This window comes from Sitophilus oryzae, unplaced genomic scaffold (genome assembly GCF_002938485.1).
Source record: "Sitophilus oryzae breed Bouriz unplaced genomic scaffold, Soryzae_2.0 scaffold_359_pilon_pilon, whole genome shotgun sequence".
Classification (NCBI taxonomy): Eukaryota; Metazoa; Arthropoda; class Insecta; order Coleoptera; family Curculionidae; genus Sitophilus; species Sitophilus oryzae.
Window position 1 is genome coordinate 3,437,951 of NW_022146928.1, and position 144,179 is coordinate 3,582,129.

The 144,179-nt window shown below is 33.5% G+C and overlaps 4 protein-coding genes across 9 annotated transcripts; 3 read left to right on the top strand and 1 right to left on the bottom strand.

Moving 5' to 3' along the window:
• Window positions 1-6,646: 6,646 nt before the first annotated feature.
• On the top strand, window positions 6,647-27,208 carry LOC115885037 (band 7 protein AGAP004871-like). Of its 4 annotated transcripts, none has more exons than XM_030903782.1 (7): window positions 6,647-6,822; window positions 19,287-19,387; window positions 21,813-21,968; window positions 22,458-22,555; window positions 22,611-22,772; window positions 25,214-25,379; window positions 27,056-27,208. In XM_030903782.1, exons 1-7 carry the CDS (start codon window positions 6,765-6,767, stop codon window positions 27,188-27,190), a joined length of 876 nt encoding a protein of 291 aa, XP_030759642.1. In that variant the 5' UTR covers window positions 6,647-6,764; the 3' UTR covers window positions 27,191-27,208. The 4 variants fall into 4 exon arrangements, with proteins under 4 accessions (XP_030759642.1, XP_030759643.1, XP_030759644.1 ...); XM_030903783.1 differs by lacking the exon at window positions 6,647-6,822 and adding an exon at window positions 7,518-7,667; XM_030903784.1 differs by lacking the exon at window positions 6,647-6,822 and adding an exon at window positions 7,531-7,611.
• A 2,828-nt stretch (window positions 27,209-30,036) lies between these two features.
• LOC115885036 (phosphoglycerate kinase) lies at window positions 30,037-76,286 on the bottom strand. The gene is made up of 10 exons (XM_030903781.1): window positions 76,130-76,286; window positions 75,820-76,023; window positions 75,562-75,677; window positions 75,354-75,503; window positions 75,217-75,295; window positions 75,019-75,157; window positions 34,289-34,423; window positions 34,109-34,230; window positions 32,145-32,245; window positions 30,037-30,424 (listed from the first exon to the last, which is right to left on the bottom strand). Exons 1-10 carry the CDS (start codon window positions 76,270-76,272, stop codon window positions 30,285-30,287), a joined length of 1,329 nt encoding a protein of 442 aa, XP_030759641.1. The 5' UTR covers window positions 76,273-76,286; the 3' UTR covers window positions 30,037-30,284.
• On the top strand, window positions 34,677-73,788 carry LOC115885034. Of its 2 annotated transcripts, XM_030903777.1 has the most exons (26): window positions 34,677-34,927; window positions 37,296-37,485; window positions 37,694-37,885; window positions 38,505-38,796; window positions 39,207-39,384; window positions 54,208-54,418; window positions 54,472-54,592; window positions 54,648-54,783; window positions 56,376-56,575; window positions 58,414-58,608; window positions 62,120-62,246; window positions 62,305-62,442; window positions 62,499-62,624; window positions 63,982-64,114; window positions 64,176-64,267; window positions 64,696-64,905; window positions 64,967-65,102; window positions 65,157-65,328; window positions 65,391-65,539; window positions 65,596-66,110; window positions 66,167-66,891; window positions 66,948-67,210; window positions 67,530-67,804; window positions 71,818-71,966; window positions 72,036-72,206; window positions 73,360-73,788. In XM_030903777.1, exons 1-26 carry the CDS (start codon window positions 34,813-34,815, stop codon window positions 73,768-73,770), a joined length of 5,622 nt encoding a protein of 1,873 aa, XP_030759637.1. In that variant the 5' UTR covers window positions 34,677-34,812; the 3' UTR covers window positions 73,771-73,788. The 2 variants fall into 2 exon arrangements, with proteins under 2 accessions (XP_030759637.1, XP_030759638.1); XM_030903778.1 differs by lacking the exon at window positions 58,414-58,608.
• Window positions 76,287-81,811: 5,525 nt separating the features above from the next.
• LOC115885035 (kelch-like protein 17) lies at window positions 81,812-118,113 on the top strand. 2 transcript variants are annotated; one of them, XM_030903779.1, is made up of 15 exons: window positions 81,812-82,176; window positions 84,311-84,569; window positions 94,968-95,064; window positions 95,132-95,253; window positions 103,813-103,927; window positions 103,987-104,093; window positions 104,141-104,257; window positions 106,859-107,072; window positions 107,201-107,345; window positions 107,410-107,489; window positions 111,215-111,391; window positions 111,450-111,510; window positions 112,572-112,675; window positions 113,855-113,945; window positions 117,594-118,113. In XM_030903779.1, the coding sequence occupies exons 2-15, from the start codon at window positions 84,342-84,344 to the stop codon at window positions 117,808-117,810; spliced, it is 1,875 nt and encodes a 624-aa protein (XP_030759639.1). In that variant the 5' UTR covers window positions 81,812-82,176; window positions 84,311-84,341; the 3' UTR covers window positions 117,811-118,113. The 2 variants fall into 2 exon arrangements, with proteins under 2 accessions (XP_030759639.1, XP_030759640.1); XM_030903780.1 differs by lacking the exon at window positions 81,812-82,176 and having other exon boundaries at window positions 84,469-84,537; window positions 117,594-118,112.
• The last annotated feature ends 26,066 nt before the right edge of the window (window positions 118,114-144,179 follow it).

Genomic DNA, 144,179 nt, shown 5'->3' on the forward strand with positions numbered 1-144,179 from the left:
TTTCTATAGGGTATCTAGGAAACCGTGAGAAATATTCAAATTTTGATACTGCGGTCTCGGGTTCTATTTTTGAAAAAAATACAATAGCGCAAACGAATCGTGGCTATCTTGATCGATTTCGAAGCTACAGGGGGATTCTCAAATTTTGTACTTTTTGAAGACGTTCGATAGTTTGTTTATTTCAGCAATCACGGAAAAATGAATTATACATTCTAAAGGCACTTTTCTGTGTAGAATGCGGTGGCGTAGTCAGACTTTTTTCAAAAAAAATCTTTTTTGAGATATTACCTATACCTCTGTTTTTTTTTTTAAATAGAACCCCCTGTATATTTTTAAATTTTCTTAATCAGCTTGGCATGGGCTTCTCGAAAATATATAACACTCTATATTTGTTTTCACTACTAACCTCAACATTTCAAATTTTTCTTAAAATATCCACTTAGTAGATAGTAGGCCGCGCCAAGTAACAAAGTAAACGGTTGTCATGGTGATCGGAACATACCTTTAATGGATGCGGGACATTTCTTTTCAACATATTGAAGTGAATTTTAAATAATAAAAAATGAGTAAATTTGAAAATTTTGAGATGTTTGAAAAATTTGAAAATTTTGTATGTTCATTTTTCCGTGGTTGCTGAAATAAACAAACTATCGAACATCTTCAAAAAGAACAAAATTTGAGAATCCCCCTGTAGTTTCGAAACCGATCAAGATAGCCATGATCCGTTTTCGCCATTGTATTTTTTTTTCAAAAAAAGAACCCGAGACTGCAGTATCAAAATTTGAATATCTCTCACGGTTTCCTAGATACCCTATAGAAACAACCAAAATTGTCCACCCTGTACACTTCAAAATGTTTACTATGTTTTTTCTTTTAATATTTTTAAAAGGTTATGTCATTATTTTCTATAATTTTTAACAAATATACTAAAAAGGTAAATTGTAATTTTGAGATATGTGGATCAGCTTGAATATTGAGGTGATCCAACGTTCTTAAAAGTTTTATTTGTTCTAACTTCCACCAACATTCCTCCTCGCCCTGTATAACTTTTACTGGCAACATTTAGTAAATGTTACTTTCACTGGTGAATGTTAGAAATTGCTAGAAAAAGTCGACAAAGCTCTTTAAAATGCCACATTCACTGGTCCAATGCGTAATTGCTGGCATTTCCTAGTGAATGTTAACAATCACTGAATTTCCGACTTTCACTGTATCATATACAAAAAATGCGAAACCATTTAAATACGAGTCCGCACTTTTCCTTAACAAGATACTAAAGTTGATTAGCAGTCTGCGAATTAAACTACTGTAAACAATTTACGTTAGCAAATCTGTAAATAGGTTATAGCGTTCATTAGGCATTCTTGGATAAATATCCCTTAATATAAAGCATACAAACTAAAGCCAACAAAACAATACCAACAGACTTTAAAAATAAACATACTAGAGCGAACATTCCGATATTTCGCAACATTTTGACTCAATCCTTTTCCTTGTAATAGACAGTTATTTAATTCTACAAATTCGAGGTGGCGCGAACGTAATATCCCATTAAAATGTCAAATCAAAGGTTTTAAAAATAGAGCGAGATTTAAATCTTTGACGGGTTGCATTTGAAATGCAGTTTATTTTCTTTCTTCTACAGACTGACAGATTAGACATTGTTGTTTTCTATTTTTTTCAGCCGCAGTCTGCATATTTAAATGGAAAAGATTTATAGGCGCAAGTGTCATTTTAGTGAAGTAGTAGACGAAAATATTTCAGCACGCTAAACAATGTCACATTCTTTAGCTATTCATCGTATAATTAGGTTATTTTGTAATAGCATATACACACATGGCCAAAATTATTGCATATAACGATATTTCTATTTTATTTTGGACCTAATATGATTCTTTTTATATTTTTGGACATATCGGCTTACTACACGACTAACTAATATAAAATTATAAATCTAAGTGCAACTAGGCTGTTATTATAATTTTATTTCATAATGAGTGAAAATCAATAAAAACAAATTTCATTTTAAACAGAAAATATTGTTTTTTTTTTTAATTATTTCTCACAACTAATATTCTGTATTGCCTCCTCGAGCCTCAATGCATGCTGCGAGACGACGTGGCATGCTCTCAATTAAGTTGTCCAGAAGATGTTGAGGAATGGCTTCCCATGTTTCGCGCGCAGCAATTTTCAATTCATTTAAGATACGGAGGGGATCATGATCATTATTCCTTTTGGCAATATGGTGTTTTAGCATGTCCCAAGCATGCTCGATCACATTCATATCTGGAGACATCAGTGGCCACCACAGTTTTCTTATACCGTCTTACTTACAAAATTCGCGAATCGCTAAAGTGCGATGGGGAGGAGCAGTATCGTCCATGTAAACAAATTCATCCCCCACTGCCCCTCGAAATGGACGCACAATAAACTCTAAAACGTCTCTAAGATATGAGGCACCTGTCATTGTGCCATCAATAAAAACAAGAGGAATTCGAGCTCCGTGCATTATACCTACCCATACCATAATGCTTCCCCCTTGAAACGGGACACGGGGCTGAACTGCATTCAAGCGTGCTCGTCTTCCAGATGCTCCCCAGACCAAAGTTCGTCGCGAGTCTGACACTAGACCTATTCTTGTTTCATCACTAAACATGACGAAATTCCAATTAGGTCCATTTGCTTTCATCTCCTCAGCCCATTGTAGTCGCGTAATTTTGTAAATGTAATCCTCTGTCATAAAGTCTTCTTGCTATGGTCTTTCTTGAAACATTTACTCCTTCAAGGCGAGTTAACTCATTTTTAATAGCAGTACTAGAAAGCAGGGGATTGCATCGTCCAATTAGAGATATTTGACGGTCTTGCACAGCAGTAGTAACTCTCTTTCTACCTCTTCCAGGCCGGTCTGTAACCTCGTTTGTCTCCGTAATTTTTTTTAATATTCGCGAAACATCGCTTTGGTTAACTCCTACGATTTGAGCTATTGCAACTTGCCGGTAGCCCTGTTGAGACAGTGTTACTATTCTGACTCTATTAAATTGTGAAATACTGTTTCTAGGCATTTTAAGGCCAAAACAATGGTCAAATTTCTTCTGAAGTTTCTTGGTCGTAAGCCCTCAGAAACTTCTTCGAGTGTCTTAGACCGTTCTTGCAACGGTTCCCATTTCATTATCTCGATTAAAGAAACATATTTTCTCTTTACCTTTTTTCAAAGTTCCGCTTCTAGTTGGTTACCACTTGGGAAGCAGAACAGTTCTGGTTCAATTAGTGATGTGTTCGCTCCTTTTCTATGAGTTCATAGTATAAATAATTTATAAATAATGAACAACATATAGGTAAAGAAATAATCTTAATTATAATATGCTCATTATCTCAATATTTTTTTTAACTTATTGAAATAATGAACATACTTCAAATGTATTATCTCTCCCAATAGAGATTTATTTACCTACAATCAAACAGACATGGCTAATTTCCAAAAATTAAATTAAATACAAGGTATTAAGAAAATGGTGATTAAGTTTAATAGAGATAAGATAAATATTCTAGGAAATTAAATTATTTTTTTAACTTTGTTATTGTGCTAAGATCAGTCGAGTTGACTCATTTTTAATAGCAGTACTAGAAAGCAGGGGATTGCATCGTGCAATTAAAGATATTTGACGGTCTTGCACAGCAGTAGTAACTCTCTTTCTACCTCTTCCAGGCCGGTCTGTAACCTCGTTTGTCTCCCTGAATTTTTTTAATATTCGCGAAACATCGCTTTGGTTAACTCCTACAATTTCAGCTATTGCAACTTGCCGCTAGCCCTGTTGAGACAGTATTACTATTCTGACTGTATTAAACTATGAAATAACGTTTCTAGGCATTTTAAGACCAAAATAATGGTCAAATTTCTTCTGAAATCCAACAGACCACAAATCGAAATGTGCAAGAATTTGTAACAATTATTAATTATTTATATTAATTATTATTATTATACACTCGATCAGTCTGAATTAATATTATTTTGATTAAGATGTCATTATAATAATTATAAACTATTATATTAAAAATTATTAAAAAAAGTTCGCATACATATTGTAATTATTTATTGTGCTTATTGTAATAATAATGATATACCTACCATAGTAATCCGTACATTATTATTTTTTGATGACTATTGTATTATTATTTATAATTTCTATCATCAGAAATGCCGTGCTGTCTTAACATATTCCACAGAGTGTTTCAACTTCACAACCAAAATATCAACATTGTGTTTGTCCTCCTATAACTAACAGATTAAAGACTTTCATTTTTAATTTAGAAAGAGATACTAAAAAGTCAAATAATTTAGCTACATGATTTTTAAAAAATCATCTAAATCGGCCCCCTAGAACAAACAACAAAAAAAATTGTTCTAGAATATTTAAAAGGCCGATTTTTATACTTGTACTTATTTTTTAATATTTATGTTTGTTAGTTTTTAGATATGTATGGTAAAATCTCTTTTAAATGTTACAAAATCCCGCTTAAGATGGGCTGGTCACGTGTGCAGAATGCAAGAAAACCGCATACCAAAATCTCTGCTTTACGGTGAGCTTTTAGAAGGTAAGAGGAGGCCGGGTGGACAACTGAAAAGGTACAAGGACATTGTCCACGAAAACTTAAAGGGGATTGACATGCAGAATGAGTGAGAAGAAGCAGCTCACAATAGAACTCAATGGAGAAGAATTGTAAACTCAGTTAACAGCGACAACCAAAAAGTAAAGAAGCAACAAAGCAATGAGATTTTTGAATGTCCGGAGTAAGGTAGACAGATAACATCACGTATCGGGATTTTCAGTCACAGAAAAGTTCATGAAAGAAAACGCCTTGCGTGATCATCTTCTGATGCGTGTCGAATACTCGTCGGCGAGTAATGGCAGTATGTATGGTAAATGTAAAATAATCGTTTGAATATGATTTTGTTGCAGAACTTTGTTATTAAAGGGATGATTTGTTATCATGTCCGATACTACCCGACTTTTCCCTAATTTTTACATATAAAATTAACAACGATCTTCATTTCCAAACCATCTCTAAGGTCGTTTCTTTACTTATACTCATGTCCATTTTTTATTGCGACAAAGATTGCAAAAATAATATAGTATTATAAAAAATGTCTATACCTACCTATGTGGCGGATTCATCTCTCCAAAAAATCCTATATGGGTATTTCGCCACTGCAAAAAAATCTACAAAACAAAATAGTTATTTTTTGTAAACACTTCTGTGTTAATCCCAAACGGAAACTACTTGTGAGAAGTTAGGTTTACAGATATACAAATTTGCCTAACGAAGAAAAAAATGCTTAACGTTTCGGAAAGTTTATTTGGGGCTTCTTTTCACTAAACAGAGATATAAACCACATAAAAAATACATTAATAAAAAACAACTATCCACCATATTTAATTAACAAAACATTAAACGAAATACAAACCCCAAATCATAGACACAATGATAACAATACACAATATATACAATTTACAATTCCATACATACGAGGCGTTTCGGAAAAAATAAGGATAGGAAAACAATATAACTTACGAACATCTTTCAAAACACAAAATACACTTAGTTCCATTTTATCACATAGGTACTAAACCAATGAATACAGAACAAGAAACAAAAATTGTAATATACCAAATACCTTGCGAATGCGATAAATTTTACATTGGTTAAATATCTAGACCCTTAAATGTTCGAATTAAAGAACATAAAGATTATTTAAGAAAGGGAGATTTTCACAAATCTAAGATTTGTCAGCATTCATGCGACACAGGGTACAGAATAAATTTTATGTCATTTTAACAGAACGTCAACGGCTTTTGTAGACGTATATGTGTTTTAAAAAGTATATCTGTTTTAAAAAACTAAAGTGTTCTCGAATAGTTGAATTTAAATATTTTAAATAGTTTTTTCTTTATTCTTTGTATTTTTTTTACTTCCGACGACGGGAAGAGATAAACTTTCTGAAACGTTAAGCATTTTTTTTTTGTTCGTTAGGCAAATTTGTATATCTGTAAACCTAACTTCTGACAATTAGTTTCCGTTTGGGATTAACGCAGAAGTGTTTACAAAAAATAACTATTTTATTTTGTAGATTTTCTTGTAGTGGCGAAATACCCATATAGGATTTTTTGGAGTAATACAGTATTGTAAAAAACATACCAAAACATTCTTTAAAACAAAACATATATTGTATGATAATAAATCTTCTAAAACCACACGAGACCTATTATTCTAACTCGGGGCAAACAATATGAACATCTTTCTGAAGATAGACTAAAAATAACTATTATTTCAAGCTTGTTTCCCACCGTGTTTTACAGAAATAACAAACTGGAAAATATATATGTTCGAACATTAATTAATGGAGATGTCCACACACACACAGGCTGCTTAATTAATCACACCATTAACTCTTTGATAGTGCTAAGATTTTGGCCCATAGAAGAATTAATATTTTTTCTAAAAATAATCCAGAAAACAGCAAGTTTTTACTCCCACCCGTATGGTCCATCAGCCTAAGATATTTCAGACTCCAGTATACTTTCAGTTTTCACTTTAATAAGGTTTAGATTTAAGACTTTTTGAAGAGTCTGGAGTTGTCTATTGTTACTAGTGTTTCCGAAATTTGAAAAAATAATGTTGCTTTAATTTTCACGATATAAGTAAGATATTAAGTGGAAATAGTACTTAAAGTATCTGTAAAAATTCAACCCCAAACGATTGAATGTATGAAAGGGGGATGGCATCGAACTGATTCTGGAGGATTTGAGTTCTTTTTAGAATACAGTAAGTTTTTTGTTTTATTTTTTTTTACTTTATCTTACGCATACATTGGCATACATCTAATTGAATTTATTAATTTCTATTGAATACTTCAAATTGATTAAAAAATCTTAGCCGAGATTTTTTCTCAATTATAGTTATTTTTTTATACCGTATGATCGAATAAAAACGGCGTCAGCGATGGCTATGAAATGAAGATCGCTGTCATTTTATATGTAAATTTATATAGGAAATGCCATCGATCGTCATTTCCAAGCCAACTGGACGCCGTTTTTATTCGATCATACGGTACAAGACGATAAAATGGTATTTTATCGTCGACCGAAAAGTTAATTCACTAGCGATGAAATTCAATTATCTACAGAAAAATGGAGGTGCAATTTAAAAAAAATTAAAACTTTATCACAACTTTTTTGTGACACCCTGTATACAACAAAATATTTTTATGATTAGGATTTAAAAAAATGAAGAATCTAACCCACTGTAGCTACGAAACAAGGCAGGATCGGACCTATGTTGATATAAAAAATAGATCATATTTTTACGTAAAGAATCTACCCACGAGAGATGGTACATATTTTTTAACACCCTGTATACCGTTCCTAAATGCGAATTTATTTTTAAAGCAGTTGGTGTGATAAATAGAATAAATAAACGATTATCTGATTTGAGAAATCAACATTCAATAATATAAATATGTTGTACTTATGACAATCGAAATACATTATATCATAAAAATATCTCAGATATACTAGCAAATTTTAAGCAGTAATTCTCAAGCTATTATTGTGAGTGAGTAGTTGTTTATAATTGTATTTTGTGTATAAATAGTGGAGCCTTATTGTGAGGTAATGTAAATATTGTCAAGAAAAATGGCGCATCCGCCAGAAATTAAAAATGTATTTCTGGTTGCCTGCACAACCGCAACGTATCCGCCAGAAATTAAAAGACTTTTTCAGGCGCCATCTTTTAGTCAAGTCGAGAAGTAAGGGAATCAGACAATAGAATTGTCTGGTATGAAGAAGTACGCTTTCCGAGAATTGGGGAAATTTCGAGAAGCAGTCAATAGAGTATATAAGCCGGAGCCATCGACAACTGAGACAGTTTTTGAAATTTGAATATACCGCGTGGAAATTGAAAATCGGACAATTTGGTGAAGGAATCTTATAAATAGTTAGTTTGTTGTGTGTTATAAGTTAGTAATTGTGTATAAAGTGAGAAAATAAATTCGTTAAGTATTTTATCGCGAGTTTAAATAGTGGACCCACGGAGTCCGTAACAATTGGTGTCAGAAGTGGGATTCAAGAGGATTTTAAGAAAAAATTAAGTGGATTAGAAGATTTTTAGACCGAATTAGAGTATTTTTATGGTTGGTACAAGGGAGCAGGCGAAGAAAATGGAGGAAGTAAGCAAATTATTGGGCGATTTTATGGAGAATATGAGAAGAGAAAAGGCAGAAGAACAAGAGAGGTTGCAAAGAGAGAAAGAAGAGGAACAAGACCGTCTACAGAAAATACTTATGGAAAATCAAGAAAAATGTTAGAAAGTTTAGAAGCGCGTCAAAAAAAGAAAGAAAACAAGAAGAACAGGACCGGCAAGACAAAATTTTCGAAGATTTGAAAATTCAACGACAACAAGACAAACAAGAAGAACAGGACCGGCTTGAGAAAATTCTCGAAGATTTCAAAGTTCAACGAGAGCACGACAAACAAGAAGAACAGGACCGGCTTCAGAAAATTCTTGAAAATCAAGAAATTAGACAAGAACGATTGGAGAAAATTGTTGAAGATTTAGAAGTGCGTCGCCAGAAAGAAAAATTTGAAGATCAGGACCGTCTTAAGAAAACTTTGGAAAATCAGGAATTTCGACTACAGAAGAATTTTGAAGACCTGGAAAAACGGCAGGAAAATCAACTTCAAGAAGCCGTAGAGGATCTTGAGGAACGCCTTCAGCAGAAAATGGACAAATTAGAGATGGACCTACAGAAGACCAAGGCACAAGTAAGAACACCTGGCGTTCATGGAACTGCGAACCTCAAGGCCCCGACCTACGATGGACAAACCACCTGGACGATGTACCACCGCCAGTTTGAAGCAGCGGCTGCTGCCAATGGATGGACTGACCAGGAGAAAGCAGCGGCACTTGTCATCGCGCTGCGCGGCCCTGCCCTGGAACTGCTGCAAACTATTCCTGCAGCCCAACAGCAGGAATACAAAACCTTGGTCGCTGCACTGGACAGAAGATATGGCGACCAACATCGACGTCAACTTTACCAGGCCCAGATCAAGACACGCCTGCAGAGGTCCGGAGAGAGTCTGCAGGAATTTGAAGCAGACTTACGTCGGCTGGTACACCTAGCGTATCCTGAAGCACCGGAAGGATTTAGGGAGGAACTCGCTGCTCAGTGCTTTATCAGCGGACTGAGGGACAACGAATTACAGAGGGCGCTGCAAATATCCCGATTTTCTACCAGCAGCGAAGCACTGGTCAGGGCGCTGGAAATCGAAGCTGCATTTAGCGCCATCCCTAGACCGAAGATAAGATCGGTAACGGTTGAGGAACAGCCCGGAAGTTCTCACATACGTTTGGAGGAGATGTTTAGTAAACTATGTGAGTTACTAGTGAACAAGAGTAGCAACAACACCCAGACAGAGAGCTATAGAAGATCACAGGACATAAGGTGCTTTAGATGTGGCAGGAATGGCCACATCAAACGGGATTGCCGCGTTCAAATGCGATCCCGTTCACCATCCAGAGAACGTAGGCACCAGGAAAACTAAAATCAGTCAATACTAAGGGGCGAGTATTGACTGGGGAGAACAGAGCCCCCAGGATTTTTTCCATTAGGAGTCTGGGAAGAACCGCTGACAGTTTAGTGATCGACGGGAAGGTCAATGGTAGGAGAATCCGAATGACAGTGGCACTGGCGCTATGGTATCGTTGGTGCGGGCTAACTCAGTGCAAGGATTGAAGCTGATGCCTCTGGGAAGAAGAGTGTTTACGTACAGTTACGGGGAAATGGCCGTTGTACGGGGAGAGGCTATCGTCGAACTGAAGTTAGGAAATTTGAAGTTTCAGCATAGCGTCTTAGTGGCAGATATTGAAGATGACTTCATCTTGGGCATGGATGTGATTCGTCAACATGGATTTTCGTTCGATCACCAGAGAAATATCTTAAATATTGGAAATGAAGAGTTCATGTTATCTCCAGACGAGGGACCAGGCAGAATGGATGTAAGATCAGCGGAAACTATGGTGATACCTGGTAATACCGAGAAAATCGTATTCGGTAAAGTGGAGAAAATCGCTGGGTGCTGTGTTGGACTGGTACAAAGTAGCGACAACAAACAAGATAGGTACTTAGTAGGAAAGTCATTGGTGAACACCGACAAGAATATACCGATCAGAGTTGCGAATGTTTTCCCGAATTGTGTCAAGATTAAAAAAGGTGACAAGATAGCCATCTGCGAACCTGTAAGAAGTGTCACCCGATGTGATGAAGTGTCGTCAGCTGTTACACAAAAGGCATCCCAAGAAACACTAAAACATCTAGAACAGCCATGGGATCACCTAACACCTGAGGAGAAACAGAAGGCTAAGCAGTTCCTGCTAAAGCATGGCAGTATTTTTGAGAAGAACAACAGTGGAAGAACGGATTTTGTGAAGCACCGGATTAATACTGGTCATGCTCAGCCGATTCGACAACGTCCTAGAAGGGTGCCCCTTTCCAAACAACAAGAAATGGAGACAATGGTAGATAAGATGCTAGAAGATGGAGTTATCGAAGAATCATCGAGTCCATGGTCATCTCCTGTTGTTTTGGTGACGAAGAAAGATGGTAGTACACGATTCTGCGTGGACTATCGGAAGCTCAATGACGTCACTAAGAAGGACAGCTACCCACTGCCACGTATAGACGACACGTTAACCACACTGGCAGGTTCGTGCTGGTTCTCCACTCTCGACTTAAAGAGTGGATACTGGCAAGTTGGTCTGGACGAGGAAGACAAAGAAAAGACGGCTTTTTCTACAGGAAACGGACTATACCAATTCAAGGTCATGCCGTTTGGATTATGCAATGCTCCAGCCACTTTCGAACGTCTCATGGAGGTGGTGTTAAGAGGATTAACTTGGAAAACGTGCTTGGTTTACCTCGACGATGTATTGGTTATGGGAAGAACTTTTGAGGAGCATTTGCGAATCTAGAAGAAGTCTTCGGCCGCATACGGAATGCTCACCTGTACTTGAACCCGAAGAAGTGTAGCTTATTCCAGCGACAAGTGGAATTTTTGGGCCATGTAGTCTCAGCAGACGGAATTTACACTGACCAGAAGAAAATCGCTGCAATCAAGGATTGGCCTAAACCTCGCGACAAACATGAACTTAGAAGTTTTCTGGGTTTATGCACCTATTACAGAAGATTTGTCAAGGGATTTGCCAATATAGCTGCACCCTTACATAGACTTACAGGTGATGAAGTCGGCTACGAATGGAACACCGATTGTGATGTAGCCTTTGGAAGACTTAGGCGGCTTTATGTTCAAGTCCTATTCTAGCCTACCCGCAACAACAAGGGAGGTATATCCTGGATACCGACGCCAGCAATATCGGCATAGGTGCAGTGCTATCACAAGTGCAAGATGGCGAAGAACGAGTGATAGAATATTACAGTCGAGTTCTATCCAAACCAGAAAGGAATTACTGCGTTACCCGGAAGGAGCTGCTAGCAATTGTGAAGGCAGTTGATCATTTTCATAAATATCTGTACGGCCAAGAATTTTTAATTAGGACAGATCATGCGGCTCTCAAGTGGCTTATGGAGATGAAACAACCTGAAGGTCAAATAGCACGATGGCTCGAGAAGCTCCAACAGTATCACTTTACCATCCAACATCGTGCTGGAAAAATGCATGGTAACGCAGACGGTTTATCCAGAAGACCCTGTCAAACCGATTGTAAGCACTGCTGTAAAACGGAACAACGTGAAGGCACTGTCATGATAAGGAGTTTTAAACTTGGAACCGATGAACAGTGGACGACGACACAATTGAGGAAAGATCAAATGGAAGATCCAGACATCGGAGCAATACTACGGCTCAAGGAAGGTAACGGCGAGAGACCACCGTGGCAGGATATTGCGGACAGAGGGCTCGTTTTCAAAGCTCTCTGGGCTCAGTGGAATTCACTGGTTATTGAGAATGGATTGTTAAAGCGCACATGGGAAAGTGCGGATGGCAGCACAGTAACAACTCAGTTACTGGTACCAAGGAAGAAAGTTACCCAGGTATTGGAAGAAATTCACGGTGGTAAAACTGGAGCCCATCTTGGGGTAAACAAGACCTTGAGCAAGCTGAGAGATCGCTTTTACTGGGTGGATTATTGCGAAGATGTCAAGAAATGGTGTCGACAATGTAAAATTTGTGCAGCCAGCCAAGGACCAAGCACTCGATCTAGGGGAAAAATGAAACAATATAACGTTGGACTGCCATTCGAAAGAATCGCTGTTGACATTGCAGGCCCATTCCCTGAAACGCACAAGGGCAACAAGTACGTTTTAGTGGCGATGGATTATTTCAGTAAATGGCCAGAAGTTTTTGCCATTCCAAACCAAGAAGCATCGACTGTAGCTGAAGTATTAGTCATAATGTCTTCAGTAGATTTGGAATTCCCTTAGAGCTTCACACTGACCAAGGAAGGAACTTCGAGTCAAGACTGTTCCAGAAGATGTGTGATCTGCTTGGTATTCACAAGACTAGGACAACAGCTTTACATCCGCAGTCTGATGGGATGGTCGAAAGATTCAATAAGACCATTGAAGAACACCTCTCGAAAATGGTGGCCGAACATCAAAGAGATTGGGATCAACACATACCGCTGTTCCTAATGGCGTATAGAAGTGCAGTTCACAACACCACCGGACTTTCACCATCGAAGATTTTATTTGGTCGAGAATTACGGTTGCCTTGTGACTTGGTGTTCGGATCACCAGACGACGGCACCACAAATGTAGAGGACTACGCGGATGAACTGAAGGAAAGGTTAATGGAAATTCATAAGGCCGTAAGAAGTAAGATTACGCTAGCCAGTGACCGGATGAAAGCTCGTTACGACCTCAGAGCCAATTCTACGGGATTTCAACAGGACGATATGGTATGGTTATATAACCCACAGCGCAAGAAAGGGAGGTCCCCAAAGTTAACTCCAGCATGGGAAGGTCCTTATACAGTCATCAAGAGGATAAATGATGTTGTGTACCGGATTCAACGCAGCCCTAGAAGTAAGATGAAAGTAGTTCATCTGGATCGATTGAAGAGATACCAGACAGGAAACCTTGATCGGGACGATCAAATTTGAGAAGGGGGCAATGTCAAGAAAAATGGCGCATCCGCCAGAAATTAAAAATGTATTTCTGGTTGCCTGCACAACCGCAACGTATCCGCCAGAAATTAAAAGACTTTTTCAGGCGCCATCTTTTAGTCAAGTCGAGAAGTAAGGGAATCAGACAATAGAATTGTCTGGTATGAAGAAGTACGCTTTCCGAGAATTGGGGAAATTTCGAGAAGCAGTCAATAGAGTATATAAGCCGGAGCCATCGACAACTGAGACAGTTTTTGAAATTTGAATATACCGCGTGGAAATTGAAAATCGGACAATTTGGTGAAGGAATCTTATAAATAGTTAGTTTGTTGTGTGTTATAAGTTAGTAATTGTGTATAAAGTGAGAAAATAAATTCGTTAAGTATTTTATCGCGAGTTTAAATAGTGGACCCACGGAGTCCGTAACAATATATTAAACATTTTCTTTTTCCCCAAACTTTCATTGTTAAAATTTATAGAATCAATACGTTTTTTATTATTGATTTATGAGAAAATTTGAACGAAACAAATGCAGCTACAGATTGTCATGGTGAAAACCCTCTACATAATATAAAAAAGTAGGAGTTATATCATGAGATGATATCTAAAAGTAACACAAAAAGAACAATTATTTTATTTTAAACTGTAAAGCTTCATTCAGAACCTCGCAATTGGTGGAATAAATTACTAAATTAGTGGTATCAATTAGCGTAAAAGTTTGTTCCTGTAATTTCAATGTAAGCATTCAGAACGTCAAAATTAGTGGTAGACATTTTCACTTAGTAGAAAAAGTTATCAAACTTTTGACATTTCCACTAATTATACTTCAAAATTGGCGACAAATGTCATTATGGCCTTTGATTATCTTCCATCAAGCAAAATTGTGGTTAGAAATCAAAAGTTGATTGTTTTATAAGCTAAATATTAAGCTTTCTCTATGCGGATACAACTGACTAACGCAAGCTGTTGCTTGGATATTTGTGTTTTTTAAACATTGTGAATGATCGTAAACTAAAAAGTATAAAGTGTAATTAAAACCACTAATTTCGTGGTTCTGAATTAAGCTTAAATTGAAACCACTAATTTATTCCACTAATTGCGAGGTTCTGAATGAAGCTTTACTCTAGTTAAATTTTTACAATCATTTATATTAAATGCTATACAGGGTACCTACAGGGTTGTTCACCACAGACGACACGGAGTATTGTAGCTAAATGATTAGATTTTTACAAATTGTAAGTTTTGACTTCGTTGAAGGACTATTAGAGCTACAATTTAAAAATATTTTTACTAGATACAGAGTGTCCCAAATAAATAAAAAATATCAAAGTTGTATTTTTTTTTAAATTGAACACCCTGTATATTATTACATTTTTAGTTTCTACGATTAAAATAAAGGTAAATTTGATTAAGGTTTATTACACTTAAACCTTACCGTTTTGGAAATATTTTCAATTTTGTGAAATTGCAGTAAAAATTTTAAGGCTTCATTTCTCCAAGGGTATCAAAGTTTTTAATACTAAATATTTACTGAAGTCTATTTATAGATCAGTTATTGTGTTGCAATAATAAAAATAATACTACCTCATACAGAGTGTCTACAAATTTATTTTAAATTATTTCTAGCTGTAAACGGCAATAACTTGTTTAATTTAAATGGAACGCCCTGTATATTTTAGGAGAACCACATGTATAATTTAATTGTCTATCAAATTGTATTATACCACTTTTTATTGCACTTTGTAAATTGTATTATACCACTTTTGTATTATACCACTTACCCTTCAGGTTTTCGTAGAAAATGCATTTTCTTATAATTTAGACCTCATTTATAAATATACCCATGAAATATTGACATTTTAGATTGTTTTTAAAGCAACAAATGTACAAAATGTACAGGCTAGTAATATTATCGTTTTTAGCAAAATGATAATATTTTTCGTTTTTAGCAAAATGATAATATTACTACCCATTTGAGGAAAATGTTGACTACCCATTGAAGAAAACTATTTAACTCTTTATAAAAGAGTATACCATTAATTAAATATACCACCATTATTTCCGCCCAAATACTAATTAATTACATACTTAATTATGTTCGTTAATAAATTATTCTAAATAAATGTGGATTTGAATCAGAAGTCAATATAATATATATATATATATATATATATATATATATATATATATATATATATATATATATTTATATTAATTAACCAAAAATAATATTAAGTGTGGCATATCATTGTACTCAGGAGACCGAGTTCTTTCAAAATCCGAAATAAAAAATGCAGGTTCATATTTAAAAAAATTAAGTTGACCTCTGTATCTCACAAATTAACAGCTAATTTGAAAATCTAAAAAAACAGATCAGATAGCCTTCATAAAGTAGCTATGAGAAAGTGCAATTAGTTTTTGATTTTCTTAAAAGTAACGACAGGAAAAATAAAATTCATTTTCAAAAAATCCGTTTTTTCCAAGAAACTCAGCAATCCTTGAAATTTTAAAACTTTTTTAATGGTATCTTGGTGAACATCCCAAAACGCAACTTTGCCCCAATTTAACCATGTTCGTATCTATTACGGTTACCGAGATACCAATATTCGTACCTCGAATTTGTAGCACCCTGTATAATAACCGATATTTAAACAAAAAATAATCCACAGTAATAGTCTAATTATCACATGATTAATTTTACTCAGCATAAATTTAAAATTGCATTGTTAAAGAGTCACTATGTCCAAAAAAAATAAATAATAATTGTAATAATTAAACTTTCGTATAATATTCATATATATTCATTAATTATATATATATATATATATATATATATATATATATATATATATATATATATATATATATATATATATATATATATATATATATATATATATATATATATATATTTATATTAATTATTATAATAATAAGTTATGAAAATGAATGTCTCTGTTGTTATAAATAAGCATTTGTCAAAAAATAAAATATCATTTTTAAGATGTTAGTTTTTACCACACTGTCTAATACAAAATTCAGGTTTTTAGTATTTGGAGCAATTATTATTAATCAACGCAAACAGTCAATCAATGTAATTTGAATACTGGAATCATATTAATTGGTCCTCTTTAACAAATATTTAAACAGTTTTTTTCTATTTTTTAATGAAATAAACAAACTATATCGACAATATCAGTACCTGTACTCTTTAAAAATTTGGTAAATCGTTAAAAATAATCTAAAATATCAGTATTTCATGGGTATATTGATAAATGAGTTCTAAATTACAAGAAAATGCATTATCTACGGAAACTTGAAGAGATAAGTAAAAAATGGTATAATACAATTTGATAGACAATTAAATTGTCATCTGATTCTTATAAAATATACAGGGTGTTACATTTAAATTAAACAAGTTATTGCCGTTTGAAGCTAATAATTATTTAAAATAAAATTTTAGTCACTCTGTATAAGGTAGTATATTTCTTATTATTGAAACACAATAACTGATCAATAAATAAACTTCAGTAAATATTTAGTATTAAAAACTTTGATACCCTTGGAGAAATAAAGCCTTAAAATTTTTACTGCAATTTCACAAAATTGAAAATATTTTAAAAACGGTTTTAAGTGTAAAAAAGTTTTAAGTGTAATAAACCTTTATCAAATCTACCTTTATTTTAATCGTAGAAACTAAAAATGTAATAATATACAGGGTGTTCCATTTAAAAAAACACAACTTTGATATTTTTTATTTATTTGGGACACTCTGTATCTTGTAAAAATATTTTAAATTGTAGCTCTAATAGTCCTTCAACGAACCTAAAATTTACAATTTGTAAAAATCTAATCGTTTAGCTACAATACTCCGTGTCGTTTGTGCTGAACAACCCTGTATAAAGACATACAAATTATACGTTTACAAACAATAAAAAATCGTTTTTTTTTTTTAATTAAATACCCAAATCTATCCATTTTGGTTTATTTGCCATCAAATTAAATTTGTATAAAACTGTAACTAATGTAGAGTTCCCAACCGTCCCGGTTTGGCCGGGATTAACCAGGAATCAGAAAGTTTGTCCCGGCGAAAGTTTTGCCTTGGCCGGGACCTGGAAACTAAAAAAGTGTATACTGCACACATAATATCCCAAGCAGTATTTTGACGTCGGGACAACGTTGTGTCACGCGACCAAACGTCGAGGCGCAACGTTGGCACAACCTCGTGCCAACCCTAGTCTGCACTAGTTTGGAGAATAATTTTTGGGTCGAAACGACGTTGGATACCGACGTTGGCTAGTAGCCTAATTTAGTACAAACTGCAACGTTGTCTAAAATCCTAATTCACAGAAATATAAAACTATAATAATATGGCGTCTAAGTCGCGTTTTATCCTAAATTGGGGTAATTATAGTAAAAATATTATTTTTATGATTTAGTTAGAGACATATGCCAGATGGCAGTAAAGGAAAACAAAACAAAAGTATTTAAGTGTGGAGGATGTTTGTAGATCATAATTACTGAAACACTTTAACCGACTCTGTAACTCGTTACCCAAGGCAAAAAAGTTAAACGCAAACAACTTTATTGATAAATGTATTGTTTCTACTTTGAAAAATACTAATGGGCCTTAAAGTTAAAGAAGTTTTAAAAAATTTCTTGAATTTTTTTTTAGTAAAATGGGAATAATTTATTCGCAGTCGAAAAAATTGTTTACGCGTGATATTTAGGGTCAAATATTTCAAGTTAATGTATTAAAAAAGCAGGAATTGCTATTTTAGAAACGAAACATTTTCTTATTCAACAACATGGCGGCTTTCACTTTGTCGTTTTGGAGATTAAGATGGAGTAGTTCGAGTAGTCGCATACCTGGACTAATAAAGTCGCAGTTCAGCCTTAACAGGTAGTATACTAGTCGCAAGATTGTCTAATTTAGTCATTCTAGAGTCTAGCTTGTGCCGCCCTCTATATTCTAAATAAACGAGGGAGTGGATAAAGTATCGGTAATATGTCGATATATATTTAAATTTAGTTTTATATGTACCTTTCTTATGTCCCATTTTAATTAAGTTTTTTTTTATAAAAACAAAAATAGCACTGAACTGTCTGGCTGAACAGAACAATGAAGTGAAAATTTAAGATTTAAGGTTATGGTTCAATACAGTTGCAAAAAGGTAGTGGCTCGACGTCCTACCAACGTAAGAATAAGGAAATCTAAACAACGTTAGAATTAGTAAAACAGACGACGTTTGCATAACGTTGGAATAGGTCCAAAAAGTGACGTCGGAAAACTCTTTATTGCCCAACATTGTAACTACGTTGTCCGAATCACCTAAAGATCACTTAAGCAAAAATGTTTACAAGACAACGTTTATTCGACGTCGCAGAAGCTTTTACATTGTTGTAGTACTAGTTCAACGTCGGCACAACGTTACAACAACGTTTACATTTACTTTAATACCCAAGGTACGGAGCTAACTATTTTTTGTAACTAATCCAACGTTGTGTTTAGTAAACATGTGGTCGCAAGTCGTGAAAATGCTACTTGGGATATTTTGATTTCTAATAGTTATTATTTTGTTTCGATTATTTAAAAGCTTAAAAATAATTGTCCCGGAATCGCCGATGCTCAAGTTGGGAACCCTAAACTAATGCCCAAATTCAATATTTTTTACACTACCAATACGCATTACAAGCAATTAATCGTTAAAATCTGAAACAAAATCAATCTCATTTAGCGCACCTAAAAATATGTATTGCCAAAATCAATTATTTTCTTTCTAAAATACCGCGGATTAATTTATAAAATATCTACCACACATCTACAATGCGTGAAAAACTTTAAATCTCAATCATTCCCAGTAGTAATCTCACTCAACATTCTAATTTTACTAAAAACTTTTTTTTAGATATTTTTAATGGCAGCGATACAATACAGGCCTAATTATTATTATTCATATAAACAAACTTTGAAATAAGCTCTGTTTTAAGTTAATCTTCACTGCGGTTAACATTGTTATGCAGCGTGTTTATACAAGCGATGAGTTCACGTAAACCGAACGGCGAAAAACATTTTCATAATAATTTTCACTGTGTTTCTACTGTTTTAGAAAAACCCAACGTGATGGGATGTGTTGAGTTTGCTGCGACGTTGGGCAGCGTTATTTTGCTGATTGTCACACTACCATTTTCACTATTTTGGTGCTTCAAGGTAAGTACAACCAGTTATCACTTACTACTTGTTACAGTGTGGCCCAGTGTTCGAAAAAAAAGCTCCAAATTTTACCTCTTCAATGAAAAGATTAAGGAAGGAAAATGTTCTTGGTATTGCTGACTTAAATTACGTTTTATCAGTGTCGTCCTAATTTTATTTAAAACGTGTAAAAATATAATGTTGGTCAGTTTTAATAAAGTATGTATTAGGACGTATTTCAGGAAAATATTTAACTTCTACAAGGTGGCTCAAGAAGGTATGAGTAGATAGGGATAATGTTTTTTTTTTTAATAAAATACACTGTACAGGGTGGGTCAAATTCGACGCTTTTAAAGGGAAACACCCTGTTCTATAGCAGATAGACGAAAACTAATATCGGTGTCTGGAGCTCAATTTTTATCAAAAACATGATGGTGAAAACCGCACATCGATATCTGTTACCGTTTATGAGTTACAGGGTGTTTTTCAAAAATATGCATTTTTAACAAATCGCTGTAACTTTTTCTCTATGGAAAATTTTATATTTTTGCGATAACATTTACACTTTTTTACGTAGAATTTAATGATTTAAGTATATTATTTTATTATTAAGCATATATTTTTTTAAAGTTAATAATTTAAGAGTTAGCAACAGAAAAATTGATTTTTTATTGGGGACACCCTGTATATTTTTAATTAGTTGAAAAGAACTTAAAATTACCTTTCCAAAAATATAGCACACTCGATATTTTGTTATATGTAATCCCCTTCGAAATACAGAATTTTTATAAGTTCGCCACTTTTAACTAGTAGGCTTTGAATCCCTTATTGATGATTTGCCCGTAATGAAACTCGAAAGCAGTTGGCCGTCAAGGCCGTCGGACTTAGTGCCTGTTATCCTTAGTTGATTTTTTATCTTTGCGGAAGAATAAAGGTTCTTATTTTAAAATTGCCCGTATAATCTAAACAATAATTAGAAGTACTTAGCGGTTAGGCGAGGGTATCTTTCACCCTTACTGAATTAATGAATTCCGCGAGATATTTTCAAAAACGGTCCCGTCTGTCCATAACAGAAGACGGTCGACATGTCGAACACCTGTAGCAAAATATCATGTCTTGGTTTGCTCTTAATTTTTATTGTTATTAGATATAGTTTAAATATGTTATTGTTGTTAAATTTAGTTTAAATTGTTATAAAATTCTACATCTCTCATTGTAAATATTATTTTCGTTTTAATTGCTGCTCACAGCTAGATTTTTTTTGCATTACACCCGGCGACGTTCAAAGCGTACTTATTCAAAGTGGGCGAATTTGTAAAAAAACTCTATATCTCGAAGAGGAATCGAGCAAAATATGAAGTATGCTATATTTTTGGAAAGGTAATTTTAAATTATTTTCAACTAATTAAAAATATATAGAGGGTGTCCCATATAAAAAATCAAATTTTTTGTTGATAATTATTCTTAAATTATTAATTTTGAAAAAATTATACTTAACCCATTAAATTCTACGTAAAAAAGCTGCTTTGGAAATGTTTTCACAAAAATACAAAATTTTCCATAACAAAAAAGTTATAGCAATTTTTTAAAAATGCACATTTTTGAAAAACACCCCGTAACTCCGAAACGGTAACAGATATCGATGTGCGGTTTTCGCCATCATGTTTTTGATAAAAATTGAGCTCCAGACACCGATATTAGTTTTCGTCTATCTCCTATATAAAAAGGCGTTTCCCTTTAAAATCGTCCAATTTGACCCACCCTGTACAATTCAGGGTACGAGCATTGGTATCTCGATAACGGTAATAGATACGAACAAATGTTAAATTGGAGCAAAATTGCGCTTTGGGATGTTCGCCAAGATGCCATCAAAAAGGTTTTAAAAATTTCAAAAAAGTAACGACAGGAAAAAAAATAAATAGAAGCCAATAAAAGTATTACTATAACAAACTTATCTTACAAGCTTACAAACTGGTTATTGTCAAGGATCTGGAAGAATGAAGGTCCTGGAAATAGTATTAGTCGCTTTTACATCTGAATATGTATTACGCAAAATTGTACTCTTTTTGTTAAAATTATGTTTACAGACAATGCTATAATTGTCACAAAATATCACCTCAATGAATTGGCCCCAAACCACTGTTTACAAAAATTAGAAATGTTCTTTAAAAAAATGACATGCGTAAAACTATAAGCAAAATAAAAATTGAAATAGTGAGGGGAATATATAAAAACAGAAGGAAATTAGGCCGATTAATTTTTTCCTTCTAAAACTATAAGATTATAATGGCCTTAAAATTGTACTTCATAAACTACTTCATCCTATTAATTGCTAAGGCATTGAAAGTTTTATTATTTTTTTCATATACTATTTAAATAAAATCATATTATAGTGACTTTTTTTATTGACCATATTTTATTGAAAATAAATGTCAATTTTCAGGTCGTCCAAGAATATGAAAGAGCTGTAATATTTAGATTAGGTAGACTAAGAACTGGAGGTGCTCGTGGCCCAGGCATTTTCTTCGTTTTGCCTTGCATTGACAGCTACTGTAAGGTTGATTTAAGAACAGTTTCGTTCGATGTGCCGCCCCAAGAGGTAAGTCACTTAACTACTAGTTTATTGGTTGTCATTAGGGAAATATGCATATACAGGGTTGTTCACCACATACGACACGGAGTATTGTAGCTAAACGATTAGATTTTTACAAATTGTAAGTTTTGGTTTCGTTGAAGGACTATTAGAGCTACAATATAAAAATAATTTTACAAAATACAGAGTGTCCCAAATGTGTGTAAAAAATATTATAGTTGTATTTTTTTAAATGGAACACCCTGTATATTATTCTATTTTTAGATTCTACGATTGAAATAAAGGTAAATTTGATTAAGGTTTTAATAACAACTATAAGATTTTTTACTTATTTGGTACTCTGTATCTTGTAAAATATTTTTAAATTGTAGCTCTAAGGGTCCTTCATCGAACCCAAAGTTTACAATTTGTAAAAATGTAATCGTTTAGCTACAATACTCCGTGTCGTATGTGGTAAACAACCCTGTATATTAATGTGTACATTTACCGCTTCAGGCTCTTACCAAAGACTCGGTAACAGTGACAGTCGACGCCGTTGTATACTATCGGATAGAAGATCCCTTAAACGCAGTTGTAAAAGTAACTAATTACAGGTACTTCTTCCTTTCTTCTTTATTTAACATCAAATAATCATTTATTTTGATTTAGTAATTCTACGCGACTTCTAGCGATGACAACACTCAGAAACATTTTAGGAACAAGAAATCTGGCCGAGATCTTATCAGACAGAGAAGCAATTTCGCATGCCATGCAAACATCATTAGATGTAGCAACAGACCCCTGGGGTGTTAAAGTGGAACGGGTAGAAATGTAAGAATTTATCACAATCTTTATTTTTATTTATAAGAATCTTTTACCCATTCTCTTATTTTCACAAGTTTTATACCCCCGAATACGGTAGCCTACTAGATTTTACGAGTTAATTGTTGGGGTTCCGTACCCAAAGGGTAAGAACGGGAACCCTATTACTAAGACTTCGCTGTCCGTCCGTCCGTCCGTCTGTCTGATGAACCGACAGTTGAAATTTTCACAGATAATGTATCTATGTTGCCGCTATAAGAACAAATACTACAAAAAACAGAATTAAATAAATGTTTATGAATAAAAAAGTACTTTCACTAAACATTATCTTTTAAATAAGAGTTTTTCATAGAAAGTCCTCGGTGGCCGCGTGGTTAAAGAGTTAGGACTTTACGCTGCTATGATGTTGGAGCCGTAGCAAGGCAGGTTCGAATCCTAGTCAAGGCGACTTTTTTTTAATCGTTCTTTTTTTAATTTTTACATATTTTTACATATTTACTTTTACTTTTTACATATTTATTACTGATTAATACAATTTTTAGTACCGTAGTTTGGGGCGAAATTGATAACCGGGGGCGAAATTGATAATTACATGGTTTAGTCACATTTTTAAATTTAGCGCCAAATTTATGCAACTAGAAGCAGTGGTGTGCATCAGTCTTGTTTAGTAAAGCTTTGATAACAAGACGTATGCAGTCGGGTGTGCCATTTTTTATCTATTTTTTGCAAAAAAACGCGGTTAAAATTAATTAACTAAAATTAAAATTTTAACCGCGTTTTTTGCAAAAATAGATAAAAAATGGCACACCCGACTGCATACGTCTTGTCATCAAAGCTTTACTAAACAAGACTGATGCACACCACTGCTTCTAGTTGCATAAATTTGGCGCTAAATTTAAAAATGTGCCATTTTTTATCTATTTTTTGCAAAAAACGCGGTTAAAATTAATTAACTAAAATTAAAATTTTAACCGCGTTTTTTGCAAAAATAGATAAAAATGGCACACCCGACTGCATACGTCTTGTCATCAAAGCTTTACTAAACAAGACTGATGCACACCACTGCTTCTAGTTGCATAAATTTGGCGCTAAATTTAAAAATGTGACTAAACCATGTAATTATCAATTTCGCCCCCGGTTATCAATTTCACCCCAAACTACGGTAATGTGTTTCTTCATTTTTTTTTAATTACTTATACGCGCATTCAAAATTTCAGCTAAATCGGAAAAAAAGTTTATAATAATATAGTGTCTAATTTTGTATAGATAATGAATGGTTCGGAACCCTTCGTGCGCGAGTCCGACTCGCACTTTTTTTTATATAAAGTCTATCCAACGAATCATGGAATTAAAAACTGTTATTAGCTGTTTAGCAATAGTAAAAAATATGACGTTAATGGAAATTAATAATAACCAACTACCAAAGAATGAAATCTAATTGATATTATCATAGAGGCGCCTTTCGACTTTTAGGACGGAAAAATTCAACTATTATTTCATGTTTTTTTATTTTCTCTAAAATGGTATGGAAATTTGGAAAACTATAAACGGGATTAACAATTTTAGAACAAGCAAAAATATTTACGAAGAATGCATTTTCCTCAAAATGTCAATAATAAAAAAGTTTTTCCTTTTGAAAATACAAAAATCCGGGAACATACTGTAGAAAAAAATATGTTTATCAAGAGTTAAAAAATTAAACGATCTAGTTCTTCAACAGCTGTTTGATGCCTATACAGGGTGTCCCAGGCTAAGCGTGCATTAGAAGTTTCTAGAGAACTGCAATATCTAGATCAAAGATTTTTTGCACATCATTGTTTTACAATGCGATGTATCGATTAAAAATATTTTCAATATGGCGGCACTTCCGGAAATACCGGAAGTTGGTAATTGGGAGTTTTTTTTGTCCAAAAATTTTAAATTTTCTGCTATTTTTTTATTTAAAAAATTAGCAGAGTGTTTAATATTACAATTCATAAAATATTACAGAGAATTTAGCTATGTAATAAAAATGGGGGCACTCGCTAAAAATAAGAAAGTTGCTGTCAACTTCCGATATTTCCGGAAGCGCCGCCATATTGAAAAAAGTTTTAATCGATAGATCTCGTTGTGAAACATCGATGTGCAAAAAATCTCCGATCTAGATATTGTAGTTCTCTAGAAACTTCTAATGCACGCTCAGCCTGGGACACCCTGTATACAATACAGAGGTCTGTTAAATATAGTTGAATCTAATAAATTTTGTTTGTTTTTATTGGATATTTTGCTAATTAATAAGTTCATATTCAGTAATTATTTTTCGAAAAATCAATTGCTTGCAGTAACCTAAAAGTTTTCAAAAATAATGTCTGAATATTACATAAACTAATAGATATTTCTAAATATAACGATTAATTGGACACTTTTCGGATTTGTTAGTTTTTAAAGTAAATTTTATTTCTTTTATTTAGAAAAGATGTAAGTCTTCCTCAACAGTTGCAAAGAGCAATGGCAGCTGAAGCAGAAGCGTCTAGGGAAGCTCGAGCCAAAGTGATAGCTGCAGAAGGAGAAATGAAAGCGTCAAGGGCATTAAAAGAAGCAGCGGATGTTATTCAACAAAGTCCCGCAGCATTACAGGTATACAAGGTGTCCCAGACTGATTTGGGTTGGCGACTTGACATTTCCGTTTCATATACACACATGGCCAAAATTATTGCATATATCGTTTAAAAATATACGGAAAGGAATTTAAAGAATCTTTTTTTATGCATAGCTTTGATAATCTGTAATAAACATTTTTTTTGTTAAAATGGATATAGTAAACAATGTTTATCGTTCAGAGTTCAGACCCAATATTACTACAAATTCTTGCACATTTCGATTTGTGGTCTCTTGGGTTTTAGAAGAAATTTGACCATTGTTTTGGTCCTAAAATGCCTAGAAACATTATTTCACAGTTTAATAGAGTCAGAATAGTAACACTGTCTCAACAGGGCTACCGACAAGTTGCAATAGCTGAAATCGTACGACTTAACCAAAGCGATGTTTCGCGAATATTAAAAATAATTACGGAGACAAACGAGGTTACAGACCGGCCTGGAAGAGGTAGAAAGAGAGTTACTACTGCTGTGCAAGACCGTCAAATATCTCTAATTGGACGATGCAATCCCCTGCTTTCTAGTACTGCTATTAAAAATGAGTTAACTCGCCTTGAAGGAGTAAATGTTTCAAGAAAGACCATAGCAAGAAGACTTCATGACAGAGGATTACATTTACAAAATTACGCGACTACAATGGGCTGAGGAGATGAAAGCAAATGGACCTAATTGGAATTTCGTCATGTTTAGTGATGAAACAAGAATAGGTCTAGTGTCAGACTCGCGACGAACTCTGGGGAGCATCTGGAAGACGAGCACGCTTGAATGCAGTTCAGTCCCGTGTCCCGTTTCAAGGGGGAAGCATTATGGTATGGGCAGGTATAATGCACGGAGCTCGAACTCCTCTTGTTTTTATTGATGGCACAATGACAGGTGCCTCATATCTTAGAGACGTTTTAGAGCCTATTGTGCGTCCATTTCGAGAGGCAGTGGGAGATGAATTTGTTTACATGGACGATAATGCTCCTCCCCATCGCACTTTAGCGGTTCGCGAATTTTGTGAGGAAAAGGGTATAAGATAACTGTGGTGGTCACCGATGTCTCCAGATATGAATGTAATCGAGCATGCTTGGGACATGCTAAAACGCCATATTGCCAAAAGAAATGATCCCCCCGTACTTTAAATGAATTGGAAATTGCTGCGCGCGAAACATGGGAAACCATTCCTCAACACCTTCTGGACAACTTAATTGAGAGCATGCCACGTCGTCTCACAGCTTGCATTGAGGCTCGAGGAGGCAATACAGACTATTAGTTGTGAGAAATAATTAAAATTGTTTTCAATATTTTTTAAAATGAAATTTGTTTTTGTTGATTTTTACTCATTATGAAATAAAATTATAATAACATCCTAGTTGCACTTTATTTGTTTTTTTTATTTTAATTTTATATTAGTTAGTCGTGTGTAAGCCAACATGTCCAAAAATATAAAGAGAATCATATTAGGTCCAAAATAAAATAAAAATATCGTTATATGCAATAATTTTGGCCATATGTGTATGTATATGAAACGGAAATGTCAAGTCGCTTTAAAAGGAGTTATTACGTACGAATGGAAGCGCGCATAATTTTTTTGAATTAGTACGTAATATACTTTTTACCACAATCATTACGTAATATGCTGTTATGATTAATTTGATTAATTTTGTTTTTCAGTTAAGATATTTGCAAACACTGAACAATATATCCGCAGAGAAGAACTCTACAATAATTTTCCCATTACCAATAGATTTTTTAAGTCAGTTTATGAATTTCAGAGGTGGATCCTCGCAAGTGTCACCAGTCATATAAACTCTGCATAATAAAAAATGTCTATTATTTCCTTCATACCCTGTACACATGTAGTGTGATGTTATTAGCCGTGTTTTATTCTTTTTTATATTAGCGCAATATCTGATATAAAAAATGATTAGATATATTAATATTAAATTTCGACTACTGAGAGACTACTAAATGAGAAGTATAACCATATAAAACCATATAAAAAGAGAAGTATAACCATACAGGGTAGATCTAAATAAGTGCAAATATTTTCGGGGCTGGTAGATCTCCAAAAAAAGAAATACTGAATCTTCTAAAAGAAATATATTTTTGCTTTGCCGTTTTTCAAGTACATAATTCCAAAATTGCCAAGTTATTTTACTTTGAAAATTTGAAAAAAAATGCTAACCTAACCCAACCTAACGTTTTGAGAACCCCTGGATTTGTTCTACCTTAGGTTTGCCATATTATCAAGATTTGAAAAGAGAAGTTGAATAAAAATTTAAAATTTTTCCCAAAAATTTTTGAAAAAATATAATTTTCAATTTTTTTCGAAAATAAAACTTCATAGGCGCATTCCTGGGATTGAAATATTTCACCCCTAAAAATGTTTACACTTAATTAAGACTTACTCTGTTTAGTCTGTCAAGTGGTAGGATCGCTGACATTCAAAATTGTGTCTTTCACGTGCAAATTATAATTTCTGTAATTATATGGAAGTCATCTTTCGCTTTGCGACAAGATATTTTTGTAGGTGAACTTCGATAAAACTTGTTCTTCCTCAAAAACTAGAAGAGGTTTTGTTTTTATTCACAGAGACAAAAATGTAATAAATACTATAAGGACCTAACATAGATACCACAAATATTATTTAAATTGAAATATCAGTTCTTAAAATATCTTAAAAATAAGTTTAAATTTTTAAAATTTCATACATACATACATACATTCTCAAGCTTCATTCAGAACCTCGCAATTAGTGGAATAAATTAGTGGTTTCAATTACGCTTTATACTTTTTAGTTTATGATCATGCACAATGTCTAAAAAACACAATTAAAATTATTAAAATATCCCAGCAACAGCTTCTACGGCTAATTGAAACTACTAATTTATTCCACTAATTGCAAGGTTCTGAATGAAGCTTGAGAATGAGTTCTTTAAGCTTCATTCAGGACCTCGCAATTAGTGGAATAAATTAGTGGTTTCAATTACACTTTATACTTTTCAATCTACGATCATTCACAATGTTTAAAAAACACAATTAAAATTAATAAAATAGCCTAGTAACAGCTTGCGTTAGTCAGTTGTATCTATAGAAAAAGCCTAATATTTAGCTTATAAAACAATAAGCTTTTGATTTCTAACCACAATTTCTCTTGACGGAAGATAATCCAAGGCCAAAGTGACATTTCTCGCAAATTTTGAAGTATAATTAGTGGTTAAAAGTTTGATAACTTTTTCTACTAATTGAAAATGCCTACCACTAATTTTGATGTTATGAATGCTTACATTGAAATAAAAGGAACAAACTTCTACGCTAATTGAAACCACTAATTTATCCCACTAATTGCGAGGTTCTGAATGAAGCTTTAAGAACTTGAAAACACAATGTTTAAAAAACACAATTAAAATCAATAAAATATCCTAGTAACAGCTTGCGTTAGTCAGTTGTATCTATAGAAAAAGCCTGATATTTAGCTTATAAAACAATCAACTTTTGATTTCTAACCACATTTTCTCTTGACGGAAGATAATCAAAGGCCAAAGTGACATTTCTCGCAAAGTGACATTTCTCGCAAATTTTGAAGTATAATTAGTGGTTAAAAGTTTGATAACTTTTTCTACTAATTGAAAATGCCTACCACTAATTTTGACGTTATGAATGCTTACAACATTGAAATAAAAGGAACAAACTGCTATGCTAATTGAAACCACTAATTTATCCCACTAATTGCGAGGTTCTGAATGAAGCTTTAAGCTTCATTCAGACCACTACTACCACTAATTATGACGTTCTGAATGCTTACATTAAAATTAGGTGAACAAACTTCTACGCTAATTGAAATCACTAATTTATTCTACTAATTGCGAGGTTCTGAATGAAGCTTTAAGCTTCATTCAGACCACTACTACCACTAATTATGACGTTCTTTCTGATCATTTCTACCACTAATTATGACGTTCTGAATGCTTACATTAAAACTAGGTGAACAAACTTCTACGGCTAAGTGAAACTACTAATTTATTCCACTAATTGCGAGGTTCTGAATGAAGCTTGAGAATGAGTTCTTTAAGCTTCATTCAGAACCTCGCAATTAGTGGAATAAATTAGTGGTTTCAATTACACTTTATACTTTTTAATTTACGATCATTCACAATGTTTAAAAAACACAATTAAAATTAATCAAATATCCTAGTAACAGCTTGCGTTAGTCAGTTGTATCTATAGAGAAAGCCTAATATTTAGCTTATAAAACAATCAACTTTTGATTTCTAACCACAATTTCTCTTGACGGAAGATAATCAGAGGCCAAAGTGACATTTCTCGCAAATTTTGAAGTATAATTAGTGGTTAAAAGTTTGATAACTTATTCTACTAATTGAAAACGCCTACCACTAACTTTGACGTTTTGAATGCTTCCATTGAAATAAAAGGAACAAACTTCTACGCTAATTGAAACCACTAATTTATTCCACTAATTGCGAGGTTCTGAATGAAGCTTAATAGTCAAAGCACATTATTTGTAGTAATTTAAAAATTAAAATTAATTATTATTTTATTTTACTACAAAAATAATTCAGTATTCAACCACACTTTGTGCAGTAAAATGATTGATTTCATTCATTTAGTAAAAAAGGAAAAAAACTTCAATATAAAAATTTCTGGAAATTATATATTATTAAACAATTATTATATTATTTTCTTTTTCAATGACTTTTTGGTAATGTACTACGCTAGTCAATGGTTAATATTTAAATAATTTGGAATCAAATGTACTACATTATTATGTAGATATTTTAAATAAAATTTAACAAATACTCAACAATTTAATCAAGACATACACAGATATCAATGGCTTCTCCAACTAAGTAATGATTATTACATCATGAAAACGCATCTTTTACGCGTCGGACAGAGCAGCGACACCAGGCAGCACTTTACCTTCCAGAAGCTCCAAACTAGCTCCGCCACCAGTGGATACATGGGATACTTTGTTTTCAGTTCCCCATTTAGCGGCACAAGTAGCTGTATCACCACCACCTTTAAAGAAAAAAGTAAAATATGGCAATTAAACTTTCAATACCAAAACCTATTAAAGTTAATATCCAGAAAATAAAGTCAAATAATGTATAATGTAATAAGTCATAAAATAAGGTATGTAACGTTTTTAAAATACGTTACTTAATTTTTAATATGGTCCAAGGTATTTTATATATGATTGTTGCAAGGCGGTATCTATTTCTGATCCAACCCTGGTTTGGTTTTGACTTTCTTAAGTTGACAACACTGCTATCGTCTCGCGATTTTCTGTGGTCGCGCTTGTCGCTTGTTGCGCAGGATTGTCGTTTGTCAGATTAGATTCATTTGTTAAGATCCCTCGCCAAGTCTAGATTATAGTTTGGTGATTTTATGTTCTTGTGTTAGTCTGCGACGATTTTTTTTTGCGGAGAGTTTTACTAAACCCAACTTAACCTAATATATTTCGCACACTGCTGACATATTTAGGTAGAAACGGGAGCCCTATTACTAAGACTTTGCTATCCGTCCCTCCGTCCGTCTGTCACAAAGGTCTATCTTATGAACCGTTATAGCTAGACAGCTGAAATTTTCACAGATAATGTATCTATGTTGCCGCTATAAGAACAAATACTAAAAACAGAATTAAATAAATGTTTATAAATAAAAAATACTTTCACTAAACGTTATCTTTTAAGTAAGAATTTTACATAGAATCTTTCAAGTCCTCGGTGGCCGCGTGGTTAAAGCGTTAGGACTTTACGCTGCTATGACGTTGGAGCCATAGTAAGGCAGGTTCGAATCCTAGTCAAGGCGACTTTTTTTAATCGTTTTTTTTTTTTAATTTTACATATTTTTACATATTTGTTTTTACTTTTTACATATTTATTTTTGATTGATACAATTTTTAGTAATGTGTTTCTTCATTTTTTTTAAATTACTTATAAGCGCATTCAAAATTTCAGCTAAATCGGAAAAAAAGTTTATAATAATATAGTGTCTAATGTTGTATAGATAATGAATGGTACAGAACCCTTCGTGCGCGAGTCCGACTCGCACTTGACCAATTTTTTTAAGTTCACTCCAAAAAGTCTGATGGAGGAAAGAATGGATTTATTGATCACGGAAGAAACCCTCGAATTATTTCGAGGTGAGTTTGTACTGTTTTTTTTTTTCTAGCAAGGATGTTCTCTCTGGATGAAGTTCTCTTTTAAGAACCCTACTTCCAGCTCTCAGTTAATGCCTTAGGTCCCGTGGTTTTCTTAGGCATGCCTAGTCGGCATTAGCCTGTAGTGTTGGCGTGGCTGTATCCAATCTGGATGCCCTTTTCCAGCCTTAGTTTGTGTTTTAGCTTGTGCTTTCTGCTGTATAGGTGTTGAGCTTCTCACCACCATCTCCTGCTGTCCGCTAGATCGGCCTAGAGTAGAATATATTTTTATAGTCTCTGGAATAGAGATGTCAACGATGTATTCCAGAGACCCAAAAATAAAACGTTTTATTCTTATGGCGTAAACTCTCTCTAGACAAATTTCACTCAACGGTATTGGATAGTTTTCAAAAAACTATTCAGAGCTATTTCCTCTTAACTTTTGAACATGTTTGAACTTGAAAACATTTAAACATGTAATGAAAACAAATACATATTTAAATAATTCAAGACATACTGAGTGTTCAGTGGAAAATAAATTCTAAAATGTATTTACAGAGTTTAGTAAAGGTATCCTCAATACATTTTGCACCTTACCTATAATAGTAATAGCGCCCTTTTGAGTAACAGCAACTACTTCATCCATAATAGCCTTAGTACCATTGGCAAACTTTTCCCATTCAAATACTCCAGCAGGCCTATATAAAATATCAAGAAAACATGTGTAAGTTAAAGCAGCAAAATAATACTAATTTGCAATATACTAAAACGTTTGATTTTAGGCTCTCAACACAGGTTTGAGTAATCATCTTAGCTTCATTGGTACATGATCCAAAGTTAAATATTGGACTTTAATCATCTACAGATGATGGTAAAAATAATTAATTTAAAATAATACTTTATTTTTGCATCGTAAAAAAATTACTGTCGTTAAGTTATCCATCTGTTCTACCTATACAGGTATAATTTTAAAATTCCATTTTTTTTTAAATTTCATTATAGGTAATCCATTTTAGACAAAAAGTTTTCAGATAAAAGTTGTAGATAATCACATCCCTAATGAGATTGTCTTCTCTGGTTTTTTCTAAAGCCTGTCATTTTTGACATGACACAAACATATGTTTTTTTAAAATGGAAACCATAGTTGGTCATGACTTCATAAAAAGCGCCATTTTTAAGCTTTTCCGCGATATAAGCTATAATATGTTTTTTTTTTTACGAAATTACTGAGTTATAGCCAATTCTTATCTTTCTTGACTAATTTCGCTTAGTTAGCCATGGAAACAAGTTCAATCGTCGTTGCTCTCAGAAATGTGAAACTGTCACATCCGAACTTTGTAAATTAAAATAAACAAAAATTGTAAATATGAATTTTTCAAATGAAGAAAAGCGTGTAGGATTATTGGTTCAAGTTTTCTTGGCCATACAGTTTCGAGGATACGTTGTCAGGTGTCCGGTTACTTACGTTTTTTAGAGAACGGTTTTCAAGACATGTTAGAAATTTAAATTTAGATACTCGCACATTAATAGAGTGGTTCCAACATGATCTTCATTATGACCCCCCCCCCACAATGAAAGAAATGTTTAAATATAAATTATTTATATCATAATTATGTAGACTCAGGGATAGAAAAAGGTAGACCAATTGCATGAGCCTCCTCGATCACCTGACCTATCTATTTTAGATTTTTTATGCGGTATGGTTAACAACAAGGTTTATAAAAGAAATTATGAAATAAGAGGGGCACTCGAAGAGGCGGTATAGGAGAAGTTTAATAAGGTCGACCGCCGTTCTGTGAGAATAGCTAGAAATTCAGTTTTACAAAGATGCCAATGGCGGATTTTTTCAACAGTGGCGGATTTTTTCAACATTTTTTTTTAAATAACTTAAAGTGTATGTAGTGATATTATTTTTTTAAGTTTTAAATTGTGTAATGTAAATTGTAAAGAGCCGTTTAATAATATATTTTGTCTTTTTATAAGTTATAAATCATAACAAAATAAGAACACCATGCCAACTAAGTGAAATTAGTCAAGATCAAGAAAGATAAGAATTGGCTATGACTCAGTAATTTTTTGAAAAAAAAACATATTAAAGCTTATGTCGCTTAAAAGCTTAAAAAATGGCGCTTTTTATGAAGTCAAAGCCAACTATGGTTTCCATTTAAAAAAAACATGTTTGTGTCATATGTCAAAAATGACAGACTTAAGAAAAAATCGGAGAACACAAACTCATTAGGGATGTGATTATCTACAACTTTTATCTGAAATGTTTTTGTCTAAAATGGATTATAATGGAATTAGGGACAATTTTTAAAATAGCCAAAATTTGTTTTTTTCGAGATATCTAGTAAGCCATCAACTTTTTCAAAAATCTTAAAGGCACATATTTATGACCCCACAAAACTGCAATTCTTTCCCCATTTAACCGACTCTCTATCTCCAGTAGTTTCCGAGATACCCATAGAGAACATCGTAGGAAACTCACCCGGTATAAAAGGTGCTTCTTCATAATTTATTATACACAAAATATATTAATATAATAATTCTGAATAACGTACCCATTCCACACAATAACTTTTGCCCTCCTAATTGGTTCTCTAAATAACTCGATCGTTTTCTGTCCAATATCCAAACCCATCCAACCATCAGGAATGCCAGATTCAATAGTTGCACAACTGGACTAAAATAAGAAGTAATATATTATGGTTGATACTTACAATCCTCTAAACTAGACTTACTTGAGCTTTCTCGTCAAATTTATCAGCAGTGATAAAGTCAATAGGCAGATGCACCTGTACGTTATTTTTTTGTGCTTTGTCAATCAAATTTTTCACGATTTTAGCTCCCTCGGTATCATACAGAGAGGTTCCAATCTGAAAATAAATTATTTCATATTATTGTTTATCAAATACCTATTTAAAATACACTACTCAAAACAATTATCGCATATTTGGAATAAAAGTAATTATTACATATTTCTAAATGAACCATGCATTTTTCTGCTTAACATTAAATACTCCTTAAAGTTTCCAGAATTTGTTTTGAAACATCCTGTAGAGACTTTTTTAACCAACTGTATATATAAAAATCAAAATCCACCAGTTACATTTTAAATGTAAACTTCATCATAGTCAAAATCGTCTTACAAGTGTCACAACGAAACTGCCTTATGTAGATATATGCCAATAACAAAATATCTAGAACTTGATTAAACATACTTAATCGGTCGTGAAATTATAGTGAATCGTAACAATTCCACAAAATGGACAAGCCATCTGTTTCTAAATCGAAATATTTGACCCATAATCAATATGAATTACCTCATCTCAGACAAGCAATTACACCAGAAAATTGTTTTTTAGAAGGGAATATTAAAAGTAAGTAGTAACTATTATTACATTAATGTTTCTATATAATTTTCCAGCATGTTTATTTCTATTGAACAAAAAATATAAGATAAATAGCAAAAAAATCTAAGGGACAATATGAAAATACTAGTGACGGGAAAAACCGATTAATTTCAATAATCGAGTACTCGAGTTTCAAGCGATTGCAATAACCGAGTGATCTCTCGAGCGAAACATCACTCGTATTTAAAAATACGGTTTTTCGCCAGTCGCTTGTTGTAAGTACTCGGCCAAGCAGTAAGTTGCGTGCGCAGGGCACATATTCTTTCGGTGATGAATGGCAAGTAGCAAGCGACGAGCGATTCGCTTGATTTAGTTTATTTCAAAGCATTATCGATGTAGGTCGTAAAATGTTGTCCCTCAGATACGCAACGGATAAATATATATACGGCGTCGTATAAATTTGCTACCTGCAATGTATGTAGAAAATTCGCTTGACTTTTTATCGAGTATGTCACATTAAAATCGGATTTCAATTTATTTCATTCTAGGATCGCTTGCGAAGCGTCACTTGCATCGCTCGTTCATAATCGAGTGATATCGGTTATTTCAATAATCTCGAGCGAGTACTCGAGCGAATTTTTGCTCGAGTTATCCCATCACTAGAAAATACCCATTTTTTAAAAGTTAATTTGTATCAGGGTTAAAAAACATGTAGGCATTTAAAACTTGTTTGTGTAAAACTTAAATTTCTTGTTATAATGAATTATTTTGAATATAAATATATTTTTTGTATTATATACAGTCCGAACTGTATTCGGGAAATTTCAGTAGCATATTCTACAGATAAAAATAAGTAAAAAAATTCATATAAATGTATGTCCTAAAGTGCTTAGTTTCGGAGATACAGGGTGTACAAATTTCATTTTTATTTTGATTTTTTCCAAATAATTTCTGAAGTAACGTCAATATTTGGATGAAAATTGGTATCTAAAAGTTTTTTGGCATAAGAAATTTGATTTTGATGTCAACTTGACTCCTATTTGTAGGGGGCGCCACCTACATGTGTTTTAACTGTTTTGAAGGGTAATAACTTTTCGTCCGTACCTGTATAAACCTACTGAATGAAAAAATAAATATTTCCGTAATTTTTTACGTAAAAAATGTTTCTTGGTAAAAATCGCTACGAGCAACCGTTCTTAAGATATTTAAAATAGAAATAGTCAATACATGTCATTATTGTCTAAAAATAAACATGTTTATTTGAGTAGATGGTTTATCTGATTGAAATGATAAATTTGGGAACTTTTTATTTTTTTAAATTAATCATAAATTTTTATTCCAAAAAATGATAATAAAACAGTTTCTATTGAACTTTTGATTCAAAAACATTTCAAATTTATGATTTCAGTCTAATAACTATTTAGTCAACATGTTTAATTTATATCAATGATGACAGGTATTGATAATTTCGATTTCAAATATCTTGAAAACTATTACTCGTATCGATTTTTACCAAGAGACCTTTTTAAAAAACGTCGTAAATGTATATTTTTTTACTCACTAATTTTATACAAGTAGAGACGAAAAGTTATTAGTCTTCAAACTAGTTAAAAAATATGTAGGTGGCGCCCAAGGATACTATAGAGATAAGGATAGTTCGATTCCTATCTTCCTGTACTGTCAGTTTTTTACGTTTTCTAGGGACCGAGTTGAAGTTCGCGCTAAAGATTTTAGACAGTGACAGTTATTTTTGCGTTTGACGGACGAGCGCAAGTGCGGCGGAAGATAAATCTAGCGGGACAAAACCGTTTGGTTAGAAATAAGCCAAAAATGTGTACTGATAAGAATAAATAGTAGACATTCCAATTGATATAAAAATGCATGAATTATTTTTTGGTCGCATATATTCTTTGTATTTCGATACATTTTTATCAACCAACCATATAATATCGCTCCTAAGATTTTGTCCCGCTAGAATAACCATCCGTCGCACTGTGGAGCGTTGGTCCTTGCGTGACGTAAGCATCCACGGTGACTACGATAGCGGCGATTTGACGCGATCGAACAGTCCTTTAAGAATATACACAGTCTTTGGGTGGCGCCCTCTACAAGTAGGAGTCATATTGACATCAAAATCAAATTTGTCATGTCAAAAAACTCCTCGACACCAATTTTCATCCAAATATTGACGTTACTTCATAATTTATTTGGAAAAAATCGAAATAAAAATGAAACTTCTACACCCTGTATTTCCGAAACTAAACATTTTAGGACATACATTATATAGAATGAGCTGCCGAAGTTTCCGGAATACAGTTCGGTCCACCCTGTATATTATGTACGTATGTACTAGATTAAATATATGTTGCTATTCTATATTAGTATGATCTTTCAGTTAACATTATAAGACGACACCAACTAAAGTCTAAAGAAGATATGAATCGTCATGAAAAATCGCCTTACGAAAACCTAATTGATATTAACAATAATCTTAGCTGTATGTTAAAAGAAAGTTTTGCAGAAATTGATAATATATGTAATAAAGTACGGATGTGCCTTCTAGATGTTAATCCGAGTACATTACGGTAAGATATTAATAAAATTAAATTCTTGGCTACATAGAGTCGAGTACATGTCAATACTAGTCTATATAAATAAATAAAATAACCCTAATAAATGTTCTACCTAAAAAATGCAATTTAGTTAGTGAATAATGACAAATCATTTTTTTATGGAGCGTTTGTATGAATATTGACTTATAAGTCGATTTTTGATACTGGATTTCACTTACAGTACGAGAGGACAGTATGACAATCATGAAAATAATAGTGTAATGGAAATAGCCTATGTCGAAGAAATATCTCAAACAATTGTGGATACATTAGATAATACAGATAAACACGAAGAAGAAATTGTAGAAATTGAAGAAGAAAAAGAAAGTGACATTAATATAAATAGTGAAATACAGATAACAAATAATAAAAAGTATAAAGATATTAATTATTGGCTGTACTTAAACTGCCGTTAAACGGTAGCTTACTAAAATGCCGTTAATAGGTATGACGTCGTTGATGTGACGCACTTGACGGCTTTATGAAATATAGAAATTTTATAAGGACTAACCAACGCTATCCACCCCACCAAATAACCAACTTAACCAACGCAACTAACCTCGACACTGATAAAAAATATAAAAAACAAATATAAATTAGTAAAAATCAACCAACCCCACCAAATAACCAACTAACCAATGAATTAACACCCTCCAAATAACCACGCTAACCAACCCGCCAAATAACTAAACCAATCCAAATAAAAAAAGTGAAACCAATGCAATAAGATCACGCTATAAGCAAAAAAAATATAAAAAAGTCTTGGCGTGAGATTTGAACCCTCTTTGAACATTCGCTTACGAAGCGATAGCCTCAGTCACTGACCCACAGGTGCTCTTACAGAAAGTTTAAGGCTAGGCATTACTTTCCGCCGACATGAACGACGTCACAATATCTATTAACGGCATTTTAGTAGGCTACCGTTTAACGGCTGTTTAAGTACATCGCTAATTATTTGAATGGTTTAAACTTTTCAAATATTGTTTTTATAGATCTACTCCAGTAATAAAACCTTTTTTTACAATATTCAACCCAACTAATACTTGGGAATCTGTAGAATCAATAGCTCTACAAAATAAACTTACTACGAAATGTACCACAGAAAATTTCCTAAAAACAATGGAAAAAGTCGACCAACTCACCAATTATGAAGAATTATTAAATAATATGGTAGACGATATAAACAAAGAAATCGACTTTTGCTACCCAGATTATACAAAAAATTACGTAAAAAAGACTCAAGAAAATAATATATCTAAAGAAAATAAGAAAATAAGCCACAAAGTAATGTTATTATAATATACATTATCAACTAAATTCTGTCCAACGAGTTTTCAGTTAGTTTTACCACAGATTATACAGATTATAAACTTATCGCCAAAAGCATTGTTTTTCGTGGTTCCAATTTTTGGAGTCGCGCACTAGTTAGGTTACTAGTTTGCGCACAAGCACGCCCACTTATGGCCTCTAAAATTGTGCACAGCGCCTGACCGGCCTTGTAACTGGCCCAGTTATTACGCTGTTTAAACGGGAGTTTATTTTTGCGCACAAGAAAATTTACTCGTTTACTCATCGTCATAAAAAACAAGATTTTTATCTCTATACTTATAGGATACCTAATCTGTGGTTTTACTAACTTAAAAGCTATAAAATATAAATTATTTCAATAAAATGATTGTTCTTTGTGTTTCTAGAATGAGATGTGTTCTTCGTCAGTACCTAATAAATTTATTCAAAATGGAACTAAAAAAGCGAAAAACATTTATGAGTTTAAAAAATCTCAAAAACAAGTTACAGAAGACGCCTTATCAGAAAATGAGTTGAACCATGATTGTGGATTACTAGATAGCAGAAAATGTGTTGTATCATTAGGTCAGTTTTAAAATTATTGTTACGTTTTTCGTCGGTTCCGTGTGGATAGAAAGTCACAATTTATTTAAACACTATTTATTTAACACTAATTAACAAAAACAATAACGATAAAAGACTTATAGAACTATTTACAAACGATTTATAACTAAGAATTTATTTTGAATTTTAGCGCGTCAACTGCACTTGTCGATTTATAACTGCCCTCTCTAGGCCACTGCCGCCGGTTTTTATACCTACAGCAAAAGAAATCTAGAATAGTCCATAGATCGTTAGGCGCATAGAGAAGGTTTTCGAATGTTCTCGTATGTACTAGTCCATTCTAGTGGGTCTCGATTCTTCTCGAACGAATGAATCATTGCGGTGTCTATGCGATGTTAAGGTCATCCGAGGGCGGGCCATATTGTGAGGTTAGGTCGAGTCCACACCGGCTCGCAACACTGCCCCCTTCTTAGGCACATGCTCGTCCCGAGATGTATACGGTGAATGAAGGTATTTGCAAAGCTGGCCCCTGGTACATTGCGAAGTCTGGTAGAAATAGCAGTCCACAGTTTTCTCCCCGATCTCAGCTTTGGGTTGTAGCAGCAAACGAGGATTTCGATTCCCGTAAATCTGAACAAGACTTCAATCATGTTCCGGATTGTACGCCAACTCAAACCATCGAGTCCACACGCCAGCTTCGGAATGGCTAATCGTGCAATGTTGTTGTTTAGCAGGGCTTCTCTCAGTTCAATCAGGGTCTTCCATAGATTGAGATAAGTCGGCTTACTCGGGGACCATTCCTTGGTGACCAGGTATCCTCCATGCTCAGCTTGAATGTCGTAGTGTTCCTTCATTCGGTCACTAGCACTTTGAATATTTAGGCGGACTCTCTGATGAATGTCGTCCATCCTTTGACGTAGTGTGTGGACATAATCTTCTCCGGCGACTTCTTCTCCCGGTCGGCAACCAAATTTCAGATCACAGGGTAGGCGCACTTCCCGTCCCATAACGATGCTGGCTGGAGTTTGCCCTGTAGATTCTTGGACGGATGAACGGTAGGCCAACAGGAACAGGTGAAGAATTTGTCCCAGTCTCTTTGGTGGTCAGAGACTACTTTGGCCAGATAACGGTTGATAGTTCTGTTCATGCGTTCAACCATCCCATCGGATTGTGGATGTAGAGCAGTCGTCCTGGTCTTGCGGATGTTCAGGACTTCACAGAGGCCTTGGAACAGATTGGACTCAAAGTTTCTTCCCTGATCTGAATGAAGCTCCATGGGAACACCAAACCTGCAGATCCATTCTTTAACAAGGGCATCAGCAATCGTGGACGCTTCTTGATTTGGCAACGCGTAGGCCTCGACCCATTTGCTGAAGTAATCCATTACTACCACAATGTATTTGTTGCCATCGTTCGTCTCCGGGAAAGGACCAGCCACGTCGATCGCTATTCGTTCGAAGGGACTACCAACATTGTACTGGCGCATAGGGGCTTTACCACGCTTTTGTGGCCCATTAATGGCTGCGCAAATGTCACATTTCTTACACCACGCCCTCACATCTTCTTTGCAGTTTACCCAGTAGAACCGTTCACGCAGCTTGCCAAGTGTCTTGGTAACACCAAGATGTCCTCCGCTGGTTCCATTGTGAACTTCCTCCAAGACTTCTGGGACCCTCTTCTTTGGAATGACGATCTGCCTTCTCTCTTCTTGTCCCTCGGTCTCGATCACACGGCGAAGTAGTCCGTTATCTATTACCAAGGAATTCACTGGGCCCAGTACGACTTTACGTTCGGCGAATATCTGCAAACTTCTTCCCACGTTGGTCTTTGGCCTGTGTTTTTCCAGTTAATTACTAAACCTAATTCTGGGTCACTGGTTTGGTCATTTGCAAGATCTTCGGGTTGCCAACTATCATTAACCACAGTTGTTCTTAGGAGTTTCACTTCTTTCTCTTCTGCTCGGGAACAATGCTTACAGTCCTTAGCGCAAGGTCTTCTGGAAAGTGCGTCGGCATTTCGATGGATTGCCCCAGCTCGATGTTCTGTGTCGAAGTCAAATTCTTGTAATCGTTCAATCCATCTAGCTACCTGCCCTTCAGGATTCTTAAACTGCAACAGCCATTTCAAAGCAGCATGGTCTGTTCTTAACAAGAACTTTCTTCCATAGAGATACTTGTAGAAGTGTTCCACTGCTTTAACTACTGCTAGTAATTCTCGTCTGGTTACACAGTAGTTCCTTTCCGGTTTTGACAAGGTCTTACTAAAATAACCAATGACTTTTTCTTGACCATCCTGGATCTGAGACAGAACAGCGCCTAACGCAACATTGCTAGCGTCGGTATCCAATATAAAGTTTCCGTTGCCAAGAGGGTAGCTAAGTATGGGCGCACTAGTCAGGGCCTTCTTCAATTTTCGAAATGCCTCGTCAGAATCTGAGTCCCAAGAGAAACGCCTCTCGCCTTCGGTAAGTCTGGTCAATGGTTTTGCGATGGTGGCGAAACCCTGTACATAGCGGCGATAGTATGTGCATAGTCCCAAAAAGCTTCGTAGTTCATGTGTATCTTTAGGTATCGGCCACTCTTCCACTGTCTTGGTCTTCTGTGGATCTACCGCAACTCCTTGGGAGGAGACTACATGGCCCAAGTAGTGTACCTTTTCTTGACACAGATGACATTTCTTGGGGCTAAGTTTCAAACCAGAGCTCCCTAGTCGCTTGAAAACTTCTTCCAAATTCTTCAGATGATCGTCAAAGGATTTCCCAACCACTATGATGTCATCCAGGTACACTAAACAGGTAGTCCAAATAGTCCCTTTAACACAGACTCCATTAGTCTCTCAAAGGTAGCTGGCGCGTTGCACAATCCAAAAGGCATGACGGTAAATTGCCACAGTCCGGAGCCCACCGAGAACGCTGTCTTCTCTCTGTCTTTCGGCGCCATGTCGACTTGCCAATATCCACTCTTCAGATCTAACGTAGAGAATATCGTTGACCCCGCCAGCGTGTCTAGAGTATCGTCTATCCTCGGCAGGGGATAACTATCCTTCTTGGTAACATTATTGAGCTGCCGATAATCAACACAGAACCTGGTGGTACCGTCTTTCTTCTTTACTAGTACTACCGGCGATGTCCACGGGCTGTTAGATGGTTCGATGACACCCTCTTCTTTCATTTCTCGAAGGATTTTATCAGCTTCTTCACGTTTGGCGAGCGGAAGTCTTCTCGGATTTTGTTTGATTGGTCGTGCATCTCCGGTATCAATTTTGTGTTGTACTAAATTGGTACGACCTCTCTGTCCTGCTTCTCCTTTATCAAACACATCTTGATACTTGATTATCAGGTTTCTCAATTTTCTTCTATTTTCGGGAGATAATCCTTTAACGTTTACTAACTCCTTCACCATTTTGTCCGGAATTTTTGAAGTCGAAACTTTGGAGGCTTCCACGCTTCGAACGACTGAGGAGACCGAACAACAGTACCCTAAGAGGGTTCCCTTCTTCAAGGATACAGAATAATAATTCGTGTTCATTACTCTCACCGGTACAGTTTTCTTCGCTCGTAGCAGGGCTTTTCCAACAGCGATCCCTCGTCCTATTTCGCTGTCATGGTTCCTTGGCTCCAACAGAATAATACTCCCATTATTCATTTTACCTTCTAGGCAACCATCCAAAAATATCTCACAGCGCTCAGGGATCGAAACATCTTCTGCTACCACCACGCGAAGCGTCTCCTCACATTTTCGATGCAGAACCACTTCTTCTTCATTTATTTTCAAAATTCCTTGTTTGAGGTTTAGCTCAAAACCTCTAGTGGTCATGATGTCCATTCCGAGAATAAGTTCATCTTCGATGTCTGCTACTAACACTCGATGATTAAAACAGGTGCTTCCGATAACAAAATTAAGATCTACCTCTCCATGGATGAGAGCGGAGCTTCCTGTAGCTGTACGTAGTCGCCATTGTGTTGTTTTAACCTTCTTCGATGTTTTAAGAATGTCCGGTCTGATGATAGTTTTCGTCGCACCTGTATCCAACAGCATGGTCCGGAACTCTCCATCAACAAAACCATCCACAAAAATTCTGTTAAATTTGTGTTGTAGCGAGGCGACTTGAGCAGTTTTCGTTGGGGCATGTTGGGTACAGGTCGACGTGTGCCCCTTCATTTCGACCCTTAGTAGTTTTCCGACCTCGACGAAGCCGGTTCTTCGTTCTTCTCCTTACAACAGCTTCGCACGTGTCCCACCTGTCCGCAGTTCCAGCAACGAATCGGTCCCTTCTTGCCCATGTACTGGTCCATTACCTTCCGAACAATCCCTTCCACGGATTCGTCGGAACATTCGTCGATGGCCCGTACTCTTCCTAAAAACCTAGAACTTTGTTTCGCGGCCTCAAATTCTAGGGCACGTGCTAAAGCATCCACCAAGTGCGTTGGGTGGGCTAGGAGAAGTGCTTGTCTTGTCTCGTTATCACGTAAGCCGTCGGAGAATGCCTGTACTGCCAACCGCTCCATAACATTCTCTGGCGTAGCAGGGTACGCAAGGCGAACGAGGCGGGCTACGTCGGCTTCAAACTCCTGCAGAGACTCATTTGACTTTTGAATGCGATTTTTAGCTGGGAATGATAGACATGTTCCAAATGAGCTTGGCCGTACCTCATTTCTAAATGTCGTACCAATTGCTGATAATCTCCCTGTTCCGATGGTGACAATGTCTGCAGGATATCAGTCGCATCTCGCAGTGCGACAGTCAAAGCGGTAGCCTTTTCAGCGATTGTCCATCCGTTCGCTCTCGCAGCGGCCTCAAACTGGCAAAAATAATTGGCCCAAGCGGTTTTCCGTCAAACTGTGGAGGCTTAATAACTGACTTTGAGATATACTTATTTTCGACTAGTTTCGGTGCCTCCGATGTTTCTTGACATTTTGGCGAATTGGCCTTTTCTATTTCTTGTTTTAAAATTTCGATTTTTCTGTTAACATCGTCCTCAATCTGTGCTATTTTGTCTTGTGTATCTATTATCTTTTCTTCTAATTCCCTGGAGTTTTCTGTTATCTTGTTGTATAAACTTTGTTCTAAATTCAATATTTTATTATTGAAGCTGGCCTGTATGTCTTTAGAATTTTCTGCGATCTTATCTTCTAAATTAACTTCCAAGTCAGTTATTTTACTATTCAAATTGTTCAAGTTGTCGTCTAATTTTTGAGAATTCTCTGTCATTTTATCATTCAAACTGACTTCTAATTTTTGTAAGGACGAGTCAAGGTCACCTTCCAGCTCAAAGCAAAATGTGTCAGGATCCTCACCTTCCTCAATCAAAACGTCTCTCAGTCTGGCTTGTAAAATGCTTTTCTTTCCATCTGTTTCGCATTCCCTCTCTTCCAGTACGCATTTTAATTCCGACACTTTCAAGTCTTTCAACAATTTTTCAGAGCCATTGTCTGTCTTTTTATTTTCCTAATCTATCACACACGCCACACTTGACACCAATTGTTACGTTTTTCGTCGGTTCCGTGTGGATAGAAAGTCACAATTTATTTAAACACTATTTATTTAACACTAATTAACAAAAACAATAACGATAAAAGACTTATAGAACTATTTACAAACGATTTATAGCTAAGAATTTATTTTGAATTTTAGCGCGTCAACTGCACTTGTCGATTTATAACTGCCCTCTCTAGGCCACTGCCGCCGGTTTTTATACCTACAGCAAAAGAAATCTAGAATAGTCCATAGATCGTTAGGCGCATAGAGAAGGTTTTCGAATGTTCTCGTATGTACTAGTCCATTCTAGTGGGTCTCGATTCTTCTCGAACGAATGAATCATTGCGGTGTCTATGCGATGTTAAGGTCATCCAAGGGCGGGCCATATTGTGAGGTTAGGTCGAGTCCACACCGGCTCGCAACATTATAATCATTTACAGAAAAGATTAGTTAAAAATTAAAGAAAACTAACTATTCTCTAACTAATCCTATTCATAGACAGATAATAGGATTGATAACAAGGGAGAAGAAATAATAAAAGCCATAAAAAATCACGGATATCATCTATGGTTATCACCTATATCTTTGCAGAGTAGAGTAGAGATGAGCAAAACTGCGATTCTCCAATCGCAATTGAAGCTGAGATTGCGATTTTTAAATCGCTGCACTGTAACCTGATATTTTAATATTTAAATATTGTATACTATGAGGTTTGTTCCAACCCGCCGCAGAACCGTCACCGAACGATCACGCTCGTGCGCAGTAATTCAAATGTGTTCCAACTGAGATTTGACGGTTATCGGACGATCCTATTTGCGTACCAACCTACCTTGGTATCGTTTAGTTACGATTTCAGAACAGTTTGAGTTGACTTGCGCATTAAAGCATATTGGCAGGGATTATCGATTTTTAACAGCTGATTCTGGTCCGGCGTCCGGCTGATGCTTCTGTCTTGGTTATTTTTTACCAATTCGAATACGTATGCGTTATACTTTTGCTTGTGAGTTTGTGTGGAGTAAAGCTTGATTTTCATGCATCCGTTGTCCGACGATACAATCATACGATATTAATTTTATTGGTTGAATTTAAAGACTTCGGTTGGTTAGAAACGGTTAACCAATCGAAACCTTTCAATACAACCAATGAAATTAATATCGCATCAACGTATAGTCGGACAACGGATGCATGAAAATTAAGCTTAAATCGTTCGGAAATTTTAAATTGTACACTTTCATAATTATCTATAGATAATAATTAAGGATGAGTGACGATCACTGCTGAAATAACTGGAAACTACGCATAACAGGATCATAAAAGAGAGGATAGGTAAGTGAGTTAGTGAGTATACAGTTGAAACAACACTTACCAATAATTACTGGATTCTGATTCTCCATTTCAAGAATAATAATTATTATTATTGGAAATTGCAAACATAAATAATAGGGTTATGTTATGAAATTCTAAACAAAAACAAAAAACCAATCGATACACGCACACTTGACACAAAACAATCCACAAAGCGTTCCAACGTTGATACTTTTTAAACCAACCAAACCAAAACAAAGTGCAAGAAAACCGATTCGAGTGCGATTTCGAAACGATCCCGAAATGTTGGTTGGAACAAACCTATGGTAATCGGAAAACAATTTCCGATGCACGTGATCAACTTTGAGTGACAATCGATGGCGACAGCGCTGCCAGACAATGATGGATTTATGAGATGATTCTTAATTTAAAATTGACAAACAACATATCTATTATATCATTTTATAAAAAGTTTTACGTTTTATTTTTAATTTAATAACTAATATTTTAGTGATTAATTGATATATTTGTTTTATAGCTTATTTTACTTATTGCATATTGGCAAAAACTAGTCCATTTATTATTATCCGATTATTATAAGCGTTATTATGGGTTATTTATTTATTGATGTACATTTTACAACGCCATAAGTGGTAATAACAAGTAATACGGTGCTATTAATGCACAAACTTCTAATCACAGAATTTAATAAAAACTAACTTTGAAAGTGGAGAAGCTACAAGCTCTTTCCTTCGACTGTTTAAATGCTTCGGCATATTTTCAACACACAATTTCAAGAAATGCAATACAAAAACTCGAAAATTTAGTTCTTAAAAGAACTGTTTGTGCTTAAAAGTGCAATTTAAAAAAAAAAGACAATGAAAATAGGCAAAAAAAAAGAGAATTACTCACAAAGATTCATCAACAACACGATATTATACAAAATAATGACTGACACTAGGATAATTGTCAAATAATAAAGGACAACATTGCTGAACACGGCGCAATGTGACCAACATAGCGATAATAAAATTCGATTTAAACTAATTTTTGCAGCTTTAATCTAAATAAAATATCTGTTACAATCATTTGCTCTATAAAGTAAAATGAAGAGTTGCTCAGTATCTTAAATTATACAACAAATTTACACATTTTTGCCAAAATTTCATTTAGTCAGGTTTTATAGACTAGTGTCGATGTCGATATGATTTATGACGTGCATCGGAAAATGTTTTGCGATTACAATAGGTATATAATTGTCTGTATATGTAGATCTTAAAGAACTATTTTTAAGATGGCGCACCTCTATAACTTTTTTATTTTTTCAGATAAAGAAACGAGATTTGTTACTTTAGTATATGACATAAATCAGGATTAATAGAGGTATTCAATTGATTTGTATTGAATCCTCTTTCACCGTAAATAACTTCAATTTTTGATTTTTTAATGACACACTCGGTATTTTTATTACTTTATTCGATAAAAATGACACTCTAAATAGTATGACATATACAGGGTGTCCCAGGCTGAGCGTGCATTAGAAGTTTCTAGAGAACTACAATATCTAGACCGGAGATTTTTTGTACATCATTGTTTCATAACGAGATCTATCGATTAAAAATATTTTCAATATGGCGGCACTTCCGGAAGTACCGGAAGTTGACAGCAACTTTCTTATTTTAAATGGGTGCCCCCATTTTTTATTACATACTTAAATGCTATGTAAAATTCTATGAATTTTGATATTAAACACTCTATACCTATGTTAACCGTTTTTGAGAAAAAAAATATTTAAAATTTTTGGACGAAAAAATCTACCTGTCAAAAAAAATTGTATAGCCTAAAAGTCAAATTTGATGATTACCACAGCCACTGTGACATAAAGAGAAGTCATGTGGCTATATATTTCAAAAAATAAATTGTTCAAATGTCATATAATAATGGCGGTAGTTGTCATGGAATTGAGCGATTAAAAAATTATCATAAATCATTTTTTTAAAATGGATACCCACTTTTTTTATTCCACTAATGAAAAGGTTTTTCAATTCATTACTTTTTGACTATACATGTTCCTATACCTAAAATAAATCGTTTTTAAGTTATTTAAGATTTAATTTAAAAAGGTATATTTTTCTTGATTTTATCTAGCTTCCTTTGACATTAAGTGTCAAACGGTCAGACAATTTATTTCCATCTGTCAGAAAACCAATTATTTGAATTTCCTATATTATAAATACTGCTTGCTTAAGAGTTTAAAAGTGTATTTATGAAAATATATCTCGTATTTTTGCTCTTTAATGATATCTAATAGTTGATATTATTAGTAATATTCCGTATGATCGAAAAAAAAAGCGCCAAGTTGGCTCGGAAATGATGCTGCTTTTTGAACAAAACGTCACAATATGACATGGCCAGATCTATAGTTTTACATCACTTGACGTTTAAAGTCATAGGCTATTGGTTAAAATCAAGAAAAATATACGCTTTAAAACTAAATCTTAAATAACTTAAAAACGATTTATTTTAGGTATAGGAACATGTATAGTCAAAAAGTAACGAATTGAAGAGCCTTTTCAGTAGTGAAATAAAAAAGGGGGTTTCCATTTAAAAAAAATGATTTATGATAATTTTTTAATCTCTTAATTCTCTGACAGCTGCAGCCATTATTATATGACATTCGAACAATTTAATTTTTGAAATAGATAGCCACATGTTTTCTCTTTATGGCACAGTGGCTGTGGTAATTTGACGTTTAGACTATAAACATATTTTTGACAGGCAGTTTTTTTCGTTCAAAAATTTTAAATATTTTTTTTTTCTCAAAAACGACCAATGTTAGATATAGAATGTTTGATATCAAAATTCATAAAATTTTACAGAGAATTTAAGTATCTAATAAAAAATGGGGGCACCAATATAAAATAAGAAAGTTGCTGTCAACTTCCGGTATTTCCGGAAGTGCCGCCATATTGAAAATATTTTTAATCGATAGGTCTCATTGTGAAACTATGATGTGCAAAAAATCTCCGAGCTAGATGTTATAGTTCTCTAGAAACTTTTAATACACGCTCAGCCTGGGACACCCTGTATATCAACTTTTGACATTTTTGCATATGATTTAAATGGAAATTGAAAAATGCGGTTCATAACGACAATTTAACTCGAAATACCAAATGTGTGGTACCAAATTATTCGTAAAAAAATGCTTTCCTAGCTATCCCCGATTAATTTCAAAAAATTGAGATGTGATTAAAAATACGATTTGGATATCTAGTAATCGGTCAGGACAACAAACAAAATTTTTTTTTTCCAAGGATCCTTGATTAAAAATTAGTTTTTAACACAACCATGGCACTCTAGATTGAAATCTAAAATACTGTTGCGGACCCGTGTGGACTCGACCTAACCTAACTATATGTCCCGCCCTCAGATGACCTTAACATCGCATTAATAGACACCGTAATGATTCATTCGTTCGAGAAAAATCGAGTCCCACTGGAATGGACTAGTACATACGAGAACATTCGAAAACGTTCTCTACGCACCTAACGATCTATGGACTATTCTAGAGTTCTTTACCTGTCGGTATAAAAGCCGGCGGCTGTGGCCTACAGGGGGCAGTTATAAATATACCAGTGCAGTTGACGCGCTAAAATTCAAAATAAATTCTTAGTTATAAATCGTTTGTAAATAGTTCTATAAGTCTTTTATCGTTATTGTTTTTGTTAATTAGTGTTAAATAAATAGTGTTTAAATAAATTGTGACTTTCTATCCACACGGAACCGACGAAAAACGTAACAATTGGTGTCAAGTGTGGCGTGTGTGATAGACTAAAAAAAATAAATAAGACTGACAATGACTTCGAAAAAATTGTTGAAAGACTTGAAAGTATTCGAACTGAAATGCATATTGGAGGAGAGAGAGTGCGAGACAGATGGAAAGAAAAGCATTTTGCAAGCTAGACTGAGAGACGTTTTGGTGGAGGAAGGTGAGGATCCTGACACATTTTACTTCGAGCTGGAAGGTGACCTTGACTCGTCATTGAAAAATTTACAAGACAGTTTAAACGACAATTTGAATAGTAAAATAATTAACTTAGAAGACAGTTTGAAAGATAAGATTATGGAAAATTCCCAGGATTTAATTAATATTTTAGAAGATAAGATCGCAGAAAATTCTAAAGACATACAGGCCAGCTTTAATAATAAAATACTTAATTTAGAAGAAAAGATAACAGAAAATTCCAGGGAATTAGAAGAGAAGATAACAGATACACAAGACAAAATAACAGAGATTGAGGAAGATGTAAATAGAAAAATCGAAATTTTAAGAGAAGAAATAGCGAAGTCAAATTCACCAAAATGTCAAGAAACATCGGAGGGGCCGAAACTAGTCGAAAATAAGTATATCTCAAAATCAGTTATGAAACCTCCACAGTTTGACGGAAAAACCGCTTGGGCCAATTATTTTTGCCAGTTTGAGGCCGCTGCGAGAGCGAACGGATGGACAATCGCTGAAAAGGCTACCGCTTTGACTGTCGCACTGCGAGGAGATGCGACTGATATCCTGCAGACATTGTCACCATCGGAACAGGGAGATTATCAGCAATTGGTACGACATTTAGAAATGAGGTACGGCCAAGCTCATTTGGAACATGTCTATCATTCCCAGCTAAAAAATCGCATTCAAAAGTCAAATGAGTCTCTGCAGGAGTTTGAAGCCGACGTAGCCCGCCTCGTTCGCCTTGCGTACCCTGCTATGCCCGAAAATGTTATGGAGCGCTTAAAAGTACAGGCTTTTATTGATGGTTTATGTGACAACGAGACAAGGCAAACACTTCTTTTAGCTCATCCAACGCATTTGGGAGATGCCCTAGCACGTGCCCTGGAATTTGAGGCCGCGAAAGAATGCTCTAGGTCTCTAGGATTTGTACGGGCTGTTGAGGAGAGTTCCGACGATTCCAAAGTGGAAAGGATTGTGCGGAAAGTACTGGATCAGTATATGAGCAAGAAGGGGGGACCGATTCGCTGTTGGAATTGCGGACAGATGGGAAATCGTTGCAAAGAAGAGAAAGAAGTGAAAGTCTTAAGGACGACTGTGGTTGGTGATAGTTGGCAAACCAAAGATCTTGCAAATGATCAGATCAGTGATCCAGAGTTGGGCTTGGTGATTAACTGGAAAAACGCGGACCAAAGACCAACGTGGGAAGAAGTTTGCAGATATTCGCCGAACGTAAAGTCGTACTGGGCCCAGTGGAATTCCTTGGTAATAGATAACGGACTACTTCGCCGTGTGATCGAGAGACCGGAGGGACAAGAAGAGAGAAGACAGATCGTCATTCCAAAGAAGAGGGTCCCAGAAGTCTTGGAGGAAGTTCACAATGGAACCAGCGGAGACATCTTGGTGTTACCAAGACACTTGGCAAGCTGCGTGAACGGTTCTACTGGGTGAACTGCAAAGAAGATGTGAGGGCCTGGTGTAAGAAATGTGACATTTGCGCAGCCATTAATGGGCCACAAAAGCGTGGTAAAGCCCCTATGCGCCAGTACAATGTTGGTAGTCCCTTCGAACGAATAGCGATCGACGTGGCTGGTCCTTTCCCGGAGACGAACGATGGCAACAAATACATTGTGGTAGTAATGGATTACTTCAGCAAATGGGTCGAGGCCTACGCGTTGCCAAATCAAGAAGCGTCCACGATTGCTGATGCCCTTGTTAAAGAATGGATCTGCAGGTTTGGTGTTCCCATGGAGCTTCATTCAGATCAGGGAAGAAACTTTGAGTCCAATCTGTTCCAAGGCGTCTGTGAAGTCCTGAACATCCGCAAGACCAGGACGACTGCTCTACATCCACAATCCGATGGGATGGTTGAACGCATGAACAGAACTATCAACCGTTATCTGGCCAAAGTAGTCTCTGACCACCAAAGAGACTGGGACAAATTTCTTCACCTGTTCCTGTTGGCCTACCGTTCATCCGTCCAAGAATCTACAGGGCAAACTCCAGCCAGCATCGTTATGGGACGGGAAGTGCGCCTACCCTGTGATCTGAAATTTGGTTGCCGACCGGGAGAAGAAGTCGCCGGAGAAGATTATGTCCACACACTACGTCAAAGGATGGACGACATTCATCAGAGAGTCCGCCTAAATATTCAAAGTGCTAGTGACCGAATGAAGGAACACTACGACATTCAAGCTGAGCATGGAGGATACCAACCAGGGAAGTTGGTGTGGCTATATAACCCGCAGAGACGTCGTGGGTTATCTCCGAAGCTACAATCCTCGTGGGAAGGGCCATACGAAGTCATGGATAGAATTAATGACGTCGTATACCGTATCAGAAAATTGCCAAAAGGAAAACCGAGGGTAGTCCATTTCAACCGTTTGAGCCCCTACCAAGGCGAAATAGAAGATCGTGCTGGGACCGTGAGAACCTGCAGCTTTGATCCCCCTGATTCGGAGATGTCCTTTGACGATTTCATGGCCCGATACAACAGCAGTGAGAAGGCTCGCTATGGTGTAACCAAAGAAGATCAACGAGACCTCTTTTCCGTGCCTCCTGATTATTCGCTCGCTCATTGTGTGGCTCGAGATTTGCGGATGTCCAGAGGAATCGCTGCGACGTTCAATGAGAAGTTTGGGCGTGTCGGAGAACTACGCCGACAGGATCCAGAGGTTGGAAGCGTCTTGAGGCTAACCGACAATGCACATGGTCAAGCAAGGCACATCTTCTACCTGGTCACCAAGGAATGGTCCCCGAGTAAGCCGACTTATCTCAATCTATGGAAGACCCTGATTGAACTGAGAGAAGCCCTGCTAAACAACAACATTGCACGATTAGCCATTCCGAAGCTGGCGTGTGGACTCGATGGTTTGAGTTGGCGTACAATCCGGAACATGATCGAAGTCCTGTTCAGATTTACGGGAATCGAGATCCTCGTTTGCTGCTACAACCCAAAGCTGAGATCGGGAGAGAAAACTGTAGACTACTATTTCTACCAGACTTCGCAATATACCAGGGGCCAGCTTTGCAAATACCTTCATTCACCGTGTACATCTCGGGACGAGCATGTACCTAAGAAGGGGGCAGTGTTGCGGACCCGTGTGGACTCGGCCTAACCTAACTATATGTCCCGCCCTCAGATGACCTTAACATCGCATTAAAGAATAGACACCGTAATGATTCATTCGTTCGAGAAAAATCGAGTCCCACTGGAATGGACTAGTACATACGAGAACATTCGAAAACCTTCTCTACGCACCTAACGATCTATGGACTATTCTAGAGTTCTTTACCTGTCGGTATAAAAGCCGGCGGCTGTGGCCTACAGGGGCAGTTATAAATATACCAGTGCAGTTGACGCGCTAAAATTCAAAATAAATTCTTAGTTATAAATCGTTTGTAAATAGTTCTATAAGTCTTTTATCGTTATTGTTTTTGTTAATTAGTGTTAAATAAATAGTGTTTAAATAAATTGTGACTTTCTATCCACACGGAACCGACGAAAAACGTAACAATACGATTTTTTTAAACGTAAATGTCAAAAGTTGACATATGATATGCAATTCTATTCGAGTGTCATTTTCTGTCGAATAAAGTAAAAATTCATTCCCGATGAAACAGGAAGTAACCAAAACGGCCAATCAATCCTAATTTAGTCATATGCTAACACACCAAATCTCGTTTTTTTATCAAAAAAAAATTTATCTCATTGATCTTGGCCCTAGAAAATAATACCTTCTCTATAAATAAATAAAATCAGAGAAACAATTCAATCACAGTTTACTATAAAATGCTTCAATGGACCGCAAAATTACATCGCAACAAAATCGCAAAACACCTAAGAATCCAAACTCGCAGATAGAAAGTGAGTCACTTTTGAGACGCACCCGGTATTGGTTACCTAAATTAAAACTCGCAAAAAGAAGAAACCGCAGTCACAGTTTCCTATAAGAGCCAATCGCAGGTTGCGATTACGATTTTAAAATCGCTGCGATTGAATCGCAGTTTGCAATCTGTTGCTCATCGCTGCAGAGTGTTCTAATGTGTTCTATTTTTTAGCCTTAGAAAAAGACAATCAACTTAATTTTACTTGTCCAGATGTATACAGAAAACGAGCCATTACTGACTTGCATCAAAGATTAGTTGCGCAAGTAGAAGCAAACGATAGTCTGATTTTCTTCCAAAGGCTGATGGCAAAAAATAGAAAATATATGTCAAACAACCACCCTTCATCGCCTATATCAAGACCCTATACAGAGAACACACACATGTAAACAATTATTCTTAAGTGTGCTGTACTATTTATTTATTTTACTTTTTTAGAAATCCCAGAATTGAAATAAATGTAGTAAAATCTTCAACTGCAAATAAAAAGCAACTCTCATTAGCAGATCTGTCAAAAAAATATAAGGATAGTTTGTGGTTCAGGCAAAAGAAAGGTGATGTAAGTAGAAGTGTAAAAGCATTTTTGTTTTAAACTTTTTAGACAACATTTATAGCTAAGACAACATAGAAAAGACAAAAAGAAAAAACACGAAAACTCTACTTCAAAGGAAAAATGTCTGCCACAAATGTATTCCGTACCGAGTGCCTTAACTGTGAAATATAAAAAAAGTAGTAAAAACCAGTCTCAAAGTAAGTAAGAAGAATAAAATTCTCCCCCCAATGTAGAGCCACTACACTATCCCCGAAATATTTCGTGAAACATTTCGAAAAAACATTTCTGGAAATAGTACGATAAATATAAGCCCGTGTTATAAAAAATAATTTCCACGTTTTCTGAAATTGATCGAGACCCGCCGTGATTGGTTCTTTGTTTTTTATTGTTAATCTGGGCGCGTCTCGATCAATTTCTGGAAACGTGGAAACTAATTTTTATAACACGGGCTTATATTTATCGTGCTATTTTGTGAAATAGCACGAGGCAATCAAGGTCAAACGTTGTTTTGGCTTCAGAAAGATAAGTAAACATGGAAAAACTGATATGAAAACATTTACCGATGGTAAATTAAATTGGCTAATCCTCGAAGTTTACACATGAATATTTAGCTTTTAATCATTGTCTAATATTATTAATTACAATATAGTAAAAAAAAATAAAAGTGACTAACTAGCGGTCTACCACTTATCGGCTTATAATCCACGGTATTGCGCCTAATGAACAAAATATACACAAAATTATTTAAAAAACCGTCTAATTATTTATTATTTCTATAGTAACAGTTAACATTTAAGTAACATTTAAACTGTAGTCTGTAGCAAAGTTTAGTTTACTAATTTGGTTTTGTTTTTCTAGTTTTAATTGTCTAAATCCCTGCATAATCAATACTAGTTGAATGGATATATATCAAACCATGCTGGGTGCTAATAAAAGTATCGTTTCCAGATTTCTCTTAAGAACAATAAAAGAACATTGCTTATAAATAATGTCCGTAGACCATACTTTTGTTGACATCGGGTCAAATAATAATTTTCCCAAGCGGATATATTGATAATGTTACCAGTATTACTCATCAATAAGCAATACTCATCATCATGATGAGTAACTACATGATTGAGTACCAGTATTACTCATCAAGCAATACTACTCTTATATAAATCAATTAAGGCCGGAAACAAACATATCATATACAATTTTTAGTATATAAAATCATTATAATAAAATTAAATCATAAAAATATTGTAATTCTGTTTCTGCAGTTTAAGTGAAAAGTTTTGTTCCCAAATATCTACTATGCATATAATAAACGCGTGTTGAAATATTAATTCTGTGGAATGTGGAATATATATCAATATAACATAAACGAGATGTAATTAACGCAATATCACCGTAACAACAGCTATTTTTTTAGAAACGTCTAGGTTTACTTATTTCACTGAGATTTATGAAAAAAAATCCTTTGCCTCGGATACAGATAGCGCCACGTTTTGGAAATAGCTCAAAACAAAACAAAATCGAACGAGGCAAATCGCCAAAAAAAATCCCCCCTCGCTCTCCTCACGAGTAGTTTTCGCGCGCTTTTAAGAATCGAAAGTAGGTCGAGGCAAAGCGAAGTGGGTCAAGACAACTGGAAATAAATCGAAATGCGTACAAATTTGGGTGACGAAATGCGACCTTGACATGTGTCGGGTTGTTTCTGGCATAGTGTGTACGCTGTTTGACACCCAACAATCGCTATCACATATCCTTTTCGTTTTACAGACTGTATACAAGTATAATATTTCAGATTCGTTATGCAAGTACAAACCGACAGTAATAAATGATCAGCCTTTATCGGAACCAGAGAAATGTAGAATGAAATGGATGAGAACTAAATACTTCTATATGACTAATCAAAAACTTGAACACCTTGATATACTGGACGATATAACCACAAATGATCTCCTTCCTATTAAATCGGAATACCCACGAAGGGATACTATTAAGGTAACTAAAAAAATATACGATTTACATGTTTTAAATTATACAAGTTTTTGTCTCACTAGTTCAACGGCAATACGGTTAATCATTATAATTCACGCAAAGTGTATTAATCTGGAAAGATATTGTATGATATTGACTTAAATTAGTAAGGTTACGGTAAATCTTAGAAAGAGACTTCAAAACTAGTATATGTGCAATTACATATAAGCGATACCAATTAAACTTTTAGTTACGTAATCGAGGGCGCAATTTTTAAATTAATTGTTGCCAACCATCGACATATTCGCCAGGCTGACTAACTAGAATTTCCCGCTGGGGATTCAGGTGGTAGCTCTTCTGTAAAAAATGTCACGTTGTCACATTTATTTGTTTATTTCCTGACATTGTCATTCGTTTTGACACTTTAGTTTTTAGTTTAAATGAATTGTGTTGTGATACTTTAAGCTTAATTTTTTTTACTATCAGACATTGCAGTCGAACATTCTTCTTTTTAGAACCTCTTTTAATGTGAAGTGTACAAGATAACTTAATAACCGTTGCAAAAAACTCATCGCAACTTTATTAAAATATTTTGTACAGGAAAATTGTAATAATGGCCCTTTATGTCCCTTAAGTTATGTTAGGAGGTGAGTTTTGTTGATGTAAAGAATAACTGTTTATTTATTTATAATTAATTCATTTTTGTTTCATAAAATATTTTGATTAAAAGAATATAGGTAAAAGTGGGCAACGCTGTGCCGGTCAAGCTTAATCACGTAACTAAAAGTTTATTTGGTATGATCTATGCCTCAAAAATATTGAAATTATGTTTAATCGAAAAATCCCAGAAATCCTTAATGTCAGATATTCAAGTGCTTCAATCTACATATTGTATTCGCTAGAATATTCAAATACATACTTCAGTTAAGGCCAACCCGTATAATACTAAATATACTATTTCTATAAAAGGTCAAGTCTGTCCAGCAAGGGACTATTTCGACAGACGATATGCAAAAACTGTGAAAAAAGCTTTACTTTTAAATTAAATCACAGAGAATCACTGTCATTTATTCTCTAGTTGGGCACACTGTAACGGTAACGGTTAAAAATATAATTTTATAAATGTTCCTCCAAAAAAATCCTTTATGGGTATTTCGCCACTGCACTGCAAGAAAATCTACAAAATAAAATAGTTATTTTTTGTAAACACTTCTGCGTTAAATCTAAACGGACACTGCTTGTCAGAAGTTATGTTTACAATAATTATACAAATTTGCCTAACAAAGAAAAAAATGCTTAACGTTTCGGAAAGTTTATCTCTTTCCGTCGTCGGAAGCAAAAAAATACAAAGAATAAAGAAAAAACTATTTAAGATATTAAAATCAACTATTCGAGAACACTTTACTTTTTTAAAACAGATACGTCTATAAGAAACCGTTGACTTTCTGTTAAAATGACATTATATCACGTTAAACTTCAAAATTAACAATTACTACCTGATAACAATTACTTAATAAGGTAAAACCAAAAAGCTCCAAACTTTCTGTATGATTATTTTTAAATTTTACGTATGTTATGTTTATTTATGTTATGTTCTTTAAAATCAAAGAAGCGATTGCCATACATTACTAACATCTATAGATGCATGAGCAATACATTTATTTTTATTAGATTGAATTAAAAAATCTCTTTTATTTTTCTTTTAGGGGCTATCGCTTCTTTCATTATAATTTTGGCGTTATTAAAATTTATTCTGTGCCCTGTGTCCCATGAATGCTGACAAATCTTAGATTTGTGAAAATCTCCCTTTCTTAGATAATCTTTATGTTCTTTAATTTTTTTTTATAAATGTTATATCCCAGTGTTCGATCAAAACATTAACCAAGGATTCATATATATACAAGTTAACTCATGGAAATAATAAGGAGATCCAATATGCTTGGAAACATTTCTTTCAATCCAGTCCAAAATGTTCCAAAAAAAGTTGTGAAAAATGTGATCCAATTAGAGATAATTCGAAATCAGAAATAACAGAAGATAAAGAAAAAGTTCTTTGTGTGTGTATATGAGAAGTATTTATAAAGAGTGGCCCAATGTATTTCAGAAAACTCCATATTAGATGTCGTTTTCCAATTAAAACAATAAAAAAAATGTGCATATTTGAAGTGAAACTTCTTGTAACAAATAGTTTTTTGCGTGTAACATATAGCTTTTTGCGTGTAACAAATAGTTTTTTACACATAAAAATAGTTTTTTGCGTGTAACAAATAGTTTTTACGCGTAAAAAGAGTTTTTACGTGTCAAAAATAGTTTGATTTAAAAACTTGCGCTACGTTTAGTTAGCCCGCTTAGTTTATTAATAAACTTAAACGAAATCTGACGTGGAGCATTTTCGGAATACTGGCTCCCCCTGTATAAACCTAAATGTATAAATTTTGTACTTATATCAAATTATTCACTATCCAAACAGTATAGCAACCCCTTTAATCGGAACAGTTAATTGTAACAACTTATTCCCATTAGCGAATTTATACACTATGCATATTGTATTATACAAGGTTGTTCACCACATACGACGCAGAGTATGTAGCTAAACGATTAGGTTTTTACAAATTGTAAGTTTTAAGTTCGTTGAAGGACTATTACAGCTACAATTTAAAAATATTTTTACAAGATACAGAGTTCCCCAAATGAATAAAAAAATATCAATTGTGTAGTTTTTTAAATGAAACACCCTGTATATTATTCTATTTTTAGATTCTACGATTGAAATAAAGATAAATTTGATTAAGTTTATCACACTTAAACCTTACCGTTTTTGAAAGATTTTCAATTTTATGAAATTGCAGTAAAAATTTTAAGGCTTCGTTTCTCCAAGGGTATCAAAGTTTTTAATACTAAATATTTACTAGAGTTTATTTATTGATCAGATATCGTGTTGCAATAATAAAAATAATACTACCTTATACAGAGTGTCTAAAAATTTATATTAAATAGTTACTAGCTTTAAAGGGCAATAAATTATTTAATTTAAATAAAACACCTTGTATATTTTACGAGAATCAGATGCACAATTTAATTGTCTATCAAATAGTATTAAACCATTTTTTAACTATCTCGTCCAGTGTTCGTAGAAAATGCATTTTCTTATAATTTAGACCTCATTTATCAATATACCCATGGAATATTGCAATTTCGCAAAATTGAAAATATTTCAAAAACGGTAAGGTTGTGTTAACTGTATTCCATATAAAAAAAATTAAACTTCTATATTTTTTTTTATTTTATATATTTTATATACCGGGTGTTACATCGTCGAGCGGGACATAGGAAATCCCATGTAAATTTTAATGGGGTCAATTATTGACTTCCCTAATTATTTTAGAGAATAATTCTATTTAAGTTTATTGAAGAGCACTAAAACCCACATTTAAAAGAATAACTTTAGATATTTTTGATTAGCTCTTTTACGAGTTATCGCCAATTTCTTTTTAAATATTTCTACTTTCTTATGGCCGTGTATTTACTTATGAGCACCAGTCAAGGTAAAAGATAACTGTCAAATGAAGTTGTCATTTCAGAAATTTACCTATTTAGTGCTTTATTATTACTGAAAACTCATTCCTACATCGGAAATCTTAAAGATGTATTTATAAATACAAATTAATATGAATTAAAGTAAAATAAAGTAATCAATTACAAGGTTAATTATAGTATTATTACAATATTCAATAACTTATTAATTTAGGTACTATTAAATTGTTAGAAATTTAGGATTTAAGAAGATGTTCAAATATTCCTCCATCGACTGCTAGACAATAACCCAGGCGATCATAAAATTCTCTTCTTACATTCGCTAGTTGGTAAACTGAAATTCTATTGCATTCGGCAGAAATAGCATTTTTTAACTCGTCTAGATTTGGGTATTTTTTATTCTTGTATATCCTGTTTTTTAAATGGCCCCAGAGAAAGAAATCATTTGGCGAAATATCAGGAGACATTGCTGGCCAATTTACTGTATGATTTAGGCCAATAACGTTTCCGTTAAAACTATTGTCTAAATATTCCCGAACAGCCAGGGTACTATGTGCCGGGCAGCCATCCATTTGATACCAAACTTCCTGATTTTCCCTAGCGGCATCATGTAAAGCAGGTAAAATATGATTTTCGAGTAGTTCCAAATAATATTCTGCATTTAAATTTCGCGTAAGAAATAATGGCCCGATAATATTGTCTCCAAATATCCCTGCCCAAACATTTACTTTCTGTGGATATTGCGTCCTTGTTTCGACAAACCTGTGTTGGTTTTCTTTGTTCCAATATCGATAATTTTGAACATTGGGTTCATTATTTAAGGTAAACGTGCATTCGTCAGTGAACATATGTTTTTTTGAAACTCAAGTTTCCTTGTGCTGATCTTTCCATCGTTCTCTTCCACGCACAATAAATCTTCCGTCGGTATCAAAAAAAAAGTCGGTATCATTTCTTGAATCTTCTCTTTGTTCCTGCCTTGCTTCACATCTGCAGTTATTTATTAAGGTACCTTTGGTCTCAAATCTCTGGATATTCCTTACGATTGTCGATTTTCCAGGTATCGGTCTATTCGGATACAGAGCAGCAAACATATTCGACACCTTTTGATAACTATTTCCTTGGTAATACCATTTAATCATCAATACTTTTTCTTCGGTAGTGTAATTCTTGGCTAATATTTTCGATGTAGGTATGAGTTTTTAATAATAATAATATATATAGATAAATTTCTGAAATGACAACTTCATTTGGCAGTTATCTTTTACCTTGACTGGTGCTCATAAGTAAATACAGGGCCATAAGAAAGGAGAAATATTTAAAAAGAAATCGGCGATAACTCGTAAACGGGCTAATCAAAAATATCTAAAGTTATTCTTTTGAATGTGGGTTTTAGTGCTCTTCAATAAACCTAAATAGAATTATTCTCTAAAATAATTAGGAAAGCCAATAATTGACCCCATTGAAATTTACATGGGATTTCCTATGTCCCGCTCGACGATGCAACACCCGGTATGTATATTTTTGTATTTTTAAATTGTAGCTCTAATAGTCCTTCAACAAACCCAAATCTTAAAATTTGTAAAAATCAATAGTTTAGCTACAATACTCCGTGTCATATATGGTGAATAAGTTGTATTGTGCCAAAAAAAATATTTTATCGGTTTTAATAATACATATTAAAATCAACCAAAATACAGAAGAAGAAACATAACCAAGATACACAATTCTCATTAAAGAAATGACCGCCTGTTTTTTTTTTAATATAAAATCTTATCCTGTAAAAATATTAAAAATCAAAAGAAATAATCTACCATTTTATACAGAAAAAAAATACATCTCCATAACCATCTCCCACATTATCTAACATTTTCACAAAGTTTTGAAGCTACCCGAACCGTTCCGACTATAACATACCAATTGGGATAATCCGATTATTGAATGTTGCCATTAACATGTTTTCCGATTAAAGAGGTTGTACTGTATTTATCTGCATGTATGCTATTCAAATTACTAAAACAAAATTTCCTTACCTAGAAGCAACAAGACCAAGAATATATTAAGAATAGTGGAGATAAAGAGATTATAGAAAAGTTATCTAAATATATCTATTCAGGAGATAGCGACCATATAAAAAAAGCGAACGTGTTCACAGTTATGCCAGGTAAAATAACGCAGCTTACACAAAAAATATGTTTGTAAGAACGTATATATTTTTATAGTACATGTTTATTATGACAATATGAGAAAACCTCCGAAAGTGGAAGAATTTGCTCAAAAATTACCGTTACTGCCAATGAAAGAATGTAAAGATCACATTAAGAAGGCAGAATGGAAAGAATGCGGGAAAAAAACTAAAGGTTGTTTTATATAAATCAATATAATTATTATAGACTAAATGATTCTTTTTCACTAGCACTCAAGGTAGTGTACGACCCAATATTAAGAAGAATAGACAAAGAAATCAGATTGGCTACTGCGCGACAACATCACCGTTTAGATTGTTCGAATAGTACACACAACAGTTCTTGGTCTCCTAAAAGTAAGTGCAATTAAAAGACGACAAATATTCTAGAATTCCAACAGATATTCGCGATGATGCAAGATTTTTAAATCAAATAGCGATCTGTTATCTTATACATCTTATATATTTAGAACTAAGTTAAGTTTTCAACTGTTGTTGCTTCCTAAAAATACCAGTCACAAATTTCCTTTGCTTCGACGGTGTTGCCTCGTGATGGTAAAATTGGCATTTCGTATTCGTATTCGCGTTCACTAAGAATGAGTCGCAAGTGGGACCAAGTGGGAGTCGCGACTGCGGCCGCGAGGGCCTTTAGTGGCTCAGTTTCTTCAAGCTCTTTAATAGAAAAAGAGCATGAAAGTTCACCCTCAAGACTCAGCCTTAGGTCTCCTAGGTCTCCAGACCATATGTCTGCTAGGTCGTCCTGCCCCCAGCAGGGCAGATACACATAATGTGCTTCATTGTTTCGTCATCTTCCATACAGAGTCGGCATTCGGCGTCCTCCACCAGTCCCATCCTCTGTAGGTGTGATCGCAGCTAGCAGTGGCCTGTGTATACTGCAGTCGCAGTGAGCGTACGCGCTCCATTCCTACCAGCCTTTAAGAGTTCTCCTGTTCTACGTTTGAATGGCCCTGCTAGGATTTTCTAGGCATGTTCCATTTCGGGACTGTCATTCCAGTCCCGAAACGTCGCACCCCTAACCCATTTCGCAGAGCCTGTCTCCTGGAAGATTTTTTGGAACAGTAAGTGTCGCTTCTGGACCCACGAATGGCGAATCTGCACCAGTTTTGGCGAAGGAATCAGCATATTAACGACACTTGTTCCTATCTCCTAATATATTGAGTAGTGTCTTTCGTTGCCTCAAGTGCTTTCAACACGGCTTGACTATCCGAAAATATGCTTATTGTTTTCCCGGTGTATTGCTGTTCTACCAGCAGTTGCATACAGGTTTCAATAGCATAAAGCTCAGCTTGGAAAATTGTAGTGTGTTTTCCAAGACTGTGGTAGATCTCAGTCATTGGACTGCTGCAGTTGCCATAGCCGCGCTACGAAGTTTTACCAAGCTTACAGCAGTTCCAAAAAATAACAGATATAAAAATATCGCTCTACCGACAGCGACTACTCTACAGTTGTTAATAATAAATCAGACTGTTATTTTTGAATAACAGTAACATGTCGAATTATTACATAAAAAGGATAAAAATAACAGTTTTACCCACCTAAGTAACAGTAAAATATTTACTGCTACTAGCTTGTAAACAAGAATAAGTAACAGTTATATTGTGTCAGTCACTGAACAGATTTCATTATCACACAAATCGGATCAATTTAGAACCAGCTAACAAAAATGGTTAATATTATTTAAATGTTTAAATAGATTTCGCAAAATATTGTACCCAAGCAGCAACGCCTAAACCCATAGTTAAACCGATTGACAAAAAATATAGCTCCAAGGGCATAGTAAAACAGAAGGACATGGACATTTCTTCTTTAAAAGACCATCAAAAACAGTAAGCTAAAAATAATCTCCTATAAAAAAAATGAATGAACTGATTTTTTTATTTATTACAGGCAACCAAAATCGTATAATACTCCCTCTCCAGATAATTGGCCGCATCCTCTTGTTCCCCCATTATGGAATAATGCATCGATAAATAGAAGTGGTATTTATAAATATTAATTAAATAAATTTACAACATATTAGTATTTTAATTAAACTCGGCTTTTATAGATGTATTAAAATTTAATGAGAGTACCTTTATCTCTATATATGTTTCGGCTTGTTAGGTCTTTTTTTAGAGTTTCTTAAAACTCTTGAAAAAAGGTCTAACAAGCCGAAACATATGTAGAGATGAAGTTACTCTCATTAAATTTTGATACATCTAAAAGCGTGTTTTATTAAGATACTAATATTTCAATGATGTTTCACAAGGAACCAACCACAGACTTTAAAATTTAAAAGACATTACAATACTTGTAACAATGTTCAACAAAATATTAGTAACAAATTTAAAACAATGAACTATTTTGACTTAGTCATTTCTTAACTAGCACTTAAACTCTATCTTCTGTATAATTTTTGAATTTTTAGAACGTAGAGATAATAATGTAGAAATCATACCCAAACAAAAATTCTCAAAAATTGTAACAAAGGAAGAAAAATCAAAGAATAAAAACGATAATACTCAAAGAAAAATATGGGAGAATAAATATGGAAAATCTTCAGGGCAAAAACTAATAAGTTTTATTGAGAAACAACCTGAAGTTTATAAGGCAACCGTTCCCAAATATGCTTTACCAAGTAAGTATTTTACTTTAGAATTGTATTTATCTCTTATATATTAATAAAATATAAATTATAGAAATTGCAAATGAAACTAGGCAGAAATTAATGTTACAAAAACTTCATGACTTGAAACAGAAAAATGATAACATTCAAAACAACATACAAAAGGCAATTGAGGTAATTGAAAAGAAAATGGTTGATATAATTTCCAAGTAAGAATCCAATTTCGTAGTAAATCAAAATGAATATAAAATAATATTCTTCAGACCAGTTACGACTGGAAGCATGGAAGCGTTTGAAGAAATGGAAAAAGAAATAACCACAGTATTGAGCTTCATGAAATCGACAGAATCTAAAAAGAATGCTGAAAAGGGTTTTGCCAAAAATCTTTATAAAGTGGAGGAATATAATGAAGAAATAGAGAGAATATCAGAAGAAGTAAAAGAATAAATTGGTGTCTTGAATTTATGTTCATATTTATGTGGTTTCCTAATTTTTAGTTGTTTAAACGATTAGACAATATATTGGAATCTCCCGGAATAGGTTCTGGAAGAAGTAGTAAAAATAGCTTAAGAGACAAAAAATTGCCGACAAATTTTTTGAAATCGAATAACGTCAGCACAAACAATATGAATCAAGTATGCTTCAGGTAAAAAGTAAAATTTATAAAAACCTCAGAATTGTAAGTGTTCGGTTTATTTTTAGTTCTACATCTGCCTCAGGCGAAGAGAAGTTTACAGTCACTGGCATATCGCCAAATCGAAGATCTAAAAATACTTTGCTCTTTACTACAAAATCGTCACTACCGAACACACCAAAGGGCTCCCAATCTGAAAATTATGAAGTTATAACTCCTGAGTATATAGATGCGGGGTGTGACAATATTCAAAAAGAGGCTATTGCCACATTTACAGAAAGAAAAAAAGGAACTAATGTTGGATCAGATAAATCTGTTGAAGACGAAAACGACAAAACCATTAAACCTATAGAAACCATAATTAACCTAGCACTAGTAGAACATGATATGGAAAATCCAGAATCCGGAAATAATAATAGCGGCTCGAATATACAAAAGAGCTCACATTCTACAGATATATTCAGTCACGGTGACTTTGATAATCAAATACTGGTCTTTCAAAACGATATGGAGATGATAAAACAAATTGATAAAGATCACGCTAAACTAAAAAATAACATCTCTAACTCTCAAGAAAAAGAGGGTAAGTAAAATGTTAAAAAAAGTTAAAATGCATGACAAAAAAACCTTTACTTTCAGGAAATCTTTGTATGGCAGAAACCATTACACAATCTACTTCTATGCCAGATATTAAAGAAAGAAATGAACACATTTCAGAAACTTCTATAGATATGGTTACTAATACAGACACTCAATATTTTACGCCCCAAACATCACCTCTAGAAAATAGGAGATGCAAAATTATGGATGATGAAGAAGAAAAACATAAAGAAGAAAAAGTTAAAGAAGAAAAAGACACTCAATATATTACGCCCCAAACATCACCTCTAGAAAACAGGAGATGCAAAATTATGGACGATGAAGAAGAAAAACATGAAGAAGAAGAACTTGAAGAAAAAATTAAAAATGAAAAAGACACTCAATACTTTACACCCCAAGCATCACCTCAAGAAAACAGGAGATGCAAAATTATGGATGATGAAGAAGAAAAACTTGAAGAAAATAAAAATAAAAATCTAATCGTCTCCACAACTAATTATCCATCGCCGAATAAGTCGACAAATGATATAGAATCAGGAAACTCGGAAAATAAATGTGAAACCGAGGAATATAACAACAACGTTTTAAAAAATGCTAAAAACACTATTTTAAATATAAATAAATGCTTAAATGATGAGATTCAAGACCTGAATCGGAAGGAATCCGATGAAATAAATAATAAAGATGATTTTTACACTAATGTAACAAGAATTATTCGTAGAGTTGAGGATGTTTATAATCAACTTGATGAGTTTGAAGACGAGGTTCTTTTTATATAGAGCAATTAAATAATTTACTAATATTACCATATTTTTCGTAGATTTTTACAGGGGAACTTGTTTTGGCAAATCCTTCAATATCAGTATTTAAAGATAAAAGAGATCCTGAAGTCAAAAGAAGTGATTCGTTCCTAACGCCATTTATGCATGCCGTCAAAGACCACAGAAAAACATGCTCTGATAAAAAGGAAAGTCCAAAATCTCTACAGTTGGGCAAAAGTCCCTCCTATTACAATGTACTGAGTTTCTTAGATAGTCTTGCTGATTTTAAAGAAGAACGCCCTGTGGAAGTGTATTTTTATAGGTAATACTAAATAGTAACGTGCTTTGCATCAAACCAATAAATAATGTCAATTCGTAATACTTAAAAATAAAACATGTTATAAACAGTTAAACAGTTTTTTGGAAAATAAAAGCATATTTTATATAATTTTGTTTAACTTGCGCTTAAGTCAGATTGAATTTGCCAAATAATTCCTGGGACTTAAAACACACAATGGTATGTAGTAACAATATACATGTAACGGCTATAAACATTAATAAAATATTGTTTTTTAGGTCCCAAGGAATATGATCTAATTATGAATTCAGCACATATGTAGATAAACGTACTTTAATTCTAGAATTTGTCCAACTGCCTTTGTAGTCGAAGATGCCGTCACGTTTTGCTTCATAATACTTTACAACTTTGCCCAGATTCATATAGTAAATGATGTTCCAAAAAGGATATCGAGTTGTCTGAAGAAGTCTTCGACTCATTCTAATATTATTCCTACTACCAAAAGCAAACAAAAAGTGAGCTTTCTTTTACAAAAAGAAAATAAAGAAACGCAGGCAACGGCATGTCCCTTTCATAGTACAAATAAGGTTTTGTCGGATACTGAATTGACCATAAATGGTAAGAAGTGGATATTATTACACTCTTTTGTATTTAACTGTATGGTTCTCCTATCACGTAACTATTCCTTGTTTCAACATTAAATCTGACATTATTGGAACGTTTTGGCTCAACCAAAAATTACAAAATTGTGATGTGAAATACGTCGCGTTAAAGATAGTATTAAAAATATTCTGATTTTCAAAATATATTAAGAAAAATCTGAATTTAGTCCAAATCTATTATTAATTACTTATACCAAATTATTTTAATTCAATATCATCTGCAATTTGTATACAGGGTGGCGCATCTCATTTGCCTCGGTTGATTATACGAAAACGGAAAGATGTAGAAACAAAATATTTTATGGGTATATGTGGGGAGGCAATGTGCACAATTTAAAATTATTTTGAAATATACAGGGTGTTTCAGAACTAAGAGCCATACCAAAGTTATATTTTTTCTTATGGAACACCCAGTATTTTATTTCATTTTTGGATTCGTGGGCCCAAAAAAGGAATTTATTATAAGGGTTAAATATGTTTAATATCTTTGGTTTTTGAGATATTTAAAGATATTTAAATTTGCATGCTGCTATAGAATAGATTATTAACACCCTGTACATTACTTTTCAGAATTAATTCTTGTGCTGAGTTTAAAGATAAAGAAATAAACTTTACTGGAAAAGGTTATTACTTCCTTAAATTTATACAGGGGTATGAAAAATTGCTGATTTATTTAAGGATTTATTTTACATAAAAACTTCGTTATTTCAAATACAACACCCTGCATTTTCTATAATAAATCGAAGCAGATTCAAATGCTCTTTCAAACTATATTAGGGTTTCCTATACCTATCTAGCTCAGATTTTGAATAAAGAGCAATTTTTCAATAAAATGGCAACCAAGAGGGCTAGTGTCGTCATGACAGTTTTTTTATTGACAGTTAGTAGCTATTTTCAAAATCGAAATTAGATTCTGGACTTATTTAAATTTTTACCAGTTTAATTTTATTTAATTTACCTACAATAGTTTAATAAATTATATTATATTAAATATGTATTTATTATTCTATCAAGAAGAACGAAGAAGTAGTTCTTTGATTTATTCTACGATGACTTGTAGATATATGGATTTTATATAAAAGAGACAATTACAGCAAATTCATTTTCTTCACTTCCAACGACAGGTTTCTGCCTCTAACAGGTTTTTTTTATAAACCACATTACCAGCTCTGCGAAATAGGGCAAGTAGTTTTTCAAAGGAACGCTTATCAGGAAGATTCCTATTTTTGGATACCTTTGAGCATAAGCTCTTGAGGCCAAGAAGCAATTTTCCCCACAAAATAAAATCACTAGAAACATATCCATTCGTTCCGCCAGCTGATAATGCTTTATTTTTCTTGATAAAATAATGAATACTTATTTATTAAACTATTGTAGGTAAATCTAAGTAGACTGTTATAAATTATAAATAATAATGTCCATAAACTAATGTCCACTTTGAAAATAGTTACTAACTGTCACTAGAAAATTGCCATAGCGACAGCAGTCATCTTGATTGCAATTTTATTTAAAAATCGCTTTTTATTCAAAATCTGAGCTAGATAGGTATAGGAAACCCTAATATAGTTTGAAAGAGCATTTGAATCTGCTTCGGTTTGTTTTAAAAAATACAGGGTGTTGCATTTGAAATAACGAAGTTTTTATATAAAATAAATCCTTAAAATAGATCAGCAATTTTTGATACCCCTGTATAAATTTAAGGAAGCAATGCCATTTTTCAGTAAAGTTTATTTCTTTACCTTTAAACTCAGCACAAGAATTAATTCTGAAAAGTAATGTACAGGGTGTTAATAATCTATTCTATAGTAGCATGCAAATTTAAATATCTTTAAATATCTCAAAAACCAAACATGTTAAACATATTTAACCCTTATAATAAATGCCTTTTTTGAGCCCAGGAATCCAAAAATGAAATAAAATACCGGGTGTTCCATAAGAAAAAATATAACTTTGGTATGGATCTTAGTTCTGAAACACCCTGTATATTTCAAAATAATTTTAAATTGTGCACATTGTCTCCCCACATATACCCAAAAAATATTTTGTTTCTACATCTTTCCGTTTTCGTATAATCAACCGAGGCACATGAGGTGCGCCACCCTGTATATTACATACTAATTAAACTTTTAATTACGTAATCGAGACCGCAATTTTTAAATTCATTGTTGCCAACCACGACCGTATTCGACGCCGGGCTAACTAACTGGAATTTAAATTTCACGCTAGGGTTTCAGTTGGTAGCTCTGTAAAAAATGTCAAGATGCCACATTTATTTGTTTATTTCCTGACATTGTCATTCGTTTTGACACTTTAGTTTTGTATTACGAGTTTTTGGTTCAAATGAATTGTGTTGTGATAGTTTAAGCTTCATTTTTTTTACTAGCAGACCATGAACTGGAACATTGTTCTTTTTAGAACCTCTTTTAGTGGGAAATGTACAAGATAGCTTAATAGTCGTAAAAAGCTCATCGTAACTTTATTAGAATATTCTGAACGGGAAAGCGGTAGCAATGGCCCTTTATATCCTTCAAGTACTGTTAAGAAGGTGAGTTTTGTTGATGTAAATAATAACTGTTTAACCAAGTTATTTTTGTTTCCTAAAATATTTTGATTAAAAGAAAATATGTAAAAGTGGGAAACGCTGTGCCGATCAAGCTTAATCACGTGACTCAAAGTTTATTTGATATGAACTATAGGATCATATTTCTCCATATTGAGGAAAGTTACATGAGACATGAGAAGATCTATATAATATAGGTTATAGTCTGACCAGCGAGAGAATTTAGTATTTCAACTGACGACTTCCAAAAAATTACAAAAAAAAATCTACTTTATAATTTTTTAAAACTGAACAGACTATACTTTAGATGTATTTTCAACTATCCGTATCTTAGAATATGTAAATTTATACAAAAAAGGAACGAAAGTATAGAAAAAATTGCATGATATCCAATTTTGTATTTGTACATAAATATTTATTATTTATTTTTTTATTTATTGTTATAAAATTCTAATATTTATTTACATTTCAATAAACGTACTTAAATAAAATTTTGAAAAAGAAATATGGACAGTTTATACCAAATAAACTTTTAGTCACGTGATTAAGCTTGACCGGCACAGCGTTGCCCACTTTTATTTTGTTTCTTTTAACCAAAATATTTTAGGAAACAAAAATAAATTAATTATAAATATATAAACAGTTATTATTTACATCAACAAAACTCACCTCCTTAACAGCACTTAGGGACAAAAAGGACCATTACTACCGCTTTCCCGTTCAAAATACTCTAATAAAGTTGCGATGAGTTTTTTATGGCTATTAAGCTATCTTGTACACTTCGCATTAAAAGAGGTTCTAAAAAGAACAATGTTCGACTGCAAGGTCTGCTAGTAAACATGTTTAAGTTTGATGTATCAAAACACTCTATTTATTTAAACAAAAACTAGTAATACAAAACTAAAGTGTCAAAACAAATAACAATGTCAGAAAATAAATAAATAAATGCAACAACGGACATTATTTAAAGCAGAGCTACCCAATGATTCCCCAGCGCAATTTAAATTCCAGTTAGTTAGCCCGGTGCGGCGCCGCATATCTCCATGGTTGGCAACAATTGCTGTCCTCCTTTCACGCAGTTGAGCAGCTCTGAACTGTTCAAGAACGCGATACTCTCACTCCATTCATTTGAGTCATAAAGTTCCAGAACTGTTCCGCGTCATATGGCGGCATGAGGCTATCGCGCACAGCTCCTTTCAGAACCGTTCTCGAGTAGCCCCAGGGCGTAAAGCCCGGAACTCGAAGTTCGCGAATGGAGGACAGCAATTGAATTCAAAAGATTCGATAGCGAATATATGTATTATATTTAACTTAATTTAATCTATATTCAAGTCTGCTTAAAATTATAAAAATTAAATAAATCGTGACTATTATTATGGTAAAATTTATTTTTATTTTATATTTTACAGAAAGAAAAAAAAAAGTTGTCAAAGTTGATCGCGAAATAAACACTTCGTTGGATACAGAAGTCGAAACTAATATATATAATTTATCTTCAGATGAGTCGTACCAAAGTACATTCGGAATAAGCGACCAATTCTCCTTAGAAAAAACACAGGTATAAAAAAGTAAAATTTTAATTAAATGTCAAAGTCTAATTTGGCACTTTATTTTTCTGTTTTAATAGATGTTAATTGATAGTCAAATACCTCTGAACGTTCAAGAAAACGAAAACGAATATAAGAAAAACGTCGTGGAACTCTTTAGGAATAGTCAAGTATCGGAAGGAGCGATAACCGGCAATATAAAGGTGTTCTATGACAATTATAATGCTGAAAGCAAGACATCTCCTTTAAAAGTAAGTTATTGGTAAAGATATAAACTCACCGGCCACTAAAAACTAGTCCCAATTTCAAAGTTGGATTTCTCGCGAACCACTCATTAGATTTTGATGATTTTTTTTAAATTGTAAATTAATTTTTTCTTAACGGATGTTACGTCAGAAATTTTTATTCCGAATTTATTTTGAGCATATACAGAGCACAACAATAAGACGAAGTTTTTGTCCGTACTTTGTAACACCCTGTAGAGTGCAGCAGCTGTAGTAGCTATTGCTAAATCAAATCACATTGTAGCCTCATCTTTCTTGAGCATTTGGTTTTTTTAATCACATTATCTCTGTTTGTATTGAAGATACGCTGCTTTAAAACGAACGTCTCGGAAAAATGCTTCGCGGCAGAAAGTTTTATGTATAAATAATCAAGGCGAAGCGACATAGGCGAAAACGGTTGTCAAATTAAAAAATTGCATTGTCTGTAACGGATGTTGCTCGTATTGTGGCTTTAATTGAGGATGGCCGAAGTCAACGTTATGTGTGCGATACCCTGGGTATACCTCGAACAACCGTCCAGAATGCCTGGAATCGGTATATTGAAACGGGAAATTTCACCAGGCGAGTGGGTTCCGGAAGAAAACGGAAGACAAATGCAATTATTGACGACCGTTTTATTGTCCTGAATAGCTATTTCAAAGCTATTTCCAAGACATCGTCGAGCACGTCTTCAGTTTGCGCGTTTACATGTGAATTGGGATATTGAGCAATGGACTAAAGCTTTTTTCGAGGCGTTCGTTTTAAAGCAGCGTATCTCCAATACAAACAGAGATAATATCGTGATTAAAAAAACAAAATGCTCACAAACGATGATTTACCACAACGTGATTTGATTTAGCAATAGCTACTACAGTCGCTGCACCCTACAGGGTGTTACAAAGTTCGGGCAAAAAACTGCGTCTTATTGGTGTGCCCTGCATATGCTCAAAATAAATTCGGAATAAAAATTTCTGACGTAGCATCCATTAGGAAGGGGAATTAATTTACAACTTAAAAAAAAATCATCAAAATCTAATGAGTGGTTCGCGAGAAATCCAACTTTTAAATTGGGACTAGTTTTTAATGGCCGTTTTTTTTGCCGGTGAATGTATTTTCACCAAACACTAAACCTTTGTTTTAGGAAGCCTGTGGTGCATACAACGAAGATACGATTCTACAAGTTGAAAAATCACGAAGCAAAGACCTCCTAGTAAGCAAACGTGAAAGTTTGAAGAAGATCCTCAAACAAAACACATCACAAAACCTGAAATCGATCTTCAGCGATCTCCCTCCTTTGAAACCATTGGAAAATCTGAATTATTTTGTAGATTCGGTGCTATTAAAAGAAGTAATCGAAAAAAGACAAAATATTAGAACGATGAAAAGAAAAAGTTCCACTTGTTTTGCCCTGAGTAAAGCAGAAAATACCGATGGAGAATGTAACGCATATACAACACATGAAGATAAAGAAACTATCCTTAAAGGAATATACGTCCTTGTCTATTTGTTAATGTTTACGGCTTTAAATTTAGAGTTTAAATGCGTTCAATAAAAGGCATCTAAAAATAAATGTTTTGTCTATTTGTTAATGTTTACGGCTTTAAATTTAGAGTTTAAATGCGTTCAATAAAAGGCATCTAAAAATAAATGTTACTTTTACTAATATATATTTACTTACGTTAACTATTAATTTACAAGATATAATATTTACATTAATATACTAGATCGAGTAGAGTGTGCTAATCACTAGTTGATTAAAAAAGTATACCTTAATATTGCACACAAATTATATTTCATCCCCTCATAGTATATGTCTACTTAATTTTTTGATTATGTAACGAGCACTTTGTTTACTCACTTGTTTCGTCGAACTGCTTGAATCCGTTTTTGCTTTTCATCAAATTGGTGTGAGAAACTATGAAGCTATAAAATGTTGTTTCGGGAGAGTTGAATATCCGGGAAAGTTGAGTTATTGAATGTTATTGCACCCAACAACGCCTTAATTACGCTCTCCTTTACGCGTTAACATTTTTTTGGGCAATTTTATTAACATTTGAAATTGTCACAATACAACAAGACGCCTAGTTCGAATTCTTTTTCATTTATTTTTTACTACCCGAAACAGCGTTACATCACACAAACCTAGTACCTAAGTGTTTTATAGTCTCAATAACTACACTAGAAAAAAACTAAAATACTTAAATATTACGACAGAACCCCGATTTCAATATTACTTTAATGCGATCGACATGACGGCGGCGTGAACTATTTATTGACAATTTCTGATCTCTGCCGTAGAGTGCGCTGCGGTCGGAATTTGTTGAAATCAACTGAAATGCACCAAGCCTATAATCTACCGAACCAGAGCTTTTCTCAAGTAATAGAAATATTTTCAAGTACAATAGTATTTTCTGAAATTTTTTGAATGTCATCTATGAAAATCTTTCCTGGCTTGTTGAACACACTTTATATAGCAATAATCCATAAGAAACAAATAGAACAATACCATCAATTACTTTAAACTTTTTGTAATACAATACGAATATTACAAAAGTAGGTATCATGTTTGTAATTACTTTTAGAATATGTCATAATCTTGAGTTTATTTTTAAAATGTCATACAAAAAAGCATCCCTTTACATTTTTTATACAATATGTATATTACATACAGTATGCTTACTTTTTATGTAATATTACACTTTATACAGTATACATATTACATTATCATTTTATCCAGATGCCAGTTTTATACTAATTAATATATGTATACAGATAATGTTTTTATTACTTAAATACTTACATTTACTCCTTTAAGTACTTTTACAAAAGTGTATGCCATACCGCCACCAATAATCATTTCATTAACTTTGTCTAAAAGGTTGTCAATAAGTTGAATTTTATCTGCAACTTTTGCACCTCCCAAAATAGCCAGGAATGGTCTACAGATAAATAATAACACACAATATTAGATTGAGTTTTTAATATTCGATAGCATTACCTTTCAGGGTTATCTAAAGCTTTTGCAAAATATTGTAATTCCTTTTTAAGCAAGAACCCAGATGCCCTTTGATCAAAGCCTAAATAAAAGTTTTATTAGATACATACAAACTAAAGAAATATAACAATTTAAGAAACCTTCTCCTAACATAGAAGAATGTGCCCTGTGAGCAGTTCCGAAAGCATCATTAACATAGACATCAGCCAACTTTCTTAAACTCTCACGAAATGCTTTTACTTTGGCAGGGTCAGCTTTAATTTTGTTACCGGAGGCATCAACACCCTTTCCTTTAAAAAATACATACAGATCAAAAAATAAATACATCATTTTAATAATAAAATCTACCTTCTTCTTCAACATGGTAACGTAAGTTTTCAAGCAAAATTACCGAGCCTGGTGCTGGATCTGCACATTTGTTTTCCACTTCAGATCCAACACAATCTGATAGGAACTGAATTGGTCTTAAAAACAAGAAAAATACTTTTTAATTACATATAGAGTAACTGATATCACAATTGTTTTTATTAAATACATTAGCCATTTAATAGCAAAATAATTTATTATTTTGCTATTAATATATATTATTATATAAATTATAAATACTTGTTTAGTAATGTCTTCAGTTCTTCAGCAACAGGAGCTAAAGTATATTTGGGATTCGGGTTGCCATCAGGCCTTCCCAAATGTGAACACAAAACAACACTTTTTGCATTCTTATCTAGGGCATATTTTACAGTATCAAGGGCAGCTACAATACGTTGATTATTGGTAATTTTGCCATCTTTAAGAGGAACGTTAAAATCAACTCTAAAAAAGAAATATTTTATTTTAAAAGATCAAAATTACGAAAATAGTTTAAAAAAAGTTAGGTTATGTATACGACTATTAAAGTTATATCACAGATAATGTATACCTTATTAATACCCTTTTTCCATTTAGATCTAAGGAATCGATAGACAATTTATTAAAAGCCATTCTTTTAGAATATTTCGCAAAAATTTGTTCACTAAACCGGGAACTGACAGTTTTCAGAATTTCTACAGTTATCAATGTCATCTGAAGGGCATATTGGTTTTGTTATAGGAGGATCATATGAGGATCATATATAAAATGGGGGAAATTAAAGTTATTGGTGATTTTTAAAAGTACCTTTCTTTGAGAATGATATAAAATACAACAAGGGTTATATTAGTCTTCAAATAATATTAATATTTTAATTGTTTCATAAAGATAAACCGAAAAGGCATCTTTGACAGAAAACTGTAATTTTTTAATATAGGCACTTGTCGTATAGGGTGTGGTGGTGGTGTATAATTTATTTGAGTACAATTTGAGGGACTTTATTTATTTCATTATTTATTTTAAAATAAACAATAGTCTGTGATCGAAAAAAAAACGGCGTCCAGTTAGCTTTCGATATGAACATCGATGACATTCCCTATATAATTTTACATATAAAATAACAGCAATCTTCATTTCATAGCCTTTTTTTTCTTCGATCATAAATCATAATGTACAAATGTACAATGTAATTAAAAAAGGCGTCAGCAGGGCGTCAGCGATGACTTTGAAATGAAGATCGCTGTCATTTTATATGAAAAATTATATGGGAAATATCATGGAAATATCACGGATCGTCATTTCTAAGCCAACTGGACGCTGTTTATACAGAATACGAAGCTTTAAGGAAAAAAAATATACCTACATATTAAAGGAAGAAGATAACTACGCATTATTTTGTTAGTGCAGAACACAGGAAACATTTTACTCATATTGATATTTTATAATACAGGGTGGCCCATCGAAAACGTTCCGCAAGACATAACGGCTAAGGTATTCTTTTTTCAAAAAATCCAAAAAAACGTCGATTTTGTTTGTGAGGGGGACAACTTTTGCCCCAAAAATGATTGCGAAATCTTCAACCCTCTGAGCGGGGGTGTCATCCCCCAACTTTTTTCAAATGGAAAGGGGGTTCAAGTGGCGCCGCAATGAAAAGAGCTTTCTATTATCTATATTTCCCCGCCTCGTTTTTGAAAATCGGTCGAGTCATTGAGGAAATATGAAGGATACAAATTTGAAAAGTTTATTTGTTTATCAGAGTAAATGATAAGGATAAATTCCTTCGACCAATATGAGGTTTTTTCTTATTATTTCTAGATGTTTACGCATTTTTTCATTTGCCACAGGGATAAACAATCAGGTGCGGTGTAGTTGCTAGATAGCTGTTCTGTGTCTTGTGCGTTGAAGTTCTTCTCAATATTGTTAAACTGACCCACAATAGAATTTCCAAAAATACCAGCCCACACGTTCAATTTCTGAGGGTTTTGTGTGTGCACCTCGTGAAAAACCCTGGGGTTGTCTTCAGCCCAGTACCGACAATTGTGCCGATTAACTACTACACCATTCAAAAAGAAAGTACACTCATCCAAAAAACACACATTAAATAGGAAATTATTATCATTCGCCACTTGTTCACTCATAGTTTCACAAAATTGCAACCGACGATCAAAATCGTCTTCGTTGAGTTCTTGTACCAACTGAATTTTGTACAGGTGGAACTTGCGTTTTTTTAATATCCTTTGAACACTTGTACGATTCACGCCGGTCTCATTGGCTAATTTTCTTGTACTCAGCGTACTATCCATGGCAACTTGGCCCAATACGAATACCTCCATAGCTTTATTTACTACAGGATTTTCCCTCTGCCTCTTTTCATTCTAATGGAACCAGTTTCGCGAAATTTTGCTACTAACTCGCGAACAATTTTGCCATAAAGGTGGTTGTCAGGATGGCGTTCAGTGAATATATCTGCACAACCCGATTGCCACATTCATTATTTTTAAAATAAAGTTCGATTATTTCCACTTTTTCTGCAAGTGAGTATACCATAATAATTGTTAAAAAATTTAACGATATTGAGAAGAACTTAAACGTATAAGTCACAGAACAGCTATCTAGCAATTACCGCACCTGATCGTTCAACCTTGTTGCAAGTGAAAAAATGCGTAAACATCTAGAAATAATAAGAAAAAACAGCAATAAATTGGTCGAAGGAATTTATCCTTATCATTTACTCTGATAAATGTTTAAATATAAACTTTTCAAATTTCAATCCTTCATATTTTCTCAATGACTCGACCGATTTTCAAAAACGAAGCCGGAAAGTATAGAGAATAGAAAGCCCTTTTCATTGCGGTACCACTTGATCCCCCTTCCCATTTGAAAAAAATTGGGGGATGACACCCCCGCTTAGAGGGTTGAAGATTTTGCAATCATTATTCGGGCAAAAGTTGTCCCCCTCACAAACAAAATTGACATGTCTTTGATTTTTCTGAAAAAAAATTACCCTGGCCGTTATGCCTTGCGGAACGTTTTCGATGGGCCATCCTGTATATGAACACCCTATGTATCATTTAGTCATTTTTATTATAAAATGATTATGACGTGAACGTTATGTTAATTATTATTCTGCTGATAAAAATAAGTAAAAAAGTTCGTATAAACGTATGTCCTAAAATGCTTAGTTTCGGAGATACAGGGTATAGAAATTTCATTTTTATTTCGATTTTTTTTTCAGTACTGATGCATATACCTATTAGTGTTTTTTGTTACAAACAAACCAAACTTAAACAGAAAAAAATATATATTCAAAAATAAAAAGACAAAGCAGGTAATTTCTTTTTTTTAATTACATGCAGACCGCTATAGCTTGAAAATAAAGACAAACTAGATGTTACAAGCCAACATTTACAGAACAAAGCCTTTTTCACGTAAGCACTTTGAAATATCCAGAAAAGTTATTTCTCAGATCTCCAAACCAAATTTAAATCAATTGCTGGGAAATGTTACGAAAATAAAATGACCCCATCATTAGTGCGACTTTTGGCATTTCCTCTCGTTTTCAACAGATAAAGAGCTTTGTTTTGACGAATAAAGAAACTAAAAAACATAACATTTTAGATTCAAAATAAACGCACGTAGTATACAGGCAAGGTCGTCAAATGAATCAATTATTGAGGTCACTGACCGACAATGTAGGAAAATCCATACTATGCCAGAAAATGTATATTACATCGTAGTTTCATTGTAATTCATGTTTTCCATTCTATCATCCAATGCTAAAAATCTAAATATGAATTTAAAAAACATGAAATATTTCTGAGGATGAAGTGTTCAATTTCATTTAATTGAATTGTTGACTAAAATTACATACTTAATATTTTTTTTCCATAGCAACTGTTAAAATTGCCTCATATCTATCAAAAACAGTAGATAAAATAGGACTTTAACCGCAAGGGTAGATTAAATGATACTTTAACAGCGAGGATAGGTGTGGATAGGTTAAAAACTTTATTTCTTTTCGCACGTTTTTTAATTGCTTTCATTTTTGAAAATTTTTGTATTCCTTTTCATAAGTTATTCGGGATTTAAATGGAAGTAGTTTGGATATGGCGTTTGTCGCCTCACCCTGAATATCTGTTGGTAATTTACTTATTTCATTTTGACAATTCCAATCAGCAATCGACACGAAAGGGAATTAAAAAATATTGACTCAAAACTGACAACTAAAGAGACAGTTTTATTTATTTGTCAAATTACATAGAAACCAACGCCAACCCAGCACAATATTTTTAGCGACCATACCAACAGGTATGGTAGGCTATTAAGATCGTCAAAAAAAAGTTTTTTTAATTTCACTCAAAATGAGTTATTTGGGTCATAAATGACCTTAATACAAAATATTTTCATGGTGTCTGTCTGTCTGTCCGTCTGTCCGTCTGTCCGTCTGTCCGTCTGTCCGTCTGTCCGTCTGTAACAAGATAACTCAAAAACCGCTAAACCGACTTTAACCAAAATTTGGCACAAAAATACTGTGGCACCCGAGAATCTGGCCATTAGTTTTTGGTGGGGGTATGGGAAGAGGTTAAAAATTTAAAAAAATCGTAACTCCAAAATTACAGTGGCTAGCGAAACGCGGTTTTCAATTTAAGATTAGGAATAATATTTGCAACAAAATTTGTAATAACATCAAAATCAGTCCAAGTCGCAGTTTTTGAGATAAAAAAAATTGGAAAAATTCCTTTACTTTGAAACTAAAAGAACTGCCTACCAACTTTTTATTAACATATTTTAGTATGGGCGGCTATACGTGCCTCCCGGCGCCAATTTTTTCTACTCGTAATAAATTCCTTGAAATAATAATTTCTGAATATTTTTTAAAACGTAACTCGCTATGGAAAAAAAAATATTATTTTATACACGACGATAAAATTGCATTATCATCTCTCGAAATTAATTCACTCGCGATTTGGTCGCTCGTGAATTAATCTTTTCGGTCGACGATAAAATACCATTTTATCGTCTTGTATAAAAAAAATTGGCAAATCAAAATTGAAAATCCCTACCACTAATTTTAACATTCTGAATGCTTATATCGAAATTAGACGAACAAAAGCTTCATTCAGAACATCCCAATTAGTGGAATAAATTAGTGGTTTCAATTACACTTTATACTTTTTAGTTTATGATCATTCACAATGTCTAAAAAACTCAATTAAAATTAATAAAATATCCTAGCAACAGCTTGCGGTAGTCTGTTGTATCCATAGAGAAAGCATAATATTTAGCTTATAAAACAATAAAGGCGGAATTACATTACTGTCACGTCACGTGAGTTCACATGCTATCACAGAAAAAGTGAGTTCACGTGTGGTTTAAAGGAAACACATAGTATCACGTCGTTCTTTCATATTATGCGCATTTAATTATGAACCGAAAGCCATTTCTCGTTCGTTCTTCTCAAGTTTAACAACTTAGGTCCTATACTTAACGTAATAATGAATCAAATAAATAGTTATTCATCTTCATCTTCATCTTCTGAGTTTGAAGAAGATTTAGAAAACACATGTGGTTTACTTGTGGTTGCTGATAATATTAAAACTAGGCAATGGGGCATGACATTAATTTGAAAAGAGAGTAATTTGTTGATCGGTTATTGTAAAGCACCTCGTGTAAACGCACTTTTTCTATTAGAATTTCTTCCATTTTCCAACCCTCACGTTTTCACGCCTCACGAAATTGATGTTAAAACAGAACATTTGAGCGCGAAACAACTCGCAATATCACGTGATTTCACATGAATACCCCCAAGTGACAATAATGTGTTCACCCTTGATGTGTTGATTAATAAAATAAATGCAAAACATTGGTCTCATCAAATTTACTGCTCATGTGTGTTCACGTGAATTCACGTGACGTGATAGTAATGTAATTCCGCCTTAAACTTTTGATTTCTAACTAAAAATTTTCTTGACAGGTGATAACCAAAGGCCAAAATGACATTCCTCGCAAGTTTTGAGGCATTATTAAAATTAGGTGAACAAACTTCTACGGCTAATTGAAACCACTAATTTATTCCACTGATTTCGAGGTTCTAAATGAAGCTAAACTTCTACGAATTGAAACCACTAATTTATTCTACTAATTGCGAGGTTCTGAATGAAGCTTTAGGTATCAACCCTCCAATTTCGTTTGTTCTTCTGTTCAAAAAGTCTAAAGTTATATGGCAAGACTGACTGGCACCACTTACACTCTCGTTCGTATCCTGTTCCGTGTTTCCCTTGCCGAAGCGTCGCGACGCTTAGCGCGACGCTCCACGCGACCTTCCGCCGCGACGCTGCGCTTTCACTTGTTTTCCCTCGCCAGTCCCGATTTCACTGCCATCCCTGACGTTTTTATCCTCGGTTTTCTTCCACGTTGATACACTGTGAATAAAGATAGGGTGAAGAATATCGATACGAACAAATGGTAAATAAGAGTCGAGGTTAATCATTCTGAGTTGACGTTTCGTACTATAAGTATTTCGGATTGATAATTATCTATATATAAAAGGTGATACAGGTTGGTGCTTTTTGTCAGTGAGCTTTTGAGGGCGGTGTGAAATAAGATTTTATTTAAAGGGTAAGTATTTTTTTAAATACTAGTTTTTTAGGTAATGTTTAGTAGTTAGTAAAAATTCTAGTTCAATTCTGAACATAACATATAGGGTATTATACAGGGTGGCGCCTCTCACTCGACGCGGAGGCTCCAAGGAGAACGGTAGTTTATATCAAAATGAAATTTTGGCAGCATATGTAGGTTAACTGAAAGCATTTTATAAAAACATATAGAATTATACAGGGTGTCTGTCCCAAAAAAAGTTACACATCGAAGTTGTATTATTTGTAATGGAACACCCTATATATTAATTGATTTTCGGATTCTAGGAAAAAAAAGGTGAGTTTTATTAAAGAAGCATATACCTAAAATCTAAGGATTTTGACATATTTCACATTTTGTGAAAATGAAGAGTAAATTTTAAATTTCGATAACAGCTACCTAAATTTTAGGTGACCTTAGTTGATATTTAATTACAGTAACCATTCATGTTAAACTAAATTGAAATTTGACCCGAAAAGTTATACAGGGTGAGACAAAATTAATATGGAACATTAGTTAGTCACTTTTAAAAGCAAGTTACTCCTTTATTTTAAATGGAACACCCAGTATATTTTGTCGGTGTTCAATGGGGAATTTATATATCTTCAAAATATTATTAAAGTTGCCTACCCCTCAGACAAAGATAAGCCTAGATACTTTAATTTTTATGATTTTGCGTCAGTAGATCTTTATTATTTGAAATATGGGGGGGCGATACCCCCTCCTATTATTTGAAAATAGGGGGAGGGGGTGGTGGTTGTGATATACCTTTTGTTAATTTAACAAAAATTAAAGAATGTAGAGTATAATGTATAATACTCAACGGTAGTAAAAAGATACAGGTTTAAAAGAGATTTTAATTATTACAGAATTAAAACTACATATAAACCTATAATTATGTGACAAAAAATAACTAGATGAAAACAAATGCTCAAACTCAAAATGCTTTCTTTTCTGTTAACTGCATAAAATGATTGTCTTTTCAAAAGGATCTTCTTATTTTAAAAGGCATATGTGGAGTTCTACCTCGAAAAGCAGCTACAATAATTTCTCTCATGTTGTCGACAATAGTTGGTCGAGTTTTGTAAACACTTTCTTTAACATATCCTCATAAAAAATCCAGACTAGGCATTTAAGTATTCTATCAATTGGTGAATGCACACTGCATTCACCAACTAATAGAATCATATCAATTCTCTCTGATGTAGGATAAGTTTGGATTTTCGGCAAATTTCTGAGAATTTTTGTTTTAACTGATACAAAATGATAACTAGTTGTTTAAGTTGGACTAATTAGACAGCTATGTTGAAGTAACGTCAGACATATCACAGCCACCTAGTAGATCTTTATTATCAAATAATAAAGATCTACTCTCTATTATCAAATAATAAAGATCTACTCAGATCAAATCATGTAAATGCAAATATCTAAGAAAATCTTTGTTTGAGGGGTAGGCAACCTTAATAGTACTTTGAAGAGACGTAACTTCTCCATTGAATATCGGAATAATATACTGGGTGTTATATTTAAAATAAAAGTAAAATGCTTTTAAAGGTGACCAATGTTCAATATTAATTTTGTCTCGCCCTGTATAACTTTTTTGGATCAAATTTTAATTTGATTTAAAGTACAATAGTTAATTTAACTACATATTAGGCTATACCGGGTAAATTCCAATTTAGGTAGCTTTTATTGTAATTTAAAAATTGTTCTTTATTTCTAGAAAATGTTAAATATGTCAAAAACTTTACATTTTAGTCATATACTTCTCTTAAAAAACTCACCTTTATTTTTCTCCCAAAATCCGAAAATCAATTAATATATAGGGTGTTCCGTTACAAAAAAACACAACTTTGATATGTAAGTTTTTTTTGAGGACACCCTGTAGAACTCTCTATATTTTTAAAAAGTGCTCTAAAATTAACCTACATATGCTCACAAAATTCCATTTCAATACAAACTGTCGTTCTCCTTGGAGCCTCTGCGGCGTATGAGAGGCCGCGCTACCCTGTATTTGAGCAATGAAATTTACTTTATTTGCAGTTAGTGTAACTGTAGGCAAATTAATTAAATTTCTTAAATATTTTCAAATAAATTTGTAATGTTCCCTTTTCAGACCAATCATCTTGAAACAGAATCTTATAAAAATGAACAACGATCTTCCTGAAACAGGTGCCGTGCCAGATAGGTTACAGCTCCCGGATAGTCCGGGCCAAGCCACTGGCAGCTCCATTGTGTTCGAAGCTTCCACACAAACTCCTACCTCGGAGGGGCTCGATTCGCCCCTCTTTACCAACAAAGGCTATTGTTTAAAGACCACTGGGCATAGCGCCCAAGCGTTAGGTAATATTCAAAGGATGCGTCTACATGGGCAGGTAAAGGTAGTTTTAGGAATTAATAAAAGCTATACTGGTCTCTCCAAAAAATCCTCTATGGGTATTTCGCCACTGCAAGAAAATCTCCAAAAAGTAATACATAAATAATAATATATAATTGTTCTTTAATTCAACACGGAATTAAAGAACATAAACATTATTTAAGAAAGGCAGATTTCTAATCTAAGATTTGTCAGCACTCATGGGACACAGGACACAGAATAAATTTTAATAACGCCAAAATTATAATGAAAGAAGGGATAGCTTCTAAAAGCAAGATAAAAAAGGCCTTTTTAATTTTAATACAATCTAATAAAAATAAATGTATTGCTCATGCATCTGTAGATGTTAGTAATGTATGGCAATCGCTTCTTTGATTTTAAAGAACATAACATAAATAAACATAAAACACCTACGTAAAAATTAAAAATAGTCATACAGAAAGTTTGGGGCTCTTTATTTTACCTTATTAAGTAATTGTTATCAGGTAGTAATTGTGAATTTTGAAGTTTAACTTGAGATATAATCATTGCCTGGAAACTTATATGGTGAAATTTTGATAAAATAATTTAGTACTCACTAAAAACACGGTATGTCGCTAGTGGTAGGAAAAATAATTTTTAGAGGTTACTAGTTTATTTGGTTGCCTGTGATATGCATATTCAGGGTGTTTTCTAATTAATCTAAAAAATAAAAAATCGTTAGAAAACGGCTTAAGGCGGGCTCTTAATAAGTATATTTATTTTTTTCTCGGCAACCGTTTGATGAACAAGAAAAACTCAAAAGATCAATTTTGTTGAAAAAGGAGGGCCAGTCAAGAAAAAAATATATTTTCTTTGAAAAAGCAGTAGTGTACCATTTATGTTAAGCAAAATATCGATTTTTTTTTTTAATTTTTAACACCCTGTAGATCAGAAAGGAAGTACTTTAGACCTAATGGTTATATAAAAATTGTTTTAAGAACACATGAGGAATCACACCACAATTTTTTAGACTAATTAGAAAACACCCTGTATTTTGTCAACTTGACAATGATTGTTGATAAATCAAAAAATACCTTTTCCGTGAATAAAGCCCGATTTTCGCAGGAAAAATTTTGGTTTTTATTGAATTTGGGCCTGCGTCTGCAAATACCGGTATGTTTTTTAATATTCTATCTATCTAAATTTTAAATATCATAGTCAGAAATAGTTTTATTATTTATTAACTATAAAAATGGTATACTTATAAGTTTTATCAAATATTGTGATTTACTTTCTACCTTGTAGTCAAAATTTATATTTAATAAACTGTCAAATATATATATTCTTATGTTTTATTAAAATTAACTCTGTTATACTAATATATCAGTGTAACTTTAAAATTAAATCCTTTGAAATCAAATATAAACATAACAAATATTTACTGCAGAAAAGGCGAAGGCGCTGGGTTAAACGTAGTCTCTACTAAGAACACGGAGGGGCGCTTTGACCCAAAATTTTACTATTAAGTTTCATATCTATCTTAATAGAAGATTATTTTCTTTTATCTATGAATATAATGTTATTTTAACAGAACGTCAACGGTTTTTGTAGACCTATCTGTTTTAAAAAACTAAAGTGTTCTCGAATAGTTGAATTTAAATATTTTAAATAATTATTTTCTTTATTCTTTTTATTTTTTTTGCTTCCGACGACGGAAAGAGATAAACTTTCCGAAACGTTAAGCATTTTTTTGTTCGTTAGGCAAATTTGTATAACTGTAAACATAACTTCTGACAAGTAGTTTCCGTTTGGGATTAACGCAGAAGTGTTTATAAAAAATAACTATTTTATTTTGTAGATTTTCTTGAAGTGGCGAAATACCCATACAGTAGCGTGTCGTGGATAAAAGCGCGGAGGGGGCGAAGACCTTAAGGAGCGCAATGATCAATAAAGGATCAAATAAATTACAAACTTTTTTTTTAAATAATAGGACTACATGAAAACTTTTGTTTTTTTTTCAAATTATAAATTTGTTTATTAAAAAAGTTAGTATACAAAACAGTTATTTCAAAGATGCAAGCGTCTTGTTTCAACCGATTTAAAAGAATCAATCATTTCGTCTATATTTAGATCCTGAGCTGTGTCTGCTTCAACACTGAGAAGTGATAAATAATTGGTTCTATCTTGTGTGCTGGTGCACCTCTAGTAATTATTAATTCTTCCTAATCTACTGAAAGATCATTCTGCATCAGCACTGTTGGTAGGTATAGTGTAAAAAATCCTCAGTAATGCCCATAAAGATGGATATGAAGACTCTAGGTCATTGGAAATTAAAAATGATAAATATTTGTCAGGTGCAAGTTTGTTGTCATCAGCATTAATTTCTTCTAATAAACTGCAAAAAGGTTTAACATCCGCTTGGTACAATATCTGTGTTTCCATAAGACATTTTAAATTGTCATCATTGACGTCCATATCCAATAAAACAATAATTAATTTTTTGGCATATATTAAGGAAGTCTTCAAACCGATTCTCTAGAGTACCAGTTAAAATGTCTAAAGTACCATAAAACACTGATATCTTGAAATTATCTTCAGAATTTTGATGTAGGTAATCATTCTGGATTTCATCATGAATTTTTTTATTCTTCTTTGTCTTTTTATGGAAAATGATTGACGTATTGCATTTATTTGCCAAAATAGTAGCCTGTTATTTAAAATTTTCAAAATATTTTTCACTTTCTAATGATTTGAGATCTTTAGTTACCGCAGTAATCATATGAGCAGCTGTACATAAGTTGATATTAACCTTTTGCAAGTGATTGGACAATATATTAATTTTATTCATCACTTCATTATAATCGATTATATTTCGGTCGGTGATTCCCCGAATTTATTTCCATCGCGACTGATTTCGTCTTCTTCTTTGACGGCGCCGGCGCAACGTTATGTCAAAGTTATGTCTAGCCCAGGGTTGCCACAAGCTACACAATTGTGTATTTTGCTACACATTTGCTTCCATGATTGCACAGCTACACCACAATCGCCTGTGCTACACATTTTGAGAATTTACATATTTCTTATAAAATATAATACCAGAACAGTAAATCAGCTGAGAAAAAGTGTTTTTTTTGCTTTTAAGTTATCTAAGTTACATTAAAAGAGGCCGCAAGTGAACTTTTAATTTTGAACTGACAAATATCGTTTTCCGTCATCAGTGATCAGTGTTCAGGTGTTCAGTAAAATGTCAGAGTATGAACCAGAGTATGAACTGGGTCATGAATCAAGGACCGTCTATTGATCGATTCAAAAACGGTAAATAGACAGGATTGTCGGTAAATACACGGTAAATAGATTGGAATTCCTTAAATAATACATAAAACGTCCTTTGCTCAAATTTCACTGCTCAATTACGTCACTGTAGTTCAGTCACACTTCTACTCGTTGTCATACGTAAATATTATTCAATTCCTATTTCACTTCCTCCCATATCAGCAAGGACTGCAGTTCCTATGGACAAATTTGGCCGATTAAACAGTCCTCAATAGTTTACAGTTTTTAAACATACTTTTTTAACAGGTCTAATTGGTCCATATAATCGTTAATATAATCGTTAGTTTCGCGGCATCAATTTTGGCGTCACTGCAATATTTGCTGGCACGAAAGGAAATTAAATGGGAAATGAATATATTGACGTATAAAAACGACTGGAAGTGAGACTCGTAATAATGCTTTAAAATTTGGCGAACGTACGTCTTATTCTTGGTCTTATTGGATAGTTTACAATTATTGGTCATTGATGGCTACACAATGCTACACATTTTTATGGTCAAGTTCTACACAATCAAAAATTTTCTTGTGGCAACCCTGGTCTAGCCATTGTATTTTTATTTATCGACAATGGTCTAGCGGTGCGTAGTTTCAAACCCATATGAAAACTTTCGTACGTGTACGCCTATTTCATTTGAGATTTAAATTATTAAATATAAGTAAACATTAAAAAACAAATTTAAATGTGAGAAATATATACGTCATTTTTTTATCTTGAAGAGCTAAGGACACGGTAGGGCACCCTTTGTTTTTGTGTTAAATTTAGTTTTTCTTTTTTTTTTCAAAGGGCACCAGAGGCGCTAAGCGCATAGGGGCGGAGGGGGCGTTCGCCCCCCCTGGCCCCCTATACGACACGCCTCTGTACCCATAGAGGATTTTTTGGAGCCACATATCCGTCATCTCCGCCACATAGGTATAGAAATTTTTTAGATATACTGATGTTTTATACACCAGTATAATCAGATCCCTATTTAAAAAAAGTAAATAAATTGATAGTAGTCCCAGAAATGTCGTAAATGATTTTCCACGTCACCAGAAAATTAAGCTTTAAAAAGTTTCTTTGAGAATTTCTTTCTTTGTTACAGTTCTAGTGATGATTACAATTATTTTTATTACAAGCACTTCTCAATTCTTTTATAATAATGATAATATTTTTGTAAAAGATGAGTAATACTAAGCTGGTTATATCTCCAGAAATCTAGAAAAATATATCATGTCAATTTGTAATAAAAGCTCCCGAAAACAAAATAAATGATGCTTCTATTTCAGTCATAGAAAAATTATAGTGATTATCTCGCAAGCGATATCTATTGCCCTACTCAATCATATAAATTACAACACTAACTTCATCCACCATCCCCCAACCCTTAAGTAATAACCATTATTACATGCTTGTTGAATAATATCAATACTGTTATTCTAACTAGATGAGTAATATACAGTGCCGGACTTAGGCCTAGGCCAATTAGACCCGGGCCTGGGGCGGCAGATTTTTAGGGACGGCAAATTTTGAGCATACCAAAATATTTATCTTTTTTTTTTTAACTTTTAACTTTTATTTGTTCATAAAATATTTCGAATATAGCCTTAGCCGATTACATATTTATTTACTTAACTATTATTATTGTTTAAATATAGAATTCGCTTGGGTTATTTTTTACTGCATTGTGCCATGCATCCAATTAATAAATACATAAATACCTCGAATATAAAAAAATAAATTCAAAAACATTAAAAAATGTTTTTATCAAAAACACGTTGGTGTGCACGAAATGAAGCTTGCCAATCACAATCTTTGTCTTCCAATGAAATAAAATCCAGGTTGGAGTCAATTTCTGAAGACGATACCGAAAAGCCTAAAACCCAATTAGATGCTTCTAGTCTCCTTAAACAATTCAAAAGCCTTGAAATGGGTTTTATGGCGGTATTTTGGACAGACGTTTTAAATAGATTAGATGCGGTCAATAAAAAGCTTCAAATGGTGATTATTGATCTACAACTTGCTGCAGATTTATACATATAGCTCATGGAATTTTTTTTTTCTGAAATTAGAAATTTAGATAATACGAAATCATTTGAGGAATATGAAAGAAGCGCCATAGAATTGTTCGGTGAGAAAGAATATGCGGCAGATAAGAGAAAAGTGAAACGGAAACGACAATTTGATGAAACCAGTGATAATGAAACTCTATTTAACGCTAGGGACGATTTTAGGATAAATGTATTTAATGTTATTATTGATAAATTAATCCTTGAAATTTCCTACAGGAAAAGTGCCTATAATGACTTTTCAACCAAATTTGGTTCTTTAGTGATTTATCTGCTTTAAGTATTGACGACATTACCGATAAGTCCAGACATTTAATAACCTGTTATCCAAATGATTTACATGAGTCAATGCCTAATGAATTAATACATTTTCGTGAATTTATAAAATGCATTAAGTCAGCAAAACCATCTGCTAGAGAGCTCCTTAAAGTAATTTATGAAAAAAAAACACTCAAGACTTGTTTCCAAATACTTTCAAGCATTAAGAATCTTCACATGTACTTTTATTACTAACTGTTCTGCTGAACGCTCGTTTTCTGCATTGAAATGTATTAAAACTTATTTACGGTCCACTATGGAAACAGAACGTCTAAAGCTTGATTTTCATGCGTCCGTTGTCCGATGATACGATGATACGATATTAATTTTATTGGTTGAATTTAAAGGCTTCGATTGGTTAACCGTTTCTAAACAATCGAAGTGTTTAAATTCAACCAATAAAATTAATCAAGGATCAACGTGTCGTCGGATAACGGATGCATGAAAATTAAGCTTAAATAGGCATATACGCAAACCTTATAGTTTTGTTGTTCGTTTGTTGTCATTTTATATGAATATTTTAATATTTATTTTATGTTCTGTGTTGATCTGTTCTGTCGGTCTATTCTGTTGTTGGTCCTGTATTCAAATAAATGTTTTTTATATCCGTAATTTTTTTAATTAAAAAAAATGTTAAGGGGCGGCAAGTTTTAGTTGGCCTGGGGCGGCAACTTCGTTAAGTCCGGCCCTGGTAGTATAACATAAGTAATATGACGAAAGAATTATATAATAACGATAATACGTCAATAATATTCTCATAATATTTATTGTTAATACCATCACAGATTATACCGATTATACACTTATCGTCAAAAGCATTGTTTTTCGTGGTTCCTAGTTTGCACACATAGCCCGCCCACTTATGGCCTCTAAAATGGTGCACAGCGCCTGACCGGCCCAGTTATTACGCTGTTTTAACTAGTGATGGGAATAATCGAATTATTTTCACCATCGAATTATTAGTAATAATTCATATTTCACAATCGAATTAATAATTCGAATTATTTAGTAGTATTATAAATTTAACCTAAAAATAAATTCGTCCCAGCTAGTGCTCGTCTAGGGGCTATTTTAAACAAATCTGAACCATTGCCATACCTATATTCTCTCACTGAATAAAAAATAAAATAAAATATTCTTTATTCAATGTATTCTATCAACTGTGCCGGAGCCGTTTAATAAATTAAACCATAATTTAAAGTTTTAAATTTAAAAGTGCCGAGTTTATGATTGTTTCAATTCCTATTGAAAAGCTCATATCTAAAATAAAAGCTTCTTCTGAAACGATATAAGTATGTCCTTGTTTACGTGCGGTTCGCATTTCTTTTTATTTTATTTTATCAGTTGCAATCAATAATTATTTAGATAAAAGAAGAAAATTAATTTTTGTGTTCGGCAGGTGTTCGGTGAAATTTGGGTGAGATGGAAATGAACCAAATACTATAATAGTAGTATTCTTTCGTTCTGAACGAAATGAAAATTTTCACTTAAACTGATTTATTCCTACGTGGTATAGGAAATCACAATGATTTCTGGATTTTTCTATATCGGATCGTTCCTTTCTTTGTCGATTCCCTTTATAAATCAGTTTAAGTGAAAATTTTCAGTTCGTTCAGAACGAAAGAATACTACTAATAGTACTATACTAATTACTAATATTCGTATTCGTCCATAAGAGGTTAAGTTTTATGTTCATTGTAATTCGGTTACCACAGATAAATATAAAATACTACTAATTTTTATCTCGATTATATCGAAAAAGATAATTCGAATTAGTTAGTTTTAATTTACTATCGAATTAGTCGTATTATTTAATTCGAATTTTCCCAACACTAGTTTTAACCTTGTTTAACGTTTATTTTTGCGCACAGGAAATTTTACTCGTTTGCTCATCGTCATAAAAAGCAATTTTCGTACCAGGAATTAGGGACAAGATTTTTATCTGTATACATATAGTATACCTAATCTGTGATACTATAGACACTTTAGTAATTCAAGTAACGAAAAAGTAATATACCTACTTAGTTCATTTTTTTATAAAGGACAGCCAAATCAATGCGATTAGTTGCATGCGTAGAAATTGTAGATAATTTACTATTCATATCTAGATGTTAGTTGTGGCGATTTGTTTACAGAAAAATAATGTATACAGGATGTTTTAAAAAACGTAAAATAGTTTTACATAAAATAATCATATTCAACCTTAATTTTTGTTTCTTAAAATTTATTATTTCCTATTGTCATTAAAATGTCTAAACATTTTTTGAAATGTGCAGATTTTTATAAGGACTTTTTCATATGTTTTTTAATAAATGATAACCTAATTCGCAACCCAACTGAGATCAGGAAAGATTTACAACCTCAAAAGTGGAAAAATTATCAATAAATGACATTTTTTCACTAATATCACAAACTGACTTAACAAGTTAGTCTGTGCTAATATATTTTATTTGGTATTAAAAGAAGCCATAGATAATTAAGTTAATATCAGTTAATATAGTTAACATATGTAACAAAAACAAAATTTCCTCACTCTACGAATGTCGTTTTTTAGAGTATAATAGAATATTTTAAAAATAATTTTATCAGATTATGAGAGAATAAAAATAACGTCTATTATAAAATTATCCCATGTTTGGCACTTCTTTCCTTTTTATGTTACCTATTTTTGTTTTTAGGGCAGAATTAATCGTTAAAATGCTATTAATCGATTTTCCGAGACGGTTTTCTTTTTATGGCCTCGGTTGGCTAAAACAAGTAAAGAACTTTAACTACCCGAATATGGGTGGAAATATTCGTCAATTCACAAATTATTTGATACCACAGATATATCTATACTTATATGATTGTCCTATATTTATACTTATATGATATTATATGATTGGCCACCCTAGGCCATAAATGCCGACCCGGTATATCAAAATTCATATGATTTTCATATTTTTACTTACTAAATCCCCAAAAACAGTATATTTTAACACAACCGGTTTTTACCAGTTTTTAAGGTCTAATTTAGATAAAAATCCATCTATTTTAGATACAAATCTGGATATTTTAGATTTAGGAAGGTATTTGAAAGTCAACTTTTTTCAAATATTTCCACTTTCAGTTAAACCGAAGAATGAGCGCCTTGTATAATAGAAATATTATACAAAATCTTATAAAAATAAATTTAATTCAAGAAACAAAAGTGGTCAATTAAAAAAATCGACTTCTGTTCTACTTATTTTATTCAGTTTCAAAAATAAACCAAGCAAAAGACAGAAGACACGCCAGAAGTCATACATATAAACCCACGTAAATTCAACAGTTTTTGAAATATTTGCATGTTAATTTGTTATTACTAAAAATATTGCATAATATGCATAGATAAAAATAGTATAGATATAGAGGGTGGTCCGAATTGTATTCCGGAAACTTCGGAAGCATATTCTGCAGATAAAAATAAGTAAAAAAGTTCATATAAATGTATGTCCTAAAATGCTTAGTTTCGGAGATACAGGGTGTAGAAGTTTCATTTTTATTTCGATTTTTTCTAAATAATTTCTGAAGTAACGTCAATATTTGCATGAAAATTGGTGTCTGGGAGTTTTTTGACATGAGAAATTTGATTTTGATGTCAATATGACTCCTACTTATCCTCTATAAGCGCCACCTACATATTTTTAACTGGTTTGAAGAGTAATAACTTTTCTCGTTCGTACCTGTATAAAACTACTAAGTAAAAAAATATACATTCACGACGTTTTTTACGTAAAAAAAGGTCTCTTGGTAAAAATCGCTACGCGTAATGGTTCTCGAGATATTTGGAATCGAAATTATCAATACCTGTCGTCATTGACATAAATTAAACATGTCCACTAAATAGTTATTAGACTGAAATTATTAATTTGAAATATTTTTATGTCAAATCATCATCAAACATCATTTTTTCGAAGAAAATTTCATGATCAATTTAAAAAAATCAAAATTTCGTAAATTTATCATTTCAGCCAAATAACTATTTACTCAACATGTTTATTTTTTGTCAATAATTACATGTATTGACTATTTCCATTCTAAATATCTCGAGAAGAGTTGCTCGTAGCGATTTTTACCAAGAGACATTTTTTACGTAGAAAATTACGAAAATTTATATTTTTTCACTCAGTAGTTATATACAAGTACGGACAAAAAGTTATTACTTTTCAAAACAGTTAAAACACATGTAGGTTGCACCCTCTACAAAAAGGAGTCATAATGACATCAAATTAAAATTGCCTTATATCTATCAAAAATAGTAGATAAAAACTATTTTATCTTGCGGTTAAAGTACTAACTTTAACCGCAATGGCAGATTAAATTATCTGTTGGTAATTTACTTATTTCGTTTTGAGCCATTTCTGGCTCCAATTTAATCAGCAATCGACACGAAAGAAAATTAAAAAATATTGACTCAAAACTGGCAACTACAGAGACAGCTTTATTTATTTGTCAAATTACATAGAAACCAACGCCAACCCAGCACAATATTTTTTCTACTCGTAATAAATTCCTTGAAATAATAATTTCTGAATATTTTTTAAAACGTAACTCGCTATGGAAAAAATATTGTTTTATACACGACGATAAAATTGCATTACTATCGTCTTGTATAAAAAAATAATTATTAGTTACCACACATTTTTCTGTAAAGCAGAAATTTATCTGTGAAATTGTAGATAGACCATTAAGTTGTTACATTATATATTATTTTTAGTTGTGCGATGTAGTATTAAAAATAGGAATAGAAAAATTTAGAGCTCACAAAGTCATCCTAGCATCAGTTAGCTCTTACTTTTTCGCTATGTTTAATGGTAAGCCTTTATAGCCTTATATGTCAATTTTGTAGATTATCAATACCTTGCTTTTATGTACTTTTAGGCGAAATGAAGGAACACAATCAAAATGAAATCGCCCTTCATGACATGGACGCCACTGCCGTAGATTTACTCTTAGATTATGCCTATACCGGTCAAATTACTATAACAGCAGATAATGTACAGGTATGTGTCAAACCCCGTGTATACGAAGGTTGTCTTTTAAATTTTGCATATAGGAACATAGTAGGCGCTTGTCAAGAGTATATCAAATTAATGTGTCATCTTTAGTTAACTTAAAGCTAAAATTTTAAACCGATTTGTTTAATATGTTGGAGGCAGATGCCGAATTCGGCCTATGTCCATATATTAGACATAAGGCGATTTGTCCATACTAAACTTGCCAGATGCGTGCAACTTCGTGATTATAAATAGTCTTTATATATAACTTCTTTGCGCAGGGGGTTAATATTTTTTTGGTATAATATAACAACAAAAGATTAACACCCTGTGCATAGAAGTTCAAACCAATGCAATCAAAACTCTTCCGCATAACTTTGTGGATATAGGTAGGTACATATTATAATTATTATAATCGCCATAATGTCTAATTATTTCGGACATATCTGCCTCCAACAAATATACTATTGAGATACTATTTTCAATATACTATTGATTGTTATTTTTAACAATCATAGAAAATTATTTTTATTCTAAATTCATAGGATTCATGAAATGTTAATTGCGAATACATTCTTCCTTGAGCGTCCTCGGATTTAGTAAATAGTAAGTTTTGATATTATCCATTAAAGCAGTATTAGAGCTGATTTGCAATTCAGAGACCAATTCACTATTGCTGAATCTGTTCAACAAAAAAAATATCTAAAGAACATTCAGACCATTTTTTTATATAAGTTGTAAATATACTAATCAAAACGAATTAGAGATCGCATATATGTGTATTTGTATTTACTGTTTATAGACCGTATATTTATAGCAGCATATCATCAGAACAATTTTTTTTTCATGCATAAATTGATACAAAAACGAAATTCTTTTCCGTCATAAAAAAATAACAATAATTTATTTAGTGTGATTTTGCCTTCTTGATCGTTAAAATTGTGTTAGATATGGCAAATTTTCATGTTTTGGGAAGACCAAACGGTGTCATCAGAGCCACAACTTTATTGCAGGAGGGTCGGTCGCAACGATACGTGTCGCAGCTTTTTCATATTACACAGTCATTCATTTTCAGACCATGGAATTGACACAGAGAATATGGTTTGGTAGTCCGCAGACCATATTCTCAAAGAGTAAAGGTTCATTCTCACTATACCTTCGGTTTCTATTCCATATGCATTCCATATTCGTTCCGTATTTTTATTGTATTGACGCTATACGTAAGCTTCCGTTCCGTATCAGTTCCATACTTTTTATTGTACAATTTATATCATTACAAAAGTTTTATTTTAAAAATCTTTTTAAAAAGGTAATAGTTTTAATTAAAAGGTGGAAGAATATATGAATATCAGCAAAATGTTAACAGAACTACTACAAATATAAAAATTTGACAACTCTTTTTCCGATACGCTTCAGTCCATCCGCCAAAAAAATATATGGAAGGAAAGGATATGGAACGGAAGGGAAACAGAACGGATAGTGTGCTAATATACTATTTTATGTAAAGGGGAGGGAAACGGAAGGTAGCTGATACGGAAAATATAGTGAGAATCAACCTTAAGGCGGACAACGAGGCGGGAAGATCAAGATACCGATCTTTAAGCCGCTCTTCCTGAAAGAACACTTACCGCAAGAAACCTACAAAATCTACTTACGATCGCCACAGGAACTCGAATTTCAACTGAGACTGTAAGAAATAGGCTGCATGAAGTTAACATTCGATCAAGGCGAGCAGCTGTTGTGCAGCATTTAACGGCTAATCATCGTAGGATACGAAGGATATTTGCTCAAGAACATCTTCACTGGGGCGTGGATCAGTGATGGCACGTCCTTTTTACGGACGAGTCCCGTTTTTGACCAAGTCATAATGATGCTCAGTGTATGGGGGAGTAAGGTCTGCCTTATCCACCATGTAGGAGAGTTTCTTACTTTTCTGGGTTTATTCAGTAATGATAGTCCGAACTTTTCAACAATTATGTTTATTACCGTATAAATAGGATAATAAAACGCTTATAAACAAGTTCTAAATACTAACAAATAGGTACTATAAAATAATACGTAAGAAATGAAGATGAAAGAGTATTTTTCCATAAAATCTTTGAGAGTGGTAAGTAATTAAGAGTCGTCTCGACTGTGTCACAAGCGAGTTCAAAACAAGAAGTGTTAGAAAAAAGAGGCAAAAGTGGACGCGACCCTTCGCGTCCCTTTGCATCTTACGTCACAGTCAAGTGTTTTAAACATACGGCCCGAAATACGGATTAGCGCATTCTTTTGTCCCAGTGGCGTTGCACTCCAACATCCTGCCCCCCGGGATTGAAGCATCTAAGCTTCAAGAAACTGTTTTTATGTTAATGAAGATAAGAAAAAACAAGAAAACAAATGAGAAAATATATATACTATAAACTAAGAAGATTCTTTCTCGCATACTGTGATGTCTTGATCGGGCAATAAACATATTTTTGTGATTGGTCGTATATAGCTTCCATTTGATGTTTGAAGTTTTACAACTCTAATTTTTCCATCGCCTCCAGGAAAAACTTCTATAACTCTAGCCAATGGCCAATGCAAGGGAGGGGTGTCGTCCTCTTTTAAAAGAACAAGAGTTCCAACATCAATATTTTTTGATGATTTGAGCCATTTTGGTCTGTTTTGAAGTCTATTCAAGTATTCAATGGACCAGCGTTTCCAGAATACTTGTTGTATGCGAGCACTTTTTTTCCAGAACGACAATCTGTTCTGAGGAAGAGCTGACAAATTTTTCTCGGGAAAAGCTGTTAATGAAGTTCCAATCAGAAAATGTCCTAGTGTTAAAGAATTTAAATCTGAAGGATCATTGGACAAAGCACACAATGATCTCGAATTAATGATAACTTCGATTTGCTGCAAAATTGTGGTAAACTCTTCAAGGGTAAAATTAGAAGTTTCTATTAGACGCTTTAGATGATACTTCGTGCTTTTTATGGCAGCCCCCCAATGTGGGGAACGTGGAAGAATAAATTTCCAATCGATTTCATTTTGACTGAGAAAATTTTTAATTGAGTCAGAGTTGTCCTGTCTCTTAAAAAACTCACCGAGTTCCTTTAATTGATTTTTTGAACCTGCAAAATTAGTTGCATTGTCACTATAAATAACTGAGGGGTTTCCTCTTCGAGATATGAATCGTTTAAGAGCCATGAGAAATGCTTCCGTGGTTAAACCGGAAACAACTTCAATATGCACTGCTTTTGTAGCCATACAAGCGAAAAGGGCAATGTAACATTTAATTAGAGATATCTTGCGTAACCTGAACCACTTGATAAAAAATGGGCCACCAAAATCAACACCGACTTTTTGAAACGGTCGAGAAATATTGACACGATCTTCAGGTAAACTAGCCATTATTTGTTGAGTAGATTGCGCATTGAAACGAAAACATAAAACACATTTTCTTATTATGCGTTTAATTGTTCGAAGACCGTCCAATGGCCAGAACCTCAGGCGGAAATTTGAAAGAACATTTTGTGGGCCTGCGTGACCAAGCCGTTGATGTTCTCGAATGAGCATGAGAGTAACGATATGGTCATTGGTAGGAAGCAAGATTGGATGTTTTTGGTCATATGAGATGTTGGCATTATTCAATCGTCCTCCTATTCGCACTAAATTATTTGAATCTACAAAGGGATTTAAAGCAGCGAGCTTTTTATTAGAGAGATTTTCATTCGCTTTGAGATGAGAAATTTCAGTATAGAAATGTTTTTCGTGAATTATTTTTAAAATGTTTTTCTTTTATATGTTTAAGATTATAGACAAATCTATAATCAGTAAAAGTAATGTATAAGCTACACAACGCTGCATTCGAGAGAAATTAGAAAATTTAGATAAAATATTGTACCAGAACGTGTTGAAAGAGCTGTCAGTTTTTGAAATAATCAATGAACATTTTCTTTCTTCTGGAACATATGTCAGTTGAGGTGGTGGTTCAGAATATTCAATTTTTATATCGGGGGAAAAGAGAAACTTTGGCCCGTGAAACCAAAAACCAGAATCTAGAATTTTTTGCGAAAAAGATCCTCTAGATAGAATGTCCGCAGGATTGTCAGCAGATTTTATGTATCGCCATTGATAATCAGAGGTAATTTCTTGAATTTGGGAAACTCTGTGAGATACAAATACAGACCACTTGCTCGGATGGTTTTTAGACCATGACAGAGCTATTTGAGAGTCACACCAAAGAGTAACTGCTTTGATGTTGATCTTTTTTGAAAAAGCCGAGACAATTTTATTAGTTAATTTTGCTAATAAAAGCATTCCACATAATTCCAATCTTGGAAGAGAAATTGTTTTGATCGGTGCAACTTTAGATTTCGATGAGATTAGATTGCACGATACGGTTTGATCTGAGTAGATGGTACGTATATAGACACAACCACCATAAGCTTTTGTACTGGCATCAGCAAACCCATGAACTTCCATTTTTTGAACTTTTTTATTAAGGAATAAATGACGACATATTGTCAAGTTTGTGACAAGCGAAAGACTCTCAACGAAACGTTTCCATTCGGTTAAAACAAATTCATCAATAAACGATTTATAATCGGAAAATGGCTTTGGGTTTGTTTCAAATCTTTTTTCAAGAGACAAAAATCGTTCTCGAGCAGTAGTGAACGAATCGCCTAATTTTTGATGTTCCGTGAGAGATATCAAAGGAATATCAACCTGATAAGAACCATTAGCTAATATCTTAGCCGAAGAGAGAAATATTTTTTCAGCTTGAACGTCTTCAACTGACTGAGACTTTTGATCTACGATGTCTTCAGTGGTCCAAAATTTTGTTAATACAGAGTTCAGTTCAGAATTTGTTGGGGAGTGAGAGGATTCAGTTACTCTTCTAGGAAAAGTGAATGAGAAATACGAGCAAGATTCTGTGTGTGACAAACCACAAGTGTTATAGTTTTGAGTTATACAATGAGGAGGGACGTTGCCAACTACTATCCAACCTAAATGGGTATTTAAAAGAGTGGGAAAATTATTTCCAAGTCTAATTGTGCCTTCAGAGATCAATGAATAATATACATCGGCGCCAATTAACATATCAATTTCCGAGGGAGTGAAAAAATTAGAGTCGGCTAGCTTATTCAAAATTTCATTTGGTATTTTTAGTCTTTCTAACTGTATGGGAACTTGAGGTAAAAATTGAGTAATTTTGTCTAAGACGCTGCATGATATTTTAAATCGCTTATTTTCATCGAAATTTGAGTGCAAATATATATCTATCATCTCGTTAGACAACGTACTACATTGAGAGATACCTGAGATGTTTAAAGCTCTGGTATATGGTTTGTAACCAAGTTTATCGACAGTTTTTCTAGTAATAAATGAATTTTGAGATCCATTGTCGAGCAAAATTTTTACTGAGATTTTTTCTCCTTGTTTTGAGTACAAACTTGCTTGGGCAGTTGCTAAGAGAAGTTGTGAACTTTTTGCTGAGCTAGAAGAGAGAGACGTTGTTGCTACTTGATTACGCGATGTTTCATGTGAATCGTTATTACCAGAATTCGAATTTGTAATTGGTAATTGGTAATTATTTTGAGCAGTTTGTGAAGTGTCTAAACTTAAATTTTGTATGTTATAATTAGGAGTATTATTGCTAGAATTTGTACTTCTGTTAGTTAGAGGCGATTGCACATGCTGAGAAGAATTATTGTCTAAATTATTCCGTACATGCATTGTTGAATGATTTTTTTTATTACAGTGAATGCAACGTCGCGGAGAATCACAATTGTGTACAAAATGTTTTGAACCTAGACAGTTCAAACAAAGTTTCTTTAAATTTACAAATTTGTTTTTTTCATCATAATTTAGAGCTAAAAATTTCGTACAGGAATATATACGATGATTTTTTAAATTACAATACTGGCAGGAACTATTCTTTTTATTTTCTGAATTATAAGACACTTGCGTATTAGAATGGAGAGATATTTTTTCGATTTTTTTTACTACACGCGTTTCTGAGCCTTGCAGATTTTCTAAAATAACACAGCGTTTGTCGAGATGTTCAAAAAACTCGTCTAAAGTGGGCAACTCCGTAACAACTCTTTCTTCTTCAAAAGTTCTGCGAGTTATATAATCTAACTTTTTCTGCATTATGTGAATTATGACAAATTCAAAAAGTTGAGTGTCAGATAGCTTTAAATTTTTTAAAGATTTTAAATGCCTCTTGCAATTAGTAACAAACTCTCGAAGATTTTGAGGATTACATTTTCCAGATATTATAGGAGCATCAATTAAAGAGTTAAAATGAGCATTAACGATACAATTTAAATTTTCGTAACGATTTTTTAAAATATCAATAGCTGTTTTGAAATTCTCATTTGTCACCTGCAAAGAATCGACCAACCTATACGGTTCTCCTTTTAAAAACCTCTTTAAGTAATAAAATCTCTGAACATCTGTTAATTGTTGATTTTCTAGTATTAATGATGTAAAAAGCTCAAAAAAAGAGTGCCATTCGGAAGTATTTCCATGGTAACTAGAGATTGTGATGTCCGGGAGCTTTACTGGTGTAGACCTTAAATTAGAGTTAGTTCTCTGAGGTAAGGTTGATAGATTCTGCAGCGTCAAATTATTTATACATTGTTGTACTACAGAGATTATTGTATAGAACTTATTTTCCGTTTCTTCTCTGTTTTCGTTGTCTGGAATTTTATCAGAAACGAGATTCTCAATTGCATCCTGAGCAAAGTTATACTTTTCAAAAGCATTTTTTAGACTTATTTCTCGATTTTTAAATTCATTTGCGTCAGTTACTATGTCTTTGTTTACATTTGTCCAATTGAGAATCCTCGTCAAAGATGATTTCGCTGATGATCGGAGAGATTTTAGTTTATCCAGATCCATTTTAATACTAATTAATTAAATCAAGTAGAATATATTACCTTTAACAGAGATTTAAACCGATTTACAAATCTATTTTAATGTTAATTATTGGAAAAAATTAGAGAATTATACCGAGTTAATAATGTTGCTTTCTTATTTTAAATATACAAAATAAATACAATTTTTAATCCAAAAGTAGTGATAAAATATGAGCAAATAAATTGAGAAACATCTAATTATTTTTGAGACAGATTATGACCCTGACTTTTGACAGGTTTTAAATGAAAAAGGGTAAACTTAACAACAGAAAATCATAAATCTAAGCATACAAAAAATGAGTTAATACAGTCTTATATTGGAGATTCTTGTCTTTATATCAACATTTGCGTAAATCACCGTTCTTTAAGAGAGAGATAGAGAGAGCGTACGCACGAGACACTAACACTTTGCGAAATTGAGAATAGTTGAATTAAACACTTACCGTTGTTGCAGCTTATTATTTAGCTGTGAGATTCGATGATTCCTGCTGTCGATGTGTGGTTACCAAATTCCAAATTCTCCAGCAGTTGTTGAGGATGAAATGAGAGCACGTCTAGCTTTCCAGGCTTTGACGTATACCAAATCCGGCTCGAAGGACCAAATGTGGGGGAGTAAGGTCTGCCTTATCCACCATGTAGGAGAGTTTCTTACTTTTCTGGGTTTATTCAGTAATGATAGTCCAAACTAATAAAACACTTATAAACAAGTTCTAAATACTAACAAATAGGTACTATAAAATAATACGTAAGAAATGAATATGAAAGAGTATTTTTCCAAAAAATCTTTGAGAGTGGTAAGTAATTAAGAGCGCGTCTCGACTGTGTCACAAGCGAGTTCATAACAAGAAGTGTTAGAAAAAAGAGGCAAAAGTGGACGCGACACTTCGCGTCCTTTTGCATCTTACGTCACAGTCAAGTGTTTTAAACATATGGCCCGAAATACGGATTAGCGCATTCTTTTGTCCCAGTAGCGTTGCACTCCAACACAGTGTCTGGACACAACAGTCAGAAAAGCAATTCATTTTTGTGCAGGTTCCGTCATGGTATGGGGAGGTATAACTTTAAATGGGCGTACAGACTTGCATGTCTTACTAGACGGCATAATTAATGCTGAACGATACAGAGAAAAAATTTTTGAACCATGTGTTATTCCATTTACTGCTCAGCATGGTCTACAAGAGGATAATGCCAGGCTTCATACTGCAAGAGTAGTTACTCGATACCTGAAAGAGTCCAATATCACAATTATAGATTGGCCTGCTAATAGCCCTGATCTCAATCCTATTAAGCACCTTTGGGGCCTACTAAAGAGACGACTACAAAGTCGTCCACAAGCACCACATCTTCAAACTTTGGGAGAAATTTTACGAGCGGAGTGGAACGCCTTTCCTCAAGAGATTATTCGGAGCCTCATACAGTCTATGCCAAATCGGTGTGCAGAAGTGCATAGAAACCACGGAGGACACACACAGTCATTCATAACGTAATAAAAATACAATTTTCAGCTGTTTGACAACTTTTTTCGTCATGAACACCAAGATGCATACACTACATTCAAACTTAATTCTTATATTTAAACGAAATACATCAAAGTGATCCCTAATTCGTTTTGACTAGTTTATTATTTTAAATTAACAATTTCGACTGATAAAATATTTGTGTATGTTTGTAGGTTTTACTTCCAGCAAGTAGTTTGCTTCAAATGCCGGAAGTACGAGAAGCGTGCTGTAGATTTTTACTAAGACAATTACATCCTACTAATTGTTTAGGAATTAGAAGTTTTGCAGGCAATGACCAATAATTATTTCTATTAACCAGATTATATATAACTTTATACCATTTTTAGACACCCATTCCTGCAAGGAACTCCATTTAAAATCTCATGTTTATGCTCTTCAGAATTTTCAGCAAGTAGTTGGTACTGAGGAATTTTTGTTGCTTCCATTTGAAGAGGTAATGAGGCAATTTTATTGATATTTTATATTAATGTGTTTTTTCAGGTTAAGGAATTGATATCTAACAGTCAATTAAATATTTCATCAGAAGAAGATGTTTTTACTTCAGTTTTAAATTGGATTAAACATGATCTAATAGAAAGAGAAAAATACATATCGGAGGTAATTAATATTTTATTGTATTAAAATATACCTAGGGGTGCGTCTCAAAAGTGGCTCACCCCTACAACTTTTTTATTTCTTCAATTAAAAAAACGAGATCTGGTATGTTCGTCATCTAAGTCCGTACGTCGCGTACGACGTGTAGTGGCTCTGGTTCTAGCTCTAAGGACCTGACGGCCGCACGCACCGCCTGTCTCCAATTTTCTCTGTTTTCAGTTCTTCGAACGGCACCCTCCAGGTTGGTATTCATAAGTTTTTCAACCATGTCCACCCACCTGGTTGGCTCGGCGACGGGATCCTGCAGGTCTTCCCTGCACTACAAGTCTCTCCATATGCCCGCTCCTGTTGACGTGACCGAAGAAGAAAGGGATGCGTTTATAGACAGTGCTGGAAAGTCTTTGTGGTAATTCGATTGCATTAAGGATCGACACATTGGTGCGATGTGCTGTGCATGGTATTCGCAACATCCTCCTCCAGCACCACATCTCGAAGGCGTCAATGCGTCGTCTGTCGGCTGCCAACAATGTCCATGCCTCAGAAGCATAAAGCATAACCGGAAAGACAAGACTATTTAGAAGATTGATTTTTGTCGATTGTGTTATGTGATTATTCGACCAAACTTTCGTGAGCTGCGTCATAGCGCTACGGTCCAGTTGAATTCTGCGGCGTATTTCCATTTCGCAACTACCGGTATTAGATATAAGTGCACCTAAATAAATAAATTGTTGTACAACTTCGCAGCGATCTATGTTTGTGATGTCTGGACAGTTGTTGTTTTCGCGATCTACGATCATCACCTTAGTCTTTCTGTAATTGATGCGAAGGCCGAACTCTCTACTGGTAGTTTCCAATCTTGTTAGAATTGTCCTCAGTTCCAGCTGGTTGGCGGTTACCAATACCGTGTCGTCAGCAAAACGTAGGTTTGATATCTTGTAACCATTCAATGATACACCCCCTGTCCATTTTTCTAACACAATCCTCATAATGTATTCGCTGTAAATGTTAAACAGCATCGGGGACAACACGCAACCCTGACGTACTCTTTCTTTATTTGACAAATGTCGGAAATCTTCCATCCAACTTCACGACTGCTTGGTTGCTATCGTATAGACCTTTTATTATCTCTACAAGATGTTGTGGTACTCCCATTTCAGACATTATACTCCATAATTGTCCCCAACATACGTTATCGAAGGCCTTTTCGTAATCCACAAAGCATAAATACATAGGCGTGTAGTATTCTCGAGATTTTTCTATTAGCTGGCGAAGGTTTAGTATTTGCTCTCGAGTTCCTCGCTCCTTCACAAAGCCGGCTTGTTCGGGTGCAAGTTGCCAAGTTATGTAGTTCGATAGCCTTTGCTTGAGTATGTATAGCATAATTTTGCTGCCATGGGAGAGTAGTGCAATCAGTCTGTAATTATTGCAATCTTTTGTGGAGCCTTTTTTGTGTAGCGAGATGATTACGGAAGCGTACCAGTCACTTGGCCAATGTCCTGTGTGTCAAATAGTTTGACAAAGTTCGTGTAGTAATCTTATACCAGTGGGACCAATACTGGTTATATATTCTGCTGTTATTTTGTCGATACCTGGAGATTTTCGTAGGCCGAGATTTCGAATAGCTGCTTCTACTTCAGAAAGTAGGATGTCTGGTTCTTCTGTAGTCGTGTTTTGGACGGCTAGTATATAGGTCGCGTCAGTATACAACTCTTCGCAGTATTTCCTCCATCTCTCGATTAATTTTTCAATTTCTGTCAAAAGCTGGGTGTCAGCATCGAGAATTGCCCATGTTCTTGGAGCAAGGTATCTGGTATGTTAGTATATGACATAAATTAGGATTGATTGACGTATTCAATTGTTTTCGGTCAGTTCCTGTTTCAACGGAAATGACTACAACCTTTGATTTTTAAATGGCACCCTCGCTATTTTTGACTTTATTCGATAGAAAATAACACTCTGAATAGAATGACATACCATATGTCAACTTTTGACATTTTCGCACAAGGTTTATTTGAAATTATAACTTGAGGTTTGTAACGAAAATTTTTGACTCGAAATACCAAGTGTGTGTGGTATCAAATTATTCGTAAAAAATGATTTTTCCAAATATGCTAATGAGCCACCCTCGTTCCATTTGAAAAAATTGAGATATGACTAAAAATACGATTTGAGTATTTTCTAACTGGCCAGGACAAGACACTAAAACATTAGAGGATCAAATCTATTTTTCCAAGGCACCTTGATTAAGAATTAGTGTTTTTAATATAGCCATGACACTCTACATTGAATTTTAAAATACGATTTTTTATTAAGCCAGAATGTCAAAAGTTAACATATGATATGTCATTATACTAGAATGTCATTTTCTATCGAATAAAGCAAAAAAATACCGAGGATGCTATTTAAAAATCAAAAGTTGTAGTCATTTCCGGTAAAACAGGAATTGACCAAAAACAACTGAATACGTCAATCAATCCTAATTTTTGTCATAAATATACTAACATAACAATCTCGTTTTTTTATCTAAAAAAATACAAAAGTTATAGGGGTGAGCCACTTTTGAGACGCACCCGGTATATCTGAAGATATATTTTATTTTGTCAGTTGATGATACACGTAAGGCTGCCATTGGTGAACAGAGAATTTTTAATGACACGAGTAGACAACGAACAACTAATAAGAGATAACAGTGAATGTCGCGAACTACTCTTGGAGGCCATGAGGTATCATTTGGCACCCGAAAGGAGATGTGCTCTTTCTACAACAAGAACTATGGAAAGAAGGCCCAAAGGAGCAAATCCATATATATTTGCCATAGGTATCATAAGTCTAGATGTAAAATTGAGTAATTTAAGCTAGTGATCTCTAGGAAGTCTAATATTGCTTTACAGCAGAATTCCATAATATTAATAAGAAATATAAAATATTTTTTATATTATATTACAGGTGGTGGTTCATTATTTGCAATACACTCAGAATGCGAAGTTTATAATCCAAAAACTGACATGTGGAGTATGATAGCTCCAATGCAGTGGAGACGATCGAGATCTGGAGTAACCGGACTTCGTAGATTGCTATATGTTGTGGGCGGGTAAATATTTCAAACGCTTTTGGATTAAATTATTACAAGGAATATAGTCTATACACTCTTTTAGATATGATGGAGCATCAGATTTATCAACTGCAGAATGTTATAATCCACTAACAAATATTTGGACTCCTATCACTCCTATGGGTATATATTACTTAAATAAATATATAATATATTTTTTATAAACTTCATAACAACACTAATATAATAATTATATAAAGATAATTGTTAAATAATAAACGACAGCGTTGTTGAACAGGGCGCAATGTGACCAACATAGCGATAATAAAATTTGGTTTAAACAAATTATATTAACGCTATATTATCGCTATATGTCGCTATTCGCAGCTTTAATCCAAATAAAATATCTGTTACAATAATTTGCTCTATAAAGTAAAATGAAGAGATGTCCGGTGTCTTAAATTATACAATAAATTTAAACATTTTTGCCAAAATTTCGTTTAGTCAGGTTTATCGGCTTTAGTGTCAATTTCGATCTGAAAAGATGACGTGCATCGGAAAATGTTTTGCGATTACCGTATATTGAAATGCCTATTAATTACTTAACTTAATAACTAATAGGTACAATTGTATAATTTCAGTTAACAACTAACTATACCTATTAACGGCCCAGTTAGATAACCGAAGTTAAGCGACGTTAGACGATATGAGTGTATGGACGGGTGAACGTCAGAAAACTCCGTCCTGCTATTGTTTCGTAGCAAAAGTGTAAAATATATTGTCACACACTGCTCATTCACGCTGATTAAAAGCCGGATGAGATCGGTTATGCCCTATTAGGCTATTGACAATGATATAGGCGAGGACCGCGGTTCGGATTTCGCGTAAACAAAGTGGCCTTATCCATATAGCCCTAGCAGATAAAGAAAACGTTAACTCAACTTTAAACCTACTGATTAAAATAAATAAATAAATGCCTTTATCTACAACCGTTTAGTTATAACGTTTTTACATCACTATTTTTTTAGTATTTCAGTTACATTATGAGATTCATAACACAACTAGTGGTGTTATGAATCTATAACACAACTAGTTGCTATAATAATGAAAAACAACTACGAACATCTAAATATATTAACTTTTCCGGCAATAATGATTCCGTGGCACGTACTGCGGCAAGTTCTACATCTCAAGGGAGACTGTCGGAATCGCTCATCGTAATTTTTAAAATGATTTTTCTGGGCATAAAGTACTCGCGTTTACTTGACAGGGCAAACTGACTTTTCAGCATAAATGTGACAAATGTCATAGTTAAAGGTGTTAAAGGTGAGCGACTAATAAACGAAAATTAAAACAGCATTTTCTTATTTTTTGGTTGTAGATAAAACGTTGTACATGACACGTGCATTTAAACATGATTACAACACTCGTGTGATTAGAACGACTCGGTCTACGACCTCGTCGTTCTAATCGTTCACACTCGTTGTTGTAATCATATTCATAAACACACTTGTACTGTAAATAACTATTATTGTCAAAAATTTTTACAATTTGTAGACAAAGGTAAAGTAAACAAACAAACAAACAAAACAGAATACAAAACAAGTATACAAATTACATTGTCAGTCTTATTGTTTAAAATAAACATTTATAAATGTTTACAATGTCAAAGAATAAAAAAAATAAATATAAGATTTAAAAATATTTTGAAAGTTTATAGTAAATATATAGTAATAGCAAATATTAGACCAGTGTTTACAAGATCAAATTCGATTATCAAAATATAAGTCCTTTACGGCGTAGAAAGCCTTGTCTAGTAAATAAGATTTCAATGCTTTGCGAAATGAAGAAAATGATGTTATGGATTTGATTTCAAATGGCAGGTGATTGTGCATTTTTTTCGAGTTGTATAATATTGAACTTTTAACTAACTCTGAGCGTGGGGTAGGTAGATAAAGATCTTGCTCCGCGTTCCTGAGTGGATAAGTGTGAGATGGCCTTTCTTGAGAAGCTTATACATGATTACGTATTAGGCAAACGGATTCAAATATAAATAAGGAAAAGTTAATATTCTTAATTTTTTAAAAAAGTCCTGGCAATGAGTTCTGCTGTTTAGTCCCAGTGAATATCGAACAACTCTCTTCTGGAACTTGAAAATGCGGCCAAATTGATTCACACAACACGCACCCCAGAATGGAAGGGCATATCTGAGGTGCGACTCAAAAAGTGCATAATAAACAGTTCTAGCCACCGACAATTTAAGCTCCTTAGAAACAGATCTTAATGCAAAACAGGCAGAACTTAATTTTTTCGACAAAGCGTCGATATGTATGTCCCATTTTAGAGAATTGTCTACAACAAACCCTAAGAATTTTACAGATTTTAAGACGTCAATGGTGGTGGTGTACAAAAGGCTTCAGCGAGTTTTTATACAACAAAGCTTTAGTTTTAGAAATGTTGAGACTCGGGAGGTTCGAATCGCACCAAGATTTAATGGTGATTAAGTCATTTGATATAATCCTATGAAGTGCCGTGACGTCCTTGTTGCTCAAAGTGAAGCTAGTGTCGTCCGCAAAAAGACATTATTTTACCACTAATGTTTATGTTAGCTGATTTTGCCATGATTAATTTTAAATGATTAATCAATTTATAGTGATATCATTTTCATTACTTTTTATTATATGATTCGCATTTTTTTGTAATAAAAACAACAACGTAATAAAAGCAACAACGTAATAAAAACAACAAAAAGAAGACGTTAACTCAACTCTAAACCTACTGGTTAATCAATTTATAGTAATATAATTTTCAATACTTTTTATTATAGGATTCGCATTTTTTTGGTTCGGTAAAAAAGCAACAACGTAATAAAAGCAACGTAGCAGTAACGTTGGCACAAATTAAATTCTCTTAAGTGCGGTCACAACGACACACGCAACGACTTATCGAACGATTTGCTTTAGTCGAAAAATCGTTGGAGATAAATCGTATATTTATCAAGTTGTGTCCACCTTACGACTTTTTGATCAGTCTTATCATCATGGACGAAACAGGTCAGACATTATTATTTGTATTTGATTACCTAAATTACAGTTGAGGGTTGGAACCTTTGGTGTTACACAGCAAAATAAAAACACTAAATCACCACAATACACCAAAACACTTTTAGTTTTACACTGGACGCGCGTTTCGCTAACCATGTTAGCATCATCAGCAGATGATTATAAACTGTTTATAAACAGCTACTAATAAATCATCTGCTGATGATGCTAACATGGTTAGCGAAACGCGCGTCCAGTGTAAAACTAAAAGTGTTTTGGTGTATTGTGGTGATTTAGTGTTTTTATTTTGCTTTGATTACCTAATTAAAATTAAAATAAAACCACAAACAAATTTTCAAGTTCAAATTCAAATAGTTTATTTACCTTTTCAAGAATTAATATACACATCAAACAAAAAAAATGTAGGTAAAAGGGAATGTTTTTTTTGTTGTTGTAATATGATAAAACCCTTGAATGCATTTGGGATTGTGTCGTTACAAAGCTGAAAGATGTCTGAAATGCTGCAGTTCTGTGCTTGGGGACTTTGAAATTATTTTTGTGTTTTAAATAACAGCAAAAACTAACCACAACGTTTCCCCCATCATGATATGAGAGAATACAAAAGACTGAGCGACAAGTCGTAACATAGACACAACTTGGCCTACCATATTCGTTTTATCTGCAACGTTTTGTGGACGCAAGCAAGTCGCTGCTTAATGTCGTTATTAAAGCCTTAAAAATATTGTTTCTTTTGTCATAAATAAATATCATTAATCATCACATGGTCCAAATACCTACAATCTATTGATCTTGATTTATTATCACACATATATATTTCGAGAATATAATTTGTCTTGGTTTAAAAAGGTACCAAGAGATCGTGTCTTGGAGTTTGCTCATTCGATGGTCTTGTATACGCTTGTGGAGGATACGATGGAGCTTCTTGTCTCAGCTCCATGGAAAGATTCGATCCATTGACTGGAGTGTGGTGTAGTTGTCCAGCTATGAACACTCGTAGAAGATATTGTAGGGTATCCGTTATAGGTAAACACCGAAAGTGTATTTATAATACATTGTAGCTTAAACAGAAATTTTATTACAGAGAATTGCATTTATGCTTTAGGAGGCTTTGATTCGACTAATTATCAAGCATCTGTTGAAAGGTATTTACTAACATTTTTACATTCTTTTTTATTGTATTATATATTACTAATTACTATACATGCTGGCAAATCTTACTTTTGGGTCGGTATTTACATGTGTGGAAGTTAATCGCATAGGGATCTTATTGTTGTTTTTTATATCACATTCAGTTGATAAATAGCTTTTTTCATAGCAACTGTTAAAATTGCCTTATATCTATAAAAAATAGTAGATAAAGTAGTACTTTAACCGCAAGGGTAGATTAAATGATACTTTAACAGCGAGGATAGGTTAAAAACTTTATTTCTTCTCGCACGTTTTTTAATTGCTTCCATTTTTGAAAATTTTTGTATTCCTTTTCATAAGTTATTCGGGATTTAAATGGAAGTAGTTTGGATATGGCGTTTGTCGCCTCAGCCTGAATATCTCTTCGTAATTTACTTATTTCGTTTTGAGCCATTTCTGACTTCAATTCAATCAGCAATCGGCACGAAAGAGAATTAAAAAATATTTACTCAAAACTGACAACTAAAGAGACAACTTTATTTATTTATCAAATTACATAGAAACCAATGCCAACCCAGCACAATCTTTTTTTTACTCGTAATAAATTCCTTGAAATAATAATTTTTGAATATTTTTTAAAACGTAACTCCCTGTGGAAAAAATATTGTTTTATACACGACGATAAAATTGCATTATCGTCTCCCGAAATTAATTCTTTTCGGTCGACGATAAAATACCATTTTATCGTCTTGTATAAAAAATAACTATTAACTCAGTAAATTTTTATGATAGGATGAGTAAAATATTTTTTTAATAACTCAAAATCTGACATAAGTTCCTTTCCAGAACAATTTAGGAATACTAAAGTTATTATAATTAAATAAAAAAAAATGGAATCATATACTAATTTTAAATCTAATGCCGATTAAATATTCTAAAAGATCGATATTTGTAGAGAAAAAAATAATCGTAAAATTAATTTAGAAAATAGAAATTTTTAATAAATTATTTTAATCGGAAAGCTTAGAAAGAAAATTATAAATATACTAAATTATAACGTGCTGATTTTGTCTAGATTTGATCCAAGAGAAGGTAAATGGCAATCAATTCCATCAATGTCGTCAAAGAGATCTAGTTGTGGTGTAGCAGCTTTAGATGGATATTTATATTGTGTTGGAGGTAATTCAACTTATACCAATTACACCGCGTATTATCGAAAAAAAATAATGTTCAGTTGGCTTGGAAATGAACATCGATGACATACCCCAGTACATAAGAGTAAACTACCCTTAGGACAGTATTTATTTCAAATCTGATAAATTATATTGAATCCTCCTTACCCAAGATACTTAAGTTCTAATTTTGATAAATATTGATACAGGGTGTGTTATTAAAATAAGACATTTTTATTTTTATTATTATTTTTTTAAGTACTTACGACGCCACTGGATAAACAACTGGTTTATTATCAATAACTAATTATAACCAATTATCAATTAATAATCGATTTAAGTTTTCAAATAGCTTCCATAATAATTAAGATACGATACAAAAAAACTAAACATTTTCAATTTATTTTGTTTACTTTAAAAAATTGTTTTTTAAGTTTGCTAATACAAATGAATAAAATGAGTTACAAAATAATATAAAAACCCAGTTTTCAATGAAATCTGAAATATGATTTTTATTCGTTTTATTGAGAAACATTTTAAAAAATATATTAATTTATTGTATTAGCAAATGTAAAAAACAATTTATTAAAGTAATCGAAATAAATTGAAAATATTTATTTTTTTGTATCGTATCTTAATTATTACGGAAGCTATCTGAAAACTTAAATCGATTATTAATTGATAATTGGTTATAATTGGTTATTGATAATTAACCAGTTGTTTATCCAGTGGCGTCGTAAGTACTTAAAAAAATAATAATAAAAATAAAACTGTCTTATTTTAACGCCACACCCTGTATCAATATTTATTAAAATTAGAATTTAAGTATCTTAAGGAGGGTAAGGAGGATTCAATATAATTTATCAGATTTGAAATAAATACTGTCCTAAAGGTAGTTTACTCTTGACTCGAAAAATATCAAACCCCATTAAAACGTACGTCTATGAGGTATCGCATTTCTTACCCTGGGCAAAATGTACGTCTTATAGCCATACAGCCTCCTGCCAAAAATGATCGCTCAACAAACAACCAAGATATTGACTTGTATCCATCTTAAGTGGGACACCCTGTATAAAAAATGACTGTGATCTTCATTTCATAGCCATCGCTGACGCCGTTTTTTTTTCATATTTTATATTTGCATAAGTATGAATGAAAACAGAAATAATGTAAACATTTATTATAGGAAATGATGGAACCATGTGTATGAATAGCGGCGAGCGCCTTAACATAAGAAGAATGGCATGGGAACCCATTTCGGCTATGCATAATCGAAGGTAAATTATAATTCCATTTTTTATATGAAAACAGTTAAAGGTTGATTCTCACTATACCTTCCATATCAGCTCCCTTCCGTTTCCCTTCCGTTTACATAAAATATTATATTTATCATGTAAATGAATAGGACAATAGGTACCCATACACCAGCGTTCTTTCCTGCAGGAATGTCTAATCCCGCTGGAAAGAACGCCAGTTAGTGGGTATATGCACGACACATGCACCTTCCGTCTTTCTTGTCAGGATCTACTGGCGTTCCAGCCCGACAAGATAAAACGTGTAAAAAATTTGTATTAGTGGTTTGGGGTCATTTCATTTGAGAGATGATATCCGTGTGTTCTCTCCTGTTAGGAAAGTCTGTTGTTAAAACGCCAGGTAGTTTTTTTAAGTCTTAAATATTTATTAGCTAGTTAGTGTTTTACGAATTAATTACGATGAATTTTTGTATGTATGGACTAACTAATTTTAACAGTTCATCAAATGTTTTAGAATCCATTCTTAAATAATTTTGGAAATCGGTAGGCTCACTTGTCCGTAATTCTCGTAACAGATACATATTGCTGTACATTTTCCGTTTCTGAAGCCACTTCTTTGATCACATGCGGCGTTTCTGCTTTTCTTAAACAAAACTTCAATTGCAATATTAAATACAGCAATTGCAATTATTCTTTAGGTTTCATCTTAATATTAATAGTTTAATAATAATAAAAATAAATATTAATATTATTATTCAAAGCACACCACTTGTTTACTTGTATTGCACAACACAAATTTTATAAAAGTCAAATCTCACGATCCTTAGTATAATGATCATCTAGCGGGAAAATTTTAATAATCGTGTCACATTTACAGTACAACAAACTAAATCCTTTAAAAACTGCAACGAAAGGTATTTTGTGTTAGTGGGCTTTGCAAGGAATATAACTCCTTCAAAAAAGAACAGGCCAGTCTTACAGTAAAAACTGACAGGAAATTCAACAAGATTGCGTTTGTGTTAGTGGGATTGGACCTTCGTTCTTTCCTTTCAATTTTTTGACAAGAAAGAACGCATAAGGAAAGAATTACAGGAAAGAACGCTGGTGTATGAGTACCTAATGCGCACTATCCGTTCCGTTTCCCTTCCGTTCCTTATTCTTTTCTTCCATACATTTTTTTGGCGGACGGACTGAAGCGTATCGGAAACACCGTTGTTAAGTTCTTACATTTGTACCAGCTCTGTTAACATTTTGCTGATATTTATTTATTCTTTCATCTCTTAGTTAAATCTATTACCTTTTTCAAAAGATACAAATTTTTAAAATAGAACTTTCGTAATGATATAAATTGTACAATAAAAAGTATGGAACTGATGAACTGATACGGAACGGAAGCTTACGTATAGCGTCAATACAATAAAAAAATACGGAACGGATATGGAATGGATATGGAATGGAAACGGAAGGTATAGTGAGAATCAACCTTAAATCATCAATCATTCAATGTAGTTTAAGTATTTCAACAAACAAATTTAAGATATTGGCATGTTTTTCCATAGACCGCTCAAAGTACCATTGCGATAAAAAAAAAAGTAGTACAAGAATTAGTAATCCCGGATAGAAATCCTGGTCTATAAGGATATCGAGAACTGGATATCGTCGTCACTATGAAAACAATACAATTTGCCACCTAACTTTTTAGGCGTTACCATGAATTTGGTAATAATTGGTAGGTATAGGTGGCGAAATAAAAGTATAAAAAATTTACCTACCTTTTAAAAATGATGAATTTTTCAAGTTATATATGTCTATAACAAAAATATTTTGTTATAGACCAGCAGATTAAATCATATTTTGTTGTAGTACTTTTTTTGATCGCAGTAGTACTTCTCGGAAGTAGATAATGTATACAGGGTGTTTCAAAAAACATGTACCATCTCTCGTGGGGAGATTCCTCTCATAAAAATAAGATTTATTTTTCATATCAATATAGGTCCGATTCTGCTTTGTTTCGTAGCTACAGGGTGTTAAAGTCTTAATAATCTTTCAATTTATTATAATTTTCTTCCAAGTACTTTTAGTGATTCGAATGAAATTTTGAGGATAAAAGTTACTATAAGTGCTACATATTTTAATGCTAAAAAAGTGTCGATAAATTCATCAGAGACGTGCATATGAGTTATCACTGGAATATTTTTCAAAAAAAAACCATGTGCGCCACTGACTTTTTTATTTTGATATCAAAACTGCGTAAGCCGTTTAGTGCCAATTTAAGCCCCGTTCTCAGAACTGCGTCGTGTCGAGAGCGACACTGATTGACACTTCAAACGACCAATGGGAGCTGTACTAAATTTAAAATTGACGGCTGTTTGAATTTTGTACAAATCTGATTGGTTCTTTTGTCGTGTCGCTGGCGACAGTCGCAGTTCTGAGAACGGGGCTTTAAAGTTATATCTTGATATTTTGTCGAATTCGGCCTCCTTAATGAGATAAACGCAATTTTATTGATCACAATCTACGAGTATACTAATATATAAAATCCTTAAGTGACTGACATACTGATTAATCACGATCCCGCTCAAACCACTCAACGTAAGAAGCTCAATTTTGGCATACAGGTTGATTCTAGGGTGTAGAGGTTCGATAAGAAGGGATTTTTCGAAATTCCAGTTCCAAGAGGGTGAAACTACCCCTCAAATATTACAATATTTGTTATTTATAAAACGGCCAAATTTCCGAAAAAACGTTTAAACACGTATATTTTATTTTGTTTTTTTACATATTTTAAGATTTTTTAAAAATGTATACAGGGTTTTTCGAAAAATCTGGTCATTGATTAATCACGATCCTGCTTAAAGCGCTTGACGTAAAAAGCTGATTTTTAGAAAACAGATTGACTTTAGGGTGTAGAGGTTCGATAAGAAGGGAATTTTGAAAAATCGAATTCTAAGGGGGTGAAACTATCCCTCAAATATTAAAATATTTTTTATTTAAAAACCGGTGAGTTTTTCGGAAAAACTCTTAAACACGTATATTTTATTTTGTTGTTTTACATATTTTAAGATTTTTTATAAATTTATACAGGGTGTCTCATGAAATATGACCATTGAGTAATCACGATTCTGCTTAAACTGCTTGACGTTTAAAGCTGATTTTTGGCAAACGGATTGACTGTGGGGTGTAGAGGTTCAATAAGGAGGGGTTTCTCGAATCTCAAATTCCAAGAGGGTGAAAACGCCCCTCAAATATTACAATATTTGTTATTTAAAAAACGGTTAGTCTTTCGGGAAAAGGCTTGGACAAGCATAATTTATTTGGTTTTTTACATTTTAATTTTTTTTTAAATCATACAGGGTGTTCCAAAAAGTTGGGTAATTTCTTAACCACGATTCTGCTTAAACTGCTTGACGTAAAAAGCTTATTTTTGGCAAACGAATTTTTCGAAAGTCAAATTCCAACGAGATGAAACTACCCCTCAAATATTACTAAGTTATATAATAATATCGCCATATTGTTTTTTCTCATGCTGACATAAATGTGAGAAAATTTTATCCACTTTATATGTTAATGGAAATTCTTGCTTTGCTTTATCATCACCATTACAAATGATTAATTCGACGCGAACGAAGTCGCTGGTACACGCTAGTAAATGTATAATTTTGTTATTTTCAGAGCAACTCACGAAATAGTTTCTGTCAACGAATTTCTATATGCACTGGGTGGTACAGATGGAAGTTCCAGTTTGAACTCTGTAGAACAATACGATCCCAGGTCAAACAAATGGCTTTTGGTCAAATGTATGGCCTCTAGGAGAAGTTCTATTGGTGCAGCTATGCTAGACTGTATTAATATAGAACACGTTTTAAGGCAAACAAGAATAAATAGTTGACTTTCTAATTAAAATCTGGAATGGGTCAATGGATATTTCTGAACGTAGTTCTTCTGGGAGTATTCTACTGAAATCAAGCAATTAAAAATAAAAATATATGTTTTATAAGGATGATTTTGTTCAAAATCTGTTGAAAATAAACCGCAATTTCTCAGCTGCTTCTATCATAAATACAAGTTATTTTATTTATTTTTATAAAGTAAATCATAGAGACATCAACCATATAAAACTCCTTTAATAGATAATTATAGTATATATAATTATACCGTATTATCGAAAAAGAACGGCTTAGCGATGTTTATGAAATGAAGATCGCTGTCATTATAAAGGGTGTCCCAGAAATAAGTGCAAATATTTTAAGGGGCGGTAGATCTCGATAAAAGAAACATATTTTCTCTTTGCCGTTTTTCAAATAAGTCCAATATAACGGAGTTATTTTACTTTGAAAATTTCCAAAAAAAATAATTTTTTGCTAAAATTTTGAGAACCACTGGATCTTTTCTGGATTTTCTTTCTTGTAAATTTAATCTAATACCTATGTTTTCATATTATCAAGAAATTATGTTTTTTAACTAAAAACTAAAATAATTTCAAAAAAAAAATTTCAAAAAATTTCGAATTTTCATTTTTTTTTCGCGAAAAAAACCTCATAGGCGTTTTTCTGGGGTTGAACTATACTACCAGTTAAAATATTTGCACTTATTTCTGGGACACCCTGACATACACAGGGTTTAATGGAAAACGTGATCAATCGTCATTTCCCAGCCAACTGGACGCCGTTTTTTTTTCGATCATACGATTATACAGGGTATCCCAGAAATAAGTGCAAGTATTTTATGGGGTGGTAGACCTCGATAAAAGAAACATATATCGATAAAAGAAACAGTCCAAAATAACGGAGTTATTTCACTTTGAAAATTAGCAAAAAAAAATATTTTTTGCTAAAATTTTGAGAACCACTGGATCTTTTCTGGATTTTCTTTCTTGTAAATTTAATCTACTACCTATGTTGCCATATTATCAAAAAAAAATATTTTTTTAATCATTTAAAAAAAATAATTTTTTAAATGATTAAAAAAATATCAAACCAAATCAAAACTAAAAAAAATTCGAAAAAAATTTCAAAAAATTCCGAATTTTCATTTTTTTTCTCGCGAAAAAAGGCGTGTTTCTGGGGTGGAACTATACTACCATTTAAAATACTTGCACTTATTTCTGGGGCACCCGGTAGAGAAAATAGACATTAATTAAAAGAAAACAATTTCATTATTTAAAAACTCTCGTGTTATCTTCTATATTTTTATATTTAAGTTTTCTTATTCCATTGACAATATTCCTAGAAGGTTACAGTAATACATCACAACAAAATTAACTTGTTTGAACTAATAAAAAATACTGATGTTTTTCTTCTTCATTCAGTTAAAGCAACGTAAGAGTCACAAATTATATTAAATATTGACCTTATACTTATTAATATCAAAGCTTTCAAACATGTTGGCATAAACAGCAATTTTAAACCTACTACATATCTATATAGGATGTCATAAAAATCCGTTAAAAAATAAGGGATTGTAGTAGGTTATCGAAAAATATGCAAAACTTTGAAAGGTAGCTCTTATACTAAATGAAACATGCAAAATGATGTATGTTTTTAATAACAAACATGGCAGCTTATACGATATTAATTACGCTTATTTGAAAAAAAGTTTTAAAATTCTATAATGGTTCGGTTAAACTCTATAGACATTAAAAGACAATGCATGAGCTATAATATACATATAACTAATATGTTATAAAACTGTGCTTTAAAATTTTACAAAACTATTAGACTTAATTATACTGATTATAAACAAAATTTATAATACTTACTATATTATAATAAAAAAAATATTAACGTTAAATACTAGGCTTAATATATTTATTATATTATTTGCAAAATGTTGTTCAATAAACTTTTTAAGTGTTATAATAAACCATTCTGTGATAATCAGTATTCAAAAATATTTAAGGGAACCAAATATTATGTTTGACAGGCTTATTTTATGTGAAGCTGAAAAAGTGTCTTAAAAATTATTGGTGTATCATCTTAGAATAATATTACATATGTATAATTTAGGGAAACTCAAGATGATACATGGGGATTTACTCCCAAACCCCAAAAGTAAATCCCAAAATCCCCGCTTGGGTTTCCCTACCATAAACGTTATTTATGACAGTACACTAATATACCTATTATAGTTCCGTCATTGGGGATTTTTGCTTGGAAAAAAGTCCGGAAGTTTTGCAACTTTGCAGGTTTATAGGTTTTGGGGTCCCTAACTAAAATCCATAAAATGCACATTTTCGCGAAAAACGCATAGTTTTCGAGATATTCACAAAATACCGATTTTGGGCGACATCTTGGCAAGATGGCGGTGCCGGCGGCAAGTCTGGGAATGTGCATTTTATGGATTTTAGTTAGGGACCCCAAAACCTATAAACCTGCAAAGTTTCAAAACTTCCGGACTTTTTTCCAAGCAGGTCCCTTTTTTGATCCCCAATGACTGAACTATTAGTGCGTGGTCCCACATGAGGCGTACAACCTAGCGTAGCGTAGAGTGGAGAGGACCGCGAAGCATTTAAATGCATTGAAGCCTTGTTTATACAGATTGTTAACTGGACGGTTACTTATTGAGGAACAGAATGGCAACACTGCCTACATTCCAAATCAGTACTAAGTTAAGCTGCCGACTCGTCCCGTCGCGTCGCCTTTCGACGAGCGGGCCGAGGTTGCCAAATTTCAACCATAAAGCTCTTGCCGCAAGTAATAAACAAATTAACAACCTGTATAGGTATAATATGAAGTAAATGGAAGTGGGCCCCACATACAGGCGCGGAGTGGCGCGTATTTTTCTATTGTCCGCTCCGCTCTACGTGTGTAGCTACGTTGGGCCACGGCCTTAGATAGTAAAAATATACATGCGGTTTGGCTCGTATATATAATGAGTGTATTAACCAAGTTTGGTCAACACATCAATTTGTGATTTCACTGCATATTATCAGCACGTTCATAATATCAATTTTCTTGATAATTTCCAAATTATTTTAAAAATATTCTATAATATTATTTTTTTGTTCATGTTTTTATGAAAAATTCGGTTTTTGTACCATGCAGTTGATATATTTTTATACCAAATTACTTTTAAAATTTTACACATGTATACAGGGTGGGTATCTCCTATACGACGCGGAGGCTGCAAGGAGAACGACAATTTTTTGTTGAAATGCATATTTTTGTGAACATATGTAGGTTCATTTAGAGCATTTTCTAAGTAAGTATAGAAGGCTCTCCAGAGTATCCCCAAAAAAAGTTACGCATCAAAATTTGGTTTTCTTGTAATGGAACACACTAAATATAAATTGATTTTCGGATTCTAGGAAAAAAATAAAGATGAGTTTTATTAACAAAGCATATACCTAAATTGTAAGGTTTTTGGCATCTCTAACTTAAATTTCATCAGCTACTTGAAAAATTCCCCATTGAACACCGACAAAATATACTGGGTGTTCCATTTAAAATAAACGAGTAACTTGCTTTTTAGTGTTGACCAATGTTCAATATTAATTTTGTCTCACCCTGTATAACTTTTTGGGTCAAGTTTTAATTTAATTTAAAGTAGAAAAGTAATTTTAACTATATATTAGGCTATACAGGGTGCTACAAATTCGAGGTACGAGCATTGGTATCTCGGTAACCGTAATAGATACGAACATGGTTAAATTAGGGCAAAGTTGCGTATTGTGATGTTCACAAAGATGGAATCAGAAAAGTTTTAAAAATTTCAAGTATTGCTAAGTTTTTCGGAAAAAACTGATTTTTTTGAAAATAAATTTTATTTTTTCCTGTCGTTACTTTTTCGAAAATTAAAAAACTAATTGCACATTCTCATAGCCATTTTATTAGGGCTATCTGAAAGTATTTTTAGATTTTCAAATTAGCTGATAATTTGTGAGATACAGAAGCCAACTTATTTTTTTTAAATACGGACCTGTATTTTTTATTTCAGTTTTTGAAAGAAGCCGGTGTCTCCTAAATACAATGATATGCCACAATTTATACTTTTTTTTGTTTTGGATACTTTAACAGCAACAAAAGTATTTAATTATTATTTAAAATAATTTGAAGTCCGACTCTGGTTTCTTAAATTGTTTAATCTGATTATATTCATGGCAGCAATATTGATCAGCGCTAATTAACATTGAATAAGGAAAATCGAGCCAAATGAAAGATTGAAATAAATTATATCTAGGTAAAAAATTTAAAGATATTATTTTTTAACTTTTTTTCTTGTGAATTTTAAATATTGTGCGATCTAATAATATGCATAATATTAATCGTAGGTATTAAATAACTATAAGTTAATAAATTAAAACTTCTACTAACTAGTTTCTAATGTTCTACATGTTCGAAAGGATTACCACCCTCCCTATTGCACAAATTTATTTTTCGCTCAATTTTATTTATAGCTCTTTGAACTTTCTTCTTATACTTCCGAATGCATTTTGTACTTTATTGTAAATGTTGAGATGAATTGATTTCACTTTTACAAATGACGTCAAATAATGTAGCCCTTTGGCGATAGGTCCAGGAACCTCGTTGGACATTATACTGCTCTACCATTTCCAATCCATCTTCCGGGAAAATGATTTGATTGTTTATTTATTTATTATGTTATATTATTTTATTGCATTTGATTTTCCGTATCTAATGTTTTACCCCACGTCATTGTTAAGTTTGAAGGGATGCGATTCATAAAACCAGCGAAGCAGTACTGGGAAAGTCGAACAAAAAGAAACAACCAGACTGGTTTGGCGAAAATCAACCGCATATACAGGCTTTGTTGGAACAAAAGCATAGAGCACATCAAGCCGTCACTGCAAATCCACATAATCCAAGACAACTTTAAAGCAGCCAACAATACGCTTCGAAGAGAACTGCGCCAAGTAAAGGATAACTGGTGGTAACAAAAAGCGAATCAGATTCAAGAGTATGCCACGCATCACGATTATCGTAAATTCTTCGAGTCTGTAAAAGAAGTATACGGTCCAACTAAGAAGATAAGCTGCCCAGTCATGGCTCAAAATGGCGAACTTCTAAAAGAGGAAGAACAAATCAGAAATCGCTGGAAAGAACATTACAGCCATATCCTTAACCAAGAAAACAACCCCAATATGGAAGCACTAAACACAATACCTCAGTATAACAGCCTCGATGTGTTAGACATCCCAATAACAGAACAAGAAATAAAGACCTCCATAAAACAGCTTAAAAACAACAAATCAGCTGGCTGTAACGCGATTCCGGCGGAAATCTATAAGTGTGCAAGTAAAGAAATTATTGGTCATCTTAAGGCTCTCTTTGATGTCGTATGGGAAAGCGGAGAGGTACCTCAGGATTTTCGCAACGCGAATATAATGAATATATTTAAGAACAAAGGAAGTGCATCAGACTGCGGAAATTACCGGGGAATTTCGCTATTGGCTATCGGCGGAAAAATTCTTGCAAAAATAATGTCAAACCGCCTGCACCCATATATAGAAAAAATCCTTCCAGAATCGCAAACGGGTTTTCGTACCAACCGCGGCACCGTCGATTCCATATTTTCCATCCGTCAACTACAGGAAAAAGTAAAAGAGCAGCAGTCTAAACTTTATGTTGCATTCATCGATCTAACAAAGCCTTCGACTCTGTGAACAGAGATGCGCTTTGGGCAATTATGGAAAAGTTCGGAGTACCCAACAAATTTCTTACAGTCTGTAAAAGCCTCCATAACAACAACAAGTCAAGAGTGTCACATCATGGATCACTGAGCGACCCATTCCTAACAAATACAGGAGTTAGGCAGGGATGTGTCTTAGCGCCTCTCCTATTCAACATATTCATGGCAGCGCTCTCCATTATAGTTGACAGCAAACTGAGAGGATGGGCATTAGATACAGATATGACGGCGGTCTGTTCAACATAAAAAGACTCAGTTCAAAAACACGTACAAAATTTATCACAGAACTTCAATACGCTGACGACTGCGCTCTAGTTGCAAACACGGTACAACAATTACAAGACATGTTGAACACATATACCTGGGTATACGAGGCTTTGGGCCTTAAGCTAAACATCGACAAAACTAAAAGCATGTGCACTCCCCCGGAAGATCACAACAATGCTATAAAAATCGGAGAAGAACTATTCGAATATGTGGCGGAATTCAATTACCTTGGCAGTTTGATTTCGGAAAAGGCCAATATTGACTCTGAAATTCAGCACAGGATTAGTAGCGCCTCAAGAGCATTCTGGAAATTAAAAGACAGGGTTTTCTACAATCATGACTTGAGTACAAAAACAAAACTTGCAGTATACCGAGCAATTATAATCCCCACCATGATATATGGGAGCGAAACCTGGGTGCCTTACCGCCGACACATGAACGCATTGAACAAGTTGCAACAGAGACACCTTAGACAACTCTTAAGAGTCCGGTGGTTCCATCATGTCTCAAACGTATCGGTCCTTGAAAAATCTAACTGCGAGAGTATTGAAGTCATGGTCACAAAATCCCGCTTAAGATGGGCTGGTCACGTATGCAGAATGCAAGAAAACCGCATACCAAAATCTCTGCTTTACGGTGAGCTTGTAGACGGTAAGAGGAGGCCGGGTGGACAACTGAAAAGATACAAGGACATTTTCCACGAAAATTTAAAGGGAATTAACATGCAGAATGAGTGGGAAAAAGTAGCTCACAATAGAACTCAATGGAGAAGGGTTGTAAACTCAGTTAACAGCGGCAACCAAAAAGTAAAGAGGCAACAAAGCAATGAGATTTTTGAATGTCCGGAGTGCGGTAGGCAGATAACATCACGTATCGGGCTTTTCAGTCACAGAAAATTTCATGAAAGAACACGCCTTGCGTGACCATCTTCTTTATGTGTGTCGAATACTCGTCAGCGAGTAACGGCTGTATGTATGTATGTATGTATTATAACGATGAATAGATTAAATTAAACGATGTAGGGCAAACACCGGCCCCCCTGTTCACAGGGTTCGCTTAGGTGGTTGAGTGCTTCGTCAGAAGAACAACATACCATCTTATCATGTTATTTTATTTATTGTATATATTGTATATAGCACCTTTTTATTGTATTTAAGGAGACATTCTCAATAAATGCTTTGAAACTTGAAACTTGAAACTTCGTAAGCGAATGGTCGGTGGTTCAAATCTCACGCTGACCAAGACATTTTTATATTTTTTTTGCTTATAGCGTGATCTTATTGCATTGGTTTCACTCTTTTTGGTTGGATTGGTTTAGTTATTTGGCGGGTTGGTTAGCGTGATTATTTGGAGGGTGTTAATTCATTGGTTAGTTGGTTATTTGGTGGGGTTGGTTGATTTTTACTAATTTATATTTGTTTTTTATATTTTTTATCAGTGTCGAGGTTAGTTGCGTTGGTTAAGTTGGTTATTTGGTGGGGTGGATAGCGATGGTTAGTCCATATAAAATTCCTATATTTCATAAAGCCGTCAAGTGCAACATCAGCGACGTCATACCTATTAACGGCATTTTAGTAAGCTACCGTTTAACGGCAGTTTAAGTACAGCCTAAATTAAAACAGAGCCGGACTTAAAATTAGTTTAAATAAATTGTGTTCAAATGTCAAAAGAAAAAAAAATATTAAGTTTGGCTTATCATTGTACTCAGGAGACGGAGTTCTTTCAAAATCTGAAATAAAAAATGCAGGTCCGTATTTAAAAAAATTAAGTTTGCCTCTGTATCTCAAAAATTATCAGCTAATTTGTAAATCTAAAAATACTAACAGATAGCCCTAATAAAGTGGCTATGAAAATGTGCAATTAGTTTTTTGATTTTCTAAAAAGTAACGACAGGAAAAAATAAAATTGATTTTCAAAAAATCAGTTTTTTCCAAAAAACTCAAGCAATACTTGAAATTTTTAAAACTTTTTTGATGGCATCTTGGTGAACATCCCAATGCGCAACTTTACCCCACTACTTTAACCATGTTCGTATCTATTACGGTTACCGAGATAACAATGCTCGTACCTCGAATTTGTGGCACCCTGTATAGGGTAAATTCCAATTTAGGTAGTTTTTATTGTAATTTAAAATTTGATCTTATAATTTTTAGAAAATGTTAAATATGTACAAAAACCCTTACATTTTAGTCTCTAATAAAACTCACCTTCATTTTTCCCCTAAAATTCAAAAATCAATTAATATAGGGTGTTTCAATGAAAAAAGCGCAACTTTGAGGTGTAGTTTTTTTTGGGATACCCTGTATAACTTTCTATATTTTTAAAAAATGTTCTGAATTAACCTACTATGTACAGGGTGTACAACTTTTTTGTTATGGAAAATTTTGTATTTCTATGAAAACATTTCCAAAGCACCTTTTTACGTAGAATTTAATGGTTTAATGCTTTTTTTTTAATTTTTTTTGACATAATAATAATTATGTCAAAAAATTAAATAGTTAGTTAAATAATAATAATTTAAGAGTTATCAACAGAAAAATTGATTTTTATTTGGGACACCCTCTATATTTTTAATTAACTGAAAAGAATTTAAAATTACCTTTCCAAAAATATAGCACACTTGATATTTTGTTATAATCCCCTTCGAAATACAGAATTTATAAAAGTTCGCCACTTTTAATTAGTAGGCTCTCCGTAGGCTTTGGACCCCTTATTGATGATATGCCCTTAATGGAACTCGAAAATATATTTTTCCAGCAAGACGACGCACCGCCTCTGAACGCTGAAGTTATTAGCAAATTTTTGTAGCCAATTTCAAGAATAATTGGATAGCTAACCAAGATCCCAGCCGTTGGCCGTCGAGGCCGCCTGACTTAGAGCTCATGGATCTAATCCTATGGATATATTTACAAATAAAGGTTCCTTATTCTTCCGTATAATCTAGACAAGAATTAAAAATACTTAGCAGTTATGAAAGGGTATCTTTCACCCCCACTGAGTTAATGAATTCCGCGAGAAATATTCAAAAACTGCCCCGTCTGTCCATAACAGATTTCAAGGTCGATATGTCGAACACCTGTAGCAAAATCTCATGTCTTGGTTTGCTATTTATTTTTATTGTTATTAGATATAGTTTAAATGTGTTGATGTTGGTTAAATATATTTTAAATTGTTATAAAATTCTGCATCTCTCATAGCAAATATTATTTTCGTTTTAATTGATGCTCATAGCTAGAATTTTTTTTTTTTTACATGTTTTGTGCCGTTCAAAAGCCTACTTTTAAAGTGGGCGAATTTTATATACTCTATACTTAAGAGGAATCGAGCAAAATATCAAGTGTGTTATATTTTGAAAAGGTAATTTTAAACTTTTCAATAAATAAAAATATACAGGGTGTCCCATAAAAATCAAATTTTCTGTTGATAATTTCTAAATTATTAATTAAAAATTATACTTAAACCATTAAATTCTACGGTAAAAGGTGCTTTGGAAATGCCAAAAAATACAAAATTTTCCATAGCAAAAAGTTACAGTGATTTGTTAAAAAATGCATATTTGAAAACACTCCGAAACGGTAACAGATATCGATATGCGGTTTTCACCATCATGTTTTTGACAAAAGTTGAGCTCCAGACACCGATATTAGTTTTTGTCTATCTCCTATAGAAAAGGGTGTTTCCATTTAAAAGCGTCGAATTTGACCCACCCTGTACATACCATAATGTAACAATAATAACTGTATTAAGACTATTAAGATTATATTATTATTAGGATTAGTGGGCAATTTATTTAATAATTTAAATATTTGATTGCATGATTAGTTTTCAAAAACATACTGATTTATTCTCATTTGTGATGAAACTTTTTATGCATTTTTCATAGAAAAAAAAATATACTTAAAAATAAAATTGTATTCTTAATCCTTTCCTTCATTAATTATTTGGTAAAGGTATGGATCCGGTGGCTGACCTTGAAGCCTATATTTGCTGCTTTTGATCATCGATACTACGCAAGCGCACATCGTCGATGTTGCCAAATTGCAGTTTTATTTTCTAATGAAGAAAATTTTTAAAAGTTAATCAATAATATGAATTCTATAATAAATTTTATAATTTCAGATTTATCATGATATCCAAAATTAAGGTAAGAAGGATAATGAAGATTGTGGAATGAAAGACAGAATATATAAATTTAAGAATAATGAATGATTATTATGATTATTACGTTTTTTGTCGAAGTCCGTGGATGAAGTCACAATTTATTTAAAACATTTATTAACACTAATTAACAAAAATAATAAATTTGATAAAAATAAAAAAAACTATTTACAAACGATTGAGATCCCAAGAATTTACCTTAACTATTTATAACTTCCCTCTCTAGGCCACTGCCGTCGGCTTTTATACCCACAGGTAAAAGAAATCTAGAATAGTCCAAAGATCGTTAGGCGCATAGAGAAGGTTTTCGAATGCTCTCGTATGTACTAGTCCATCGTAGTGGGTCTCGATTCTTCTCGAACGAATGAATCACTGCGGTGTCTATGCGATGATAAGGTCATCCGAGGGCGGGCCATATTGTGAGGTTAGGTCGAGTCCACACCGGCTCACAACACTGCCCTTCTTAGGCACATGCTCGTCCTGAGATGTATACGGTGAATGAAGGTATTTGCAAAGCTGGCTCCTGGTACATTGCGAAGTCTGAAATAGCAGTCTACAGTTTTCTCCCTCATCTCAGCTTTGGGTTGTAGCAGAAAACGAGGATCTCGATTCCCGTAAATCTGAACAAGACTTCAATCATTGCAAATAGTACATCTTATAGAACTTTTGGTGTGCTATTCAGAACTCTAGCCAGAACTGTTTTTCAACATTGCGTTTCCTTCGTAAAGTCGATTTTTATGTCTATCTATAGAGTCGAGCATCAATGAAATTTTTAATTATTGGTATTTTTAAAAAATCAAATAGTACATCTTATAGAACTTTTGGTGTGCTATTCAGAACTCTAGCCAGAACTGGTCTTGCGGATGTTAAGGACTTCACAGACGCCTTGGAACAGATTGGACTCAAAGTTTCTTCCCTGATCTGAATTATGCTCCATGGGAACACCAAATCTGCAGATCCATTCTTTAACAAGGGCATCAGCAATGGTGGATACTTCTTGATTTGGCAACGCGTAGGCCTTGACCGATTTGCTGAAGTAATCCATTACTACCACAATGTATTTGTTGCCATCGTTCGTCTCCTTCGTCTCCGGGAAAGGACTAGGGGTCGTATTTTCGAGTGTACTCGAATTTTCTCGCATGCGATCTAATTCGAGCGAAAAAATTCGTGCACGAATTTAAAAACCTATTTTTGGACGCCTTTCGAAAATTTATTCGCATAAGCGTGAATCTGCTGGCGGCAACGCCGCAAATTCGTACCTGTTTGGTGACCAAAAGAAGAAGAGACCGTAGTTGCGACAGTTTGTGACATATAAAATAATCTAACCTTAAATTATTTGCTTAGTTTTGATGTGTTGTTTATGTTATGGATTTTTAAATAATTTCTTTTCTATAATTCCATACATCCATTATTATTTTACAAAAAAGTGCCAAATTGAATGTTGTAATGAATCAAGAAAATTATAAGAACGGGGTTTGTTTCTGCAGAACAAAAAACAGAAATAAATTGCGTGATTCATATTTCTTGCTATATCCCACTGATAACTCCCACTTGCAAAAAAACTTAATGTGGTTAAAACCTGCAAATAATATATTTAAATATAAAGTAATTAAAATAATTTTAATTAAAAAAAAGCGTTCGGGGAGCGTTGCCTTAAACACTTTATAGCGTGTGTTATTTACTTATTGTAGGTATATACTTACTTTTCTTGGTATGCTTAATGCCGATATCCTAGAAGGATGTGTAAGGTGAGGTTCCAAAAGACCTATTAACTCATAGGCCATAGGTTTTGTTAATCTATATTATTTAACAAATTGATTATAATGAATTATTATTTCCGACAACTTAAAGGGGTTCAAAAATGTATGGTATATTCCCCTTTATCCGTTAAAATTTCAGCTTCTTCCAAAGCATTTAAAATATTTCTTTCAATAAGAAAATTTAGTCCAGCCATTTTTCAAAATCGTTGAAAATAAATAATTTATTAATCGCAATTCACAATAAACAATAAACAAAAACAGAAAAATAGGTTAGAATTGCAACAATCGCATACGAAGTTTCACATTCGAATGGTGTATATCCACTCGAACCACCGCATACGAAAATAGTCGTGCATGAAGCCCTCGAAACCATTCGAAAATACAGTTTTCTGATTTTCATGCGAAGTTTACCAAATTTCGTACAAGACTTAGCTCCGCATGGTTTCGAAAATATGACCCCAGCCACGTCGATCGCTATTCGTTCGAAGGGACTGCCAACATTGTACTGGCGCATAGGAGCTTTACCACGCTTTTATGGCCCATTGATGGCTGCGCAAATGTCACATTTCTTACACCAGACCCTCACATCTTCTTTGCAGTTCACCCAATAGAACCCTTCAGGCAGCTTGCCAAGTGTCTTGGTGAAACCAAGATGTCCACCGCTGGTTCCATTGTGAACTTCCTCCAAGACTTCCGGGATCCCCTTCTTTGGAATGACGATCTGTCTTCTTTCTTCTTGTCCCTCTGGTCTCTCGATCACACGGCGAAGTAATCCGTTATCTATTACCAAGGAATTCCACAGGGCCCAGTACGACTTCACGTTTGGCGAATATCTGCAAGCTTCCTCCCACGTTGGTCTTTGCTCTGAGTTTTTCCAGTTAATTACTAAACCTAATTTTGGGTCACTGGTTTGGTCATTTGCAAGATTTTCGGGTTGCCAACTATCATTAACCACAGTTGTTCTTAGGAGTTTCGCTTCCTTCTCTTCTGCTCGGGAACAATGCTTACAGTACTTAGCGCAAGGTCTTCTGGAAAGTGCGTCGGCATTACGATGGATTGCCCCAGCTCGATTCTGAGTTCTGATGCCCCAGCTCGGCTAGAGTTCTGAATAGCACCACAAAAGTTCTATAAGATGTACTATTTGATTTTTTAAAAATACAAATAATTCAAAATTTCATTGATGTCCGACTCTATAGATAGACATAAAAATCGACTTTACGAAGGAAACGCAATGTTGAAAAACAGTTCTGGTTAGAGTTCTGAATAGCACCCCAAAAGTTCTATAAGATGTACTATTTGATTTTTTAAAAATACCAATAATTAAAAATTTCATTGATGCTCGACTCTATAGATAGACATAAAAATCGACTTTACGAAGGAAACGCAATGTTGAAAAACAGTTCTGGTTAGAGTTCTGAAAATCTAGCTACCTGCCCTTCAGGATTCTTAAACTGCAACAGCCATTTCAAAGCAGCATGGTCTGTTCTTAACAAGAACTTTCTTCCATAGAGATACTTGTAGAAGTGTTTCACTGCTTTAACTACGGCTAGTAATTCTCGTCTGGTCACGCAGTAGTTCCTTTCCGGTTTTGACAAGGTCTTACTAAAATAACCAATTACTTTTTCTTGACCATCCTGGATTTGAGACAGAATAGCGCCTAACGCAACATTGCTAGCGTCGGTGTCTAATATAAAGTTTCCGTTGCCAAGAGGGTAGCTAAGTATCGGCGCACTAGTCAGGGCTTTCTTCAATGTTCGGAATGCCTCGTCAGAATCTGAGTCCCAAGAGAAACGCCTCTCGCCATCGGTGAGTCTTGTCAATGGTTTTGCGATGGTGGCGAAACCCTGTACATAGCGGCGATAATATGTGCATAGTCCCAAAAAGCTTCGTGGTTCATGTTTATCTTTGAGTATCGGTCACTCTTCCACTGTCTTGGTCTTTTGTGGATCTACCGCAACTCCTTGGGAGGAGACTACATGGCCCAAGTAGTGTGCCTTTTCTTGACACAGGTGATATTTGTTAGGGTTAAGTTTCAAACCAGAGCTCGCTAGTCACTTGAAAACTTCTTCCAAATTCTTCAGATGGTCGTCAAAGGATTTCCCAACCACTATGATGTCATCCAGGTACACTAAACAGGTAGTCCAGGATAGTTCCTTTAGCACAGACTCCATTAGTCTTTCAAAGGTAGCTGGCGCGTTGCACAATCTAAAAATCCACAGTATATTGCCACAGTCCAGAGCCCACCGAGATCGCTGTCATCTCTCTGTCTTTCGGCGCCATGTCGTCTTGCCAATATCCACTATTCAGATCTAAGGTAGAGAATATTGTCTATCCCGCCAGCGTGTCTAGAGTATCATCTATCCTCGGCAGGGGATAGCTATCCTTCTTGGTAACATTATTGAGCTGCCGATAATCAACACAGAACCTGGTGGTACCGTCTTTCTTCTTTACTAGTACTATCTGCGATGTCCACGGGCTGTTAGATGGTTCGATGACACCTCCTTCTTTTATTACTTGAAGGATTTTATCAGCTTCTTCACGTTTGGCTAGCGGAAGTCTTCTCGGGTTTTGTTTGATTGGTCGTGCATCTCCGATATCAATTTTATGTTGTACTAAATTGGTACGACCTCTCTGTCCTGCTTCTCCTTTATCAAACACATCTTGATACTTGATTATTAGATTTCTCAATTTTCTAGTATCCTGGGAAGATAATCCGTTAATATTTACCCAAGTAGCATCTATCTGACTTCGAACTAAATCTGACTTGAAGCGACGTCAGACTTTGTGCAAATTTAGGTCGGGTGCTGGTGATACGACCGGTGACGTCGCTTTCCTACTAAAAGCGACGTCGTTGGATCCGAGTCGGTAAATTCAACTATCTGTCGACGTACAAAATAACAACGTACCATTTTTATTAATTTCCCAACGTCGTTCTCACGTTGGCTTGCACGACCTACATATACTTGAACTAGCCCGACGTCTACCCGTTGTCCGAATAGGATACGTCTCAGTGATAATCCCTAAAAGTAACGTCAAATTATATTTTGTTGTATTTTATGTTCATATTTATAACTTAATTTACGTATCTCTATTTACGTCCGTAAATACCACCCATTAAGTAGCATTTGCGACCTAATGAACATCATAAACATAACCTAATAAAAAGTTTTTGTAAATAAACTTAATTTTTTTATTATGCCTAAAACAACTAAAAAGGCATTTAGACATTTATCTAAATTTTACAGAAAGAAGTCGAGGCTTTTGCAAAATAATAATAGTAGTAGTGATGTCTTGCCTCCATCCATAAATGCTTTTTATCCGGAAGAGATGCTGCATTACACTGGTGCATCTTACTTTCATTTTTTAGCTTAAGAAACCAGCAGACCCCATCCTCCTCCCCCATGTGAGGTTAGGTTTAAACAAATGGCTGCCCATGTTTTTTAAGGAGAAAACAAAAACTAAAATATAGTTGCACAAATCCACAAATCACTGATATGCAAAGTGAGATTACGTGGCGTACGTTGGAATTATATACGTCATAATACGATTGCCGGTCGTCCGGTTTGATGACTTCGGTCGTGTGAGACGACTAATGTTGGAGACCCGGTCGGAATTGGTATATTGGTAGTTCATATTAAGTCGGACACAGAAATCCGCAATTCTTAATAAGTATCCAATTGTCAGCCATTTTATAATCGTTTTTTGTTTTTAAAATTTATATTCACATTTCGATTTCTAGTAGAATAATATTAATAAGGTTGAGTTTGGGGGGAACCACAGTACAGTTTTATGATTAAACCAGCTAGAAAATTAAAAAAATATTTTGCGAGTTACTTTTTTATAGATATTTTTATTTCATAAATCTACATAATTTTGAAGGCGCTCGTTGTTTTCCTGAGTATTTTAATCAGATATATCAAAAAAGTGACTTCCGTTGACAAAACTGATGTCTGGATTAATGATTCAGAATTATTCTAATATAATATGAAATTAGATAGGCACTTATAGTTACATTCGAGGAGTGATTATGAATCCATTTGTAATTAGGTAGTTTGGTTAGGTTTTTATGTATTCTTGGTAGCGAAAAAAGCCAAGAACCCTTTAAATAAAAAATATAGATATTTATACAGGGTGTCCCAGAAATGAGTGCAGATATTTTAAGTGGTGGTAGATCTGGTCAAAATAAACATATTTTCTCTTTACCATTTTTAAAATAAATTGAAAATAACCGAGTTATTTAACTTTGAAAATTTAAAAAAATAATCGCAACATTTTGAGAACCGCCGGCAGATATCGCCAACTACATCCAATTATCCGGATCAAACCCGGATTTCAGTTAATTCGACTCACTGTGTTGCCATATGGACAAGAAAGTATATGTTTAAAAGTAAGTCATAAAATCAACCTGAGGAGTCTAAACACCTGAGGAGATTGCAGCGATGCATTACATTTTTAGATTGTGATATTATTACATAAAATAAATTAAAAGTTAAATGTTTAAAAGTTAAAAAAGTTAAATTAAAAAACTTACCCAACATTAAAAAAGATACATATGACAGATCGATGTAACTGTGACAGTTCTCTTTTTTGATATACACTTAACTAAAATACACTTCACTGTGCTGCTTTACTTGTACATGCTATTATAATAACTGCTAAAATAACAGTCTCCATTTTTAACACATTATTTTCATATAGGCCTCATCACAATTTGAACCACTGATTTACAAAACACCTTGAAAAGCACACATTACTTTAAATACCTTTCTGAATGAATAAATGTTGAGAATTATTGTCTCTTACCGCCACTTTCCGAACTACTTTCAATCTAAGAAAATACAAGTTTTACTCAATAATTTTAAATACGTATTTTGTTTTTTCGCTATTTTTTCTATGCATTTCGACAATTCCATCGACAGCCAACCGTCGCGCCGGCCAAGAGAGCCGCGCATCACTGGTAACTGCTCCTTTGTCGCGCCGCCGTGTCGAGCTTGCGTCATGCGAGGTTGCCGTAGTTTCAACAATTTCAAATTCAAGGCACTCGAAGCAATCAAATTCTTATTAAATTTTAAAAATAACAGAAAAACATCAAATGAAACAAACAAACCACAAATGAATTGGTTATTGATAAGGTCACAAAAAAGAAATTTCTAAAATGTTTATCTTAATTCAGAATCAATCAATATATCGAAAACAGCCCGACGAATAATCAATTCATTTTTGTTTTGTTTGTTTCCTTTCATGTTTCTCTGTTTTATTTTTAAAATTTAATACGAATTTGATTGCTTCGAATGTCTTGAATTTGAAATTGTTATAACTAAGGCAACGTTGCTTAACATCGTCGTCTGACGCAAGCCCGCCACAACGGCGCGGCGACCGGCGACTCAAAAGACCAGTTCACACACGGCACTCTTGGCTGACGGTTAGGCTGTCGATGGACTGGTCGAAATACATCCAAAAAAAAATAGCGAAAAAACAAAATACGTATTTAAAATTGTTCAGTGAAACATGTATTTTCTTAGATTGAAAGTAGTTCGTAAAGTGGCGATAAGAGACAATAATTTTCAACATTTATTCATTCAGAAAAATATTCAAAGTAATGTACGCTTTTCAAGGTGTTTTGTAAAACAGTGGTTCAAATAATACAAAGAAACATGAAAGAAAACAAACAAAACGAAAATGAATCGATTATTCGTTGGGCTGTTTTCTAAATTTCTCGAATTGAATTGTAAATTACGATAAACATTTTAGGAATTTCTTTTTTGTGACCTGATTGTGAATAATATGATAAATCATTTTATTAAATTTATTCCAAAATAAAGTTATTTTGCAGCATAACAAAGATTTTCGTAAACGTCATAAACGTAATGTTTTAGTTAATTTTCGGTGGTTTTCATTGGAAGGGTAAGTACTAAAAATAATTATTATGTTTTTTTTCTATAATTCTTAATAATGAGCACTGATAATAGCTATTTATGTAACTAGTACCTAAAATGATGTTTTTTAGGACGAATCATTACTGTTTGCGGACGAGGCGTTAGCCGAGTCCGAAATAGTAGATGAGTCCTAAAAAACATAATTTAGGTACGTGTTACATACACTATTTTTTGTCATACGCTTTTTACAGTTTTTTAGAACGCATATTTGCAAATTTTCCATATTTGAAATTATAATGTTTGAAAAAGTTGGCTATAAATTCATATCTTAGTAACGAGTTTGTTTATTTCATCGCATTTTGACATGTCATTCGAAATTTGTCACAAAATCACACAAATTCATCAACAATTTTAAAATGTTCCAAAATCCCGAACATATTGCTAATAAGGCCAAAGAAATCGTGTTGGATTTACTTCCTGTGAAGTCTCGTGCCATTTACCAGAAAGAATATGATGTTTTTAATGAATGGAAAGACAAAAATGGCGTATTCGTTGTAAATGAAGATGTATTGCTAAATTATTTCCACGAAAAGTAAGTACCTAGGTACTTACTTTAAACAAATAACTTAGCTTTTGATATTGTTAGTATTTAATAATTTAATTATAAATATATGTATAATTTTATGTGATTTTGTGACAAATTTCGAATGACAAAATAAAACAACCAAATAACGAATTTAGACATTTTAGTCCATAAAGGTTGCCATGACGACCTTTACGGCCTAGGCCGAAAAAGAAACATTTTACGGACTGAAATGAGTCCGTAAAATAGCTGTTTTTGGGAGCGTATGACAAAAAAGATTAAATTTAACATTCCTAAATTTTTGAGTAGAAATTTGTCTATGAATTTATAAATGTAGAACTATGTAGAATGTGGATAACAGGAGGTTGCAACACTGCAAGGTTTAGATACACCGTAGGGAAATCTCAGGTGAATAAACAAGCGGCACTAAAAAGTTTTTTCAAATTTCCCGGAAAATGTCAAGAAAAATTTTAAATTTTCAACATTTTTTTTCGCAAAAAATACCTCATAGGCGTGTTTCTGGGGTTGAACTATACTACCAGTTAAAATATTTGCACTTATTTCTGGGACACCCTGTATATAAAAGTCTTACACTGTTTTTTGAGTTATAATTTATATTTAATTTCTCTAATAAACTAATATTCGGACAAGATATTCCAAAGAAATCCAAGTTAAGTTTACTGGTTACTTTTAAACTATTGGAAAATTCATCATAATCATAATAATATCCATTATAAAGGAAATAAATTATACCGTTAGTGTACCAAAATACCGAGTCTATTTTACTAGGTACCCCTGTAAATTGTTCTCTTATCAGCGCTGTACTTTTAGGTAAAAACCGACAATCGTCAATTTCGCTAAATATATTATTATCGAAAAACCAGTACGTTTTACCGCGGTACGAATTGACAGCCCCTCGTATGATTGAATAATTCGGCATAAGGACATTGTAATGCTCACCTACACCTTATAAACTTACCACCTTATATGCTCACCTACACCCTATACCTACACCTTTTGAAAAAAATATCGGGTATTTATCAAAAACCAGATAACGAAGTTGTATTATTCGCTGAAAGTATGATTTATGTTTTCGAATACGGCTCCTTTAGGCTACTTAAACGTACTACTTACTTTACCGTGGGCTCTGACATCGTTTTAGCGCTACTCTTCTAGCGAAACGGTTTGTACGTGGTCACCTCATACGACTGTCGGCATATAAGCGATAAGTGACTCGCACGATGTCACCTCAACAATTGACAACATTGCATTAAATGCGAATTATCAGTGATTTGGATAACCATAATTTTGAATTTTACAACTACGCGCGTTGCGATGACGTATGTACGACTCGCCAATATGATTGACTGGTTGCTTATGTGAATTTTATAATGTTGCTTGTTGTGTTATTGTTTATTCCACGTCAAAATGACATTGTTTATTTTTTATTTTAAATTAAATTTGCATTTAAACTAATTTCAATCATGTTTAAAAATTATTTGTTCTATTGTTGGATAACATTTACCGGTAACGAGTAACTGTAATAAAATATTTTTGTATGCGCCGTACAAGATGGAAAATCGTAAATGCTGGTTTTCCTAAAAAGTTCTCTTAAGCTGAGTTTGTGATTTCAAATCATTTAAAAGTTAGTTTGTATGTTTGATTTGTTCAATCATTAATTGCATATTTTTTACAAGTGGAAGAAAGTTGGGGACAAAATTAATTTGGAAAAAAATGTAATTCCTGAGAACTAAGATTAATACGTGTGTTAAGTTAGCACAACCATTTAAAAAAAATGTACGAAACTATGTGGAATAATTGCCGTAAATTAGCCGTAAATTTGCCGTGAAAACGAAAAATTTGCCGCTCATCGCTAAGTATGTTAAATCGATGGTTGTGCTAAGTTAATATTAAGTTAGCACAACCACCATTGGAAATCAGTGAAAGAACATAGTTAGGAATTTTATAGTATAGCAGGAATTTGCCGTGTTTTTGCCGTTCTTAGATACAATTAAAAAAAATATCCTCCGATCATTCTCTATCACCCTGCAACAAAAAATGTAATAGCCTCAAGGTCACATATTAAGTTAGCACAACCATTCCAGTAAACGTTAAGTAAAATGTCTGAAATTAGGTGGAACAATTGCCGTAAATTAGCCGTAAATACACCATGCAAACGAAAAATTTGCCGCTCTGTTATTTGTTTACAAAATCGATAATTAACGTAAACAATAACGTTAAATTAGCGCGATTTTTCTTAAAATTGACTAAATGGGATCAATAATAACTTTTTAGTACAAAAAGAATATGCCGTAAATAAGCCGTGAAATCGAAAAATTTGCCGCTCTTTTATTTCTTTATAAAATCTACAAGGTGATTCAGGCTTCAGAAAAAGCTCTATGTTAGGTTTTTGGTTTGATTTTTTTTTTTTTTTTTTTTTTTTTGCAATATGTTCGTTAGCGGCAAATTATCATAATGCATATCCTAAGTAAATGTTAGTATAGACATGTACTTGAATAATATTGTGACGCATTTTTTACATGTCTGCAAAAAAATTAATGAAAGCCGATTCCCCTGGAAAAGAATTAAAGAATACCTGCGGGCTTTTATACGTAGTGTCAAAATCGGTGTTCGTGAGTCGAATTTTGTTTGATATTATAAAAAATAGATAAATGGCGGTGAAAGAGTCATATTTTATAGCCATTCGTGCTATATCATTATGTGTGTTTTATTAGAAAATAATTCACATTATTTTCTATTCTTATTTTTTTAGTCTTACATAAAATACACTCAGATGCAAAAAAAACGCAACGGAGAAATTTTTGGTCAAACTTTAAGCAGGTATTACATTTTTGTCCTATTTTCAAATTTTTTTAGCAAGCTGTATACAAGGTGTGTTATACGAAAACGGAAAATGTTGAAACAAAATATTTTATGGGTATATGTGGGAAGGCAATGTGCATAATTTAAAATTATTTTGAAATGTACAGAGAAATGTATAGAACTAAGATCCACACCAAAGTTTTATTTTTTATTATGGAACACCTGGTATTTTATTTCATATTTGGATCCTTGGACAGAAAATAAGGCATTTATTATATGGGTTAAATATGTTTACAGGCTTTGGTATGGTATAATAAAAAAGTTGTCAACAACATGTACATTGCTTTCCAGAATTAATTCTTGTGCTGACTTTTAAGCCAGAGTAATAAACTTTCTTGAAAAATTTGATAGCTTTGTTTAATGTATACAGGGGTATCAAAAATTGCTCGTCTATTTTAAATATTTATTTTACATAAAAACTTTGTTATTTCAAATCAACACACTGTATTTTTTTAAATAAATCGAAGCAGATTCAAATGCTCATTCAAACCATATATTTGGGTTTCCTATACCCATCTAGATCAGATTTTGAATAAAGAGTAATTTTTCAATAAAATTGGAACTAAGAGGGCTGGTGTCGTCATAGCAAGTTTCTAGTGACGGTAGCTATTTTCAAAATCAAAATTAGTTTATAGACTTTATTTAAATTTATAGAATTTTACTTTTATGTTATTTACCCCTACAATAGTTTAATAAATAATATTTATTCAATATGCATTTGAGAAAAACGAGGAAGTGGTTCTTTGATTTATTTTACGATGAGTTGTAGATATATAGAGTGGCGCCACTCATAGCATATGTAGGTTTATTGAAAGCATTTTAGAAATACAGATTGGGGATACATACAGGGTGTCCCCAAAAAAGTGACATATTAAGGTTATGTTCTTTGTAGTGATGAAAGTGATTTTCGGATTCTATGAAAAAAATAAAAGTGAGTTTTATCAAAGAAGGATATGAATAAAATATAGGGATTTTGACATATTTCTCGTTTTGTGAAAATCGAGAGTAAATTTAAATTACAATAACAGCCACCTAAATCTTAATTTATTCTGTATAGCCTGATATTTAATTACAATTACCATTGTATGTAAAACCAAATTAAAATTTGACCCGAAAAGTTATATAGGAGGAGACAAAATTAATATGGAACATTGGGTACATTTAAAAGCAAGTTACTAATTTATTTTAAATGGAGCACCCAGTATATTATTCCGGTGTTCAATGGGAAATTCATATATTTTCAAAATATATTATGATTGCCTACCCTTCAGACAAATATTTTCCTAGATATTTTAATTGTTATGATTTTGCGTCAGTAGATCTTTATTATTTGAAAAATCTAGATAGCTGTGATATACCTTTTTTGTTAATTGAACAAAAATTAAAGGATGTAAAATAAAATACTCAACGGTAATAAAAAGATTCACGTTTTTTAATTATTACAGAATTAAAACTAGATATAAACCTATAATTGTGTGACAAAAATTATCTAGATGAAATCAAACGCTCAAAATGGTTTCTTTCCTGTTAACTGCATAACATTATCGTCTTTTCAAAAGATATTTTCATTTTAAAAGGCATATGTGGAGTTCTACTTCGAAAATCAGCTACAATCATTTCTCACATGTTGTCGACAATAGTTCGTCGAATTTTGCAAACAATGTCTTTAACATATCCCCATAAAAAAGCTCAGACTAGATAAAATCAGGAGCATTTAAGTATTAATCAATCTATTAATTGGTGAATACACACTGCATTCATCAACTAATAGAATCATATCAATTCTCTCTGATTTAAGATAAGTTTGCATTTTCGGCAAATTTCTGAGAAATGTTTTTGTTTTAACTGACACAAAATGATAACTAGTTGTTAAAGGTGGACTAACTAGACAGCTATGTTAAAGTAATGTCATTTTTTATTACATACTTAAATTCTATGTAAAATTTTATGAATTTTGATATCAAACACTCTATACATAACATTAACCGTTTTTCAGAAAAAAAAAATATTTAAAATTTTTGGACGAAAAAAACTGTCTGTCAAAAATATGTGTATAGTCTAAACGACAAATTTAGTGATTACCGCAGCCACTGTGCCTATCTATTTCAAATATTAAATTGTTTCAATGTCATATAATAATGGCTGCAGCTGTTATGGAATTGAGCGATTCAAAAAGTATCATAAATTATTTTTTTCAAATGGAAACCCACTTTTTTTATTCCATTAGTAAAAAGGCTTTTCAGTTCATTACCTTTTGACTATACATGTTCCTATACCTAAAATAAATCGTTTTTAAATTATTTAAAATTTAGTTTTAAAGCGTATATTTTTCTTGATTTTAACCAGTAACCTATGAATTTAAACGTCAAATGATGTAAAACAATAGATCTGGCTATGTCATATGGTGACAGTTTGTTCAAAACGCAATATGTTTTCGATCATCATTTGCAAGCCACCTTTGCGTTTTTTTTTTCAGGGTTGATACAGTATATTATTAATATAATTAATATCAACTATTAGATATCACTAAGGAGCGAAAATACGAGACATATTTTTATAAATACACTTTTTAAACTTATAAGCAACAGTATTTACAATATAGGAAATTCAAATAATTTGTTTTCTGACAGATGGAAATAAATTGTCTGACTTTTTGACACTTTATGCCAAAGGAAGCTAGATAAAATCAAGAAAAATATACGTTTTCAAACTAAATCTTAAATAACTGAAAAACGATTTATTTTTGGTATAGGAACATGTATAGTTAAAAAGTAACGAATTGTAAAATCTTTTCACTACTGAAATAAAAAAAGTGGGTTTCCAAAAAAAAATTATGATAACTTTTTAATCCCTCAATTCCATGACAGCTACTGCCATTATCATATGACATTTGAGCAATTTAATTTTTGAAATAGATAGCTAAATGTCTTTTCTTTATGTCACAGTAGCTGTAGCAATCACTAAATTTGACTTTTAGGCTATACAAATTTTTTTGACAGCTAGTTTTTCGCATCCAAAAATTTTAATTATTTTTTTTCTCAAAAACGGTTAATGTTAGATATAGAGTGTTTAACATCAGTATTCATAGAATTTTACAGAGAATTTAGAAATGTAATAAAAAATAGGGGCGGCCATTTAAAATAAGAAAGTTGTTGTCAACTTCCGGTATTTCCGGAAGTGCCGCCATATTGAAAATATTTTTAATCGATAATCTCGTTGTAAAACAATGATATGCAAAAAATCTCCGATGTAGATGTGGTGGTTCCCTAGAAACTTCTAATGCACGCTCAGCCTGGGACACCCTGTATATATAAATAATTTCCATATGATATTTTGACGTAACCAATTTACCTCTTTTTTTTCTTAAGCGTAGTTTACACGGGATAGAAAATTGCGATAGAACTTGCTAGAGTAACTTGCGATAGTGTTTACATTTAAGCAAATTTTAAAGCAATTTCTTGCAACAAGTACTTTCTAGGCATATGCTTTGAGCAAGAAATTGCGTGCACGTATACATGGTATGGTGTATATTGCACAAGTATATTGTTTAGTAGAAAAATGTCGCGCCGTAAAAAGAGAGCTGCAGCTACTGCTCTTCTTGTTGCAATTTTACGACAAACAGTCAAGAAAATCTAGAAAAAGAATATGGGTTATATATATGCCAGAAGCTTTTTAGCTCTATCTCTGTAAATTTTCGATTTTTTTGCCACAATTCCGGAAATCCTTCAAATGAATTAATCAAAGTGATGGTATCTTCTTTCGACCACATACTCCATTTTAATATCGTTATTTAACACGCCTTCGAAGATCACTTGCACCAAAAACTTTCAACAAGACGGAAATAAATTTTAACTTGCCAGAGCAATCTCCCAACCTGTTTACACTTGCAAGCGTCTTTCGTCGCAACCACTTCCCCGCCAGTTTTGTGACTTGCTGGGAGAGTGCTTTCGGATACTGTTTACATTATGCAAGTTTGGTAGAAGTGCTCTCAGACATATACTTGCGATAATTTACTTGCCCGTGTAAACTACGCTTTAGCCTACTACTATAATTTTTAGATCATATAATCCTAAACGGCAGCCTAACATAATTTGTTCTCTTAATATCTCGGGTTATAGAGAAGGTAGAAAGTTGCGGTTTGCGCTAATATTTTGGAAATTTTGTGCTCTATTTAACTGTGTAAAGAGAAATATAGCCTCCCATTTAATTTTTTTATGTAAAAGCGCAATATCTGTTATGATGTCAAATACGGCCCTCTAGCTACCACGAAAAAAAAATATGGAAACAAAATTTATACCTGGAATCAATAAGGAAGAAAAGGTCTTTTAAACGAGCCCTAGTTTGTTTAAATCGGGTAACCCAAACCAGAGTTATCCTTATTTTAATAAAAGCAAGTTTAACCTTCCCCCGCCACTTTATCTTATGAGAGAGAGCAAAATACTCTATATCAAAAAAATTACAAATTTCTCGATGTTTACAATAGTAATTACAGTTGAGGGTTGGAACCTTTGGTGTTAAACAGCAAAATAAAAACACTAAATCCCCACAATACACCAAAACACTTTTACTTTTACACTGGACGCGCGTTTCGCTAACCATGTTAGCATCATCAGCAGATGATTATAAACTAAAGTACAATCTACAGGTTGAGCGTTTATATACTCGCCCAGTGAGCACCGAGTGGGCGTGGCAAAACTAGCCAACCGAGTCAGAGCCAACTGAGCGTAACAGTTAGATTTCCGCCACTAGAGTAGTAGGAACAAAGAACTTGAAGGAATTGGACCGTTGTCTCTGTTCATACTATCTTTACATTTATTAATTCTGATGCTTTCATATGCATCTAATTGCCTGTAATTTGAGACTTGTTTAATTAATTTTAAATTATTAAGATCTATACAATGTTCTTTATCAACAATATGTTCGGCAACGCAAGATTTATCCGGTCTACCATATCTTATCTGAGCTAAATGTTCTTTAAATCTAGTTAATATTGATCTTCTAGTTTGCCCAACATATTTCTGATTACAATCTTTACAAGAAATTTCATAAATACCCGACCTTTCCAGTGGAGATGTTTTATCCT

Coding starts and splice junctions, on each gene's coding strand:
- LOC115885037 (XM_030903782.1), top strand. CDS start 6,765: ATGAAAGGGGGATGGCATCGAACTGATTCTGGAGGATTTGAGTTCTTT. Junction 22,556..22,610: donor GTAAAAGTAACTAATTACAG/GTACTTCTTCCT, acceptor ATTTTGATTTAG/TAATTCTACGCGACTTCTAG. Junction 22,773..25,213: donor AAAGTGGAACGGGTAGAAAT/GTAAGAATTTAT, acceptor TCTTTTATTTAG/AAAAGATGTAAGTCTTCCTC.
- LOC115885034 (XM_030903777.1), top strand. CDS start 34,813: ATGGACAAGCCATCTGTTTCTAAATCGAAATATTTGACCCATAATCAA. Junction 62,443..62,498: donor ATGCGGGAAAAAAACTAAAG/GTTGTTTTATAT, acceptor CTTTTTCACTAG/CACTCAAGGTAGTGTACGAC. Junction 64,115..64,175: donor TTAAAAGACCATCAAAAACA/GTAAGCTAAAAA, acceptor TATTTATTACAG/GCAACCAAAATCGTATAATA.
- LOC115885036 (XM_030903781.1), bottom strand. CDS start 76,272: ATGACATTGATAACTGTAGAAATTCTGAAAACTGTCAGTTCCCGGTTT. Junction 75,296..75,353: donor TTCTTCTATGTTAGGAGAAG/GTTTCTTAAATT, acceptor ACTTTTATTTAG/GCTTTGATCAAAGGGCATCT. Junction 34,231..34,288: donor AATTTGACGAGAAAGCTCAA/GTAAGTCTAGTT, acceptor TTCTTATTTTAG/TCCAGTTGTGCAACTATTGA.
- LOC115885035 (XM_030903779.1), top strand. CDS start 84,342: ATGAACAACGATCTTCCTGAAACAGGTGCCGTGCCAGATAGGTTACAG. Junction 84,570..94,967: donor GGATGCGTCTACATGGGCAG/GTAAAGGTAGTT, acceptor TATTATTTTTAG/TTGTGCGATGTAGTATTAAA. Junction 104,094..104,140: donor TGTTGCTTCCATTTGAAGAG/GTAATGAGGCAA, acceptor GTGTTTTTTCAG/GTTAAGGAATTGATATCTAA.